This window comes from Acomys russatus, chromosome 9 (genome assembly GCF_903995435.1).
Source record: "Acomys russatus chromosome 9, mAcoRus1.1, whole genome shotgun sequence".
NCBI classification, from domain to species: Eukaryota; Metazoa; Chordata; class Mammalia; order Rodentia; family Muridae; genus Acomys; species Acomys russatus.
Genome location: NC_067145.1, coordinates 27604857 through 27749035, shown reverse-complemented (window position 1 = coordinate 27749035; position 144179 = coordinate 27604857). Strand labels below are relative to the sequence as shown.

At 41.5% G+C, this 144179-nt stretch overlaps 4 protein-coding genes and 1 non-coding gene across 5 annotated transcripts; 3 read left to right on the top strand and 2 right to left on the bottom strand.

The window, feature by feature from the left end:
• Positions 1-11893: 11893 nt before the first annotated feature.
• On the bottom strand, positions 11894-16047 carry LOC127193604 (zinc finger protein 420-like). The gene is made up of 4 exons (XM_051150850.1): positions 16027-16047; positions 15298-15424; positions 14237-14332; positions 11894-13155 (listed from the first exon to the last, which is right to left on the bottom strand). Exons 1-4 carry the CDS (start codon positions 16045-16047, stop codon positions 11894-11896), a joined length of 1506 nt encoding a protein of 501 aa, XP_051006807.1.
• A 26892-nt stretch (positions 16048-42939) lies between these two features.
• LOC127193804 (zinc finger protein 501-like) lies at positions 42940-58235 on the bottom strand. The gene is made up of 4 exons (XM_051151041.1): positions 58087-58235; positions 47049-47175; positions 45435-45530; positions 42940-44197 (listed from the first exon to the last, which is right to left on the bottom strand). The coding sequence occupies exons 1-4, from the start codon at positions 58162-58164 to the stop codon at positions 42975-42977; spliced, it is 1524 nt and encodes a 507-aa protein (XP_051006998.1). The 5' UTR covers positions 58165-58235; the 3' UTR covers positions 42940-42974.
• LOC127194069 (U6 spliceosomal RNA) lies at positions 50877-50983 on the top strand. The gene has a single exon (XR_007831210.1). It is a non-coding gene; the product is annotated as a U6 spliceosomal RNA (small nuclear RNA).
• A 3157-nt stretch (positions 58236-61392) lies between the features above and the next one.
• LOC127193807 (zinc finger protein 91-like) lies at positions 61393-97732 on the top strand. The gene is given in 6 exon segments (XM_051151044.1): positions 61393-61490; positions 64577-64703; positions 65195-65290; positions 69435-71530; positions 96127-97299; positions 97301-97732. Coding segments are annotated over 6 exon segments (3735 nt in total). The 5' UTR covers positions 61393-61484; the 3' UTR covers positions 97538-97732.
• A 643-nt stretch (positions 97733-98375) lies between these two features.
• On the top strand, positions 98376-124266 carry LOC127193602 (zinc finger protein 58-like). The gene is made up of 6 exons (XM_051150849.1): positions 98376-98399; positions 113442-113603; positions 114634-114760; positions 115259-115354; positions 122333-122672; positions 122802-124266. The coding sequence occupies exons 1-6, from the start codon at positions 98376-98378 to the stop codon at positions 124264-124266; spliced, it is 2214 nt and encodes a 737-aa protein (XP_051006806.1).
• The last annotated feature ends 19913 nt before the right edge of the window (positions 124267-144179 follow it).

Sequence of the window (144179 nt, the reverse complement as noted above, 5' to 3'; positions counted from 1 at the left end):
CCAGAGACTCGTGCCTCTCATATGACAAAGGCTGTTACATCCTTGGAACCCCCTGGCTAGGAGGAAGATAATGTGTCTGCCCCACCTCCTATAGCTTCCAGATTGTGTACAGACACCAGAGCCACCAGAAATGAAATAAAACAGAGACAAGATGACAGCAAAACAAGTGCACCCAAACTCACCAACTGCCAGAGAACAGAATATGCTCTCCTGAAAATGCTCTACTCTCTACTCTGCTGGACGAGCCCCCAAATGTAAGGATCCAAAAACCCCTGAAAGAAGACCCCAGATTCAAATAGTATGTAAAACCCAAGAGCGTTTGTTCTGCAGAAATGGCCTGCGTGCAGGGATCAACCATCCATACAATATGGTGGCAACCTCAAGGAGGAGCTCACAGGTTCTTCTAAAGGCTTCTAGGGGAATCCTATCTGTGGCTGCATGACTTCAGCTAGGATTGGCTGGTGCCTGTGGAGGTGGGCACTGCCCATGAAGTCTATGTGACTCTCACCACTGGCCTTTTAGCAATGTCTGGTCCTTTCATCTGGAGACGCATACACACACACACACACACACACACACACACACACACACACACACACACACACACACACACACACCTGGGATTTAAAACAAAAAACCAAAACACTCGATATATAAATGGCACTGCCTTCTTTCAATTTCTTCTTTTAGTCTCCTCACAATTAAAGAAAATACTTATTTTGTGTGCACCAATCTGGCAGAAATTATACCTACATACAAAGCAGCCAGTTCCACTGATGATAGTTATCTTTGACAAGGGTAGAGACTCTCATGAACATTGAGGCTACTGATTCCCATGCCTAGTTTGATTTTATTGAGGTTGAATTAGAATTATTGGAGGAGTGCATGTCTGATGTCCAACTAATATATCCGAGAGGGGTATTTAGTGTTTGTCTCATGGACCCAATTACTGCAAAGGAAGAAGGTCCTTGGTATTTACATCTGCTACCAGCCAAGCATTACCAGTGCAATAAAAGTGAAATACTTTTTCCTACTCACTGGGCAGCTAGTCACCATAGCAACAGATCATTATACAAAATCCATCAATTCAGCTGGTCATTATCCCAAAGCAGCAGATAGCTAATGCATTCAGAAAGTTCTTTCCTCTTAACTTATAATTGAGCAAATGAATCAAACTGGACTTGGCATTGGAATGTCAGAGCTAAATTTATGTAGCAAATGGGAATTCAAAGGGGAAAACAAATTAGATCTTCCTTGTTACTATATACCTTCAAGGGAAATTTTAATTAACTCAATTATCAGGTTCAGATAATAGCTTTCTTTTGGGACAACACTGTTAATCAGTGTAAGCATTCCTGGTCATAAATTAAGCGCAATGTTCTTTTATCACAAAAGTACTGTTTTTAACTGTTTCTTTTCTCGCATCATTGACATAGAGTGAGTGCTAGAGATAGGTGCAAGAGTCACCCTGTCTTAATTATTGTCATTTTATTTGGCTATCAAAACTCACAGTAGGACATTTAGACCCTGGGGACCAGAGATTAGACTCACCAACACTTGGAAGAATGTGTAATCGACAGCAACCTACTAGCACCTCTGTATCCTTTATCCTGATGCCCAGTTAACAGGCCACTAAATGAATTTAATTGTGCCGAAGTTATATAAGACATGCTCAATATTATTTGTTGTGCTGCTGCTTTGGGTCTGCAGATCAAAAGTCCTATTCAAGTTTTGTTTTAAGATGTGCTAGCTCTTTGTCTCTGTTAGTGACCATTGCATACAAACAGGAAAGTAGAAATGGCATCTCCTTTATAGAAGCCTCTATGGTTTTGTTGAGATGCTTTTGAAAATACCTCTGTAGTACTCAACTTTGTAAGTTGTGATAGCTTCAAATAAATTTGCTACATCTCCTGTTAATGGGAAGCCAGGTTATGAAGAAAGTAAAGGTGGAATCAATTCAGCCCACAGGGTATCTTTTCTAAACCACCCTCTAGCCCTGCCTTACAGGTGACTCCACCCACATTTTAAAAATTACTCTATTAAGGAGACAAGGCATATTTCTGATGGAAAATTCCTTGCTTAAGGTTTTCATGCCTAAATTAGAGACAAACCACCCAATGGTATCACTGGCAGACTTTCTCTGCCATTGACCAGAAAGGAACAAAATGGATGACTCTCACCCTAGCAGTAAGATTTATAATGTCCTAGTGTGGGTTGGGGTGGCTGAGGTAATCCTGCAAGTATTTATACATTATTAATCCAAAGGAATAATAGAGGGGTATACATTTAATGGAATGAGAGAGTTTCCCTTTTCTAAATAATTGTAAGTGTTTTAATGGTAAGGGGCTTCTCAAGCTCCCTTCAGACACTATCCATGTCTAAGGTGTCAATGGTGATTTTAAGCTTGTACATTAGCCCAAACTTGTCAGCCTAGCTCCACAGAAACATTTCTAGCATAGCAACTGCAGCCTCACAATTGCAAAAGGGCTCAGTGTCCACTCTGGAATAAAACACAGCCAGGCCCAGAAACCCTGAATTTATTCCTTAGGATAAAATGTTCAATCTGACCAAACCTGTCAGCCCAACTCCAAAGAAACATTTCTAACACAAAATCAGATCTACCATAATAACTGCCTCCCAGTGACAATGGCAGCTGAATTGGTGCCTGGACCTTCTGGGATGCTCCCCACTCATACTTTGCACCAGGTAGCACCTTTTCATAAACAGGATCCAGTGCCGATAAACTCTCTAGGATATTGCTGACTCCCCATAATTTTTGTGCTCGTGTAATGTGATTCTTTCATCCATTAAGGTAGTTCCTTGGCATCAACCATAGAATAAACATTTATCTCTTCTAGTATGATGACAGCTCTCTGCTGAAATATAGCTAATCATAATTTGTTGAATGAATCCATGAGGCTTGCACAATTTTTAACGTATGCTTCAAAGTCAGACTGGAAGTTCAGGGTTGAAAACACCTTTTAATTTTCTTGTATATCATTAAGAAATAACACACTTGTTCCAATTACTTTTCAAGTGCAGTGAGAATATACTATGTATGACCATGGCAACTTATAGAAAAAGTTTCATTTTATCTTACAATTTCAGAGAGTTAGAGTCCATGATGGCATAGACAAGAAACAGCCGAGAGCTAAGACACACCCACCCACAAGGAATGCTGAAAGTGTTTTGAAACTTCAAAGCCTGGCCTCAGTGGCACACCTCCTCCAACAAAGCCACACCTCCTAATCCTTCTCAAACACTTCTGCCCATGGTGGGGGCTTTCAGGGGGAGGAGGCAGGGAACACAAGTATTCAAACATATGAGTCTACCACATTCCACTGTTTAGCCCCCATATGGCCATCATAAGGCAAAATGCATTCAGTTCAACTTCAAAAGTCTCCATAGGCCATCATAGTCTCAGCAGTTTAAAAGTCCAAAAATCTCTTTTGAGACTAAGACAATCTCTGAACTGTAACCGCCCCACTCCCCACCCCTAGCTGTGAAATCGAAGAACAAATCGTATACTTCCAATATACAAAGGTAAATAATGTACCAATGTACTGATTACCAATGGAAACTGGAGGAATGGGGCATAGTGAAGAAATACTGGACCAAAGCAAGACTAAAACATAGTAGGGAAAACTCCAATCCTCTAGCTCTGTGTCTCTTGCCGAAGGGCTCATATGGCTCTTCCATTCCAGCTTTGCTGACTATAGCACACTTCTCTCTTTGGGGCTGGTTCCACTCCCTTGTCTGCATCCGTTCTTGGCAGATACATCATGGCTCAGGAAACTCTAGTATCTTCGGGTCCCCAATGTAATCTGGGCTCTCACTTTCACGGCTTCCTGTAATGGCCTCCCAGGCCTCAATTCAGGGACTCTCGTGTCACAACCATGGTGTCAGATGCTTTCCTTAACGATGAGCACTCCACAACCCTTTCACCTGTGTATCCTTCATGACTCTATAAAGCCAGAACCACATTTTCTGTTCAACTGGGATGGAGCTTGGCCCACTGAATCACCTTTGCAGAAATTTAGTTTGTTGTTGCTCTTTAGGAGCAGAACATGTCCCAGGCTGTTCTTTTTACTAGTAGGATGCTTAACTGACCAGGCTAGGAAATAGCTCCTTCATCAGAGCAGTTTCCTCTTGCAGCAGATGAGAACAAATACAGAGAGACCCACATGTAATGGAAGTTTTAGGTTCTATGTAAACTCAGTTGTGTTATGTAAACATGGTTTTGTTCTAATCTCAAGTGTGGGATTTTAGTTTGAGCTTTAGCTTGTCCACACCTGTTAATTGTCTCATGTGGGGCATGGCTGTCGCCAGCTGGTAACGGCCTTCCTCCTGCAGCATGGATAGGGGCATGGTCTAGGGCTCTGAGGATATAAATAAGAGAACAGAAAGAGAGGTGGTGTGGGATGCAGTGTTGGCATGTGGCGTGTAGCATGTGGCATGTAGCAGTTTGAAGAGACGAAATACTGATGGACAGTGTTGGGGTTTGGAGCAGAGAGATGAAGAGAAATGCTTTGGGGCTCAGTGGCTTGGAGAAGACTGCTGGTTACAGCTGCTGTTGATAGAGACAGGTATAGCCCAAAAGAACCCAACTGAAACAATTGACCCTAGACAGCCAGAAGTAGAGCAGCCCTTCTCCCCAACAACCTTCTTGGTCTTATGTAGGGTTGGGATGTTGGAAAAGAAGTTGAGGCCTAAATACCCTAAATAAAAAAGAGTTTCCAAGAAAGAGCACTGCACCCACAGCAGACATGAGAGAGAGAGAGAGAGAGAGAGAGAGAGAGAGAGAGAGAGAGAGAGAGAGAGAGAGAGAGAGAGAGCAACCTTGGAACACACAACTCTAGATGAAAGTCTTTTCCACCAAATCTTTCCATTGGCACTCAGAGAATCCTAAGGAAGAAGCAGTAGAAAGAATATTGGAGCCAGGAGGGATGAATCGAGGACATTAGGAGGAAACGGCCCTTTACATCAACTGAGCCAAGTCCTTATGAAAAAAGTTTGCAGCAGGCACAAGGCCTACAGTGGTCTGCACCAGGACTTTGTGCCTGTGTTATAGCTTTCAGTTTAGTACCTTTCTGGAACTCCTGAATCTGTAAATGCACGAGTCTCTGGTTCTTATGCTCTCCTGGGCGGTCTGCCTTGTCCAGCTTCAATGTGATGGCTTTGTTTGGTCTTACTGTTAGATTTCGTTCTTATCTCTTAGAAGCCTATCTTTTCTGATGAGACACCAAAAAGGAGACACCAGATGGCAGAGGAGGGGGGAAAGAACTTGGAAGAGTAGAGGGAGGGGAAACTGTATGAGAAACAGTCTTTTTAAAGTTTTTTTTTAAAGATTTTATTTTAAGTTTTATGTGCAATGGTGTTTTGCCTGTATGTATGTCTACATGAGTGTCAGATCTTGGAGTTACAGTCAGTTGTGAACTGCCATGTGGGTGCTGGGATTTGAATCCGGGTCCTCTGGAAGAGCAGTCAGTCTGAATAATCAGGGAAATTCAAATTAAAGGTGTTTTTGAAATTCCATTTCAGTCTTCTCATTTCAAATGAGAGCATGGGGGACTGGCAGCGCTGCGCAGTTGGTAGTTCTTTGCCCATGATGCCAAAGCTCTGGTATTGATCTGCAGCATAGCATAAAAGCAAGTGTGTTTTTACATGCCAGCGGTCCCTGCATGCGTGTACTGGAGACAGGAAGATGAGGAGCAGAAGCTTAAAACAAAAGCAAAAGTAAATCAGAAAATGAGAAAACAATACTGGTTATAGAGGACAATGGCTGCTTTGCACATTTATCTGAGGATTAAAATGAGCAGCCAAACAGTAATGAGATAAATAGAAAACGGATTATTCTTTCCATAAACTCACTGTCCCGTCTGCAGCCACAGCACAGCTGTCTTCACATAGGGCTCACACAATTCCTTCATCCCACACTTTGCTTAAAAAAAAAAAAAAAAAAAAAAAAAGCGAGAATCTCATTCTAATAGTTTTTAGAACTATTTTGTTCAATTTTGTTGTTTTGGTTTGGTTTTGAGACAGGGTTTCACAGCCTGACTGTCCTGGACTAACTCTGAAGACCAGGCTGGCCTTGAGGCTCACAGAGATCCATTTGCCTCTACCTCCTGAGTGCCAGAATTAAAGGCATGCACCATCACGGCCTAGCTTAGTTTTAAGAAAATTTCAATGGAATATTTGTTTTGTTTCTGTGGTATTCCTACCAATTTCTGAAGCCTTTTTAATTTTTAATTGAACAGTCTCTGTAAACCCATTATCTATTGAGATGTACCTTACAAAATTATGAGGAGAAAATATAAAATATATATATATATAAAGGAAAGGCAGTTATTCTGTTAAGAAGGGAATGATAACAGGTCACATGGAATGAATACATACATACCTCAGCATGTCCACGTTGACATATTTTAAGAACATTCAATAAGTAAGCCCTACTTCCTGGACTGAGATACAGCAAGAAATATATCAAATGGCGCATTACAATAATATGAGGCAGAATTAGCATTGATAGATTGAAGAAAACAATCACCAGTTACTGGAAAAATAATCTCAGTAAATGGATGTTTGTGTGAGCATATGAGTGTATATGCACATGCGTGTGGATATGTGGCTGTGTGTGCACGTAGGCCCAGAGAGATGCTGTTTTTAAAAATTACGGCCAAATTTGACATAAAGTAATTCAAGATTCAAAAAGTTAGGGTACAACTTACTTCTATAAAACTTATGACCTCAAAGTGAACACAAGATGAATAAATATATGAAAAATAAAATAATGAGTTACAAATTACTTGGAGCATATTAACATTAGGGACAGACTGACTTCATTTTACTAATCCTCAGAAATGTATAGTTAAAATCTGCTACCTACAGATGGGTGCAGTGGCGCATGCCTGTAATCCCAGCACTAGGGAAGGCAGAGGCAGGTGGATCTCTGTATGTTCAAGGCCACCCTGGTCAACAAATCGAGCCCAGAACAGCCAAGGATACACAGAGAAACCCTGTCTTGAAACAAAACAAAACACAAAAATCTGTTACCTACAACACTTATGTTCTACTCTGTTTCTTTGTTGCTTTGATAAACACCATAACCAAAAGCAATTTGGGGAGAAAAAGGTTTATTTTGTCTCACACATTACAGTTCATCATTCAAGGAAGCCACAGGAGCCTGGATGAGAGCGCATTGAAGAATGCTGCTGATTCCCTTATTTTCAAGCTCCATTAAGGAACCCTCTTTCCCAGCAGTGTTGACTACCAAGAAGAGTTGCCAAATCTTACTAATGTACAATAATTTAAAGACTGTGAATGTTATTCCAAACACAATACTGACCATGCATTAATAGTTACTTTCTTTTATTTACAAAAAATCACTAAATTTCATACAAATTATATTCCAATTACATACTGAATGGTCTTTGGGGGTGGGCAGGAAAAGCTTCTAAAATCTTGAGATTCAGTCTTGTTCTGGTAAAAAAAAAATCATTTATTGAGCCAATGAAGTAATTTGGTTTTATAACAAATCGATATACTCAAGACTTGAGCTACCTGCATGATTCTGATGTTTGTAGTAAGTTTTTCAGTCAAGCTAAACAACAATGTCTTATAAATCACAAGCAGTATTTTCTTTTTTTTTATTAATTTATTCTTGTTACATCTCAATGTTTATCCCATCCCTTGTATCCTCTCATTCCTCCCCCCCCCCCATTTTCCCATTATTTCCCTCCCCTATGACTGTTCCTGAGGGGGATTACCTCCCCCTGTATATTCTCATGGGACTCTAAATGAGAGATGCATGGGAGAATAGCAAAATAAAAGGATACAGAGGGTCCTAGAAACCCACAAGTAGAACAATATGATAGGCAGATTTGGGCCCAGGGGTCCCGCTCAAACTAAGGCACCAGCCAGGACAATACAGGAGGTAAACTTTAAACCCCTTCCCAGATCTAGCCAATGGTCAGAATATTCTCCACAGTTGAGTGGAGAGTGTGATATGACTTTCTCACGTACTCTGGTGCCTCACATTTGACCATGTCCCCTGGAGGGGGAGACCTGGTGGCCCTCAGAGGAAGGACAGCAGGTAGCCAAGAAGAGACTTGATACCCTATGAGAATATACAAACAGTATTTTCATACCTTGCTAATATCCCACTTTACATTTAGTTGCTGTGTTAATACATGAAACAAGGACAACTTCAGGAAGAGTTTATTTCAGCTAAGAGGTTACAGTTCATCATCAAATCAAGGGGGAAACTCAAGGCAGCAACATGAGGGGTTGTGAAATGAAGCAGAGGCCACAGAGAAATGCTGTTTACTGGCCTTTACATTGGTTTGCTCAGGTTACTTTCTTATACAACCTTAGACCACCTGGCTAGGGTTGATCCATTCACACTGGGCGTGGCTTTCTCAAATCAAACATTTATCACAAAAATGTTCCAAAGACATGCTCATCCAGCACTTCGATGGAAACAATTTCTTAACTGAGGTCCTCTCTTTACAGGTGGCTCTAGTTTGTGTCAAGATGACAAAAACTAATCACCACAATTGGTTCTTTGTCAACTTGACACACAAATACATTGCCATTAGACTATAGCCTTTCCTTTTTGGCTTATCCCCAAGATCTCATGTTAATATCACAATATGAAGCAAAGTATAATTTTAAAAGCCTTATAGCCTTTAAACAAACTCAAACACTTTAAAAGTCCAAAGTCATTTTAAAAATCTGAAGCCTTATAACTGTGGCTTCCTATAAAAATTCAGAATAAATTATTTTCTTCTTCCAAGAGAGAGAAGAACCAGAACACAAGTACAACTGAACCAAAGCAAACCCAAACCCCACAGTATAACCGGTTCAGTGTCCAATGTCTGGGATTTGTTCTAGGTTTGAAAGTATATAGGTAGCCCCATCTGTGGAAGAAATGTGACCTTGCCTTAGACTGGGCCCAAGGTGAAAGCAGTCTTAGGTGGCTTGACCCCATGGATACCCCACTGAGATAAACATCTGTGATAAGACTATGAGTGGAAGGAATGTGACCTTGCCTTAGACTGGGCCCAAGTGAAAGCAGTCTTGAGTGGCTTGACCCCACTGAAATAAACATCAGTGAGAAGACTGAGAAGAGTCATTTTGGGCCAGTGATTAATGACGTGGGGGGTGGTGGTGATGATGATGACAGGGGCAGGGGGATGGGATGGGACACACAACTCTGGCTGGGCTATTGTATTGCAAAACAGTGACCATCAAGGGGAGGAGGCAACAGGAGGAGAGACCGTGGCCCTCGGACCATGAGCAGTGCTGGCTTCTTCTGTCAGGCAGAAGATCTGGGAGATTCCTAGAGAATCACGCCAAGGAATTTGCCCTGCGGAACTGATACCCAGAAGGTTTCATTCTTATTCTCCTTTAACTCTTTTTCCTCCTGTTTAAGATAGTCGAGTTGTAAGGAAGATATCTTTGTTTAATAAATTCATAATAAAGTTTTATTGTTAAGGAACCAGAGCCAACAACCCATCTGTCCTGCTATGCTATCTGGAAACACAGTTTGTCCTGTAGGCTCAGTTCTAGTCCAATTTATATATGCTTGTGTCCTTTATGGTCATGCCCACAGTGCTGACATCTCCAATTCTGGATTCTCCAATGTAACTAAGTCAGCACCTTCAGCAATGGCCTTTCCTGGCCTCTTCAGGGACTACAACCATGCCACATGCTGCCAAACCTTGATTTCTCTCCATGACACCTTTAATGGCGAATTTTCCACTTCAATCACAATAGATGCTACTCCTTCACTCATAGCCTCTCCCGGCCTCACACAGTGCCAAGATTCAGATGCTCTCCATGACTCCTTCAATCCTGCAGCTTTCTTGCCACCAGAACTAGTACCATATGGGAGACTTTTACACATTACCAAGCTTGGATGCCAGTCTGAGCTGCAGCACTGGCCACATCTGGACTACAGCTCCTGGTGGCTGACACTGAGGAAGTAACTGCAGAAGATTTTAACGTGATGCCAGTCTCTTACCAACCACAGCTGGGTTTTCAGGCCCAGCTGAGAATCAGTTGTCTTAATAAGCAACGATTTTACTTTAGTGGTGCTGTCCTCTTCTTATTCAAGGCTGATTGTTCAGCCCTAGCTGAACAGAAATCACAGGTTCGTAAATAAAATATATCACAGATAAACAGTGGAAAAATATAGAATTCACCATGTTTAATCTGAAGACCTCGATGGAATCCATTTCTCTGTTTGCTTTCCTCTGGAATCTTCCAAGCTGCATTTCCACCGTCTGCATCTCCCTCAACACCCCTGTCTTCCAAGCTCCTCTACCATCTCAGTCAGCTCTGAGCACTCAACGGTCTTTCCAGTTCAAAGCTCAAAATGTTTCCATAATCCTGCCCCCCGCAAATACGGCCGGGTAGAACACAGGAGTACCTGCACGATCCTGGTACCATTTTCTGACCTAGTTTGCTTTTTGTTGCTTTAATAAAACACTGACCAAAAGCCAACGTGGGTTTATTTCAGCTTACAGGCTACACCATCAAGGGCTGCCGAAGCAAGAGCTCAGTAGGAAGGCTGGAGAAAGGACCAGAAGGGTGGGCCATGGCAGAAAGCTGCTTACTGACTTCCATGGCTCAGTCTAAGCTCTCTCCCTCCCTACTCCTCGCTTCTTCCCTTTCTCTTTCTTTGATTTTTCCTCCCTTTGTCTCTAAGTTATTTCTTCATATTTATTTATTTTATGCCTATGAGCACTTTGCCTGCATGTACTGTGTGTACCATGTGCACTCCTGGTGCCTGGGCTGATGGGAAGAGGATGTTGGCTGAACTGGAGCTGTGAAGAGTTGGGAGCCATCATGTTTGTGCTGGGAAAAAGACCTTGGGTCCACTGCAAGAACAACAAGTGATGTTAACCACTGACTTATCGCTCTATCCCCTTATCTTCCTTTCTTGTACAATCCAGGAACCACATTTTCAGAAGTGGTACCAGCAACAGTGTGACAGGCTCTTCCATATCATCATCAATCAGGAAAATATTCCCCAAAGACATGCCAATAGGCCAAGAGACAAGCCTTCAGCTGAGGTTCCTTATTCCCAGGTGTCTCTAGCGTGGATCAAGTTAGCACTACTTAACCAGCACAGCCAAAACAATTCACAGGGTTCGTCTCCAGCACTCTTATATTTCTTGCAGTGATTCTCCATCTGCAGGGTGCAACCCCTTTCAGGGTCAAGTGACCTTTTCAGTGGCATTGCCTAAGACCATCAGAAAAAACAAAGATTTACATTAAATTCCTAACACTAGCAAAATTATAGTTATGATGTAGCAACAAAAATCATTTTATGGTTAGGGATCACGACACCAAGAGAAATTGTATTAAAGTTTTGCAGCATTAGGGGTGTTGAGAACCACTGCTTTAGATCCAAGCAATTGGTTAAGGGTTACTATACCATTTACACAGTGATTTCTACGGTAACATTTTTGCTCTTTTCAGGTTAATATATTTGAACATGTTCTTCCTGTGTCATTCCACATGTACACTTTCTGTATGAACTCACTCATAGTTAACAAATATCCAGCTTTACTTAAGGGCCTTGCAGCATTGTATTAGAAGGGTTTCTCAGCAATACTTCTGTTGTTAATGTTCTGAAGAATAAAGGATTTTCTGTATTTGATTTGTAGAATAAATTTTTGATGATTTGTATAACATAATTATTCAATACCTGAGACCCACTCTTTGTCTTGACAAGATCTCTCCAGTATGGAGGAAAAGTTGAATGATTATTAAATTCCTTGTGATTCTATGGGTCTCTCCTTTGGTGTATTGAATTACAGTATTGAACTATAGATGAGCATTACTGAAGGCTTTGTGATGATGTTTTTACTAATTTTGATTTTTCTCAATTGTGAATTCTGTTGTGTCTAGTAAAGCCTGAACAGTTTTTAAAGACTTTGCCACACTGTTCACATTTGTATGACCTCTTTCCAATATGGAGTCTGTAATGCTGTTTAAGGCTTGAGGAAGAATTAAAGGCCTTGCCACATTTGTCACACTTGTAGGGTTTCTCTCCAGTGTGAATTCTTTCATGCTGATTGAGGCCTGTAGTACAACTGAAGGCTTTGCCACAGTGTTTGCATTTGTAGGGTTTCTCTCCAGTATGAGTTCTTTGGTGTCGAGTTAGACTATGACAATTATTAAAGGCTTTCTCACATTCATTGCACTTATAGGGTTTTTCTCCAGTATGAATTCTCTGGTGCTTCATATAGGATGAATAAATGCTAAAGGCTTTCCCACACTCATCACACTTATATGGTTTCTCTCCAGTGTGAACTCTCTGGTGGTAAATAAGATTGGAAGAACAGTAAAAGGCCTTGTCACATTCCTTGCACTTGTAGGGTTTCTCACCCATATGAGTTTTCAGATGTTTATTCAGGTATGAAGCCAAAGAAAAGGCCTGCCCACATTTGTCACATTTGTAGACTTTCTCTTCATTGTGTAGTCGCTGGTGTTGGTCAAGGCTGGAAGAACGGTTAAAAGCTTTACCACATTTTTCACATTTGTAGGGTTTCTCTCCAGTATGGATCCTCTGGTGCTTAGAAAGAATGCAGCGAACATTAAAGGCCATGCCACACTCTTCACATTTGTAAGGTTTCTCCCCAGTATGAATTCTTTGGTGTTTAGAGAGTGTTGAGTGAACATTAAAAGTCTTTCCACATTCATCACATTTGTAAGGTTTCTCTCCAGTATGGATTCTCTGATGTGTGGACAGTGCTATTCGAATTGTAAAGGCCTTGCCACACTCCTCACATTTGTAGGGTTTCTCTCCAGTGTGAACTCTGCGATGAACAATAAGGCCTGAACAACTGCTAAAACCTTTGCCACATTCTGCACATTTGTAGGGTTTCTCTCCAGTATGGATTCTTTGATGCTTACTCAGATATGATGAACAGCTAAATGTTTTGCCACATACTTCACATTTGCAGGGTTTCTCATCGCTATGAATGCCTTGGTGTCGCTTTAGCCTGGAAGAACAGTTAAAAGCTTTGCCACATTCTTTACATATGTAGGGTTTCTCTCCTGTGTGAATTCTCTGGTGTTGAACAAGCTGTGACTTCCAATCAAAGCCCTTCCCACATTCTTTACAGTTATGGGGTTTTGATCCTGTTGAGTAAAGGATGAGGTACTGTTAAAAGAATTCAATTATACTTTATATTACAATGAGTTTTAACATGCATATGTTCTCTCATGGTTACATATTTAAATGTAACTAAGAATCACATAAATGGCAGCTGCAGACATGGCTCAGCAGTTAAGAGCACTGGTTGTTCTTCTGGAGGACCTGGGTTCAATTCCCATCATCCCATGGCAGCTCAGAACTATCTGTAACTCCAATTTCAGGGATCAGGCACTCTCACACAGGCACATATTCAGGCAAAACTAATGCACATGGAATACTATTATACTTAAATAGCTAAGCCAGATGGAACATCTTCAATGAGGGCATTACGCTGAAAGAAATAGCACATAATATGAAGTTAGTTGACTGCATTATTGGTCTTACATAGAAACTCAACATAGCAAAACTCGTGAGATTGGAGATCAAGTAGTGAATCCATCACGTTGGGTGGCTGAACACACTGGCAGAAATAATAGATTTCCTATGTGTACAGGACTTCAGTTCTCAAAGCCATAACATTTTTATGCAGATATGTTACAGAGGATGTCCCTAATACTATGAAACAAAAGTCTTAAAATACGTAAGACAGTGTTATGCTTTAAACACAATAAAAACAAATACCTAAAAGAAATACCAAATCAGGAAAACTCTCCTAATTTACCTTTAAAGGATAGAAGATATCAGTCTATCAAGAAATGGGTAATAAAGGTAGCACATAGTACTTTCAGGAATACTCAGCAGAATATAGCAACCACTAAGCAAAAAAGAAGGAGGTAAGAGGTGGGTGTGGTGGCACATGCCTTTATTCCCAGCACTTGGGAGGCAGTCAGCTCTCTGAATTTGAGGCCAGCCTGGTCTACTATAAACACATGCATTGTTGAGTCAAGTGGTAGGGAGGGGCTGGACATGATAAGCATCCAGCATGAGATGTCCTCAAATTGTAAAAGTAAGAACTTAAAAATATTTCCCCCTAAAATATAACTTCTCCATACACACTGGAAAGCTGTGTATTCTCTTATATTTTTGGACTCAGTTACATGCCATCATTCATTCATTCCTACATACCTGGCTTTGTGCCTACACTTGCCTGTGTCTTCACACTTCGAGGCTCTTGTCTTTGCTCCAGAAATGTGACCAGGTATGGCTTAGAGAAAGCAAGACCTGTTTGGAAAAGGAAATAAGATGCTTGGCTGTTTTCTCCTGGAAATTAACATGTGAACTCATTTTTGTACATATAAGGGAAGAGGTGGTAATTGGTTGTAAAACATTCTATCTTTACCTATTTCCTGAAGGATGGCATGCTTAGGACTCATTTACAATCTTCAGATCATGAGTCTCATTACAAGGAAACATATTAAAGCTGAAGGGTGAGACATGTGTGTGCCTCATGCCACATGCTACTGAGCTTCTAACATTGCTATTATGGTAAAGGATGCATACCTCCAAAACCAGGTTAGACATACTATAAAACGTTTCTTAGCTCCATCACATTCCATGTTTTCCTTAAGGCAGGCATATGAACTATAATGGTGGAGAGCATAAGCTCCCACTGATATTGTAGAAAGAGAGGAAGCTACATTGTTGGCCTGATGTGTTTTAATGCTAATTAATAGAAGTCCTTCACATGTGGGCAGGACAAGTGAGATAGGCATGGCTAAGGTCCCTGGGCTTGGGGAGGAGGAGGGAATCTTGGGGAGAAGAGAGACTGGAAGAGAAGGGAGGAGAAGAAGGCCACCATGGGTTAGATGGAAGAGAAGCACATGGCCGGCTTGGATGGAGATTTGGCCCAGACGAAGAACATTAGCGAGTATATGGGATTATGGATGGGAGGTAGCTTGATAGAAATTACTAGAATCAGATGGCATTGATTGGGACAGATATCCCATACTTACCCCACTCTGAGAAGCAGTTTAGAGGATTAATATCTTCCCTGCCCCAAGGTAACTAAGGCTATTTTAAAGTATAACAGGTGTGTGCTTCTTTATTGATTACTAGTGGGTTAGAAAACACTGTTGTAATAATAATGATAGGCCTGATGATAAACACTCTTAGGCCATACTGGGAATTTAACAGCAACACTACATGTTGATGAGGACACACAAATTCACCACAGATGCAGTTCTCACCCAGGAACGCAAGGTGGCTGTAATTCTCCAACATCACGTCCCTGTACAGACTCCACTGAGCAGGCTGGAGGCATTCACGCTCTTCTGGAGAGAAATCAACGGCCACATCTCTGAATGAGAGCAGTTTCTGAAATTAAATAAAATCAACAGCCCAATTATTAACATAAATAATGAATAGTCAACATGCTTCCAGTCACAATTTTAAAGTTTGCCATAGATAAAATTAGCACTAGAAATGCTCCTGACACAGCATAGGGGTGTAATATTAGATACTTTTAAATGAAATGACAGCTCATGAACTTCTCCTCTTTTGAGAAACAGAATGACAAATGATCCAATACTTACATAAATATGATTTTATGGAGATAAAATGTTAAATTTAGGAATCCACAAAAATACGTATTTGGGGTGGAATACTTGTATTAATCATCACACATTACATATGTTCTCACAGGAGAAAGCCGTGGTGAGAAGGAACTTCTCCCACAGTGTACCACAGTACAGCAGTGGCCTAGGGTCTACACTCTACCAGTGACATCAGGCATGTTCACAGGTCCAGAGATAGGGCTAGTTAGTTCCAACCACGCAACCTCATTTAATGATGCTCTGTCCTGCAAACATAGTCATTTCAACTTCTTTATAACTATTTTCTCTACAGTTTCCCCACAAACAGAACTTTCCCTCTAAAAGCAGACTTTCCGAGAACCCGAGAAAGAGACTAGCACATACCAGGTTCACGATGCTGTACATTGTGCAAGTCACCCCTTGTTTTCCAGTTGTGCAGCTGACTGGAAAGTCAACATGCCTTGCATGACTGTTTGGACACAGGTTCATGTCCAGACCATGCAGGACCTTAGTGACAGGAAGGGAAACTAAGATTTTAGGAATGTAGGGATATATGGTGGGTTAATAAGTTAAAACTCCATAGGGTCTTCCCTTCTTCAAGTTTCTCTTAGCCTCTTCATAAGGAAGTCATGCCACTGATGTAGAGATAAACTCCTGTCACCATCACACAAGTGCCTAACTAGGAACAAATGACTATGCTTTTTCAGTTTGGTCAGGATTCCACTGCCACTTAACACATGTCCCTTGGCACGAGTGCCTCTAACACTGATATTGACAGAGGTGCTACTTGTTGTTAAGTCCTGTTTGCTTTCTAAAATCTTCATATAATTGACTTTCTACCTACAGTTAACATTATTTTGAATATATAAATAAAATTATACATTCATTCTATAAAGTTGTCAAGCATCGGTAAGCATTTGATCAGGAAGCGTTGTTATCCATATTAACAGTATCTCACCTATAAGTATAATAAATGAACACAGTCTAAAATACCTAGATGCTAGTTAATTTTTTTAATTTAAATAAGTTTGTTTGTTGACCCTGTATGCCTTTTTTATTGATTGTTAATTTTGAGTCAGCCAGCTGTATTTATTTGTCAAGTCTCTATATAAGGTTATATTTTGTTCTTAAGAACTGCCTCTTTGGGAGTTAGCAATTAAATATCCATTTATATACATATACATATACGCATCCACATAGATACATGTAAAGACAGATCAATAGGCAGTTAAACCAGACTTCCGGTTTGCAGCAGCATCCCTCACAAGGCTTGACATCTACCTATATCTCTTATGTTTGAAGTTAATTCTGGTCTTTTTTTCCTTACAGACACTATTAATATAATCATATATACTGATTGTTGTCTTTTGTTTGTTTTGTTTTTGTTTTTTGAGACAAGGTTTCTCTGCATAGCTTTGGTTGCCCTGGATTACCTCTGTAGATCAGGCTGGCCTTGAACTCACAGAGATCTACTAGGCTCTGCCTCCCAGGGTGCTGGGACTATAGGCATGCACCACCACCTCCCAGCAACCTGTTGTCTGTTTAACTTATCCTACAACTATAACTTTTCTTGGAACTGTTCTTCTCTGTTTCATATACCCTCAGTTTGAAATCTTCACTATGCTGTTTTCATGACCAAGGTGTCTCAATTCAAAAATTAAAATGATGAGGACAGTCATTCCATGACTGGCTAAATATATGCCTACACATGGGCAGGGCAGAAGTGAGGTACGCAGAGCTAAGGCTCATGAGCTTGGAAGACAGAGGATCATGGGAATGAAGAGGAGGAGGAGGAAGAGGAGGAAGAAGAGGAAGAGGCCAGAGACATGAGAAGAAAGGAACAAGCAGCCATGGGTTAGCTTAAGAAAGAACCACGTGGCCGGAGGAATTTACTCTGAGGACTAGTGATGGAGGAAAGTAGTCCAGATGGCAAACATGTGCAAGTGTTTATGGGATATTGGATGGGAGTGGCCCAGCTAGGAATTATTAGAGCAATTAACACGGGACTGGGAGATAAATAAGGATAGTTTAGGAGGTCAGTTTCTGCCCAGTTCCAGTGTATAGGCTTATTAAAAATCTATCAGGTGTCTGTGTCTTTTATAGTTATGGTAGCAGGTTAAGTAATAAGCACTGAAATAATTCTATGATTAATAGTAAACACTGATAGCTGTTTTATTTTCTACAACAGCCCTGACTTCTTTATAATGTGCATATAGTAAGGGTTCCAGGACTCTTGTAAGATTCACATTTTTAGTTTAGTGATAAAGTTTCCCCCATTACATTTCTTCCTTTCAACCCCTCCTATGTCCTACCCTCTTGTTCCCATCTCAAGCCCATGGTCTCTTTTTCTTTAATGTAACATATATTGCCGGTTATCATGCCAAGACACGTCAGTAATCAACTGCTGTGCTGTACACATAGAAAGTGGGGTAAAATATTTCCTTCACAAGTCTTTAAACAATGCCATTTCAGAAGCCACCAAAACCACATATAGTTATTATTAAGTCACTTAAGACAACGTTGTGAGATGTGTACACCCACAGTTGGGTCTACACTGTTTTTTTTTCTAAGCACACGCTATCAACATCCATGGAAAAGCTTTGTGAAAATTTCTTTTTCACAATCTCTAGCTTTGTTCTATGAAAAAAAAAAATGAAATAGAAAAAATAAAAGATCAATTGTTCTCACAGCACTTGAAAACACTGAAGGGATGTGTATTCTGAGATGACAAAATTCTCTTGATATGAAAATTCACTGGCATCTTGATGATACCTCATCAGGTAGTATTATTTCCTAACATGTTTTAGAAAGAACAGCCATCCTGCACCATACAGTCAATCTCTGTGGTAGCTACTGCACTTTTTTCACATTTCCGACACCATAGGACTTGTGAGAATAGAATTCTCTAAGCCCACTTCAGTATTTCCACTAGTAATTTTAATATTCCATTTAGCAAGAGGATGAGTGACAAATATAAAATAGATAATTTATAGATAGACAAAGTTTTTTGTTTGGGGGAAAATGGCAAAATTGTTAAAAGATGCTGTGACAGAAAAAAACTATTCTTTTGCTGTGACAGTCTGCCAACTTACAAACACAGTTTCTGTATTTGATACAATAATGAACAATTATTTTTATTCCTTGAGGATATCAAGGATGCAATAAACAATCCTAAAGGAATCTCTGATAAGTATTAATCTAATATTGCTGAGTTCTATAGCATATAAACATTATAAGCATAGCCTAAAAAATACAAATTAAAATTGAAACAAGAATAGTTATAACCTAAACCCAAAACAGAAATGGCTGAGGAGGATCTGGAGAAAAGGGGACTCACTCGGTGCTGCTGGGATGTAAGTTAATAAGCCATTATGAAGGACAGCCAAATAATCTGGGAGTTGATGAGCGTCACCCCAAGAGGCTCATATGCTTGATCCATAGGAATACAACATGGTGGGGGGCTGTTAGCTCAACAACTTGAAAACCATGCACTCACATATGTGAGCCTATAGGGTCATGCTCATACAAACCACTAAATATGTAAGTACTGTCACCATACTTCTTAATATGTTTGTTGCTTGTGACATAGACCTGGCTGTCCTGAAACTCACTATATAGGCAAGGTTGGCCTTGAACTCACAGAGATCTACCTCCCTCTGCCTACCAAGTGCTGAGATTAGAGAAATACACCACCATGCCCAGCTAGCAAGTCTTTATAGTAAATCTTAGACAATATATTAACAAGACACAAAATTAATAGGGAGTCCTTTAGTATGGAAAAGTGCTGTAAAGTCACATAGTTTTTATGCTTTGAGTATACAGTCCTTGCCCACAGTTATGCTGGTGGCAATAAGGGAAACCCATTCATGCCGCATATTAGTGCACACGCCTTATTGTTTTAATTATTTTTCTATTGTTATGATGAGACCTTACTTTTTTATACATTTATTTTATTACACATGTATAAAACAAACTACATACAGCAGGGAGAACCATGTGGCAATCCTGAGAATACTGAGTTCTATACACGTTACATTCATAGTGACTTGGCCATCTGCATTCATTCTGTGTGAAGTAAGTGTCTTCCCTGTCTTGTTGGGTCTAAATTTCCAAATGAGATTTAATATCTATCCTATCTCAACTCTAATAGCTTAACTTCTTTATCTTGATCTAAAACGATCTTGTTCCCTAACCACCTAAGCGTGCTTGTAAAATTATACTATCTTGTCTTCAATACCCCTCAGAGACTTGAGAAGGAGTAAAACTTAAATTCCTGAGTGAACCAGCAGTGTGGGTTAGCCACTTCCAAAACGTACAAATTGACTTAAGACAGTTTACTGCCTGACCAGTCACTTTATAACGTTGGAGCCTCATCTTCAGCTTTCTGGCCTAATAGCTCTGCCAGACTTGTTCACAGGGCAGGGACTATTGAGGACTTGCTTACCCTGACTTGGCAGAGTGCGGTCGTCGACTCCGCTTGCATCTAAGTTGCCTATTTTTAGGCAGATTCTGTTTGTGGCAGGAACAAGGACATTTTGCCCAGTGACAACTTTCTCAGGGCTCGGGGGAGTGAGACAGGGTTTCTCTGTGTAGTCAGGATGTCCTGGAACTCTTTCTGTAGATCAGGCTGCCTGGAACTCAGATCTACCTGCCTCTGCACCCAGAGTGCTGAGATTAAAAGTGTGCACCACCACTGTGTGGCAACCAAAGCAATTTATAGAAGAGTGTTATTGGACTTATGGTTTCAGAAGATTAGAGTCCAGAGTAAGAGCCTATGGGGACTATTCTCCTTCAAGCCATCACACCTACACTCTGGGATTGGGGGAGGGTCTGTTCTGTATACTGGAGTCTGCTTAACAGTACAGTTGTCTTCTACTGACAACATGCAATTGAAGGAGACTAGAAAGACAAGGAAGATTACAGAGATCTGGGAGAGAGCGAGACTCTCGAGGGATGGTGTGTGATTGAAGCTTTTCATGAACTGAAAGCCAAGAATCTGGACAGCTCATTCTCCATGGTTGTGGGGAGAGAAGGGACTACCTCTGACATGAACTCTAGTGCCCTTGATTTGATCACTTCCCCTTGGTGGAGAAGCCAGGTGGCACACAGAGCAAGGGAAGCAGGTGATCGAGATGAGACCTGATAGGCTGTGGTCATATGGGAGGGGGGCAGTTCCCCTTCTCTCAGAGGTCTGGCGCAGGAGAATAGGGCAGAAGAGGGAGGGACGCTGGGAATGGGAAGACACAAGTGAGAGGTAACATTTGGGATGGAATCTGAATAAATTATAATAAATTTTAAAAAAACTATTCACATCTAACCTCATCTATCTACGGTGAGTTCAATTTTAGCCTGGACTATATGAGATCCTTTCTTTTTTAAAACCAAACAAGCAAACAAAAACATAAAACAAAAAGAAAACAGAATCCAAGAGAATAGAAGAAAGTATTTTAAATGATGTCTTTAAAACATAGAGTATATTAAATAATGATGGAAAATAGAGCTTCAATAAGCTCTAGATTACCCCAAGGAAACTTCCATGAGACTTAGTGAGCTGATTAAAGGATAATTTTGTTTGGAGCATGAGAACAATGGCTCCTCACCCAGAAGGAGCTTCTGAAAATCCTCAGTCTGATGTGTCAGCAGACACAGCAGGCGGGAAAGGTGAGTGATGAGACATGCCAAGTGCTGGATGAAGGGGAACAAGCGGAGATACAGCAGCTGAGCCTGGAAACAGTGAGCTTTGCAGGCCCTTGCTCCCTGACAGAGCAGAAGGGATAAGAGGCCAGGGAACAGACAGTTTGTCCCTGGGTGCATGGGGTAAAATTTTGGTCAAAACAATTTTGAAACACACACACAAACACATACACACACACACACACACACACACACAGTGTACTTTCCACATAAATGATGCACAGAAAACTATCTTCAATTAAAGGAGAAGCGTGAAACACCCAGAAGAAATAGGAAGTGAGTCCACAAGCATTAAGGAAGTGAAGAAAGTTGGTTCATTGATAACTCAGTAATTTCTTAAGAAAAGAAAAAGGAATTAGTCTTTAGTGAATGTTCCTTCATACATGGGAGAACACATTCCCAGCTCTACAGGTAAAAATGGAGACACCTCCCACTCTTCTTCCAAATGAAACACGCAGAAAAAATAGGAAGTGAGTCTACAAGCATTAAGGAAGTGAAGAAGGTTGGTTCATTGATAACTCAGTAATTTCTTAAGGAAAGAAAAAGGAATTAGTCTCTAATGAATGTTCCTTCATACATGGGAGAACACGTTCCTAGGTCTACAGGTAAAAATGGACAAACCTCCCACTCTTCTTCCAAATGGTCTTTGATGATCTGAGAGTGCAGCACACATCAATCTGGAAATTTTGGGTTGGGGCACTACGTTTGCAATCCTGTGATCTGGTGCATAAAGCCAAGGGAGAACACAGGTACTGTCTTGATTGTAAACATGAACTGGACAGTTAGGCTCAAAAGAAACACTGCAAGTTCACCATTAAACGTCAAAATATTATTGAATTTCAAACCTTTAGTGTCTTGCCAGTGCTTCTTTGCTTGTGACTAATAAATCTCATCCATCACTCTCCAGTTCCATCTTTGAGTTTCTCTGACACACTATCAATAATTGGTGGGTGTTTCTAGAGCTGTTTAGGGAGCATCAGGGAACCTGGATGCCACATTCAGTGACAGAGATGCCCCATTAAGGGAGATTAAACACTGCAGATGACATGCAAGGACACAAAGGCTTGTGATCAGAGAGAGCAGAGTGTAGACAAGCCTCGGGGTGCAGGCTAGTTCCTCCCAAAGAGACATCCAAGGCCCTCCAGCATTTCCCCAACTACTTAGTACCAAACTCTGTTCTCACAGCAACTCATTTCTCCATTTTAAAAAGGAATCAAGAGCCTGGCCATAGGGTGTACGCCTGTAATCCCAGCAGCTCTCGAGGAGGCAGAAGCAGAGGCAGGCAGATATCTGTGAGTTCGAGGCCCACCTGGTCTACAAAGTGAGTCCAGGACAGCCAAGGCTACACAGAGAAACCCAGTCTCGAAAACAAACAAACGACAACAACAACAGAGGGAGGAAGACCAAAACATCAATCTCTGAAGAAACTCCATGAGGTATTATTATTATTTTCTAGTACTTTTCACTCTGGACTGCAGAGTGAATAATTAATGATGCAAAACTCAATCTTTCCCTTTATGGAATTATTCTGGCACCACATGGTTCTGGTCATCTCGGGATTCAGGTCACAGGGTGAACATGAAGGATTCCTATTCAAAAGAAGACGGGACTATCGTATCACCCACCAACCACCCTCACAGAACTCTGTACCTGCAAGCAACTAGGTTATGAACTTCTGTCAACTCAAACCAAGAGTCCTGAGCCTACTATAAAGTACAGAAGGGAACAGACGGCCAGTTGGCTATAAGATGTCCTGAAAAAGTGAGTAGGCTACCCAGAGCATGCTTCCTCCGCCAAGCTTGAAATAGGACTCCCAGCACAGCCTCATCAGCACCCATCCCATCAGGGCAATCCTGGATTTCCTGCAGTTCTCATTCCTAGGTCTTGAGCCAGGTCTTCAGTCCTACAAGCCCAGTAGCCTGGTGCAAACAAAGCCTTCACTCTCAAAACCAACCCCCACTCCACCCCCACCCCCTCAGCAGTCCTGTCCTGCATCCTGTGGGGATTGGCTCAGTCTAGGTCAGCCCAACACCAAGTCCTCTTCTTCCTGCCTCCCATGCGATCCTGACCCGTCCCACTGCGCGGTCCCTCAGGCATGCAGGGCTGTGCCGCGCCCTACACCAACCTCCATGTTAGAGATGCAAACGGAGTACTGAGCACGATTCGTTTCTTGTGCAACTTTGGGAAAGATGCTCCTCTGCAGATCAAAAGAGGAAACGCATTTCCAGAGTAGCGCTTTGTGACATCTTAAAGGGAGACACTACATTTCCCACAACTCTATGCGAAGGAGTTGCAGGTTCCCACGGACTGTGATTGGTACAATTCCTGGCTTCCTTGTTGTAGATGAGGATGGGAGGAAGCAGTCAGCCTCTGCTCTGGGACAGCCACCAGGAGTAGGCTGCTTTTAAAATGCTTAACTCAGAACAGGAGATGTTTGAATGTGGGTTGAGCCTTTGACAGTAATGTTAATAATAAGGGCTGCAGCTTATTTTTGGTCAATATATTGCAGTTTAAAACTCAGAATCTCCATATTATGGAATTTTACTTTCACGTGTAAAGTTCACATTGATTCAATTTTACTTTAAAATAACTCAGAAAAAAAAAAAAAAAAAAGGAAACGATCATCTCTTTAAGATGATTTTTGAAACCAGCTGCTCAGGAGCTTAAGACAGGAGAACTGCAAATCAAAGGCTAACCTGGGCAAAAGAAAGACCTCCTCTCAAATTACAAAGTACAGGAAAAGTTAGGGAGCACCTAGGGGGTAAAGCTCTTGACTCTAGTGGAGGCTTTGGCTTGCTTCCCAGTGTTACATATACACAAATACTCCTACTCCTGTGCACACTGTGTGAGCTAAACACAGATAAGACTCCACAGCTGGACAAAGGGTCCATGTGAACACTGGGGTCCATACCGTGAAGGGCACAGGGCAGGGACACAGGTTTTAAGTCACAGGACAAAGTTAAAAGTCCAGCTCTCTGATGTTTACTTGCAAAGAAATCCACAGAATCCATCTCAAGATTGTTTGGTCTACAAGTCCCGAGGACACAGTGTAAGACTGAGACCTCTAGAGAGATCTCTAGTCTATCCCCGGAGTCCCCACTAAGAGACGGAGTCTGTTGTCGATGCAAATGCATAGGAATAGGAATTTATTGAGCCATCGCGATGGGGTCTGTCCAGATCTTTCAAGCTGCAGACCCTGAGAAACAGAGGCACAGGCCTTTTATAGGTTTTAGACAAAGAAATGAGTTTTACAGTGTGTGATTGGTTGGCATTTGGGCAGAAAAGCTGCAAGCAGGGAGTTACAATTCTTGGCGTTTGGTGGTTGGATAATGGATGGAGGGGCAAGTTAACCTATGGAAAAGATTGGTTGAAGCAGTCACAGGGGGCGTTTAGGAACTTTTTTAGTCGGGGAGGGGTAGTGGAAAATTTAAACACAGCTGGTTGTCCTTGAGTCCAGCTGGACCCTGAGCACAGACTGAGACCTTGAGTCAAGTTGAACTCTTCAAAGTCTTTCCTGTCCCTGCCACACGCACACACAGTGATCTGATATCTATCTGTCCTTGTTTCAAGCTGGACCCTCTAGAAATTTACATGCTTTGGCCTTAATGGGGGTCTTTAAGGGAGGACTGAGTAGGCAGACTTTTACATTTTCCCAGACTTTGGCCTTAATGGGGGTCCTTAAGGGGGCTGGTTCTTTCAACAGCATTCATTTGTGTAAGCCATTTGATACCGTGAGAGCTGTACAAGAACTTCATCCACTTCGCCCTGGCTTTTCATTAACTCGGGCAAGTATTTGCCACCAGGTGTTCTCCAAGCTCCTGCCTACCTCGCCTGCTCTTCTCCCTCACGGATGGACACAGGTACTGGGATCCCACCAGTCTGTGTGATGACCCCTGTCCCATCTGTCATCCATTGTCAGGATTCCCTGACAGGGGCTGTGGATCTTTCTTCTTCAGGTGCCTTTCATTGCTGGCCGTGAAACTGTTCCTACGTGCTAATAATTAGAAAGTCAAGAGCATCTTCCTTGAACTTCCCTCAGTTTCTCCAAATCAGGGCCCAGAAATGATTCTCCCTTGGATGCAAAGTCATCAGAAATAGCTTCACGGGGGTGTCAAATGAGCTCACGGGATGAGCCAGATTGGGCACTGTGGAGTATTGCGGCCTCCTGTCTCTTGGCAGGAATGGCTATTCCTGTGCAGATCAGGTGAGAAGCCAAAGTACAAACCTCTATCAGCAGGCAGAGTCTATGCTTATATGATGGGCACTGAGGCACGAGAAGCTGCTTTTGATAGACAATCACAAAGCTACTTCTAATCACCATATAGAAATCATGTAGTCTATCTGTCTCCTCCTTATATGAATGAGCACATGTTTAAATAATCAGTGACGCACATGCCATTGCTGTGTACTAGTAATCACAGGAGAATGAACCAGTCTCTATGGTAAATGTGAAGAGCTGCGTGTGGGATAACTGTAACACGTACCCCACATGCTGGAGCACACCTTAAATCCCAGAACTCCAGGAGGAAGAGGCAGGCAAATATCTATAATTTTTAGGGTAACCTGGTCTACCAGAAATCCACCCACTTCTGCTTCCCTGCGTGCTGGTATTGCAGGTGCATGCCACTGCTCCCGGCTGACCTTGTACTCCTGATCTGCCATCTATGTACTGTGATTATGGGTCAGCAAGACCCGTGCCTTGATGTCACAATTATCGTATTTGTTAAGTATTTTTCGTGGTGAGATATCAGACAAGCCATTTTGTACAGGGGGGAAAAAAGTCCTTGTGTACACAGATAAGCAGCGAAGAAGCCAGACGAGAGAAGCTCACGGGAATCCTTCAGAGAAAAGAGGTGATTAACAAGTTCCTCCTGGAATGTGGGAGAGTAGATGTGGCTTACCCCCTGTTGACCCTCTGCTCTCTGAGGTGCTAGGCTCTCTCCATATTTGCAAGAATTTGGTTTACTTATCCCAGGACCTTATCCCCTAAAACATGGAGTATTACTTCTAGGCCATCAAACTCATCTTTTTGAAAGATGTCACTTGTACTCTACAACAGCCTAAGTGACTTCTTTGTTATCTCAGGGCCAGGCCAAATCCTGACTCCCACAGGAATTATGCTTACCTCAGCCATTCTCTCTAGACCCCTATATAAGCATTGCTTTTAAGTCAACAAGAACTATCTATTGTTTTAAAATTATCTGTACTACCTGTAGGCCCGGCTAGTGATCAATTAAGACACAGACACTTATTATATTTAGAATAGACTTAATTAACCTGGGGCACGGCAGATATCAATCCTCTAAACTTTTTATAGGAGGGCCTCAGGCATGGGATCCCTGTCTCAATCCCATGCCATCTGCTTCTAATAACTTCTATTAAGCTATAATCTCATATACTTGTTCAGGTTTTTTATTTGGGCCAGATTTTCCATCCATACCGGCCATGTGTTTCTCCTCCTTCTAACCAATGACAGCCTCTTTCTTTACTTTTGGTCTCTCTCTTTTTTCCTTTTGGCCATCCTTTTTTTTTTTTTTTTTTTTCTCCCCTTAGGAGTTCTCTCTCCTACGCCCCACCTATCTCCTTTGCTCAGCGGGGACGGCTTTTTATTAAGCAAATGGTGGGTCAGACAGCATCTAACAGATAAAGACATTTGTACTTTTTAAAGAGCTTCAATGTAAACACATCTTAGTGTTATTGTACTCATAAGCCCAACTTAACTATTATCTGAATTTCCCCCCAAATTGTGCTAACTTTAAATATGGCAAAAGCATACAAGCTGCTTTCAGTCTTCAAGAAGCCTTGGTTGTGTAAATCATACTGAACCTGATCTCCGTCCACCCTCCCCCAGATCATCTTAACTGCCAGCTGCAAAGCCTGCAGGGATCTCACACACACACTGCCTTGATGGTACCATCCATCAGCGCACAAAAGGCCTAAAAGGAAGAATGTGATCTGACAGTTCTCCCCAAATAGAGAAGCGGAGGGGTGGAATGCCAGTCTTCACTCCTATTCCATGTCCTCAGTCTAGGGCCCCAGTCCATGTGCTCCTAATATGCCCATTTTCAGTGTCTCATCATTTCTCATCCCAGTCTAGAAACTCGTTCAGTCATGCCTTAGGCTGGTTTCCACAGTGTTCCTAATCTTTACGCAATTGAGTACTAAGATGAATAATCAGTCTCCCCCTATGTGGACTTAACAATGAAATACATCACTTTACATATAAAGATTTGCCACAGGCCCTACAGATTCTATCTTAGGGTTCCCATTGCTGTGAACTACACCATGACCATGGCGGGTCCCACAGGAAAGCATCTAACTGGGCTTGGCAGGACTGGAGTCTCTGAAGAGAGCCTGGGACTAGATGTTGGTGAAAGTGAAGCCCAGCTGCAGCAGCATTTTGGAGATGACAGTACCACAGGATGGCCATCAAGAATAGAAACAGGTGTAGAGTGGAGCCAGCCTTAGTCTAGAAGACAATCTGTGTGTGCTACAGAAAGTGGAGCAAGAGAAGTAACCCTCATCCTTTGGAGGAGCGCAGAAGTCCATGAGTGAACACCAGATAGTTGGACATTGAGTTATTCACACTTTTTGAAGTTTGGTTCTGCTTTGGTCACATTGTAACTGTGTCCTGGTTCTTCCTTCTTAAAGTAAGAAAGGATTTAGCTTATTTTTGATTGTATAGGCACCCATAGTTGAGAGCCTTTACTTTTTAAAAAAATTATTTAGGTTACATCTCAATTGTTATCCCACCCCTTGTATCCTCCTGTTTCTCCCTCCCGCTTTCACTCTATTCCCCTGCCCTATGTCTGTGACCAATGGGGACCTCCTCCCCCACTAAATGGTCATAGGCTACCAAGTCTCTTTTTGGTAGCCTGTTTATTCTTTCTCTGAGTGCCACCAGGCCTCCCCACCATGAGAAAGTAGGAATCTTTACATTATTAAGAGAGACGTTTTTCTTTTTCAGACATGAACTTTTTGTTGTTGTTGTTGTTGGTTTGTCTTTTAATATTTTATTAATTTATTCATAGTACATTTGTTATCTCATCCCTTGTATCCTCCCATTCCTCCCTCTCTCCCTCCCTCCCTCCCATTTTCCCCTTTCTCCCCTCCCCTATGACTGTGACTGAGGGGGACTTCCTCCCCCTGTATATGCTCATAGGATATCAAGTCTCTTCTTGGTAGCCTGCTATCCTTCCTCTGAGTGCCTCCCCATTCAGGGACATGGTCAAACAGACATGAACTTTTAAAGTGCTTGAATTGGTAAAGACTATCGGACTTTTAAATTTATAATATGTTTTCCATTTGTGATAATTAAGTCGTGGAGATGAATCAAAAGAAAAGATTATGTCTTAAAACATTTTGTATGTCAGATGGGCAATGGTGGCACATTCCTTTAATCATAGCACTTGCGAGGCAGAGGCAGATGGATCTCTGTGAGTTCAAGGTCAGCCTGGTCTACAAAGCCCAGGACAGCTAGTGCTATACAGAGAAACCCTTCTCAAAAAAAGAAAAACAAAACCACCACCACCAACAACAACAAAATCTTTTGTGTGTCAAGTTGACAATGGTTCAATTGTGATGGATAATTTCATGTCAGCCTGACATAGGCTAGTGTCATCTGAGAAGATGGAATTACAATTGAGAAAAGTCTCCGTAAGGTTTAACCATAGGCAAGCCTGAAGGGCATTTTCTTAATGATTTATATGGGATGGCCTAACCTATTGTGGGTGGTGCCATCCCTGGGCTGGTGGTCCTAGGTTCTATAAGAAAGCAGGCTGAGCAAGCCATGAAGAGCTTGCCAATCAAAGTCACTCCTCCATTATAGCCTCTGCGCCAGCTCCTGCCTCTAGGCACCTGCCCTGACTTTCTTCAGTGATGAAAAGTGATTAGGAAAATTAAGCCTAATAAACCCTTTCCTCCTCAGGTTTCTCTGGTCATGGTGTTCCATCACAACAATAGTAACCAAAACTAAGACACTGTCAGATTTTGGAGAGCAACCAATAGCCTTGACAGTCATATTAAAACAAAACAAACAAAACCCAGGAACATGACAGAAATCCAGGGGCCTGGACCTGGCACCTCCGATTCTCATGGGTCTGATTCTTCCAGAGAAAGAGATGTATACTGTCTTGGAACTGAAAGATACATTCGTCAGCCTCTCATTGGCAGAGGTGTGAAGTGGAAGGTTCTGGTTTCTTTAAAGACTCAGTTGTGTTGTGTGAATATGGTTTTGTTGTTGTTGTTGTTGTTGTTGTTGTTGTTGTTGTTGTTTTGGTCCCAGGTGTGGGTTGTGGGAATGTTTTTCCACTGATGAAAACAGACTCGTGAGAGGGTGCATGATGTTTTGCTGGAGGTTCTCTACTGTGGAGGTGGGGGTTTTGCCAGCTGAAAAACATCCTGTGTAAACTCTGAGAAGGGATAAATAGAAGCCCACAGACAGTGAGACAACACTTTTGCATCGGTACACTTTGCAAAGGTTCACGTCGATTCACTAGTCTTCACTTTTGTACATTTTACTTTGCAGAGAGAAACGCTTCAGAGAATATCTCTGTGGCACTCTGGCTGAGTCTTGCCGTTCATGCTGACCTGTGCTGCTTTAGGGAGTCTTGCAGTTTGTACTAAGTTGGGTCACTGCTGTTGTTTGCTCTTTGCTGGTCTGCTGGTATCCTGAGGACAAAGACTGGATTCACCCCAAGGAACTACATCTAAAAAGGTCCACAACCCCCTTGCCCACTAACCTTATTTCTCTCCTACCTTGGGTTGTGCGGGTTGGGAGGCAGGTATGTGCATTTAAGAACTGTAAATAAAATTGATTTGGGGAAAATCTAATCCTACAGAGGTGAGTCAACCCATCTGTGTTTTTAAGTGCACAGACCCAGAGTGCTGTTACAGCAGGCAGCATCCTCAACTAGGCTACCTCTAGGATTTAAAAACTCTCCAACCTTGTTTGATGAGACAGTAAATGCTCACTTCCTGCCCTTCTAGTAGAGAATTTCCAGGTCTATATACAAGGAGATTTTTTTTGAGGGAAGGGAAGAGGAGAGGAGTTAGGGCCTGAGTGAGCCATGAAGGCAGGAGAGAGAGAGAGAGAGAGAGAGAGAGAGAGAGAGAGAGAGAGAGAGAGAGAGAGAGAGAGAGAGAGAGAGGAGAGAGAGAGAGAGAGAGAGGAGAGAGAGAGAGAGAGAGAGAGAGAGAGAGACAGAGAGAGAGAGAGACAGAGAGAGAGAGAGACAGAGAGAGATACAGAGAGAGAGAGAGACAGGGACAGAGAGAGACAGGGACAGAGAGAGACAGGGACAGAGAGACAGAGACTGGCACAGAGTGGGAGAGAGTCAGAAAAAGACAAAGAGTAAAAAAAAAAAAAAAAAAGAGCAGTAAGAGAAAAAGAAGTGGTAGCAGCAGATCTTTGGGGATCCTAAGAGAATGGGGGTGGGCTAAGCTGGCAAAGCCCTGGTAGAGCAAGCTATTTTGCTGCTGTTCAGGATCTGTGAGAACATCTTGAAATTATAGGCCCAACTTATGCAGTCTACAAGTTGGGTAGCTGCTTTGGTGCTGTCCTGGATGTAGTAGACTCCTGGACCTGAAAGGATGCTGGAACATATATAAGGGCATGAGACAAAGTGAAGTACGTGAGGGAAAACATTCTCTTTCAAGTGTGCATTAGAAACATTTGGAAGCATGGTTTGGTAGCTGTAGGAAGAGAGTCCCAAAACCAGAGATTGGGGAGGAATCCAACCCTCTGAAATAGGCAATAAATGGGGGAAACTTAGGCTACAGATGAGGTGGAGAATCAAGTGGATTCCCTGTAGCTTACAAGAATCCCTTTTAACATTATAAAGAAGATAAGTTTTAAACATGCTAGCATCGCCATTGTTTGTACTCTGAGTGGAATGCACGTTGTAGAAAAAGGCAGTAGGCATGCACCTTTGTATCATAGCATAGCAGAGGCTGGGGACATGATTTTGGGTTGACAGCATGAACACCCTTTAAGGTGAGCTCAGGGAAGGCAGAAGCCCTGCAGGAAGTAGAAGGGGCAAAAACCTCACTTGATCTCGATTTTCGGTCCAACTCCACATCATGGAAGAGGGGCTCCTTCCCTCTCTCCGGAGGGCTGGATGTACAGAAGCCTAGCACAATGAGAAACATTTTCCAGTATGTAATTCAAAGATAAACCTGAGGAAATTTAAAATCTTGAGCTTGGAACTATGATAGAGTGGACCATATAGTGGAATTTTATCAGCGTTAGATTAGTAAGTCAGAGCTCCACTGACTAATGTTAAAACTCTGAACAGGATCAGCAGCATAGCAGCATAGCAACAGAAAGAAGTTGAAGCCCCACCCACTAGGCTTTCAGTTATATTTATTAACCTTAAAACAGCTTCTTGGGCCGTAAATTACTTTCTAAGGTCCTTAAAATTGAAGCTTTTGTATCCTTAGGCCTTCCCCACCCCGCCCCCCACCCCCGACCTTCCTGCCCCCCTCCACCCACCATCTACCAGGAACCAGAGTGAGACTGCTGGGAGCAGTCATTGTCTTTTAGCTAAGGGATGGTAAAAGGTTACATCTGAGACCTGCTTTTTGACTCTAGGACAAGGTAGATTGTGTTTAGACCTAGCGATAGACTCTCTAAGATAACGAGGCTGATGGCCTGGTTTTTAAACATGAAGAGACCGAGAAGGCATCTGAAACACATCTTTAACATGAGGTCTGTGAGCAAGGCAAACCTCTTTACCTTTTCAATAAGAGGTCCAGTTGTTAGTAGTTTTAACTAGCTATTAAACTGACTAATAAGGCTAACATGGTGGATTACCTTAGGATAGGAGCTAATTGCCTGTTCTCTAGCGGTTAGGCTACCATTGGCTTAGCTGTCAATGTGGTCAGAGACCTGAGAAGGATACATTTTAACCTAAATGAGTCTATGTATCAATTAGAACACAGAGGACCAGTCAGCCTAAAGTCCATTACCAAAACAGTTGTGCCAGGTTCTTGGGGGTCTACATGTCAACATCAAAGAACATGGGAGAAACTGACCTCACCTCGTTTTCAGCAGTGCAGTGCAGTGACAATAACTCTCCAGATGTCAGTTTGTCCACAGTTCATGCTGGGCCCTAACAGTGGGCGAGGCACTGGGGGGGGGGGGGGAGTATTGCCCAGTGGCTAGCGTGCCACAATGGAGGGTTGGAGTCATCTGTTGCTGTGCTTATACTATCTCAGAGTCCTTGGGGAGTTACTGTTAGCATATGGTAGTGTCTGTACTTCAAACTAAGTTTAAACATATTTAATTCTCTATTCAGCAGCTCTCTAACTAGCTTGAAGACTAGCATATCTGAGTTAATCTTTGTCTGTATTTAGTTATCTGCTCTAAACTACATATATGTAATTATGCCATATTCTGCAAATAAGTGTTTCAGGACCAGGTCTCTCTCTCTCTCTCAAGTAGATCTAAATAAACAAACTTTTGTTTGCCACTAGTTACTTCTTGTTTACCTTTGAAAACATGTACAGATTAATCACATTGGTCTTAGCATGACTACAACTATATTTCTGAACACGTTAAAGAATTTGGTCATCTTAAGATGGCTGACTATTTAACGTGCATGTTTTAATCATTAAGGACTGGGACTTTAGGCTTCATCCCTCATAGTTTGGAGCCATAAATATCATAAGCATAGTCCATAAAGGGGACTTTTTGACCTTTTATGGTGTACTAATATAGAGCATAACAGCTTTCCAAATAATTTAGTTTATAAAAAGTCTGTAGCGTATTGCAGATGAGTAGCATCAGCAAAGCAACATGGTTTTGAGGTAGTTATTTTCAACCTTCTGAAAATGAAGGCAGAGCATAAAAACAAGTTCTAACATTGTAAACAAATGAAAGTCTCTGGAATCAATCCCATTTCCAGAGCTGGCAATACAGTAGAACAGTATAATACAACTTTAAAAATGCATTTTAACTTATTATTCCAAATCCATTGGCCAGAAAGCCTGGAGGTGAACCCCCGAGCACAGGCAGCTGGTGGCAGGAGAAACAGTCCTTTATGCATGCAAGAACTAGTGAAGACATTAAGTAGTGAGACGCATATTTTAAATTAGCCTGTTCATCAGAACAGACCATTATAACCTTAAATTTTCACCATCATATAAAGAATATTTTGAACCAGGATTGAATGTAATTGAAAGTACAGAATGTTGTAAAAGTATCTTTGAATTTTTATAAAAACTCATACCAATTTAAAATGAGTTTTTGCTGTCTTAGTTTGAAGGAAAGTAGGATAATAAACAGAGTTCATTAGGACTAAGAAATTTTATCACTTCTTGTTTTCATACCATGTGGGCATCTCAAGATTTTGGAATCACACGGCATGTTGAAAACCATGTGTTTGATGTGGCTGCTAGCCAAAACATCTGTGTTTCTGTAGATGTAAGAAATACATATGCGTGCACATATATGCTCTAAATGAGAGTTTGAACTTAAATTTTAAACATCATATCCAATGAGTAAATTATACAAATCCCTAGATAAAGAGTTTACAGCATATTCTTATGACTTTTTGAGAACAGAGTGTAAAGAAATCAAGAGAAAAGTTTTTTTTTGTTTGTTTGTTTTTTTTTACGAGGTGGAAAGTAGAGCCTCAGAGATGAGTGGCTTTGAGAGGGTAGGGCAGAGTTTAGATATTTGGAAATAAGCTGTGGTTGTTTTGGTCTTTTCATGAGGCCAGGTTTTTGTAAAAGAGAGTTAATTGAAGGGGGGGGAGGGGAAGAGAGTCCGTGCTGTTGGGGCTCCTGCAGGCCTTTTTCAGGGATGGGGGTGGGGGGCTGGTAGCAACAAGTGCAGAGAGAGCCACTTGGAGGAATTTCTAAGTAGAATTAAGGATCAAAATCACAGACAGAGGGTTCAGACATACCTCAAGAGTGCCCAAATTCGCAGCTTAGCTTGGAGTAGCTGGTGGTGGGAGCAGGTGTGTGCAGTGGCCACTGTCCCCATTTGACTCTCACCAATTGTACATATAGCATGGAAGAGTGAGCAGAGGGAAAGTCACGGGACTTTGAGAAAACAGAAATAGGTAAATGCTTTCCATTTCATTGATTGCTCTTAGTGTTTCTGAATAATATTAAAAATTTGAGCAGAAAGGCAAATGTGTTTAAAGCCCTTCATGTTGGGTATCAGAGGCTGGAGGTTTCCCAAAGGGAAATAAGAAAATATCAAGACACCGTTGCTGAGGATGAGTGAGAAGAATGGATGTCCCTGCAGCCTGCAGTTATGGGCATCCCAGGACTTGGCAGACATAGAACATGGACCAAGCTGGGTAGCAGTTCCTCAAACAGCTAACATGGAGGTCAGGGCTTTAGCCCTGCTAAGCCTGAAAAGACTTAGCACCTGATACCAGGTCTTTAGCAGCAGTGAAGGTGGAGGACTCTTAGAGGAATCTCATCCTCAGGGAAGGACAGAGGCAGATAGCTTCAGAGTGGAGCTGATAGAGGAACAGGGAAGGTGGCAGCAGCGCAGCAGGGATACAAGAGACTGCAGGTTTGCAGCGCAAGGGCAGGTGGTTGGCGTAGTATGTGGTTGAGGAGCCAGAAAGCAGATTTGTTTCAGGTAGTGGTGGGTTAAAAATAGGGTCCGGAGAACCAAGAGAAGCACCAGGGGAGCCTATCCTGTCACACCACCAATGTAATAGTAAAGAAAGATAGGCCACCACACAACATATATGGTACAAGGAGATTTATTTGAGGGCACCCCAGAGAGACAGAACAAGACAGAATATAAGAAAAAGAGCAGTAAGAGAGAAAAGTAGATAACCAGTACCTTTAACCTGCTCACACCTGGTGGTGGCTGGTGATGATGTCAGAAGTTGCCAGGCAACCTACAAGCAGGCTATTAGGATAATAAAACAGACTTTTTCTTAGCTAACTGCACACAGCACCCTTAACCTGCAAGGTATACTGTTCCTGTTTTGGTCTCATATCATGAGATAAAAGATGAAACCAAGTATATGGGAGCTGCCAAGTACCTCAACCCAGAGAACAGGACTAGTCAATCTGATCCCGGGTCTCAGATGGAGAAAAGGAAACTAGACCACCACATACACAGCCAGTTCTTAGACTTTCACTACTTTGCATGGTCCCACAGAATGATCTATAGAGAAAGAAGGCTTCTCACCACTGGGGGAAAAGCCGTGTTCAATATATATAATAAAAACCTTTCCCTCAACCATACCTTGGAGTGGTCGCATCCTCAGTGTATACACTTGGGTAACTGACCTTCACCAGGCTGCTCATCTGAGGTCTGCAAAACCCTCTGAGTTGCTCACACCAAGGTGTTTTATACCCAGAATGTACAGCCTAGTATGGGACACCTCAGCCGGATGCCAGGTTTGTATTCAACTGAATGCGAAACTAAGTGCCATTTCCCAGGAAGGGGTCCAAATGAGACGCCAATACCCTAGTGAATTCTGGGAAAAGAGCTTCCCAGAGATCTGGTCGGCCAATGAAGGGTACAAGTACTAGCATATTTTTCTAGACACTTTTCTGTGTGGGTAGAAGCATTCTCCACCTGACAGAAACTGCACAAATAAATTTAAAAGCTCCTTCAGACACCCTGGTTTACCTCCCCCTCTCACCACACCTCACAACCGGGGTCCGACAATGAATCTGTTTTCATAGCCACCCCCTCTCAATTAATAGTGAAAGCTTTAGGGATAATTAGGAACTTTAGAGTACATAAAGATCTCAGAGTTCTGGGCAGGTAAAAAGTATGAACAGAAAGTTAAAAGAAACAAACAAAACTCCCATTAGAGTCCAGTGAAGGCTGGATGGGCCGGCCTCTTTGCTTTGCTTTGCATTGGGCCTGCTGCTTATTGTTGATGACCGTACTTATAGTTCTGAGAAAAGGGAGTTACCTCATAGTCAAAAGAGTACAACTAATCACAAACACAGATGAATTCTAAAATATAACAGGTTACATGTTTTAAAGCTAAGCAGTTCTTATCTATGTATCCATTACTTAAGTTCATAGTGAGTTCAGAATGACGAAGGTAGACAGGGTCTAAGGTTAATAGGGTCTGAAACCTACAAAAGTATACGATTATCAATTAGGACAGACCTAACTATACATTACCCAGCTATCTCTTAGTTCATTATGAGCTTAGGACAATAATTGTATCTGTCTTTCATTCTAAGAAACGAGTACATTCAGACATATCTAGGGAGCTTCATTCCACTCAGGTCATGAGAAGTGTAAACAAACTTGCCTACATTTATGGTGAATGCCAGTGTTTGTGGAGCCATCTGCTGTAGAGGCTTATCTGAAGCCATAAATCTGCTACAAGGCTATCCCTTAGCGAGGCATTTGCAGGTCCACAAAGGTATTTATTGCAGTTATAATCAGGGATTAATTCATCTGAATAACAAACAGTACATCTTCAACAAGATCCTGTAGGAAGTTTGCTCAATCAGAGCTGGTCAGTACCCAGAAAGTAACAGTTCATAGCAATGGTAGCTGTTTTTACTTTTTGGTTTTTCCAGACAGGGTTTCTCTGTGTAATCTTGGCTGTCTTGGACTCGCTTTGTAGACCAAGCTGGCCTTAGACTCACAGTGATCCACATGCCTCTGCCTCCCTGGGCGCTGGGATTAAAGGCATGTGCCACCAGCCACCATGACCGGCTCCCATGTCAGATTTTAGAGAGATGCAGCAGTGCACAATTGACAGGGTTGTCAGAAGTTGGAAGCAATTCTGGGGTGCATCACGATACAGACCTTGCAAATACTGGATCATCTCCAGAGATCTCTCATGACTACTGGACTTCCCCAAATCAATGGCTCCTGACAGTATGTCAGAGGCTGGAAGTAGTTCAGGGGTGCATCGTGGTTCAAGACCTTGCAAATACCAGATCACCTCCAAGACAGCCCACATGCCTAGTGAGCTCCCTGAACAGGGCGGCTCTTGGCATCTCTCCCTTTCGAATTAATTAAAAGAAGAGTGTGAATTTCTCTCTGGGCAGAATGGACCATAGTTCCTAGTTGTCTGAAGATGACTGAGAGAATAAACAGAAGTAAGACGATCAATCCCATGATTATTCTCTAAGTTTATAGCTAGTTGGATCCTCAGCGGAACATCCCTGTAAATATGAGTGACTGTTAGCACTAATATGAGACTGTAGAGTTTCCAAATTAATTGCAAGCTGTGAACCATTCCAAATGCCTCAAAGGTATGCCTGTATCTGGTCCCAGGACATGTCTGACCTAACAGACAACAGAGGAGTAACAGAAATCTATAATCAGCATGACATGAAGTAGTTAGACATGCCCTAATATATAGAATCTGAGTTAGATGATGACTTCATCTAAGGCATTACTTTTATCTGTAAAACCTTGGTCAATATATCTTGAGGAATCAGAGATAAGGAAACATTTGAGTCAAAAAATATACATGGTTAACGGGCTGAAGCTGACTGGCATACAGATCCTATTATCCAGAATAAGGGTAGTAATAGATTTACTTGGCTGTAAAAGCTCATTAGTAATCCAACACAATGCATATGTAGTAAAGTTTTCATATCAAGGCTGCTTAATGCTCAGGCCCTCAGCCCCAGGCTGAATAGGGTTTCACCAGACCATAAGCCATTGACTGAGGACTCATGGTTGTTGCTGTATTTTTATTTTGGGTTTCTTAAATTTTTTTCTCCCTTCTATACTCCAGTCCTTTTCAACACCTCAACATCAGGTAAAAGAGAAAGAACCTTAGTGGGGAAAGGGGGCGTAGATTTTCTTAACTACTTCCTTCTGTTTAGGGTCGTTAGGTTCCTTGGGGCAAGTCCAATCCTCCTGTCAGGATACCTCACACTCCATTACCAGCAACCCAGAGCAGCAGGGAAGGAGTGACAGCAGTGTTCTTTCTCGGTGCTCTCTTTGGGTCTGACTTCTATCCCCACTGATAAGTCACTGTTCTTTATTCTGATGCTGCTGTCCTTCCCTGTGGGTTACTCACCTTGGCATATTACCAAGCCCCTGAGACTAGTTAGTGGGATACACGAATGGCTTAACTAAAAGTGTTTTATTCTGATGCTTTATTTAATGGAAAAGAAAAAAAAAAACTTTAATATGGCCCACAGACTACAAAGAACAAAAGAGCTATGTCTGTCCGCATCCCACTACTGGATGAAACCAGCACAGCTGGCTCAACAGCTATAGAAGCATCAGCTTTCATTATGAGAGATAAAAACTTTTAAAAAGCTAAGTAGAGAGGTTGATCAGGACCTGATGGGATTCAAGGTTTCTGCTGTTGAATTAGAACAACAGTTAGATTCCCTTACAGAAATGGTCCTACAAACTTAGAACGACTTAGGCTCCTCATGTGATTTGGGACTCTGTGTGGCTTTGGGAGAAACCTGTTGCCCCTATGCTAATCAATTGGGAGTAATGAAAAAATATATATCTTGCTGTGGTTGGGGGAAGACCACTCAAACATACAAAAAGAGAGAGACAAAGATGAATCAGATGATTGGTAATAGTCTCTTTCTTTTGGTCCCTCTGGGTAACTATTCCGCCGTCAGGCCTGGATAGACCTTTAATTCTCATTTTGATTAAGTTAACATCAGGGTCCTACACCTTAAGCTGTATGTATGGCTAATCATGTATCAGTAGGTTCAGTAAAATGATTGGTCCTTGGTACAAACTACACCTCTTTGAAGCAGGATGAATCTATAATTTGATTCATTTATAAAGACCAGTGTCAAAAGTAAGAGGCCCCCATGTTGTGGTTAAGTTACTGGTAAGGCCTAATAATGTTTATTATTAGGCCTATAATTATTATTAAGACAGTATTTTCTAACCCGCTAGCCATCAACCAAGATACAGATACCAGTTATATTTTAAAATACCCTTAGTTAACCTGGGGCAGGGCAGATATTAATCCTCTAAACTACTTCCCATAGTGAGGCAGGTATGGGATCCCTGCCCCAATCCCATGCCATCAGGTTCTAATTATTTCTATCAAGCTACCTCCCATCTATAATCCCACATACCTGCTAATGTTCCTTATGTGAGCCAAATCTCCATCCATGCCAGCCACGTGCTTCTCCTCCACCTAACCCATGGTGGTGCAACCTTCTACTCCTCTCCTCAGGTCTCCCTTCTTCCCAAGATTCTCTCTGTCTCCCTCAGCCTGGAAACTTAGCCATGCCTATCCCATTTGCCCTACCCCTGTGTGACGGCCTTTTATTGGTCAAACAGATTAGGCTCTTGGGCAAGGAGAGTCACAGAGACAGCAAGCAGTAACTAGCACCAAAATATATCAGACCAGCCTCTAATACCCCCCAAATCATAGCAAGCCCGTGGCCCCCAGACCTTAGCACAACTGACTCCATGATGGAAGTACAATTCAGGCCATAGAACTCAGCACACAGACGGCACCAACTGCCAAAACAGAAACTAAGGCCTAATCCATCAAAATCCATAGTTCTTGGAAAGTCTTTAAACGTGCATATCTTGCTTTTTTTGGCATTTGTAGTTCTGCTTCTGGCTAACTGTTCTTGTTAACTGAATTATGTCAACGCAGGATATGATTACTATGCTTAACAACTCACCCTGTGAAAGGCTCCAGGCTAATCCTGGAATTCTCAACACCAGTGTAGTTACTGGCCAGATAATAAAGACTTTCTGTTGGCTTTTAAATCCATGTCCAAGTAGTAATTTTTGAGTGAACACCCTGCAACAGTGGCATTAAAACATCACAATGTACACATGCCAGAACCTTAGGCACCTGGCATGGAAGGAGAGGAGGACACAGGGTTGATGGGTGTTTCAGGCCACAGCACTGGAGGTTTGAGTAGGATACATTACATTGGACTCCAGGTCATTCTATCAGGGACCCCAGACACAGGTGGTGCTGTAGGATCTGGCTTTTCCCACTGCATCTCTGTTGTACGTGCTCTTATCTTTCCCTGCTAAATAGCTATTTTTCCCTTTTGCAATAGGCTGGCTCCACGGCTCCGCGGCATGTTGAAGTAGTGATGCTGTAAGCACCGTCGGGTAAGCAATTGCTTGAACTGCAAAGTTAAGAGAATTTGTCGGTGTCCGGACTGTTAAAGTCTATGGGAACTGTGAGGCATGGACTTTCCTAGTAAGAGATGAAAGTGAAAGTCTGAGAGGAAGGTTGCCAGGGTAGAAGGGTTTGGTTTAAAGTGAGGTATTTTAACCCCTAAACAGCTAAGGTTAATTGTAAGACTAAACTATCTGGTCTTCAAAACCATCAAAGACTTGAGAAGGAATGAAATTTAATTACTTGAGTGAACTGGGACTGCAGGTAAGCAGCTTCCAAAACAGAAGGGGGGAAAAAATGACAGAGACAATTTGCTGCCTGAACAGTCACCCAAAACTGTAAGGTTGAAGCATCATCTTCAGCCTTCTGGCCCAATATAGCTGACAGACATATTTGTGAGACAGGATTAATAGTTCTTGCTGTAACTTTTCTAATATAAATGTATATACCCAAAATAAAACAAAATAAAATACAATCTTAAAAAAACCAAAGTGAGGTATTTTGTTGTCAAACACCAATGAGCTCTTTGATGTTCTGATCCATGTATGACTCACATTAGAGTCAGCACAGCAGAACAGAGTTTCTTCATTTAGTGTAGTACTGGGTATTAACCCAAAGCTGACTTCATTCTATGCTAGTGTGTCGCCCCAAGGTAACTTCCTTCTGTTTTCTTATGTTTGATCTAGAGACAAGGTCTTTACTTTGTCCTTTTTGGCTTGAGACTCAGGGTCCTTCTGCCATAACATTCAGAGATGCTGGGAGCACATGCAATGACACCAAGGCTGGCTCAAAAACCACATTAAAAAAAAAAAAAAAAAGATAATTTTCATTCCCTTGCTATCATTTTGTTCAAGTGAAACTTAACTTCTTCCTTCTCCTTTTCTTTCTTTCTTTCTTTCTTTCTTTCTTCCTTTCTTTCATCTCTCTCCCTCCCTCACCTCCCTCTCTCTGTCATGGGGTAGATCTCTTATTCTGGATCAGAAATGACCTGTAAACCGAATAAACATTACTGTGAAACACCTCCTGTTGTGGAATTTCAAAGCAGCCTGACTCCCAGCACCTCTCCAGGTGCTGTACTCTGCAACCAGTTCTGCAGACCTTAGGAGCAGAAACCATGAACAGTGGAAGCCTCTCCCTGAGGGTTCCTGGAACACGCAAGGCCTCTGGGAAATGTAGTCCCTGTGACTCTGATGGAACAGAAGCTACACTGGAAACCACCATTCAGCTTTCGGTAAACACACCCATCCTCCCCGAGATCTGGTCCTGCTCTGCTCTCCCAGTGCACCTCTGACATGGAGGTTGGTCCAGGGTGCAGGGCAGCCTTGCAGGGCTGAAGAAGTATGAGGAGTGGGCGTGGCGTAGTCAGGCTTGAAGGAAGTGAAGGAGGGGTGGGATCTAAGCTTCCTGGAGGAGCTCTGCATAACTGGCTTGGGCCCCATCAGCATGCACATCAGGGCTGGCAAGAAAAACGATGGGGTTGATGCTGGGACCTTGTAAGAAGGCATCTTGCTGCCTTAATCCTCCTGTGCTTTTGAGCCAGGAGATGAGGCTTGGTACTTCAGGAATGGAGACGCATGGAAGATATAGGATTGCTTGGGTGGGTTTCTGACAGTCGTTGGCTGGAGGTGGTGTTGGGAGCTCACATCACAGCTTGGCTGTTGAAGCCTGTCTTCAGATGCTGAGCCTTTGTCACATGGCTGTTATTCCTAAATACGTCTTGGCAACGGGAGTTCCGGTCCCTTCTGTACTGACTGGGTGGCCAGGATGCTGGTTTTAGGTGACTGAAGTTCACCAAGTGGCTAGGTTCCTGGGATGAGATTGGTGTGTGTGTAGTTTACAGCACCTTCTTTGGAATGAACTGTGGACTTACGGATGGTTCCAATACAAATCACAAGGTTCGTTCGTCTCCAGCACCATTGGACGTCCTGCAGCGATTCTCAATCTGTGGGTTGCAACCCCTTTCAGGGTCAAGTGATCCTTTCACCAGGATCACCTAAGATATCAGAAAAAAGCAGATATTTACACTACAATTCCTAACACTAGCAAAATTACAGTTATGATGTAACAATGAAAATCATTTTACGGTTAAGGATCACGACAACAAGAGAAACTGTATTAAAGTTTTGCAGCATGAGGGGTGTCCAGAACCACCGCTTTACTTCTAAGCAATTGGTTAAGAGTTACAACACCACTTACACAGTGATTTCTACGGTAACAAATTTTCTTTTTTCAGATCTACACATTTGAAAATGCGCTTCCTGTGTCATTCCACGTGTACAGTTTCTGTATGAACTCACTCATAGTTAACAAATATCCAGCTTTACTTAAGGGCCTTGCAGCATTGTATTTGAAGGGTTTCTCAGCAATACTTCTGTTGCTAAAGTTCTTTAGAATAAAGGATTTTCTGTGTTGTTTGAATTTGTAGAATAAATTTTTGATGATTTGTATAAAATAATTACTCAATATCTGAGACCCTCTGTCTTGACAAGATCTCTCTAGTGTGGAAGAAAGGTTGAATGTTTGTTAAATCCCTTGGGATTCTAAGGGGTCTCCTCCTTGGTGTATTGAGTTATAGTATTGAACTATAGATGAACATTATTGAAGGCTTTGAGATGATGCTTTTACTAATTTTAATTTTTCTCTACTATGAATTCTGTTGTGTATAGTAAAGCCTGAGCAGTTTTTAAAGACTTTGTCACACTGTTCACATTTGTACAACTTCTTTGCAATATGGAGTCTGCAATGCTGTTTAAGGCTTGAGGAAGAATTAAAGGCCTTGCCACATTCGTCACACTTGTAGGGTTTCTCTCCAGTGTGAATTCTTTCATGCTGACTGAGGCCTGGAGAAGAAGTGAAGGCTTTGCCACAGTGTTTGCATTTGTAGGGTTTCTCTCCAGTATGAGTTCTTTGGTGTTGAGTTAGACTATGACAGTTATTAAAGGCTTTCTCACATTCATTGCACTTATAGGGTTTTTCTCCAGTATGAATCCTCTGGTGCTTCATATAGGATGAATAAATGCTAAAGGCTTTCCCACACTCATCACACTTATATGGTTTCTCTCCAGTATGAACTCTCTGGTGGTAAGTAAGGTTTACAGAACAGTAAAAGGCCTTGCCGCATTCCTTGCACTTGTAGGGTTTTATGCCAGTATGGATTTGCTGATGCTTATGCAGATAAGAGGAACAGGTAAAAGCCTGCCCACAGTCACCACATTTATAGAGCTTCTCTCCCCTATGGATTTGATGGTGTTGGTGAAGGTTGGAAGAACTGCTAAAAGCTTTACCACACTCTTTACATTTGTAGGGTTTCTCTCCAGTGTGGATCCTCTGGTGCTTAGAAAGAATGCAGCGAACATTAAAGGCCATGCCACACTCTTCACATTTGTAAGGCTTCTCCCCAGTATGAATTCTCTGGTGTTTAGAGAGTGCTTGGGGAGCACTAAAGGTCTTTCCACATTCTCCACATTTATAAGGTTTCTCTCCAGTATGGATTCTTTGATGTGTAGAGAGCGCTACTCGAATCTTAAAGGCCTTGCCACATTCTTCACATTTGTAGGGTTTCTCTCCAGTATGCACTCTGCGATGAACAGTAAGGTCTGACGACGTAGTATAAGCTTTGTCACATTCTTCACATTTGTAGGGCTTCTCTCCTGTATGGAATCTTTGATGCTTACGCAGATATGATGAAGTCTTAAAAGCTTTGCCACATTCTTTACATATGTAGGGTTTCTCTTCTGAGTGAATTCTCTGGTGTTGAACAAGCTGTGACTTCCAGTCAAAGCCCTTCCCACATTCTTTACATTTATGGGGTTTTGATCCTGTTGAGTAAAGGATGAGGTACTGTTAAAAGAGTTCAATTATACTTTAAATTATAATTAGTTTTAATATGCACATTTTCTCCACGGTTACATATTTAAATATAATTAAGAATCACATAAGTGGTGCCTGGAGACATGGCTCAGTGGTTAAGAGCACTGGCTGTTCTTCCAGATGACCTGGGTTCAATTCACAGCATCCCCAAAGCAGCTCAATACTGTCTGTAACTCCAGTTTCAGAGGATCAGGCACTCTCACACAGGCACACACTCAGGCAAAATCAATGCAGATGGAATAAAAATAAATAATTTTAAAAGGATCACATAAACTGGAAACTAGACATTTACACACCTATGGGCCTTCAGCATCCTTCAGAAAATGTGGTAAGTTAAAACCACCTAAGTCACCACCAAGTTGTAAAAACAATACGGAGCAGATAATAGAATACTATTATACCTAAATAGCTAAGCGAGATGGAACATCTTCAATGAGGGCATTACGCTGAAAGAAATAGCACATAATATGAAGCCAGTTGACTGTATTATTGGTCTTACATAGAAACTCAACATAGCAAAACTCGTGAGATTGGAGATCAAGTAGTGAATCCATCACGTTGGGTGACTGAACACACTGGCAGAAATAATAGATTTCCTATGTGTACAGGACATCAGTTCTCAAGGCCATAACATTTTTATGCAGATATGTTACAGAGGATGTCCCTAATACTATGAAACAAAAGTCTTAAAATACGTAAGACAGTGTTATGTTTTAAACACAATAAAAACAAATACCTAAAAGAAATACCAAATCAGGAGAATTCTCCTAATTTACCTTTAAAGGATAGAAGATATCAGTCTATCAAGAAATGGGTAATAAAGGTAGCACATAGTATTTTTAGGAATACTCAGCAGAATATAGCAACCACTAAAAGCAAAAAAGAAGAAGGAGGTGAGAGGTGGGTGTGGTGGCACATGCCTTTATTCCCAGCACTTGGGAGGCAGTCAGCTCTCTGAATTTGAGGCCAGCCTGGTCTACTATAAACACATGCATTGCTGAGTCAAGTGGTAGGGAGGGGCTGGACATGATAAGCATCCAGCATGAGATGTCCTCAAGTTGTAAAAGTAAGAACTTAAAAATATTTCCCCCTAAAATATAACTTCTCCATACACACTGGAAAGCTGTGTATTCTCTTATATTTTTGGACTCAGTTGCATGCCATCATTCATTCATTCCTACATACCTGGCTTTGTGCCTACACTTGCCTGTGTCTTCACACTTCGAGGCTCTTGTCTTTGCTCCAGAAATGTGACCAGGTATGGCTTAGAGAAAGCAAGACCTGTTTGGAAAAGGAAATAAGATGTTTGGCTGTTTTCTCCTGGAAATTAACATGTGAGCTCATTTTTGTACATATAAGGGAAGAGGTGGTAATTGGTTGTAAAAAATTCTATCTTTAAACATTTCCTGAAGGATGGCATGCTTAGGAGTCATTTACAATCTTCAGATCATGAGTCTCATTACAAGGAAAAATACTAAAGCTGAAGGGTGAGACATGTGTGTGCCTCATGCCACATGCTACTGAGCTTCTAACATTGCTACTATGGTAAAGGATGCATACCTCCAAAACCAGGTTAGACATACTATAAAACACTTCTTAGCTCCATCATATTCCATGTTTTCCTTAAGGCATGTTGGGGACGGGCTATATGGCCAATGTTCTTCCATCTTGTCAGAGCCTAGGTTCCTATTTCTCCAGCAGTCTGTCATTTATCAGAAACCAGCTGACCCTGTCGTGGTTCGGCAGTTAGACACCTGTTGTGGTTTATTGTTGGGGATGGTTATACTAAGATCCTCGAGCTCAGAGTAAGATCTACTCCCTTCTGGCTATAAACTAGTTTTTCCAGTAAGACTACTGGTAAAATCAGATTAAAGGCCAGCTGCCTGTGAGCAGCAGTTCCGGGAACTTTTTCCTGACTAACCAGATCTTTTACAACTTCCCTTTCTCTCTGGAATTCCTCCCGCTTTTGTGATTATGTCAGCTGTAAAGGTAGACACCTGCTGGAGCACTCCAGAGTTAGGTATCCATAGCAACCCTCGCTTACACAAATACCCATGCCTCTGTGCCTATAAAAACTCTGTGAAATTTTTCAATAAACGGGGCTTGATCAGAATCCAGACTTGCCCTCATTTCTTTGTGTCTCCTGTCCCCTCACTTGTCTGCCTCCTGCACAGGTACCCATTGAAGACCTCGCGGGCCGGGACAAAGGCAGGCATATGAACTATAACAGAGAGTATAAGCTCCCACAGATACTGTACAAAAAGAGGAAGCTACATTGTTGGCCTGATGTGTTTTAATGCTAATTAATAAAAGTCTTTCACATGTGGGCAGGACAAGTGAGATAGGCATGGCTAAGGTTCCTGGGCTTGGGGAGACAGAGGGAATCTTGGGGAGAAGAAAGACCGGAAGAGAAGGGAGGAGAAGAAGGCCGCCATGGGTTAGATGGAAGAGAAGCACAAGGCCGGCATGGATGGAGATTTGGCCCAGACGAAGAACATTAGCAAGTATATGGGATTATGGATGGGAGGTAGCTTGATAGAAAATACTAGAACCAGATGACATGGGATTGGAACGGGTATCCCATACTGCCCCACTCTGAGAAGCAGTTTAGAGGATTAGTATCTTCCCTGCCCCAGGTTCACTAAGGCTATTTTAAAAATATAACAGGTGTGTGCTTCTTTATTGATTACTAGTGGGTTAGAAAACACTGTTGTAATAATTATAGGTCATACTGGGAATTTAACAGCAGCACTACATGTTGATGAGGACACACAAATTCACCACAGACGCAGTTCTCACCCAGGAACGCAAGGTGGCTGTAATTCTCCAACATCACGTCCCTGTACAGACTCCACTGAGCAGGCTGGAGGCATTCACGCTCTTCTGGAGAGAAATCAACGGCCACATCTCTGAATGAGAGCAGTTTCTGAAATTAAATAAAATCAACAGCCCAATTATTGACATAAATAATGAATAGTCAACATGCTTCCAGTCACAATTCTAAAGTTTGCCAAAGATGAAATTAGCGCTAGAAATGCTTCTGAGACAGCATAGGGGTGTAGTATTAGATACTTTTAAATGAAATGACAGCTCATGAACTTCTCCTCTTTAGAGAAACAGAATGACAAAAGATCCAAAACGTACATAAATATAATTTTTATGGCGATAAAATATTAAATTTAGGAATCCACAAAAACACATATTTGGGGTGGAATGCTTGTATTAATCATCACACATTACATATGTTCTCACAGGAGAAAGCCGTGGTGAGAAGGAACTTCTCCCACAGTGTAACACAGTACAGCAGTGGCCTAGGGTCTACACTCTACCAGTGACATCAGGCATGTTCACAGGTCCCGAGATAGGGCTAGTTAGTTCCAACCACGCAACCTCATTTGATGATGCTCTGTCCTGCAAACATAGTCATTTCAACTTCTTTATAACTATTTTCTGTCTACAGTTTCCCCACAAACAGAACTTTCAGAGAACCCGAGACAGAGACTAGCACATACCAGACTCACGATGCCATACATTGTGCAAGTCACCCCTTGTTTTCCAGTTGTGCAGCTGACTGGAAAGTCAACATGCCTTGCATGACTGTTTGGACACAGGTTCCTGTCCAGACCACCCAGGACCTTAGTGACAGGAAGGGAAACTAAGATTTTAGGAATGTAGGGATATATGGTGGGTTAATAAGTTAAAACTCCATAGGGTCTTTCCATATTCATAATTTACTATAAAACCATCATCTTTTATTACATAAGTTTATATATACACTCTTGCATAGAAAGCATAGCTCATTGCTTCCATGTCATTGGCTACACCTTGACCTAATGTTTTTATGTTTATATTTGTATCTCTATAGTTTAGACTGTGTAAGCGAATGCCGACACTGTTTATGTGTAGAATAAACCAACAAGAGACCGGTGAGGTAACTGATTACAAAACAGACTCTTCCATCAAGATACAAAATGGTGCCGTGGTCTCAGTTCCAAACAAAGCTGTTTATATAGGAAGTAGTTCTGTTGGACAATCACGTCTGTTATGGATAAGTCTAGTGGGGCCTCTAATCTCAGTCTGAACTTCAGATATTGCAACTTCATATCACTTAGGATCATTTTTGCGGTTTACATATTTTTTCTAATACTTTTCACACCTTGGTTCGTTTTTATCTTCTTTAGCTCTACACTTGGACATGTTATACTCTGAGTCCTAGTAATCTGGATTAATTTTATGGCCACAGAGGCTTCCTTAATTTATGAGCCCAGAATAGTGTAAGTTAAAATTTCCTTTCTAGCTTCTCCTGTACCACAGCTATACCCCAGGGTGTAGCTCAGTAAAACAATAGTGAGTGATAGACATGGACTGGCTGAACACTCATCTCAACTTTTTCTCATGCAGAAAATAATGGCATTCTCCCTGGAAAGAGACTTGTGTGTGTAAATTTACTAAAATTGAATTAAAAAGCTAAGAGAATACTTCAAATATTCCCGAAGAAAACATCCATGTGGGTATTTTCACTGTTGTGCTTTATGAGTTAATTTACATTAATCAATATTAAGCCCATAATTGTTGCACAAAAGGGGCAGGGACTTCCTCTTTAAGAGCCCAGGTATGGTGTTGTGAATGAAATGACCCCCATAGGCTCATGGAGTGGCATTATTTGAAAGGATTAGGACATGTGGCCTTTTTGGAGTAAGTGTGTCACTATGGGTTGGCTTTGGGGCTTCAAATGCTCCAGCTTGGCCCTGTGGCTCACTCTTTCTGCTTCCGGACAATCTAGAGGTAGAACTCTCAGCTTGTGCTCCAGCACCATGTCTGCCTGTGTGCTGCCACACTTCCTGCCATGATGACGATGGGCTAAATCTCTGAGCTGTAAGCCAGCCCCCATTACATGTTTTCCTTTATAAGAACTACCGTGGCCAGAGTGTCTCTTCACAGCAATAGGAACCCTAAGACACTGTTGCTAAGTGTAAGCATTATGTACACATTAGAAGCATATTCTGTCACTTTACAACAAAATAGAGACACCTATAGTTTCCTAAGCTTCACTTTAAAAAAGAAAATGGGAACCTTTCCAATTATTTTAATTTAAAAGTTGGTTAGAAATGATGTGATTTTTATGTTTGATTAGATAGAATAGTAATATCTTACTTAGATAAATGACAAAGACAGTGTGTTTCTTTGGGTGATTGACAACAGAGCAATGTTATATATGTATCTAATCATTGAATTAATTTAAAAATCTAATAAATGTAGAAATTATTGGTGCAGGAAATTTGTTTATTTAAAGTATATAGTGTGTAAATGCATGTTCGTGCAAGTGAACATATAAATTTTATACTCAGGAAATGTAATTGGTGTCCGATTATCGGTATATGAGGAAAGCACTTTAGCATAAAGGTCCTCCTACATAATAACACTTGCTGTACTGGTGCCTATGCTGTGCAGAACCAACAAACTCAACACCATCAGACACACAGGACACCAACACTGCACTTGTAAATCTACCCTGAGTTGTGTTATTTATGTTTGAATTTAATTCTGGTCTTTTTTTTTTATTACAGACACTATTGATATAATCATATATACTGATTGTTGTCTTTGTTTGTTTTTGTTTTTTGAGACAAGGTTTCTCTGCATAGCTTTGGTTGCCCTGGATTGCCTCTATAAATCAGGCTGGCCTGAACTCACAGAGATCTACCTGCCTCTGCCTTCCAGGGTGCTGGGACTATAGGCATGCACCACCACCTCCCAGCTACCTGTTGTCTGTTTAATTTATCCTACAACTATAACCGTTCTTGGAACTGCTCTTCTGTGTTTCATATACCCTCAATTTGAAATCTTCACTATGCTGTTTTCATGGCGAAGGGGCCTCAATTCAAAAATTAAAATGACGAGGACAGTCATTCCATAAAATCTGATGGACCATCGTATGCTGAAAACCTGGGCAAGGTGTTCTTGAATCCCATACAAGTCGCGTACCTAACTAAATCCACATTGGATTCTGGTTCTTCTAGTTTAGATGCTTTGTATTCAAATGGTAATTGATGCCTCTGGAGATTCTTACTGTTCTATGAGCAAACTCTCTTGTATGCCAAAATGACATCTGGGTAACCTTGGCTCCAAATTATCCATGGCTGGCTAAATATATGCCTACATGTGGGCAGGGCAGAAGTGAGGTAGGCAGAGCTAAGGCTCATGAGCTTGGAAGACAGAGGATCATGGGAGCAAAGAAGAGGAGGAGGAGGGATGGGAGGAGAAGGTGGTGGTGGAGGAGGAGGAGATGAAGGAGGAAGAAGACAGAGACAGGATAAGAAAGGAATAAGTAGCCATGTGTTAGCTTAAGAAAGAACCATGTGGCCAGAGGAATTTACTCTGAGGACTGGTGATGGAGGAAAGTAGTCCAGATGACAAACATGTGCAAGTGTTTATGGGATACTGGATGGGAGTGGCCCAGCTAGGAATTATTAGAGCAATTGACATAGATTAGGAGGTCAGTTTCTGCCCAGTTCCAGTGTATAGGCTTATTAAAAATCTATCAGGTGTCTGTATCTTTTATTGTTATGGTAGTAGCAGGCTATGTAATAAGCACTGAAATAATTCTATGATTAATAGTAAACATTGGTGCTTGCTTCGGCAGCACATATACTAAAATTGGAACAATACAGAGAAGATTAGCATGGCCCCTGTGCAAAGATGACATGCAAATTCGTGAAGCGTTCTATATTTTCAGGAATCATTCTGCCCAGCATGATGGACACTGACATCCTGCATCCTCCGAGTTCCAGCCCTGGATGATTCTGTTGCTTTTACTCATCAGAGTTGGACAGCTTCCTGGACAACATTGTAGAAAACTTCTGATCCAATTTGGACCACCATTTCAATCTCCTATTAAACCTGGAATCTCTCAACATTTAGAAACTGAACCACAAATGCAGTCACTACATTGCTTAACCATTCTCTCCAATTTTGGGGGGCCACTCCAAGGTATTATGTGCCCCAATTGAATCTGAAGAAACCTTAAGAGAATGATGCCCCATTCCCTCAAAGGGGGTGTGTGTGTAGGTTGCTTTTTGCTCTCTTAATCTACAAGTGCTTATTCTCATCGGGAGGTGGTCATAAGTCATTAATGGTCTTATACAGAGAAAAAATTAGGGGAAACACAGAAACATCTCTCTTTGCCTTTATCTTGCATATGTAGGCAAGGAGATAGGATCTGAAGAGAAAGAAAGGGAGATTTAGGAACATAGAGGGAGGATAGAACAAACGCTAGATGATTGAACCTACTCCTTAACTCAAGACCTTAATTGTTACTTATAATGAAGATTATGTCTACGTCATTGCTATAGAATTTAGTATATTGATAAAAACATAGGCATGTCAAATACTTGGCAGATTTTAATACAAGAATATATATCCTAAGTCTAACAGATGGATTTGACTCTGTCGATATATGAGGTAAAATAGTTGAATAAGGTCTTCAGAAGCCTCAGAGACACACAGAATATGGCATTTAAAGTTGTTCTTACAATCCTAAATTTCTTTGACAATAAGACAAGTTAACACCTGACAACACCCAGCCACCCTCAAAGAAGATGATGAGCATCAAAGAGCCTCCTTATGAACATGGCTTCAAAGGTGGCAAAATAGCCACAGGGCAAAATGTCCTCATTCTTGCCACAAACAGAATCTGCCTAAAAATGGGCAACTTAGATGCAGGCAGAGTCGATGGCTGCACTCTGCCAAATCAGGGTAAGCAAGTCCTCAATAGTTCCTGCCCTGCGAACAAGACTGGCAGAGATATTAGGCCAGAAAGCTGAAGATGAGGCTCCAACATTATAAAGTGTATTGGGTGACTGGTCAGGAGGTTAACTGTCTTCAGTCAATTTGTACATTTTGGAAGCTGCTAACCCACACTACTGGTTCACTCAGGAATTTAAGTTTTATTCCTTCTCAAGTCTCTCAGAGCCATTGAAGACAAGATAGTATAGTTTTACAACCAAGCTTAGGTGGTTAAGAGACAAGATCGTTTTAGATCAAGATAAAGAAGTTAAGCTATTAGAGTTGAGATAGGATAGATATTGAATCTCGTTCGGAAACTTAGACCCAACAAGACAGGAAAGACATTTACTTCAAACAAGACGAATGCAGATGGTCAAGTCACTATGAATGTGACATGATTCACACTCATTATTCTCATGATTGTCACATGGTTCTCCCTGCTGTATGTAGTTTGTCTTACACATGTGTAATAAAATAAAAGTATTTAAAAAAAGAAAAAAAAATAGTAAACACTGACAGCCATTTTATTTTCTACAACAGCCCTGACTTCTTTATAATGTGCATATAATACGAGTTCCAGGACTCTTATAAGAATCCCATTTTTAGTTTAGTGATAAAGTTTCCCCATTTATCTTTCTTCCTTTCAACCCCTCCTATTTCCTACCCTCTTGCTCCCATCTCAAGCTCATGGTCTCTTTTTCTTTAATGTAACATATATTGCCATCTTATTGCTTGTTATCATGCCAAGACACGTCAGTAATCAACTGCTGTGCTATATACATAGAAAGTGGGGTAAAATATTTCCTTCACAACTCTTTAAACAACGCCATTTCAGAAGCCACCACAACCACATATGGTTATTATTAAGAAAGTCACTTAAGACAACGTTGTGAGATGTGTACACCCACAGTTGGGTCTACACTGTCCTTTTTCTGAGCACACGCTGTCAACATCCACGTAAAGCTTTGTGAAAAATTCTTTTTCATAATCTCTAGCTTTGTTCAATGAAAAAATGAAATAGAAAAAAAAATATCAATTGTTCTCACAGCACTTGAAGGGATGTTTATTCTGAGATGACAAAATTCTCTTGATATGAAAATTCACTGGCATCTTGATGATACCTCATCAGGTAGTATTATTTCCTAACATGTTTTAGAAAGAACAGCCATCCTGAACCATACAGTCAATCTCTGTGGTAGCTACTGCACTTTTTTCACATTTCCGACACCATAGGACTTGTGAGAATAGAATTCTCTAAGCCCACTTCAGTATTTCCACTAGTAATTTTAATATTCCATTTAGCAAGAGGATGAGTGACAAATATAAAATAGATAATTTATAGATAGACAAAGTTTTTTGTTTGGGAAAAAATGGCAAAATTGTTAAAAGATGCTGTGACAGAAAAAAACTGTTCTTTTGCTGTGACAGTCTGCCAACTTGCAAACACAGTTTCTGTATTTGATACAATAATGAACAATTATTTTTATTCCTTGAGGATATCAAGGATGCAATAAACAATCCTAAAGGAATCTCTGATAAGTATTAATCCAATATTGCTCAGAGTTCTATAGCATATAAACATTATAAGCATAACCTAAAAAATACAAATTAAAATTGAAACAAGAATAGTTATAACCTAAACCCAAAACAGAAATGGCTGAGGAGGATCTGGTGAAAAGGGGACTCACTCGGTGCTGCTGGGATGTAAGTTAATAAGCCATTATGAAGGACAGCCAAATACTGTGGGGGTTGATGAGCGTCATCCCAAGAGCGTCATCCCAAGATGATCCATAGAAATACAACATGGGGGGGGGGCTGTTAGTCAACAACTTGGGAACCATGCATTCACATATATGAGCCTACAGGGTCATGCTCATGCAAACCACTACGCTGTGTAAGTAAAATTGCCATACGACTTAATATGTTTGTTGCTTGAGACATAGACCTGGCTGTCCTGAAACTCACTATATAGGCAAGGTTGGGCTTGAACTCACAGATATCTACCTCCCTCTACCTACCAGGTGCTGAGATTAGAAAATGCACCACCATGCCCAGCTAGCAAGTCTTTATAGTAAATCTTAGACAATATATTAACAAGACACAACATTAATAGAGAGTCCTTTAGTATGGAAAAGTGCTGTAAAGTCACATAGTTTTTATGCTTTGAGTATGCATTCCTTGCCCACAGTTATGCTGGTGGCAATAAGGAAAACCCATTCATGCTGCATATTAGTGCACACACCTTATTGTTTTAATTATTTTTCTATTATTTTTTTATACATTTATTTTACTACACATGTATAAAACAAACTACATACAGCAGGGAGAACCATGTGACAATCCTGAGAATAATGAGTTCTATACATGTTACATTCATAGTGACTTGGCCATCTGCATTCATTCTGTGTGAAGTAAGTGTCTTCCCTGTCTTGTTGGGTCTAAATTTCCAAATGAGATTTAATATCTATCCTATCTCAACTCTAATAGCTTAACTTCTTTATCTTGATCTAAAACGATCTTGTTCCCTAACCACCTAAGCGTGCTTGTAAAATTATACTATCTTGTCTTCAATACCCCTCAGAGACTTGAGAAGGAGTAAAACTTAAATTCCTGAGTGAACCAGCAGTGTGGGTTAGCTGCTTCCAAAATGTACAAATTGACTTAAGACAGTTTACTGCCTGACCAGTCACTTTATAACGTTGGAGCCTCATCTTCAGCTTTCTGGCCTAATAGCTCTGCCAGACTTGTTCACAGGGCAGGAACTATTGAGGACTTGCTTACCCTGACTTGGCAGAGTGTGGCCGTCGACTCCGCTTGCATCTAAGTTGCCTATTTTTAGGCAGATTCTGTTTGTGGCAGGAACAAGGACATTTTGCCCAGTGACAACTTTCTCAGGGCTCGGGGGAGTGAGACAGGGTTTCTCTGTGTAGTCAGGATGTCCTGGAACTCTTTCTGTAGATCAGGCTGCCTGGAACTCAGATCTACCTGCCTTTGCATCCAGAGTGCTGAGATTAAAAGTGTGTGCCACCCCTGCACAGCAACCAAAGCAACTTATAAAAGAGTCTTATTGGGCTTATGCTTTCAGAAGATTAGAGTCCAGAGTAACGCAATGTCAGCAGGAATCGCTGAGAGCTCACATCTTGATCCACAAGCAAGAGGCAGAGCTCTGAAAGAGGTACATTTGGAGTCTTTATGAAATCTGAAAGCCTGCCTGAAGTGACACATCCTCTCCAACAAGGCCACACCTCCTAATCCTTCCAAAACAGTTCTACCAAATGGAGTCCAAGTGTTCAAATAGCCTGTGGGGACCATTCTCCTTCAAGCCATCACACCTACACCCTGGGATTGGGGGAGGATCTGTTCTGTATACTGGAGTCTGCTTAACAGTACAGTTGTCTTCTACTGACTACATGCAATTGAAGGAGACTAGAAAGACGGGGAAGATTACAGAGATCTGGGAAGAGAGCGAGACTCTCGAGAGACCGTGTATGATTGCAGCTTTTCATAAACTGAAAGCCAAGAATCTGGACAGTTCATTCTACATGGCTGTGGGGAGAGCAGGAACTACCTCTCACATGAACTCTAGTGCCCCTGATTTGATCACTTCTCCTTGGTGGAAAAGCTTGGTGGCACACAGAGCAAGGGGAAGCAGGTGATCGAGATGAGACTTGATAGGCTGTGGTCATATGGGGGGGGGCAGTTCCCCTTCTCTCAGAGGTCTGGGGCAGGAGAATAGAGGGAGGGACACTGGGAATGGGAAGACACAAGTGAGAGGTAACATTTGGGATGGAATCTGAATAAATTATAATAATTTTTTATGAAGGGGTTCCACTCTAAACTCATCTATGGTGAGTTCAATTTTAGCCTGGGCTATATGACCAAACCAACCAAACAAACAAACAAAAACATAAAACAAAAAGAAAGCAGAATCCAACAGAAAAGAAGAAAATACTTTTAAATGATGTCTTTAAAATGTACAGTATATTAAATAATGACAAAAAATAGAGTCTCAATAAGCTCTAGATTACCCTAAGGAAACTTCCATGAGCCTTATCGAGCTGATTAAAACATAATTCTGTTTGGAGCATGAGAACAATGGCTCCTCACCCAGAAGGAGCTTCTGAAAATCCTCAGTCTGATGTGTCTGCAGACACAGCAGGCGGGAAAGGTGAGTGATGAGACATGCCAAGTGCTGGATGAAGGGGAACAAGCGGAGATACAGCAGCCGAGCCTGGAAACAGTGAGCTTCGCAGGCCAGAGCGGACAGGAGGCCAGGGAACAGACAGTTTGTCCCTAGGTGCATGGGCTAGAGGTTTGGTCAAAACAATTTTGAAACACACACACACACACACACTGTACTTTCAACATAAATGATGCACAGAAAATTGTCTTCAATTAAAGAAGGGTGAAACAGCCAGAAGGAAGAAGCAGTAGGTCCCCAAGCATTAACCAAATGAAGAAAGTTGGTTCACTGATAATCCAGTAATTTCTTAAGGAAAAATAAAAGGAATTAGTTTCTAATGATTGTTCCTTCCTACATGGGAGAACACATTCCCAGCTCTACAGGTAAAAATGGACAAACCTCCCACTCTTCTTCCAAATGGTCTTTGATGATCTGAGAGTGCAGCACACATCAATCTGGAAATTTTGGGTTGGGGCATTACGTTTGCAATCCTGTGATCTGGTGCATAAAGCTGCACTATGGAAAAGTCAGGGGAGAACACGGGTACTGTCTTGATTGCAAACATGAACTGGACAGTTAGGCTCAAAAGAAACACTGCAAGTTCACCATTAAACGTCAAAATATCATTGAATTTCAAACCTTTAGTGTCTTGCCAGTGCTTCTTTGCTTGTGACTAATAAATCTCATCTACCACTCTCCAGTTCCTTCTTTGGGTTTCTCTGACACACTATCAATAATTGGTGGGTGTTTCTAGAACTGTTTAGGGAGCATCAGGGAACCTGGATGCCACATTCAGTGACAGAGATGCCCCATTAAGGAAGATTAAATACTGCAGATGACATGCAAGGACACAAAGGCTTGTGATCAGAGAGAGCAGAGTGTAGACAAGCCTCAGGGTGCAGGCTAACTCTTCCCAAAGAGACATCCAAGGCCCTCCAGCATTTCCCCAACTACTTTGTACCAAACTCTGTTCTCACAGCAATTCATTTCTCCATTTTAAAAAGGAATCAAGAGCCTGGCCATAGGGTATACGCCTGTAATCCCAGCAGCTCTCGAGGAGGCAGAAGCAGAGGCAGGCAGATATCTGTGATTCGAGGCCCACCTGGTCTACAAAGTGAGTCCAGGACAGCCAAGCCTTCACAGAGAAACCCAGTCTCGAAAACAAACAAACGACAACAACAACAGAGGGGGGAAGACCAAAACATCAATCTCTGAAGAAACTCCATGAGGTATTATTATTATTTTCTAGTACTTTTCACTCTGGACTGCAGAGTGAATAATTAATGATGCAAAACTCAATCTTTCCCTTTATGGAATTATTCTGGCACCACATGGTTCTGGTCATCTCGGGATTCAGGTCACAGGGTGAACATGAAGGATTCCTATTCAAAAGAAGACGGGACTATCGTATCACCCACCAACCACCCTCACAGAACTCTGTACCTGCAAGCAACTAGGTTATGAACTTCTGTCAACTCAAACCAAGAGTCCTGAGGCTACAATAAAGTACAGAAGGGACCAAAAACCCCGCTGGCTCTAGATGTCCTGAAAAAGTGAGTAGGCTACCCAGAGCATGCTTCCCCAGCTAACCTTGAAAGAGGGCTCCCAGCACAGCCTCATCAGCACCCATCCCATCAGGGCAATCCTGGATTTCCTGCAGTTCTCACTCCTGGGTCTTGAGCCAGCTCTTCAGTCCTACAAGCCCAGCACCCTGGTGCAAACAAAGCCTTCACTCTCAAAACCAACACCCCCCCCCCCTTCGCATTCCTACAGCACCAAGTCGGCTTCTTCCTGCCTCCCTTGCGATCCAGACCCGTCCCACTGAGCAGTCCCTCAGGCATGCAGGGCTGCGCTGCACCCTACACCAACCTCCATGTCAGAGATGCAAACCGAGTATTGCGCACGATTCGTTTCTTGCCCAACTTTGGGGAAGATGCACGTGTGCATATCAAAAGCGGAAACGCGGTTTTCAGAGTGGTGCCCTGTGACATCATAGAGGGCGACACTACATTTCCCACAACTCTATGCGAAGGAGTTCCAGGTTCCCACGGACTGTGATTGGTACAATTCTTGGCTTCCTTGTTGTAGCTGAGGGTTGGAGGAAGCAGTCAGCCTCTGCTCTGGGACAGCCACCAGGAGCAGGCTGCTTTTAAAATGCTTAACTCAGAGCAGGAGATGTTTGAATGTGGGTTGAGCCTTTGACAGTAATGTTAATAATAAGGGCTGCAGCTTATTTTTGGTCAATATGTTGCAGTTAAAGTCTCCTTATTATGGAATTTTACTTTCATGTGTAAAATTCACATTGATTCGATTTTATTTTAAAAATAACTCAGAAAAAATAAAAAGGAAATACTCACCATATTTTCAAGATGATTTTTGAAACCAGCTGCTCAGGAGCTTAAGACAGGAGAACTGCAAATCAAAGGCTAACCTGGGCAAAAGAAAGACCTCATCTCAAAATACAAAGTACAGGAAAGGTTAGGGAACCCCTAGTGGGTAAGCCTCCTGACTGTAGTGGAGGCTTTGGCTTGCTTCCCAGTGTTACATATACACAAATACCCCTTCTCCTGTGCACACTGTGTGAGCTAAACACAGATAAGACTCCACAGCTGGACAAATTGGTCCACGTGAACACTGGGGTCCATACCGTGAAGGGCACAGGTCAGGGACACAGGTTTTAAATCACAGGACAAAGTTAAAAGTCCAGCTCTCTGATGTTTACTTGCAAAGAAATCCACAGAATCCATTTCAGGATCTTTTGGTCTGTAAGTCCCGAGGACACAGCATTCATTTGTGTAAGCCATTTGATGCCGTGAGAGCTGTACAAGAACTTCATCCACTTCGCCCTGGCTTTTCATTAACTCGGGCAAGTATTTGCCACCAGGTGTTCTCCAAGCTCCTGCCTACCTCGCCTGCTCTTCTCCCTCACAGATGGACACAGGTACTGGGATCCCACCAGTCTGTGTGATGACCCCTGTCCCATCTGTCATCCATTGTCGGGATTCCCTGATAATAATTAGAAAGTCAAGAGCATCTTCCTTGAACTTCCCTCAGTTTCTCCAAATCAGGGCCCAGAAATGATTCTCCCTTGGATGCAAAGTCATCAGAAATAGCTTCACGGGGGTGTCAAATGAGCTCACGGGATGAGCCAGATTGGGCACTGTGGAGTATTGCGGCCTCCTGTCTCTTGGCAGGAATGGCTATTCCTGTGCAGATCAGGTGAGAAGCCAAAGTACAAACCTCTATCAGAAAGCAGAGTCTATGCGTATATGATGGGCACTGAGGCACGAGGAGCTGCTTTTGATAGGCAATCACAAAGCTACTTCTAATCACCATATAGAAATCATGTAGTCTATCTGTCTCCTCCTTATATGAATGAGCACATGTTTAAATAATCAGTGACGCACATGCCATTGCTGTGTACTAGTGATCACAGGAGAATGATCCAGTCTCTATGGTAAATGTGAAGAGCTGCGTGTGGGATAACTGTAACACATACCCCACATGCTGGAGCACACCTTAAATCCCAGAACTCCAGGAGAAAGAGGCAGGCAGTTCTACCAAATTTAGGGCAACCTGGTCTAACCTCAAAGAAATCCCCGTGTTTCTGCCTTCCTATGCACTGGTATTACAGGTGCCTGACACTACTCCCGGATGAGCAAATAATAAACATTTTCTGTTGGCTTTTAAACCCATGTCCAAGCAGTAATTTTTGAGTGAACACCCTGCAACAGTGGCATTAAAACATCACAATGTACACATGCCAGAACCTTAGGCACCAGGCATGGAAGGAGAGGAGGACACAGGGTTGATGGGTGTTTCAGGCCACAGCACTGGAGGTTTGAGTAGGATACATTACATTGGACTCCAGATCATTCTATCAGGGACCCCAGACACAGGTGGTGCTGTAGGATCTGGCTTTTCCCACTGCATCTCTGTTGTACGTGCTCTTATCTTTCCCTGCTAAATAGCTATTTTTCCCTTTTGCAATAGGCTGGCTCCATGGCTCCGCGGCATGTTGAAGTAGTGATGCTGTAAGCACCATTGGGTAAGCAATTGCTTGAACTGCAAAATCGAGAGAATTTGACAGTGTCGGGACTGTTAAAGTTTATGGGAACTGTGAGGCATGGACTTTCCTAGTAAGAGATGAAAGTGAAACTCTGAGAGGAAGGCTGCCAGGGTAGAAGGGTTTGGTTTAAAGTGAGGTATTTTAACCCCTAAACAGCTAAGATTAATTGCAAGACTATACTAGCTGGTCTTCAAAACCATCAGAGACTTGAGAAGGAATGAAATTTAATTACTTGAGTAAACCAGAAGTGCAGGTTAGCAGCTTTCAAAATGAGAAGGGGGAAAAAAAATGACAGAGACAATTTGCTGCCTGAACAGTCACCCAAAACTCCCTATAAAGTTGGGACACCATCTTCAGCCTTCTGGCCCAATATAGCTGACAGACATATTTGTAAGACAGGATCCGTGGTTCTTCCTAATATAAATGTATAGTACTGGGCATTTAGTGTAGTACTGGGTATTAAGCAAAAGCTAACTTCATTCTATGCTAGTGTGTTGCCCCCAAGGTAACTTCCTTCTGTTTTCTTATGTTTTATCTAGATACAAGGTCTTTATCTTGCCCTTTTTGGCTTTGGACTCAGGGTCCTTCTGCCATAAAATTCAGAGCAGATGGGAGCACATGCAATGACACCAAGGCTGGCTCAAAAATTAAGTTAAAAAAACAGATAATTTTCATTCCCACATTCAATTCTTGCTATCATTATGTTCAAGTGAAACTAAATTTCTTCTCTCTTTATTTCTTTCCTCCTCCTCCTCCTCCTTCTTCCTCTTCTTTCCCCCTCCCCCTCCCCGCTCAACCCCCCCACCCCCTCCCCCCGCCCTTCACTGTCAGTTTGTAGCTCTGTTATTCTGGATCATAAATGACGTGTAAACTGAATAAACATTACTGTGAAAGACCCAGCTCACATGCAAACACTTCCTGTTTTGGAATTTACAAAGCAGCCTGACTCCCAGAGCTCTCCAGATGCTACTCTGCTTTTACTCTGCAGCCAGTTCTGCAGACCTTAGGAGCAGAAACCATGAACAGTGGAAGCCTCTCTCCCAGGGTTCCTGGAACACGCAAGGCCTCTGGGAAATGTAGTCCCTGTGATTCTGACGGAACAGAAGCTACACTGGAAATCACCATTCAGCTTTTGGTAAACACACCCGCGACCTCCCCGAGATCTGGTCCTGCTCTGCTCTCCCAGTGCACCTCTGACATGGAGGTTGGTCCAGGGTGCAGGGCCGCCTTGCAGGGCTGAAGGAGAGTGAGGAGTGGGCGTGGCGTAGTCGGGCTTGAAGGAAGTGGAGGAGGGGTGGGATCTAAGCTTCCTGGAGGTGCTGGGCAGAACTGGCTTGGGCCCCATCAGCATGCACATCAGGGCTGGCAAGAAAAATAATGGGGTTGATGCTGGAAATAGCCAGCTTGTAAGAAGGCATCTTGCTGCCTTAATCCTCCTGTGCTTTTGAGCCAGGAGATGAGGCTTGGTACTTCAGGAATGGAGACGCATGGAAGATACAGGATTGCTTGGGTGGGTTTCTGACAGTCGTTGGCTGGAGGTGGTGTTGGGAGCTCACATCACAGCTTGGCTGTTGAAGCCTGTCTTCAGATGCTGAGCCTTTGTCACATGGCTGTTATTCCTAAGTACGTCTTGGCAACGGGAGTTCCGGTCCCTTCTGTACTGACTGGGTGGCCAGGATGCTGGTTTTAGGTGACTGAAGTTCACCAAGTGGCTAAGTTCCTGGGATGAGATTGGTGTGTGTGGTGTTTACACCACCTTCTTTGGAATGAACTGTGGATTTAAGGATGGTTTGCTTGCTTTAGGCATTGACCATGCCTATTCCTGTGGGCAGAATCCTTATACCAACACTCCGATAGGGAGTCAGAACAATTACATAACGGGATAATCTGAGTTCTGCTTCGTTCCAGTGATGTTAGTCCTACGGTGCCAGCCTGGAAAATAACAGAAACTAACACCTCGCCCTGTGGTGTTAGAAGTGTGGACCCTTTTCAGGACAGAGACATGATGCCGATAAAAACATGGGGCATATGCGCTTGCATGTCCTCTTCAGGGTCAGCTCCATGCACTGAGTCAGTATAGCCAAAGGCAAAAATGACAGGACATTCTCCACAGTTGAGTGGAGATTGGGGTCTGACTTTCACACGTACTCTGGTGCCTCACATTTGACCACGTCCCCTGGATGGGGAGGCCTAGTGGCACTCAGAGGAAGGATAGCAGGCTACCAAGAAGAGACTTGATACCCTATGAGCATATATAGGGGGAGGAAGTCCCCCTCAGTCACAGTCATAAGGGAGGGGAGTAAGGGGAAAATGGGAGGGAGAGTGGAATGGGAGGATACAAGGGAGGGGATAACCATTGAGATGTAATATGAATAAATTAATAAAATAAAAAAATTTTTAAATGAATGGTTGTTGTCAAGAGCTGGGACAGAGACCTGTGAGTTGCTACTTCATGAAGTGTGTAGTGTTTTTAAAGTGCTATGCTCTGTGGTTGATAGACAGTCCAGGTCTGGATGGAGGGCCACTAGTGTTTGGAGCCTGCGCAGTAATACAGCCCTGTCTTTGCATGTGGCTTTGACTTCTCCACAATCTCCAGTAGTCACGTTTGTCTGGATCATGTGAAAAAAATTTTCAGGGGAACACTGAAAGAGCATTAAGAGTTCTCATGAGGTCTGCCCTGTCTGTTCTGTTGTTGAAGGCTTAACTCTAGGAGCAGCCTTCACGCAAAGAGAGGACAGGTAGGCTCCAGATGAGAATAGTAGTAGCTAGTCTGGGTTTGCAGCGAATTTTGGTTAGTCACAGTTTGTCCCTCTCAGGCCGTTAGTTTGTTGCATTTTTTTTTTCTTCATGGAAATGAACATTGCCAGTCTCCACTTCCCCTGAATTGTTTGCTTTTAGTTATATCAGCTAAAATCCAACTCAATGAGACCATGTGGCAGGCCTTCTGCCCTCCCCTCACAGGAAGCCCACAGTGAGGAGAGTGGCCTGAGCACAGCAGACACTTCCCAGATGGAACAGTGGGGACCCGTGCTGGTCAGCACTAGTGAGTGGTCCTGGCAGTCGGTTCACCACCGGGGATCTGTTTCAGTTCTCCCAGGATCAGTGTTTCCATCTTCATTCTGTCCAGAGAGTTGCTACAGTTCTCCACACTGAGCATTTTCTCTGTCCGTGAGCTCCTCGGTAAAGAAGAGTAGGGTCTGGTTTTCACTTACCTGTAAATGTGGGAAAGTGTTCCACTTTCAACAGAGCCTAATCGCTCCTTTTCTTAAAATGTACTGAATGTTCTATTCACTAACTTTCTTCAGTCTACTATGACATGGATCTACTGTCCTCCTTGCTGCTTCACTCTTCCCTTTGATATAAGACATTTTCCCAGTATAGTTGTTTTTTTTTTTTAAATAAAAGGTACATGTTTGCTGTCACAAAATCTTTTCTATTCCCTCCTTCCAATGCTGAAAAGATTTTGTGCTTCAGACACAAGGCTCAGGGGATAACAGCTGCAGCTGACCTGAAGGTCTCCTGCCTAAGGACAAGTTTTCATAGTGATGGAAACTGCTTTGCAATCTTTCAAGAGAGAGAGAGAGAGACGTAATGACTAGTCCTGAATAGCATAGATGCAATCATTTTACACTGCAGCTCTCCTAAAAGAAGAGTTTGCACATGAGCTTACAGGATCTTCTGTCTTTGCTTTCCATGAAGATGGCGCCAGTGTGAGATCATGTGACCATTCCAGAAAGGTCAGAAGACTTTGACTCCCCTCTGTTTGAAGCACTTCTAGCTCTCCTTCTCCGTCGCATAAAATCTAGATTTGTGTCCACAAGCACATACCGCCTGTGCTAAGGTTTCTCTTGCTGTGATAACCACAGTGATGAAGAGCAAGGGTGAGAAGAAAGGATGTATTTCAGCTTGCAGCTTCAGGTAAAAGTCTACCACGGGAGGATATCACGCAGGAAACTAGAGGCAGGAACTGGAGCAGAGGCCACAGAGGAAAATTGATTACTGGTTTGTTCTTCATGGTTTGCTCAGCCCACTTTCTTACAACTTCTAGGACTACCTGCCTAGGGTAGCACCATCCACAATAGGCCGGATTGTTTCATATCAATCACCAATTAAGAAAATAATACCATATAGAGGTATTTTGCCAGTTATGTTTTGTTCTGCTCAAATGACCCTAGTTTGTACCAATTTATCACGAGAACTATTTACCAAAGTGCCTATTCATATTTACATTACTTTTTAATGCTTTTTATTAATTTAAACTGTGATATCATGCGTTGGTCTTTGTTTCAGGAAATGCTGTCCTTCTGGGATGTGGTCGTTGATTTCTCTCCAGAAGAGTGGGAATGCCTGGAGCCTGCTCAGTGGAGTCTGTACAGGGATGTGATGCTGGAGACCTACAGCCACCTTGTGTTCCTGGGTGAGGAGTGCATCTGTAATTAATTTGTATCTCACAATCAACATGTAGCTTCCTCACTTTGTACAATATGTCATGGGAGACTGTTTTTTAACAGTGAGTTTCATAATCTTTTAAAGAACTAAGGCAGCGTGCTGTATAGCTAAGAACCATTTCGTTGTTTTTCTCTTTGTGTGTTTAACCTGTCTGTGTTGGAAGTGTGCATCCTTTCACTGCTAGGAATTCAAGGGAGTGAGGCATGGAGCACACTTGTTAAATGAAGTGTTTCACAATTCAGTTTTAATTTGTCTTTCCCTTTAAATGAAACTCAGAATCTGGACATGGTACATTCCTTTATGTATTGTAGAACACCTGTCATAAACCATTTAAGGAACTAATTGTCTGCAATCATTTCTTGCGTCATCTCTTCCCTTATAAACACTGTCCTGGAAGGGTCGTGCCAATTGCCAGTAGAAGAACACTCAAACAGTCTTGTTCCTCTTTCCCACAAACAGGTCTTGCTGTGTCTAAGCCCCATCTGGTGACATTTCTGGAGCAGAGACAAGGGCCTTGGGATGTGAGGACACAAGCAGCTGCCACTGTGCCTCCAGGTGTGTAGAATGAGGGGAACAGAGGACACGTGAGAGAGCCCAAGATAGAACAGGAAGCCAGACTTTACCATGTATATTGAGACATTCATTGTGGTAAAATTCATTTTTAAGGTATTTCCTTTAATGTCTTCTGCTATCATGAAACGTCATCTCTCAGGCATGTATGACGTTTACATGTCTAAGCTTTGTTCTTCCTCTCTGATGAGCTCTTCTTATCTTTAATGATCATGCAGAGTTCCTTTTGTTATGTGTAAGTTGTAATGCAAGAAACAGGGGACTGCCGCTCCATGCTGGCCAGACTAAGTCATTTATTTGGTGGCTGTGTAGAGCGGGCTCACCCAGAAAGAACTCTATATCCTACAGTGAAGCATGATTGGGCTTACAAAGTTTCATAAACACACAATTCCACCACACTGGAGTCTGACAGGGGTCAGGAGTTTCCAAGCTTTCATATCTGTTGATGACAACAACTTGCTTTATGTTATAAACGTGGATACCCCAAAGCTGCATTTGAGGCTGTCTGGGAACATTTGCACAGCAGGATATTGTTGCCAGGGCTGGGAGTGGGCGGAAATCCAGGGGTCGTTCATATGGCTTTCTTAGAAGCTAATAGATTTTAAGTCTTTTAAAGAGTTGTAAGGCTCTATTTATTTTTAGGAAAATACTTAAATTTTCTTAAATATTCATTTTAAGACATCTGAAAATTGTATTTATGGACATGATATTTCAGATACATCAGAGCTATTAAAATGTTTTGTTGGCCTTAAATTTGTTTGAGATATCTGCTTTAGGTTTAACTTTGATTGCATGGAGACAAGACTGTATAATGGCAGGTAGATCTTAGTCTTTTCCTCCAACATTGTCTATGTAAATGAGTACACGTATATTTAGTGGGGCTACAAACACAGGGTTGGATACATTAAAGGCATTCAATCACATAGAGGTGGCTTATCATTAACTGCTCTGTATTAATTATCTTTCTTGTAACAGCTTACAACGAACTAGTAACTCATAAGATTGGAGTTTTATAAATAAAAGTAACTTTACCTTAGTTAAAAATTTGAGCCTGAAAAAAAATCTTTTATGCCGTACCAACTTTAAACCATAAATAGGGTCCATGGAGAGACTGGGCACTTTATTTTCCTGATTCTTTTATTGTGTACCTTTACAGAAGCTAAATCAATCCTACAGATGCTCTCCATTAGTATCTTGTTTGATCATAAAAGATACATTTGCCGGAGGCAGTGGTGGTGCATGCCTTTGATCCCAGTACTCAGGCAGCAGAGGCAGGCAGATCTCTGAATTTGAGGCCAGCCTGCTCTACCACGTGAGTTCTAGGACACACAGGGATACACAGAGAACCCCTGTCTCAAAGCAAAACAAACTAAGAAAAATGCAAAAACAAACAAACAAACAAAGCAAAAAGAGTACATTCAGAGGAGAGAATCATAGAAAGGTGTGCAATTCATTATCACCACAGTTCTACTCATGACTCAGTTTTCCAAATGATTAAAGGCTAAAGAAGTTAGCAAAGACCTACGTGACTAGATAGACATCTGTAAGTTAGTTTCTATTAGCGTTAATAGGCTGTAGAATGTTAACTTTTGACCATTAAGTATATGATCTTTAAGACTTACCTACTATGAGTGGTGTGTAATGTATTTAGACCTACTGTGACCTCTTAAAGATTTTATGGTTTTGGCCTCTTCTTTATCTATCTAATTTTTCTTTTTTAGTATATTTTAATTAATTACTTTTATATATACATTTATATTATTACACATAAATAAAATAAACTACCTGCAGCAACAAGGACCATGACACAATCAGGAGTTACATAAATGTTACCCTCATTGTGATTTGGCTATTTGTATTTGGCAACCTTGAAGAAAACATCTTTCCTATCTTAGTGAGTCTAAAATTCTGAATGTAAATCAATATCTATCATATCTCATCTCTATCAACTTAAAACATGTATCTAGACCTAAAAACATCTTAACCCCTAAACAACTAAGCTTAGTTGTAAAAACTTAACTATCTGGTATTCAACCCCATCAGAGACTTGAGAAGAAATAAAATTAATTACCTTATTTAAAATGATTTAACCCCCATTTTAGAGATAGAGCTTCAAGTTTATGTCATTTGTAACCTTTTAAAATGGTTTCACTGGTCTAAGAGAGAAAATTTACATCCCACAAAAGCTTTAGACTTATGAATAACCTTGGAAGGGAGAACATTTTTTTTGTAAACAAGAATCTAGAGGCAGGAAGTATAGGACGGGAGTTCTAGCAACTGACTGTAATGAATCCATTGAGATCACTCACTACCTTTGGACCAGCCTTGTGACCTTTACATCTATCCCCCTCCCCCCTTGGTTAAGCAATTTCAAGTCAGACACAATAACATGAACAACTAAATTTACCATTTGTTCTAAGAAAATTTCCCCAAGGGGAGGGTGTTAGACAGTATCTGTCCTCCTGGGGGCCATTACTGGGTACATATAAAAGCTTCCCCATGATTGCAGAGGTGGACTCCAACCAGTTTTAGGTTTTCTTGTCTGTATAGCCTAGTGTCTCCACAAAACCTTGAAACCTTGTGCAGTTGAGGCCCAATTCCATGCACTTGTCCTCGAGGATTGAGTGGATGCTCAGGTGAGAGGTCAGTGACCTTGCCTATGTCCTTTTTTGAAGATTTTTGTTTGGTTGATTTGTTTTGTTTTTCAAGGCAGGGTTTCTCTGTATGGCCATGACTGTCCTGGACCTCACAGTGATCCGCCTGCCTCTCCCTATGCCTCCTGACTGCTGGGATTAAAGGTTTGGCACCAAGCCTGGCTAGAATGTTAACATTTAACAAGCTCAGCTGTAAGTATTTGTAGCAGGCACAGCTAGATTTACGAAAATGACAGACTACACATCAAGGGCTATGTGATTAATCACTGTAACCCATGCACATATTGCTAAACTGTCTTACCTTGAATGTTTCCAGGAGAACTTTATAAGAAACTCAACACAGTCTTTATGACTTAAATAGCATTCAGACTTACCATGATCATCATTAAATGCATTCAACATTAAACATCTATCAGAACTTAGCTGACTATGCTTTTGCAGTTATTATTGAGCGATTTTACACAGAGCGTCCTTTTTATCCTTTCAAGGATGAACATTCTGTAAGTCATTTATTCTACACAGCTTCCTACCATGAGGCAAATAATAGACACCTCTACTGGAAGTAGTTCACCTCTTAGCTGTTTTCAAGTTCATGCTGTCTTTTCCTGGTTGTCCTGTTCTCCTTTCTGAGTATGGGGCTGGGAGCTGACTAGTTTTGGGCTCCTGATAAGACCATAAGGGAGGGTTTGGTGCTGGGGATGAGTGGGTTAAAGAAGAGCAAACATGGAGTTTCCCAGACTCACTAATACAGCCTCAGAAAGAAAGTTGGTACCACTCATGGGGCACAGGCAGGAAGGAAGAAGAACCCCATGGCTTCCAGTTCCTTAAATCCAAAGTGAGCTCAGGCAGTGGCCTGGCTCTCTGTTCTATGAGGAGAGTCAGGGATTGGGTCAAAAAAGAAGGCAAGATAAAGCTGAGACCGCATATATGAAGCGGACTGTACACTCACTCAGCATCCCCATACGTGACATAAAACACGGATCTAACGGAAGTATTTTATCCATTACTTCTTCAATCAACATCTTTACTCTTAGAAGGAGACCCAGGGAATGAGTTCTTGTCAAGGTTTATTTTAACTACCAGAATCTGGGCCAGAAAGAAAAAAAACCCTACACCTACCCCCCAATGAAGAGCCAGAAGGACTAGGTTGGTTTCGGTATCGGGAAATATGTGGTCATTCCGAGACTTCTTGGCTCCGGTGACAATAGGTGTTGAAATATATTGTAGTTTCTGACTTATGGTTGAATATATATGAATAAATCTCCCCATTTTTAAACATAGTCATTATAAGTATAAAGAATATTGCTAGGGGAGGAGAGTAAGGGGAAAATGGGAGGAAGGGAGGAACGGGAAGATACAAGGGATGGGACAACAATTTAGATGTAATATGAATGAATTAATAAAATATATTAAAAAGTATAAATAAAAAAGGATATTGCTTAGCTTTTGATTATACCTCAACCTTTTCTCAACAGGAACAATGCCTAATGTCTGTAACAATTACAGCAAGGCCTTTGATTATAACTCACTCCTTATTAAACACCAGAGAACTCATACAGGGGAGAAACCCTACAAGTGTGAAGAATGTGGTAAGGCCCTTAGCTCTCGCTCAACCCTTTCAATACACCAGAGACTTCATACTGGGGAAAAGCCCTACAAGTGTAAAGTGTGTCATAAGGCCTTCAGTACTCGCTCATCACTCTTTATACACCACAAAAATCATACTGACGAAAAAACCTACAAGTGTGAAGAATGTGGCAGATCATTTTACTACCCTTCAATGCTGAAGCAACACCAAAGAATTCATTCTGGAGAGAAACCCTACAAGTGTGAAAAATGTGACAAAGCCTTTTATGACCCTTCCTTCCTTAAGCAACATCAAAAAGTTCATTGCAGAGAGAAACCCTACAAGTGTGACGAGTGTGGCAAAGCATTTTCCTCTGCCTTAGTCCTTAGCCAGCATAAAGAAACCCATTCTGAAGAGAAAAGATACGAGTGTAATGAATGTGGCAAATCCTTTTGCTATCCTTCATTTCTTAAGCAACGTCACAGAAATCATTCCGGAAAGAATCTCTGCAATTGTGGAGACTGCGAAAAAAGATTTTCCTGCTCTTCACACCGACAGGTACATCAAAAAACTCATACTCTAGAGAAACCATATACCTGTGAAGATTGTCACAAAGACTTCCGTAATCACTCATCCCTTAGAAGACACAGGGCAGCTCATACTGGAGAGAAACTCTACAAGTGTGACCTGTGTGGAAAAGGATTTACTAAGCCCTCTGTGCTTACAGAGCACAAGATAGCTCACACTGGAGAGAAACCCTTCAAGTGTGAGGTGTGTGGCAGATGTTTTTCTTCTTCTTCAGCTCATAGGAGACACCAATTAATTCACTCTGAAGACAATCCCTACAAGTGTGGGGAATGTGGCAGAGCCTTTTCTACGTTTTATTCTCTTACTCAGCACAAGCTTGTTCATTCTGGAGAGAAACCATACAAGTGTGCAGAATGTGGGAAAGCCTTTTCTTACAATTTTTCCTTAGTTCAGCACAAGCTGAGTCATACTGGAGTGAAATCCTATCAGTGCGAAGAATGTGGGAAGATGTTTTATTCTACTTCAAAGTTGAAGAAACATAGAAGACTTCATTGTCAAGAGAAACTGTACAAGTGTGAAGTCTGTGGAAAAGCCTTTTCTACTAATTCTTCCCTGATTCAGCACAAAATAGTTCATAGTGGAGAGAAATGCCACAAGTGTGAAGAGTGTGGAAAAATGTTTGCCTCTACCTCAAAACTGAAGAGACACAAAAGAATTCATTGTGAAGAGAAACCCTTCAAATGTGAAGAATGTGGCAAGGATTTTCGTACTCACCCAGAACTTTCTGTACACAAGAGAACTCACACCAATGAGAAACCACACAGATGTGAGGAATGTGGAAAAACCTTTTCTACTCTCTCATACTTTACTTTGCACAAATTACACCATACTGGCGAGAAATCTTATAAATGTGACGAATGTAGCAAAATGTTTTACTCTACTTTAGATCTTAAAAAACATAAAAAAATTCATACTGGAGAGAAACCATACAAGTGTGAAGACTGTCACAAAACCTTTACTACACGTACAACCCTTAAGAGGCACAGGACAGTCCACAGTGGAGAGAGACCCTACAAGTGTGACCTGTGTGGGAAGGGTTTTATTAAGCCCTCTGTCCTCACTGAACACAAGATAGCTCACACTGGAGAGAAACCCTACAAGTGTGAAGAGTGTGGCAAATGTTTTTCCTATTCTTCAGACTTTAAAACACATCAAAGAATTCATTCTAAAGACAATCCCTTCAAGTGTGGGGAATGTGGCAAAGCTTTTACTAAGCTGTATACACTCACCCAGCACAAGCTTGTTCACACTGGAGAGAAACCATACAAGTGTGAGGAGTGTGGCAAAGGATTTTCTTGTTCTTCATATGTTAAGGTCCACAAAACAATTCATTCTGAAGAGAAGGCCTTCAAGTGTGGGGAATGTGGCAAAGCCTTTGTTAATCGTTATACCCTTTCTCGACACAGGACAGTTCATGTTAAAGAGAAATCCTACAAATGTCGTAAAAAAGTTTATACTTCTTCATCACTTAAAAGACACCAAATAGTTCATTCTGAATAGAAACTCCACAGTGTGTGGAATGCGGTAAAGCCTATGATGGTCACTGAGACCTCACAGAGCACGAACAAATGCACTGAGTAGAGAAGCCACGCATCTGAGGAAGGGCAAGTGTGTCACCAGCCAGTCAAACGTGAAGGTAGTGACCAGCTTTTAGTGTTTCTTTGTATCTTAAATAACAACAATCTTTACCCTGACCATCAAGGTTGTAATGTGAAAGATGTGGTGAAGGTTTCAGTTATCAGTCAGTCCTGGTTCAACCTCAGTACTATGCACTTGAGAGAAACCGTATCCATACAGAAAAGGACCAGGGTTGAGCTATTCCCCATGCCTGTATAAGCATCAGATAATAACTCTTATGAGGAAGCCTACAGAAGCAATCAATGTGGCATCTTCTCTACCTGTGCTTCACACCTTAACTGTCCCCAGAGACTTGACACTGCAGAGACACTCTCTGCATACGCCACTGTCCCTAAGCCTTGAATAGTACTTCAAGTCTTCATCAACACCAAAGAACTGGTGTAGGTGACAAACCCTGCAGGTGCAGATGACCTTGTTAGCTGTAGATATCCCGGTCATGCAGCCCAGCACTACCCAAGGGACTCTCATAGGTGTCTGATTCAATCAGGTTAGCCTACATCCCTATTTGGGGGACATTTCTTGATTTCTAAGTGATGTACATTAGTCCATCCAAGGGTAAAGCATGCCATCCAGGAAAGTGTTCCTGGGTTCTGTGAGAATTCTGCATGGTGGAGCATATTCAGAAATGATGGAGCAAGCAAAGAAGTAAGTAGCTTTCTCTATGGCAGTGGGTCTCAACCTTCCTAATGCTGCGACCCCTTAATACAGTTCCTCCTGTTGTGGTGACCCCCAACCACAAACTTATTTTCACTGCTATTTTATCACTGTAAATTTTGATGGTTATGGATTGTAATATAAATGCAGATGGTCTTAGGTGACTCTTGTGAAAAAGTTGTTCAACTCCCCATGGGGGTTGTAACCCACAGGTTGAGAAATAGCAGCTCTGTAGCTCCTGCTTTGGCTTTCCTGGATGATGAACCTTTAAGCTTAAAGCTGAAAACAAACCTTTCTCCCCCCTAAAGTGTTTGAGGTCTTGGCATTTGCTATGAGAAGAGAAATCAAAGTAAGATGGCACTAAATGTATGAAGGATTTTCCGTCTTCCTTATACTTAGTTGTCAGCAGACACTATATGGGAGGTAAGGACACACAGCCTTGAGATTTGTTCAGCCTTCCTTGGATACCAGAGCATTTACATTGGAGAAAAGGCCTACCTCTGCAAAGAATAGGATGAAGATTTTTTTTAAGTTGTACTTAATTGAACACTGCGTAACTCATACAAGAGAGGAACTTTGTGAGAGCAAAGACATTAGATAACTATTGAACAGTTATTCTAATCTGCAGCACTTGAAATTTACACATAAGAGACCCAACCAGGCACGCTGGCACACACCTGTAGTCACAGCACTTGGGGAGGCAAAGGAAGGAGGATCTCTGTGAGTTCGAGGCCAGCCTCTCTATAAAGCGAGTCCAGGACAGCCACAGATACACAGAGAAACTGTCTCAAAAAACAAAAACAAACAAAACAAAACAAACAACACTGCAAATCAAGTGTTCAGACAAATTACTTATTCTTCCTACATCAGAGAATTTGTTTTGTTGAGAAACCCTATAGATATGACACACCTCCTCCCTTAAGGCCACACCTCCTAACCCTTCCTAACTACTCCAGCAACTGAGAACCAGACATTCAAATAAATGAGCCGATAGGACCCATATTTGTTAAAACCACCACGACAGTAGAGAGTAACCGTCATCCCTGAGCCAGATTAAACTCTTTCCAATTTCAAGTTGCTCTTGTATTTTATCTCAGCAACTGGAACAGTTTCAAATAAAAACAATGAAAGTTTCAATTTAACATTTACTACGTGTGCATCATAGTGTTTCTTCCTACTTTCCCTTTATTTCCTTCCTGCCTCTTTATTACCCTATTCTCTTTCTAAACTCTTTCCTTTCAACACACACCACACACTCACTCACATACACACACACACCACACCACACACAGACACACACACACACCACACAGACACACACTTGCACGCGTGTGCACACACACACAGAGTTACAGATGGTAGTATCAATATAACTCAATATAACTTCTTTGTAAAACTGCAACAAAAAAGAAAAATGTGCTGTGTGTGGTTTGAATGTGTGCATGCTGCACCACGAGTTACTATACATTTTGCATTTCAGTGTTAGATTAATATCTTTTATCCAGTTTGAATTTATTTTTGTCTAGGATAGTTCTAATTTTATAATTTTATTCTTCTTTTTGGATGAATTTGAATATACAATTTTGCCAGCAGTATTTGTTGAAAAGGCTTTCTATTCTGGAATGGAACATATTTTTGGAAATTTTGTCAAATACTATGTGCCTTTACTTCAGTGTTTTTTCTCTGGGAGATATTTTACAATCGTTATTTACATGTTTGTTTTCAATGAGTAGCGTGTCATCTTTATCACTATGGCTATGGAGTATAGTTTGAGACAAAGTAATACACATTTGACTGTTCTTTCTGCATAAATTGCTTTGCTTATATATGGCCATTTTTATTCCCATGTGTTGTGTGTTTTTCTAGTTCTTTGTCATTGGAAATTTGCTGTGGATTGCATTGAATGTATAGATTGTTTTTATTATTCTAGGTGTCTTTAGAATATGGCCTCTGCAAATCCCAGAATGTCTTTCTGTCTTATAAGGTCTTCCTGTAAGTGATGCTGTTTTATATTATCAAAGTTTGCTTATAGAAGCCTTTCACTTCTTTCTTTAGGGTCATTCTTGGATATGTCTCCTTTAAAAAATTTTTTTTGAGACTATGATGACTAGGTGCTATTTTTCCTAATTACTTTCCCTGCAAGTATCTTGTTGGTGTGTACAAAGGGTAATGATATTTCATGTTGATTTTGAGAACAGCTATTTTTATTGATATTTATTATAAATGTTTTTATTTCCTCAGATGAGGGGATGAGATGAGAGTATTCCCATGCCTTTCTAGTGCTTTCTGAACTCTTACTGGCTATTTCAACTCAGCTTCTCAGGCCTTAACGCCTCGCCAAGCTGACTGATTCAAACTGGCTTCTCTTGCCTTCTGACGGAATTGCTCTGCCTAGCCTTAAACTAATTCTAGTAACATGTTTTAATCTTGTGGCTCCTTCTCATTCTCTGGCTCATACTGTCTTCACCTGTGTCTAGCTTATTCTCTCTTCAACCTCTCTCTGTAAAACTTTCCTAGGAAAAACAAAAACTCTCTGGTTAAAAAACAAAAAACAAAACAAAACAAACAAAAAAAAACCTCTCTTCTGTTTCCCAGTGCTACTCTTAAATAGCCTCTCTTTTCTGTTCTGTTCTTGTGAGAGTTGGGCATAACCTATCTGTGATTCATTCTATCAAATCTTCCTCTGATTGGTCACTTTACCTCTCAATTAGACTTTACTTTCAAACACGGCCATTTCCTTCTGTCAACTAACCTTGCCTTCATTGTTTGGGATTAAAGCTGTGTACGAAGAGTGTGTCTGAATCCCATCGGATCACATAGGCCTGGAAGGTCTTTGGATGTGATCCTGTTGCCAGAGCAGCCATGTTGCTGGATTAAAATTCCTCTGCAGGCTACCATTGTCTTAGCGATTCTATTGCAGCAGAGCACACTGTCACTAAAAGCAGATTGGGGAGGAAAGGGCTCATTTTATTATACACTTCCAGGTGACTGTGCATCACTGAGTGTAGTCAGGGCAGGAACCTGGAGGCAGGAACCCTAGAGAGGCCTTGGAGGGGATGTTGCTTCCTGCCTTCTCTCTGTGGGTTGTTCAGCATCTATCCTTCCTTCCTCCCTTTCTTTCTTACTCCTTTAATAAATATTCTTTTTTATATTAAAAAATGATGTGCATTGGAGTTTCGCCAGTACATATGTGTGTGTGTGTGTGTGTGTGTGTGTGTGTGTGTGAGGATGTCAGAATCCCTGGAAATAGAGTTATAGACACTTGAGAATGTCCAGTGAGTCCTGGGAATTGAACACTGGTCCTCTGGAAGAGCAGCCAGTGGTCTTAACCACAAAGCCATCTCTCCAGCATGTTTTTTATGGCACCACGACCTCCAGACCAGTTGTGGCATGGTCCACAGTAAGTTGGTCCCTCCAGCATCAGTCATCAGTCAAGAAAATGCCTCACAGGCTAGTCTGGTAGCGTTTTCTCATTTAAGGTTCTCTCTCCAAAATGACTTTCGCTTGTGTCAAGACAACATAAAAGTAGCCAGCACAATCATACTTAGAAGCTTTTGGTATAGTATACAAGGTGTTTTATATACATTTATGTAATCTATTAACTGGCATAGTTGAATTTCTTCCTTTCTAATTTTTCCCTTTCCCTAGCTTTATATTTTCTTCTTTCTTTAGTTAAGAATTTTTGTACAGTATTGAAAAAGTAGAGATATTAGGAACCGTAGTCTTCATGCTGGATTTTTCATTTTTTCCGCTTACTGAAGGTGGCCTATAGTTTTGTCATCCATAGCTTTCATCATGCCGAGAGATGCTCCATTTACTCCTACTCGCCTCAAGACTTATGAACACATTTTGAAGTTTTTCAAATAACTTTTCTACATGGGATGATTGTGTGATTTCTGCTTTGTCTATTTTGTGGTGTATTATATATTTGTTTGCACATATTCGGCCAACCTTCCATCACGGGCATGAAGCCAGCTTCATCATGACGTAAGACTATAGTTAATTTTCTTTTTAAAAATCTATATTAATTAGGGCTATTTGTCTGGTGTGGGTATGTGTGCATTTGTGCCTGAGTGTGTGTGTGTGCACATGTGCGTGTGTCTACTTTTGATAAATTAGGGTTACAGTGACACCTTAGAATGAGTTTGGTAGTGTGCCCCTTTTTTTTTATTTTGTGGAATGGCTTGAAAAGTGTTGATACTTGAGGGTTTCGTTTGTTTGGGGTTTTTTGTTTTAAAAATAAATATAAAAATTTTAAAAATAAAAATACTAGTTTTCCTTGAAAGGTTAGTAGAATTTTTTAGAAAGTCTATCTGGCTCTTGGCTTTTACTTTTTTAAAAAATTTATTATTATTATTATTATTATTATTATTATTATTATTATTATTATTATTATTATTATTTTGGCTCTTGGCTTTTAATGATTGCTCCAGTCTCCTTGTTTTGGGTCTGTTTTGGCTCTTTAAACTTTCTGCCTTCATTTTCACTGGGCCATAAAGTATTTGTAAGATTATCTGTATATTTTAGACATTTCTGATGTTTTTGGAATATAGCTTTCAATGTATCCGATGATGGTCATTTCTTCGTCTCTGATTTGTTTGGCTAGTGGATGGATACAGCCATGTGAGTTTTAGTAAAGGGCCATGTTTGATTAATTCTGCATGTTTTCCTTCAGTCTCTAGCTCATGAATTCTGTATTGATTTTTATTATTTTCATTGCTCATTATTTCTTGTTATAATATGTATTTTTTTCTTTGTTTGTTTCTGTTTGGCTTCTTACTTTTCTCTGCCTTGGCTTAGTCCCCCCCGCCCACCCCTTTCTTTTCAATTTGATACCTTTCTGCTATTTCTTTTTCTTTTTAAATAATTTGTTCACATTTCATCCTGATTATTATCCTCTAGGTTCTAGCTTCCAGGTCCCACCCTCCTTCCCTCCTCTGCCCTATTTCCCTCCCCCAGACCTCTTTATGGGGGGCTCCTCTCCCCACCATCTGATCACAGTCTATCAGGTCTCATCAGGGTAGCCTGCATCCCCTCTTTGAAGTCATTATCAGTCTTCCACTTAGGACTGACTTTTTCTCTTATCCTTCAGTGAGACACTGTTCATTCTAAGGCATATCATTTAGTCAACAATTATTTGCATATTGTCTTAGGTTAGTCTTTTTATTTGTTTCTAGTTTCGGTACATTGGGTTCTGATAGGATGCACATGATTATTTCTTTTTTTCTTTTTTAATATTTATAATGCCTTGGTTTGTGACCTGTAACGTGCTCCATGTTAGAAAAGATATCTTAGCCGCGTGGTGTTAATCCCAGCACTTGGGAGGCAGAGAAAGGTGGATCTCTATGAGTTCAAGGCCAGCCTGGTCTACAAAGAGTCCAGGACAGGCAGGGCTCTGTGTAACAGAGAAACCCTGTCTCAAAAACAAAATGTATCTTATGCCACTGAGGAGAATATATATTCCTTATTTTCTGTGTGTAATGCTCTGTAGCTATTTTTTAAATCTAGTTGATAGTTTGGATACTTGAAGAATCCTTTGCACATTTTTGGTTTGGAGGACCTACTTAGATGCGAGAATGGGAGTGTCCTGTTTTAGTTTCTCTGAACTGCTTGATCTTCCATGTCTTTTCATGTTATCTGGATAGAATTGAAAAACATGTTGATTTTGTGCAGAAACATCCCCATTAGTTGTGTCTGGCTTTACATACGTATGGTGTGACATCTTCTCCATCAGTTAGGAATTCTCATCCAAGGTTTTGAGGCTTCATTTGCTTTATGTCTTGATGACCTGGTCCAGCAGGTCACGCTTCAGTGATGGGGTCTTGAGAGAGAGGACCAGAAGATCAGGTGATAAAGAGGAATGAAGATAGCGAAGATTGTGATGGCTGAAGAAACTCCCATTTTATGCTAGGCATCAACCTTGGTACCCACTAGGCATTTGTCTCTGACTCTAGTCCCTGGAAGGTAAATTCCCAGTAACCCTAAGTCAGTAATTCCCCACACAACAAATTCCGTGACCGTCTGTCTGCTGGCTATGATACCACTGACTGCTTTTCAGCTTCTGTAACCTGCTTATGCAGCTTCAAGGACTGTCCGGCTACCTTGGCAGAGCAGAACAGCTCTTGGATAGCTTGTGCAGATATGCAAGGTCTTCTTGTGCTTCTGCCTTTAAAAGTCCTTCACCTCCTTCAGCTTGCAATCTCAAGTTTGTCTCCAAGAGTGTTGTTCTGATAGCAGTTTTAATAAATATAATTATATAATCCAGATCAAGCCCATGGTCTTTTTGCAGGGGTCACAAACTCCATAACCAAGATAAAGTTTGAGGTTAGGAGGCCTTGCACAACCTATACCTTATGCCAAGCAAGCTTATTGAGAAGTACAGCATTTGCATATTCTTTCAGGGCTAGATAGGGCAAAGTCAGCAGAAACTATCGTACAATGGGACAAAGTCAGTGAGAAGCAAATCAAACAATGTTGGAACACAAAGTATCACAAGAACACCATAGACCAAGCACACAGCAGCCTTGGGACTGATAGCCATATCTCTGTGGGAAGTAGTGGGTTCTCAGGATCTGAAGCCACAGCTCCCCCAAGGCCATGGCTCCAAGATTTTCCAAGCATATTTCTGTTTTTAGAGAAGTAGCTGAGTTCCTTCTTTATACACCACATCCTCAGAGAAAAGCTCCAACGGCCCCAGTTCTAGCCCTACTGGCTCTGCCAAGCATGCTTCTAGTTTTGAGAAGGCCAGGGCCTTTCCCATATTTCCGGGCCTCAGGGAAAGCCTCCGTTGATCAGTGTAGCACTCAACAGTTGGATATCTCAACATTTGACTCTGTGGGGGATCTCTTTCCCAGATGCTTTTCTTTGATGACAAAGACAGCTCTTTTGGATTCAGTGCACTGGTTTGTTACTTAATTGGTCTGTTAAGTTCACCTGCATTCAGAGTTGTAGCTGAGAAGGGTTGGCTGTTGTGTATGATTCGTTTTTCATCCAGGTGGCTTCTTGGAAGTTCCTTTCTTCCCATGTTGGTAGTGTTGGATTTTGCTGGAGGAAAGTAGAGATGCCTGGAGATTATAGAGAAGTTAATAAAAAATTGTTCCAGTGCTGACACATATCCTGTTTATTTGATAGTTTTGCTTTGGTTAGTAGGAAATTTGCTCACTAAATACTGTACTGGCTTGTTATATGACACAAACTAGAGTCATCAGAGGAAGAGGCCCCAATTGAGAAAATGTCTCCATAAGATAGAGCTGTAGGCAAGCCTGTAGTGATTGATGTGGGAGGCCCCACATTCTTGCGGATGGTGCCATCTCTGGACTGGTGGTCCAGGGTTCTATAAGAAAGCAGCCTGAGCAAGCCATTTGGGGAAAGCCAGTGAGCTGCACCCCACCATGGTCTCTGCATCAGCTCCTGCCTTGAGGAACTGTGGCAGGTAGATTAGCAACCCCCAGCTCTGACCTACCCGGATTTCATCAGAAAACCCTGAGTCCAAAGCAGAGACTTCCCTTTGCTGTGCCCTATCCACCTGATCTTTCAATTACTGTGTTTTCAAGAAGCATTGATTGAGCTGGCCAGAGCAGGCAGCATTGTCCACACTAATATATTTCTTACATTGATGATACAGCAGTGAGAAAGTTACACAGCTTTGCACCACTCTTAGAGACCGTTGATCTGTCCAGGCCATATGTGACATGTTCAGAGTTTTGAGAGCTAAGTCCTCACTGCATGAAGAAGTGAAGGTGAAAGCTAAGTTGCATTAGACCTGAGGCTGAATGAAGAGCAAGAGGGCAGTATGGGCAGGCGCCTGCATACCTGTTTCTCCGCTTGCTTATTTCATTTGGTGGCAGTGTCGCTTCATCCCCATCCTTCCATGCATCTCCTGTCATGGTGGACTGGACCCTCAAACTGTGTTTTGAAAAGTGGTGGTTGTAGGTTCTACTCCAAGATGCATGGTTTCACTAGGTGATTGGCTAGGTTTGCAGCATCAGAAATGATTTTCCTCTGCTGAAGTCTTAAATAGAGAGTTGTTGATTATCACCAAGTTGTGAGTGGCACGACTGCATACTTAGAGGGTTTTTTTGTTTGTTTTTGTTTTTTGTTTTTGTTTGTTTATTTGTTTTGCTATGCTCTTCATTGTTTGGTTCATAGGCATCATGTCTGCATATGACTATTGGTTGCTTCTCCTCTTTGAAATATTGCATAGTGCCTTCTGTTAACTATGAATGCTAGTCCGAAGAGAGGAGAGATTTGGGTTAGGTCTTTGTCAGAGGCGTCTTGCCCTTGTGTATTTACATGCATGGTCTCCTCTGCAATAGGGATTTACCTTACCAAGAACTATCACAATATCCTGTAGTGTTTGGGGAGTCTCCTAAGACAACTCTGACCAATAAGTCATAAGAGGACTTCCCATCCCTGGTGTGGGGGATTTTGTTAGATGGTCCTTGGTTTTTGGAGGAAGCATTAGCCCAGATGGGAAAATTTCCTTTACAACTATAAATTTAGTTTATGCACCAACTTTCATGTATTATGGATAGTGTGAAGCTTTATGGCTTTTTCAAACAGTTTTGCCTGCCTCCCTCCTTTCGTATTTATCTACAACCCTCCCTAATTACATCCCATTTCCCCACATCCCCACTCAACATCACTTATATCCTTCTGTTCTCTCTATTGCCTCCTGCCACCCCTTGAGCCTGGGAATGGATCCTTCTCCCTTTCTTGATGTCTGCAATTAGTCCAGGGTATGTACTCACATCTGAACATCTATATGGGACTAGGAGCTGCAGAGAGAACATATGATGTTTGTCTTTCTGGGTCTGAGATATCTTTCTCAATAACATAATTTCTAGTTCTGTTTCCCTACAAATTTCATTCTTCATTTTTTCTTTTCAGCTGAATAGCATTCCATCATGTATATATAGCACATTTTTTTTATCCATCTATCAATTGAAGGACATTTAGGTTTTTTATATTAACTATTTTAAATAGAGCAGCAATGAACCTGGCTGAGCAAGTATCAGACGTAGGATTAAGAGTCCTTTGGGCATTTGCTAAGGGTTGGTGTAGCTGAGTCAAATGGTTGATGTGATGAAACACCATGACTGTAAAGCAAGTTGTAGAGGAAAGGGGCTATTTGACTTACACTTCCACACTGTAGTCCATCATTGGAGGAAGCCAGGACAGGAATTCAAACTGGGTAGGAACCTGGAGTCAGGAGCTGAAGAAGAGGCCATGGAAGGGTGCTGCTTATTAGCCTATTCCTCGTAGCTTGCTTGGTCTGCTTTCTAATAGAACAGAAGAGCACCATCCCAGGGATAGCACCACCAACATTGGGCTGAGCCCTTCTCCATTAACCACTAATTGAGAAAATGCCCTACAGTTGAATCTTATGGAGGCATTTCCTAAGCTGAGGTTTCCTCCATTCAGATGACTCTAGCTTGTGTGAAGTTGACATAGCCAGGACAACTTGTCAATGTATCACTTTTAAGTCATAACTATTCTTTCTTGTTCATTACCAAGATCAAACATTAACATCAACATTACAATATAAAACATAGTAAACAGAAAAAGTCTCAAAGTCAGGGATTGGAGAGACGGATCAGTGGTTAAGAGCAATGGTTGCTCTTCCAGAGGACCTGGGTTCAATTCCCACCACCTATATCACAGCTCAGAACTGTCTGTGACTCTAGTTCCAGGGGACCCGACACTCTCTCACACACATACAAAACACCAATGAACATAATATAAAAATAATACATAATTTTTAAAAGTCTCACACTCTTTACAAATTCAAATACTTTAAAGTTCTATTTTTTTTTAAAGAATCTAAAGTCTCTTTTAAACCCTAAAATTTTTTTTAATTTATTCACTCACCTGTGGACCCCTATAAAATAGATGAGTTAAATATTTTCTTCCTTTAAAAGGGAAGAGCCAGGGCACAGCCACAATTTTAACAAAGCAAAAGCAAAGTACAAAAGTGTAAATAACTCAATATCCACTTATCCCGGATTCACTCATGATCATCTGGGTTCCTATAAAGGCCTGAGTCATATCTCACGTTCCACACTCTGCAACACACATAGCTTGTTTCCTAGGCTCAGACCGCTCCTCCCACACCTACCGTAGTCCTTGGTGGTCATCGCTCAGCCAGTACTGCTGCACTGCTGTCTCCAACCTTCTGGGGTTGTCTCCCACAAGCGGGCTGCACTTTCACCACTACAATTTCCTAGGCTGTCTTCAGGGTTTCAAGCCTCAACTTCTCTCTATGAGTCATTCAATCTGGGGCTTCAACAGCTACTGAAGCCACATTCTCACAGTGCCACGCCTCAGCTGCTCTCCATGGTCCCTTCATCCCTTCTAGAGCGGTACCACCTGGGTGACACCGCTTACTCTACCGAATTGGCTGCCAGCGTGAGGTACAGATCATGGCCACAGTTTCTGAGTGCTGACTCTCAGGAAACACGAGAACATTTCGTCTCAGCGAGGCTGGTCTCTTCTTAATCACTGATAATCTCTCAGCTCCAGCAGGCCAGCATCCATTGTCTCAGTAAAACTTTACTTTAGTGGTTCTGGACTCTTGTTAATAACAGCAGATTCTTCAGCTCCAGCTGGCCTGACACCTCAGGGTCTTCACACATGTGGCCTGGTGGAGTCTTTGTATCCCTCAGCAACTTCACAAGCCACGCCTCCATCCTCTACAAGCCACGCCTCCATCCTCCACAAGCCACACCTCCATCCTCTGCTGTACTTTCAACCTTCTTATCTTTAAATCCCAGAACAACCCACTGAGCTCTGAACACTCAATGGACTTTTTTTTTCCCCTTAATTTTTATTTTATTTTATTTTATTTATTTATTTATTTATTTATTTATTTATTTATTTTTATTCTCCTCCCTTTCTTAATGGCTGTTCTAGGCCAAGTTCTAAAGTCCTTTCCTAGTCCTCCCCTAACCAGCATGGTCATGTCTGTCACAGCAATGTCCTACAATCCTGGTACCAACTTCTGTTTCAGAGTTACTATTGCTGGGATTAAATACCATGACTCTAAAGCAAGTTCTAGAAGAAAGGGTTTATTTCAATTACACTTCCATATCACTGTTCATTATTGAAGGAAGTCAGGGCAGGATCCTTCTGGAGGCAGAAGCTGATGCACAAACCATGGAGGGGTGCTGCTTAGTGGCGTGCTTCTCATGGCTTGTCAAGCTTGTTTCTTTATAGAACACAGGGTTAGCAGCCTAGGGATGGCACCACCTACGGTGGGCTGGGCCCTCCTCATTAATCACTAATGAGGAAAATGCCCCACAGCTGGATTGTATGGAGGCATTTTCTCAACTAAGGTTCCCTCTTTTCTCATGACTCTACCTTGTATCAAGTTGGCACCAGAGTAGCCAGTGCAGTAGATACCAGACTGTTTGGACTGCTGGGTCTTCCTCCTCCTCAACCCCCCTCCTTGTCTGAAATGCTGTGACTTGGTTTAGTTACCAAGTCAGTGAGTCAGAGGCCAAATAAAAACCTAAGATGCCTAGCCTCTCTGTTCTGGCCACTGTGGAGAAGGAGATTCCCCCTGCCTTACAGTCCTCACATTGAACCAATTCTGGATCTGACTGTCTGAAAGAATCGAGAATCTGCTGTCCCAAGAATCTCTCCTGACCTACCTCACCTCACAGGAGTTGGCTGGATTATGCTACACCTCAGCTGAACCCCACAGAAGCCTACTGAGCCCCCATTAGTGCAAGGAGCTAATGAGCAGAGGCCCAGGGGTTCTTTTCCAGTTAACATTCCAGCGATCTGGAACACTCGGGATGCGTCCTTCTCTGAGAAGCCTCAGGCCCTCCCCACCCTGTTGGAAACTATTTTCTGACCCAGGATGACCATAAGCAGCTTCCAGGTAACCTTTTTACAGCTGAAGAGAGGGATCGAACCATGACTGAAGCCAGGAAGGCTGCGGTGGGTCTCAGGATAATCCAGGTGGACACAGAAGGATGGGTTGCGTGAATAGTGCCCTCAACTTTACCAATCTAGACCCCAACACGGGTCAAGATAAGGTGGCACTAGACACCTATGGCCAGGCCCTACTGACTGGCAGACACTGGGAACTGGACTTTACTCAAGTTACTCTGACAAGTTTGGCTACTGATATTTGCTAGCTTTTTTCGCAGCTAGCTTTTCAGGATGGGTAGCGGCTATTTCCACCAGACCAGAAATGGCTACTAAGTTCCTGATGGATCGCACTCCCTATCTAGCCTTTCCTACTCTTTGGGAGTATCTCAGCAAGTGGCCTCAACTCTAAGAATACACTGGAAATTGCACTGTATGTATAGGGCCAAAGCTCAGGACAGATAGAAAGCACTAATAAGACGGTTAAAGAAATATTAACTAAATTCAGTGCAGCAACTGTGCAGGGTGGACTGAGGTCCTCCCTGCATTCTTTTTAGGACCAGATGCTCCCCCCTACAGAGACAAGCCAACACCACTCTAATTGGCACCAGTCTCTTCTTTTCTTGGTCACCATGGCTTACTACCCTTCTAGCTGCCGTATCTGAACCTATTCTTGTATTTCCCCTCGGTGTTCCAATCGCCCTTGCATTTTAAAGTGGTTACTAACATAGGTTTAAAAAGAAACACTTCTGCTACAATATTGTCACTACAGGCTCTGTACCACGCTGTCCTTCAACATGAATCTATGATTTCATTCATGTGGTCTAGAGCCATTGGGAGATGTGATGAGTAAAGAAACCCATTTTGTGCTAGGTATCATCTGGGTACTGAGTAGCTGTTTGTCTCTGCTTCAAGTTTCTGGAAGATAACTTCTAAGCAACCCTGACTCCGTGACTCGCCACTCAGAAATGTGCAGCTGTGACTGCTTGTTACGACAAGACTAACTGCTGGTTTGCTTTCCGTAACTTGTTTATGCGGTCAGTCGCAGTTTATTTTGAGGTCACCTTGACCACCTAGACTTGGCAGAACAGAACAGATCTTGTGTTTTGTTTGTTTGTTTGTTTGTTTACTTTAAAAGGCCTTGTTTCACCTGCCTCTGAGCGCATTTGGGTTAGAGACTATGGTCTTGATAGCAGCTTTAATAAATTTGCTTAATTATCTCCTGAGTTGAGTCTGGGAGTCTTTCTGGTGGCCATGAACTCCACAGCACTCATCAGCATCAATTATCCCTGTAAAACAAAGGTCTCACTTCAGAGCTTCTGCTCTCTTGATAATCACAGCAGATCCTTCAGCCCCAGGTGAGGACCACAGATTCTTAACTCAATATGCGACAGCCCCACAGAGGCTGTACGCGGCTCTCAAGCTCCCCTGAGAGCCTTCATCCTCTGCATTTCTTTTGAGAGTCTTGTCTTCCAGGCTCCCACAAAATGGCTCACCAAATTTGGAACATTCAACAGCTTTCCTGGCCCAAAGTTCCAAAGTCCTTTCCACAACCTTCCCCAAAACAACATGGTCAGGCCTGCTGTCTGATGAGTAGCCCACAATCCTGGTACCAAGTTCTGTCCTAGTTTGGATGAGTATTTCTAGGGTGAAGTATTTTAACCAAAGGAAGTTTGGGGGTGCATCAAGGTTCTCTAGAACAGCAGGGTATAGGATGGATCTATATATAGAAAAGGGATTTATTAGAATGACTTACAGACTGCAGCCCAGCTAATCTAATGATGGCTGGCAGTGAGTCCAGGAATCCAATAGTGCTCAGTCCACATGGCTGGATGTCTCAGCTGGTCTTCAGTATTTGCTGGAATCCCAAAGAATTAGCTCTAATGCCAGTGAAGGAATGGGCTTGCCAGCAAGGTGAGAGAGAACAGGCAAAACCCCAAAGCATCCCATGTTCTTATATAGAAGTGGTTCTCAACCCTCCTAAGGCTGCAACCCTTTAATACAGTTCCTCACTTTGTGGTAACCCCAAACATAAAATCATTTTTGTTGCTACTTCATAACTAATTTTGCTGGTATGAATCATAGTGTAAGTATGTGATATGCAGATGGTCTTAAGCAACCCCTGTAAAAGGGTTGTTTGTCACTCAATGGGTTGCAACCTAGAGGTTGAAAACTACTGTTATCTAGGCTTCCAGTAGAAGGTGTGGTCCAGGTTAAATATGTATCTTCCCACCTCAAGATTGGGATCAAAGGCATATGTCTTTCTGCTTCAAAAGGCTGGAGTAGAAGTGGATCCATCCTCTTCATTAAAAAAGAAAATCCCCCCATAGATGTACCTTCTATTTCTGCATTCCAGTTAATTCCAGATAGAATAACATACCAAGAATAACAATCAACAGGGAAAAAGAGGTTTATTTGGTTTACATATCCAGGAGTATTGGCCATTGGAGGAAGCTGAGGCTGTTCAGTGATCTTTGTGTGCACTGTACAAAGGAGATATATATATATTCATTTGTTAATTCTGTACCACCACATAGCTGAGCACTGTCCAGCTATCTGCATCATATTTTGTAAACACTCCCTCTCCCACCTCTTGATTGGCTTAATAAAGAGCTGAATGGCCAATATATGAGGGAAGAGAGGAAAGGCAGGACTTCCTCCAGAGAAAAGAACTCTGGGAAAGGATCTGAGGCACAAGAAATTCACCAGCCAGATGTGGAGGAAGAAACAGATGCCTGTAGTAAGAGATTGAGGAGAGGTTACAAGCCACGTGGCAGAACGTAGATTATTATAAATGGATGAAGAGCTAGTTGCCAAGCTCTCACAATTAATAAAAGTCTCCATGGCATTATTAGTGATCTGGCCCTCCAAAGAAAGTCCCTTTAAAGAAGGCAGGAACTCAAACAGGGCAGGAACCTGGAGGCAGGAGCTGATGCAGAGGCCATGGAGGGGTGCAGCTTACTCACGCTGCTTTTTTAAGGAACCCAGCACCACCAGCCTAGGGTTGGCATCACCCACAATGGCCTGGGCCATTCCACATCAGCGAGTTATTGAGAAAATGTCCTAGGCCTGCCTACATCCCGATCTTAGAGAGGCATTTTCTCACTTGAGGCTAACTTCTCTCTTTTGACTTTAGCTCGCGTCAAGTTGACATAAACTCCAAGACAGTGAGTTTCTTCTGGTGATAAAAATAATCTGATCTTTACACTGTCTCAGCTGAGAAATAATTTCACTGTCAATCAATGTCCACGGCATGAAAATGAACTCTTTCCTTTCGTGGGGTTTATAGTTCGGTCTCAGATATTACCAGTCCAGAAATAAGCACACTTGAGATGGGCGTGTCCCATTACTCCATGGTATCAATCTAGCCTCTTTATTGCAATGAGTTCATTTTATAGTATCAGGAAAATATCTGATACCTTTGTCTTAAAGGAAGAATCACATCTGTGTTCTGAGATGGGGAGTGAAGTTCAAGTAAAAAACATGCCCTTTGAATACTGCCACACAGAAGGAATGGCAGTAGAAAAAAAAGACAGAGGAAAATGAATAGGGCAGATCCAACCCAATACGGAGGCAAATCGTAGGCTGGATGAAGGGTCAGCAGTCAGTGTACTCACCATACTGTATTGATTCCAAGACCAGTTTTCCTTGCATTGGTAGAGGAGCAGGGAGCTTAGAGAAGACTTGGTGGTGAATATTTGCCTGAGTCTGTGAGCCTGGAGAGAAGTGGATGAAACCCTGTAACAGCTCTCACAAAATTAAGGTGTTTATGCAGAGTAGTGGATGAAAGTGTGGACAAAGGACTGTGGACAGATGAAGAGTCTCAAAGAAATTCTGGGCCTTATCTATAGGTAACAAGAGACATCTGTGTCCCCTGGCCCATTCCCCAAACTGTGGAGCTTTTTTCTCATTGATTTATTTATAGTAATGGATGTTAAGCCAAAGCCTACTTCACTCTATGCAGATGCTTTACAGTAAGAAGCCCCCAAATATTTTGGTAATTAGTAGTTCGGGGCATAGACGTGTGATTATTCTGTCTTAAACCCCGGAGTAGCTGATTATAGAACATTTCCAGGAAATTTGGTTTCAAAAACAATCCTAAAGAGTTTATGATGTGTCCCCAATGTAGCCTCTTGCTCCATTATAAAATAGAGTCATTGTGAATTTGCCCTCCTGCCATTAAGATTCTAGGTACACCTGAGCCTTTTAAGTCAGAACATATTGGTCAGAGTAAGAAAACTAATACACGCTGCTGCCAAAGGCTGGATTTGTGGGAAATGTAGTCTGTCTCATCATGACGTCACTAGACAGGAGTCTGCTATCTGCTTCCGGGTTCATTTTGCATTTGTGTTTCTCCAAACTCTGTGGCTTTCTGGAAGTTGAGACAGTGTGGCTTTTGCTCTGCGCTGGACATGGAGGTGGGTCAGGGTGCAGCCTAGCCCTGCAGGTCTCGGGGACTGTGCCGGGTGGGCGGGTCTGTCCTGGAGGGAGCGGAGAAGGTGAGAGCGAGAGAGGCGGGGAGAAGCCAACCTGGCTGTGCCCTGCTAAAGTAGGCTTGGCCAAAGTGCTAGGACTCCGGGTAGGGCAGAGTAGATTGCGGGAGCATGGCGGGGAGTAGCTGCTCTGTTAGGACTTGGCGGGCTGCCTGCGTCAATATGATGCTTCAGAGATCGGAAAGCTGGTCTGCTAGTGCAAGAATGGCAAGCGTGGAAGGTGTAGAATTGCTAGAGCAGGGTGGCTTGGCTGACTGCAGGAGGCAATGATGGGATGGGCGCTCACACTCCATCCACCTTGGCTGGGTGAGCTTGCTGTCAGTAGCTCTCACATTGCTGTTGTGGGATTTCTCAGGACATCTTTGAGCAAGTGGGTTTTTTTCTGGTCCCTCCCGTACGCTATGGCCGGCACAGGGCTCTGATTTTGAGTTCACGTAGAGCTTAGTTTCCAGGACAGAGAGTTCTGCGGGGGAGTTTGGTGCATGTGATGTTGGTCCCGTTTTCTTTGGAATAAATTGTTAGTTTTGGGGGCGGCTCACTTTGGATAAGAATCCCTCAAGGATACGCGCTGTGACCGGAATCCTCACACCCACACACCCATAAGAAGCAGAAAAATCTCATAAAGTGGACACACTAAGCTTTGCACCATCCATCCGATCCTACAGTGCAGAGTAAAAAATACTAGAAAATATTATCACATTCCAATTCCACCAGAAGCTGCTATGTCAGAAACACGACTCCTTTTCTGAAAGGAGAGATTATTGGTGTGAGGATTGTTAATGGAAGGGCTTGAATGTCTCTGAGGAGAAGAAAGTCTTGCAGACCTGACAGGCTGTCTACATTGCTCTCTGAGCACAAACTATTCCATCCTTGCTGTAACTCCCTGAAACCAACAATGCTGAGTTCCCAGATGTACCCTGTACAGTTATTCTGGGGAAGAAGGCTGGGCGCCCAAGTGTGTGTGTTCTCTCTCTCTCTCTCTCTCTCTCTCTCTCTCTCTCTCTCTCTCTCTCTCTCTCTCTCTCTCTCTCTCTCTCTCTCTCTCTCTCTCTCGGGTTGTATGCAGTGGGCTGCTCACTCAGCCCTTTGTGCTGTTTCATATTTTTGTTACACTTAAGTCAAATTGATTTGTGTGCTGGAAACTGACTGACAACATTGAACTATACTCTGAAGAAGCATGAGCTTTAAACATTATCATAAATACCAATATTTTCTGTGTTATCTAACTATAATTAAAATAACATAGACACTTTCTAGTTAATGTCACTAGTATGCAGGAAGCTAATATACCATTTTACACTGTTTAAGGTGGGAAAACTCCATTTTCTTGTACCTCGAATCTTGTTTCTTACAATGTAGATGTGATACAGGAATATGCTTACTTACAGGTCACACATATACATTTAATGTATATACGCACACATGTTTAATATATCTATCAAGCAGATCTATGACTGAAGAGAAAGCACCAGTATATTCTGTGCAGAACCCTATTATCTGTGCATTTCCCAGGTAGGGGCAGAAAATCAGTTGCTCAGTGTCACTTCTTGCTTCATAGCAAATTCAAGGCCAGGTATGTTACATGAGACTGTAAAGCAAACAAAAACTTACCAAAAAAAAAAAAAATAGGAGCTCTTGTTTCTCTAGTAGTGGAACACTGCTCAGTCCCCAGGACACACATGGTGGCTCACAATTGTAACTGTAGTTCCAGGGGATCCAACGCTATCTTCTGGCTTCAATAAGCACCATGTTGCCCACCAGTGTACAAGCTGGCAAACCCTTACACACACACACACACACATTGAATAACTTAAAAAAAACATTGTGACACCTGGAGAGTTAGCTCAGGGCTTGTGCTTATGTGTCTACCTAAGCATATAATGTATAGTGTATAATTTTGGTAAGTATAAAATAAGATTTCATGAGATTTTACCAAATACCCTTGGTGTTATTTGTCCTTATCCCCTGCCTTGTCCATCTGTATTGACCCCCCTCCCTGCCTGTCCCCAGGTGAAGCCCCCTCCAGGTTTTCCCTTTCCCATGTCCTGCTATTCCTCTCTCATGCCCCTCCTCACAGGGTCCCTTTACGTTTTCCCGGTTTCTATGGTTACTTCATGTTGTGTACTCACATCTGAGGATTTGGAGATAGGAACCGCCGGTGAAAGAGAACACATGATATTTGTTATTCTGGGTCAACATAGTCTATTCTAGATCCACCAGTTTACCTGCAAAGTTCGTGATCCATTTTTATTTACAGCTGGATAGTATTCCATGGTGCCTATGTACGACACCTTCATTATTCATTTGTCAGTTAAAGGAAAGGTGGATTGTATTTCCTAGCCATGGTAAATAAAGAAGCAACAAGCATGTTTCAGCTAGTATTTGTGGAGTAATATGTATAGTCCTTTGTGCTTATGCTGAGTCAGGTAGATTTACTTTTAGCTCTTTGTGGAGTCTCCATACTAATTTCTAGAGTTGCTGTACTAATTTGCGATCTTACCATCAGTGAATGAAGGTTCCTTTACCTCCACTCCTTGCCAGTCTGTTTTGTCAGCTGTTTTGTTTATCTTAGCCTTTTTGTCTGTGGTGAGGTGAAATCTCAAAGTTGCTTTAACTTGATTTCCCTAATAGCTAAGGATGATGCGGTAGTTCTTAGCCATTTTGTCTCTTCTATTGAGAACTTTCTTTCAATCCCTTGCTCATTTTTTAATGGTGTCATTTGTTTCTTTGAATGTTTGTTTTTGAGTTCTTCGTACGCGTTGGTACTAATCCACTCTCAGAAGTGCAGATGGTACTTCCTTTGGGTTTCTTCATGCAGTTGTTCTCTTAGCCGTACCTAGGTTGTTGCTTTATGAAGTCCTACCTGTCAATTGTTGGCCTGAATTTCTGGGCAAATGCAGTCCCGTTTAAAAACTCCTTTCCTGCATGTGTGTCTTGTAGGTGCTGCTTATATTTTCTCCCAGCAGTTTGGTTTTTCAGGTTTCAGATTGGGGGTTCCGACCCACTTGGATCTAACTTCGTACCGGGTAACAGACACAGATCTAGTTTCATTGTTCTGCCTCTGGTCATCCAGTTTCCTAAGTGCTGTTTAGTGAACATATTATCTTTTACCAGTGTGTGTTTTTTACCTCTTTGCCAAATATCAGGTTGAAACAACTCTAAATTTCCAGAATAAAAGCAACCTGAGGATAGCGTATGATCTATTGGCATTCGCTTGGACTTGGGTTTCCATGACTCTGTCACTCATGGGGCCTGCACTGCAGCTGAGTTAGGCTTGCTGTTTTAAAGTGTGTAAATGGTAATATTCTTGCACTTCCATTTTATCTCCTAATTCTTCCTTTGATCTCCCCTTGGCTGCTCAAGCCCTTGGCCTCTGACACACCTGTTCAGCCTTCACCAGGGAACTGAGTGCGCACTGCAGCCCTCAGCCCAGAGCTGCTGCGTCTGGGTCTGCATGCTCACTGCATTTCACTTTCAGGATAGTGTGCACTCAGTGTAGACAGCTACCTCATTACCATGTCTTTCCCCTGTGAGTATGTGTGTAATGTCTGGCACATATTGTAGGCATACCACAATAAATGCATATATTTGTGGAAGCCTAAATTTTACACTTATTTCATAAATTATATTCATTTATTTTATTATTTATTTTATATTTATTTTATTATTTTTGGCCCTTATGTAATTTTCTTTTCTTTTAAGTAGAGGTAGTAAAACTACATTTTGAAGAATATAATTAATACTACATACCAGTTTTAGAAGCATTTCTAGCTCTCTCTTCACCTTTGACAAAATTTAGAATTTTGACTGCAAGCTTGCTGAGTTTGATATTTATGTTATCCTATTTAATTCATTTATATTATTCTTTTACAATAATTTATATTAATTTTAATTATATTATCAATTTATATTAACTTATAATTAATTTCTACTATCTTAATTAATTAATTTAATTGATTTATTATTTCAGGAACTTCTGTCATTCACAGATGTGGCCATTGATTTCTCTGCAGATGAGTGTGAGTGCTTGAACTCTGCTCAGTGGAATTTGTATAAGGATGTGATGCTGGAGAATTACAGCCACCTCATGTTCCTGGGTGAGGATCACTTCCGTACTGAGCTCTTACGTCACTGCCTCTGAAGAGTATCTCACAGGAACTTGTGTTTTTAGTTGTTTTTTTTTTTTTTCTTTATTCTTACTTTCTATTCATTTATTTTTTGGTTTTTCATGACAGGGTTTCTCTGTGTAGCTCTGCCTGTTCTGAAACTCTCTCTCTGCACAGCAGGCTGGCCTTGACCTCAGAGATTCTCCTCCTGTTGGCCTTCTGAGTGCTGGGATTAAAGGTGTGCCCCACCACTGCCCAGCTGATTGATTGTTTTCATATGCCCATATAAAAAAAAAATTAGGGTGTCATTGATACAGGCAAGAAACTCTTTTTTCCTTTTGTGATTTTACTGTATTTGTTTTTGGAGTTATTTGCATTGCAGTGACAGTGTCAGCAGCTCAGAGGCATGAGTCACAGGGCACACGTGTTAAAGAAAATGTCCCACTCATCAGCTTTGATGCTTTTCCTGTAATGAGGCTCAGGTCCTGCAGGGTGTAAATGACTTCTAAGCACCTGTTGTTCAGGAAATGCTTAAAGACAGAATTCCCCACAACCTTGTATGGTCTCTTCTCTTTCCTTCTAAGCACGGAAGTGGGCTCAAATGTTAATGTCCATCAGAAAACAGCCAAGCATCTTGTGCCCTTCTCCAAACAGGTCTTGCTTCCTCTAAGCCCTCCCTGGTCACCTTTCTGGAGCAAAGCGCAGAGCCTTGGAGTGTGAGGAGAGAGGCAGCGGCTGCCATCCCTTCAGGCGTGTGGGATGAAGGAGCAGAGGCCCCAATGACAGGTGCGTCTATAACATGCGTTAGGAGTTACGGCTTGGTGGCTTCCCCTGCAAGATGTTTACATGACAACCCTCCTCCTACCCTCCAAGAAGCTTTGTATGTGTTTACAGTTGCTGCCAAAGTCCTTCGTTTAACTTGTTTTCTTGTATCTCTGTGTGCAGTGTTCTCGTCTGTATTCATATGTGCATGTGTGTGTTCGCCTGTGCATGTGCGCATACAGGTTCACATGTGCACATGTGCCTGAGGAGGACCCACGTTGATGTGGAGATTCTTCATGATGGCTCTCCTCCATTATTCATTGAGGCAGGGTCGCTCGGTCACACTCAGAGCCAGTCTCCGGAACCAGTTTGTTCCAGGGATTTCTCTGTCTTCCAGGCCTGAAATGGTAAGCTGGGTACCATGCCCATCCTGCGTTTACAAAGGTTCTGGATCTCCAAAGTCTAGCCCTCATAGTTGTGTGGCTGGCAGGCATGTTAACTGCTGAGCCATCTCCCTGGACCCAGTTCTTTTACTATTCCTGGGAGGGTCTAGATTAAAACAGACTTTCCTTTCCTTTCCATGAATCAGAAAGTGTGTGTGTGCACATTTCTACCAGCCTTAATAACACAGGACCCCCACAAATAAGCATTTCTATTCTTATTTACATGCTCATTAGCCAAACTAGTTTCATCAGAGCTCTCATGTGTATGCAAGTACATGTGTGTATGTGTGTGCCATGACACTGCTGGTTTTGTGGTCAGATTTTAAGAGTTGATTTTTCTCCTTCCACCATGTGGCTTGTGGGGATGGAGAGGAGATGTTTAGGCTTGGGGGGTCAGTGCTCCTTACCTTCTGAGCCATCTTGCTGGCCCTATAATGTATTTTTATGAGGGTTGGGCTTATTTTTATTTTCTTGCCACACACAAGTAATTTAAAATTCTGTGCTTTTATGAGTGTACAGTCATAGCTGAAAAACTACACATCTACATGGCGGGACTTTCTTGGACCTGCCAGTGGTTTAAATAATGACACAGAGACTTTTATATAGCTTGAAGTGTAGCTTGAAGCTGGGGTGATTCCCAGCTACCATCTAGACTTTACCAGGCTATTCTATCTGTGACCCACCACTTGGCTAGTTCTTTTACCTCTCTCTCTCCTGTGTCCCTTTCTGGTTTCTGCTTTCAAATCTCCCAGCATCCTCTCTCTCCCCAAAGTTCCACCTTCCATTTTTGCCTTCCACTTCCTGCTCCAGCTACTGGCCATCAGCTCTTTCTTATAACTGATCTTTATTGTAACTGAGACACTGCCTGACATTCAAGTATCTGAGCTCATGTGGAAGGACAAATATTTAGAAATGTAAAGCCAGTGATGGGCCATAGAAATGACAATACCAACATCTGCCCGCACTTAGCTCTCTGCTGGTATAGAATTAACAAGGGAAAATACAGAGACATGCCTTCACACAATGCGAAAGTTACTCCAACACATATAGATAACATATTTTTTAAGTGGGTCTTTGATAGTCTTTCAAATTGTTATTTGTCCCAAATTCAATCTTTTGCTCATTTTGCAACCTCTTTTCTGTGTTTGATTTTTTTTTTTAAGTCTAGACACTTTTATATTTAATGATAACATGCTTAGCTGTACCCATGTATTTTCAGATGATAGTATGAATGCTGTTTTCTCTAACGATAACATAAAATATTAAGATACCTATGCCATAAGTCTATTGGAAGTGGTATTATTTACTTATAAAAATATTATTCCTAATTTCAAGCCATGTGTATTTTTTCTCTTCATTGGTTATTCAATAGTTGTTGTAACCTTCCAAATGAGTGTTCCTAGAAATTGCGTGACTTTTTTCTTTACTGTCAGATATGTTCCCTTTAGCAGAACTTGTGCCACTTCTAGGTAAACTAGAAAGTTTAATAATTTTATTTTTAAGGTGTTTATATTATTATTGGCAAAACATAACACTATCTTAATGATTTCATGTATACTGATTAAAAGTGTTAGCTTTGAAACCTTAAACTGTATACTCAAAAAATGTTTTGTCGCCTTCCAATCAACATATCACAATCACCATTGGCTACCTATTTGACATGTTTACCAATTCTGAGTTTTCCTGTAAGACCAGAAGTACAATCTTCAAATAATGCTCTTGCTTCCTTTATTATAATGCCCTTTAATAATATCCTATTTAGGTGTTATATATCAAGTTAATTTTAATAGCTCTCCCTTCTTTGGTCCACGTTGTCTTCATAGTCTCAGTTTAGTGGTGGGTTATGTCGTTTGCAGCTGTAGTCTCTGAAGGAGGCTGCTGGGAATGCAGGTGTGCCAATGTCCATGAATACCTTCACGCGTACAGGATGTTTGATTTTGTGTCAAAATGTAGTCACAATGTTTAAGCATCCACACGAAGAAAGAGCAGTTTGAATCCAAAGTACTGTGGTTTGCTTTTGCTGACCCTTCCACACTTTTTCAACAGGATCAAAACCCCACAAGTGTAAAGACTGTGGGAAGGCCTTCGACAGGAACTCAGTGCTCATTCAGCATCGAAGGATCCACACTGGAGAGAGACCCTATGCATGCGAAGAATGTGGCAAATCCTTTAACTACTCTTCCAGCCTTAAACAGCACCAAAGGATTCACACCGGAGAGAAACCCTACAAGTGTGAAGTGTGTGGCAAAGCTTTTAACTGTTCTTCCTACCTGAGTAAGCATCAGAGGATCCACACTGGGGAGAAGCGCTACAGGTGTGAAGAGTGTGGCAAACCTTTCACTAATTGCTCGGGCCTTATTGTTCACCGCCGAGTTCACACTGGAGAGAAGCCCTACAAGTGTGAAGTGTGTGGCAAGGCCTTTACTGTCCGCACAACGCTCTCTAAACATCAGCGAATCCATACCGGGGAGAAGCCTTACAAATGTGATGAGTGTGGAAAGACTTTTAATGTTCACTCAACACTCTCTAAACACCAGAGAATTCACACTGGGGAGAAGCCTTACAAATGTGAAGAGTGCGGCATGGCCTTTAATGTTCGCTGCATTCTTTCTAAGCACCAGAGGATCCACACTGGAGAGAAACCCTACAAATGTAAAGAGTGTGGTAAAGCTTTTAACAGTTCTTCCAGCCTTCACCAACACCAACAAATCCATAGGGGAGAGAAGCTCTATAAATGTGATGACTGTGGGCAGGCCTTTAGCTGTTCTTCTTATCTGTATAAGCATCGGCGAATCCATACTGGCATGAAACCCTACAAGTGCAAGGAATGCGGCAAGGCCTTTTACTGTTCTGTAAACCTTATTTACCACCAGAGAGTTCATACTGGAGAGAAACCATATAAGTGTGATGAGTGTGGGAAAGCCTTTAGCATTTATTCATCCTATATGAAGCACCAGAGGATTCATACTGGAGAAAAACCCTATAAGTGCAATGAATGTGAGAAAGCCTTTAATAATTGTTATAATCTAATCCAACACCAAAGGATTCATACCGGAGAGAAACCCTACAAGTGCAAAGACTGTGGCAAAGCCTTCAATTATACTTCAAGTCTTGCTCAACATGAAAGAATTCACACTGGAGAGAAACCCTACAAATGTGAAGAGTGCGGCAAGGCCTTTAATTCTTCTTCGAATCTTAAACATCACTGGAGACTCCATACTGGAGAGAAGCCATACAAATGTGAACGGTGTGGCAAAGCCTTTAAAAATTGTTCAGGCTTTACTAGACACTACAGAATCCATACTAGAGAAAATCCAGATTAGTAAAAACAAGTTGCATAATAACTCAACACTAAAGAGTTCAGATGCGAGAGGAACCTTAGAAACGAAGGGAAAGGGAAGAGCTTTCATAATAGTTCAACCCTTATTCAGCATCCACCATTGTATACTGTAGAGACCTTGTAATGGTGAAGAAGATGGCTGTTTTGAACACTCTATTGTTATCCAACATCAAAAACTGGAGATATTCTACGAATGCAAGAAATGTGTGAAATCCTCATTAATCATGAGTGAATTCTAATCGAACTTTATACTTGCATAATGGCTTGGGAAGGAACACCTTTAAATAAATAAAACTGGGAAAAGCAAACTGTTAACAGTGAAAAGCACTGTGTAAATGGTGTTAGAAGCCTTTGCCCATCATGTACGTCTTAAGAAATATGAGGGAATTATCATAAGAGACAAATTCCATGAAGTGTATAATATTTACCAAAGCATCAAATGCTGCTTATAGTTAATAGGGAAATGCTTGGTGTGACAGAAAAACTCAGGATAGACATTGGAATCATGCAGATAAGTCTGTGAAGAAATCACTATAAATCCAAATTATAAGTTAAGCTCAACTTTGAAAAGTGAAAAGATCACCACTACTAGTGATTTTATCAGAACAACAAGACTAAGTCCTGAGACATCAGAGCTTGTTTTTTCCCCAGAGACAATGCATTTTTGGAATATGAAGTTTAGTGACTCTTGTAAATAACAATATTCAGATTTTAATTCATTGTCAGGGTTGTACATAGAATTGGGTTCTGTCACAGACATTAAAATATCTACCTTAGTGAAGTGTGAAGGCTAATTCATCTTGGCTGTCCACCTGACACATCTAGGAAGCAGGAACCTCAACTCAACAATCGTCTCTCTGAGATCAGCCTGTGAGTGCGACGATTACATTGTCTTTAGTGCAATTCATGCAGAAGGGCCCAGTCCACTGTGGACCATGCTGTCCGTAGGCGATGGACCCGGACTGTATAAGACAGGTAACTAAAATGACAGTTCCTCCATGATCTTTGCTCAGGTTTCTGCCTTCAGTTCCTGCCTTGGATCCCTTCAATGATGGACTGTAATGTGTAAGATGAAATAAACCCTTTTTCCCCCCATGTTGCTTTTTGGGTTCGAGGTGTATCAAAGCAACAGAGAAGCAAACCAGAAGTAAAGGGTCTAACTAACCTTTGAATTATACACTATTGGGCATTCGTGGGATAGTCAGTCTGCTCCTAATGTTAGTGTGCTTCAGGTAATTTGTAGCATATTATCTTTTACGTTATATCACTTTCACCCTCTTTATCATCATTAATTTTTTTTTATATCTTCTTCTTTGTAGAAATAAAGTTATGTCCTTTTTGGCTCTTGTATTTTAGGTCAAATTCTAACAAAAGTTTTCTGAAGAACCTCTTCAGCCTTCCAGTGCACACACTTTGGCATCATTCACATTGTCTGAAATATGCAATCAAAGCATGATGAACTTTAGTGCTGAAAGAATGCGTGAAATGTTTTTAAAAAAAAACCTTGAGAATAAAAGAGAAGTGATGAAAATGAAGGTAATTTTGAAATAGTTAACTTCTCATTATCAAATGGTCAAGATAACATCTTAACACACACACACACACACACACACACACACACACACACAAACACCTACCTGATATTCATGAAGCTCATTTCTCTGATAAACGATTGCCTTTCAATCTTTTGGTGCTAATTCTAATATTATTGTTAGTCATGTATCACCAATACATTGTTTATAAAACTAGATAAAGTAAGGTTAATTTTACCAGTTATGTGCTTTTTATAGTGTTTAATATTACATAATGGTTTTCAGGAATTATTTCTAAATTATTGGTACCAGAGTGAACATACTAAGATACACATTCATTTATTATTACATCTCTGTGGAAAGAATGTAACCTTGGGCTGGGCTAAAGGTGAAGACAGCCTTAAGTGGCTTGACCCCACTGAGACTTTATCTCTACAAACTGATAGAGAGCTTAGATAGACTCAGAGAGAGAGGAAGTTTCAGCCCAAGACAAAAGACGGGCACCAGCAACTCTACCCGGGTTATTGTATTGCAAAAAGGACCATAGATTATGAAGAGAAGGACGTTGGGGAATCAGAGTGAGAGAGATCTGAAGTTCCTGCCAACAGTGTGGAGTTGGAAGAGTCACCTGTGAGTGGAGAGCTCGATGGAGTCTTCGAGGTTCGGTCCAAGTACAATTTCTATGGGATAGAGGATCTTCTGGCCTCCTGAGAATTACACCAGAGGATTTGCCCCATAGAACTGATACCCAGAAGGTTTCATTCTTGTTCTCCTTAATCTCCTTTCCCTCCTATTTAGAGAAGTCAGGTTGTAAGGCAGTTACATCCTTAATAAATTGCTAATAGAATCGTTAAGGAATCAGAGCCAATACATCTCATTAAAACAATTCCTTCTTTTCATTTGGTAAGATACATCTTAATTTTAGGTGTTTATTGAGATACTATGTTGAGGTGAACATTGGGAAATCTTCATAAAAATATGTGTGTGTATATATATATATATGTGTGTATATATATATACATATACACACACACACACACACACACACACACACACACATGAGACAAAGAGACAGAGAAAGAGAGAGAGAGAGAGAAAGAGAGAGAGAGAGAGAGAGAGAGAGAGAGAGAGAGAGAGAGAGAGAGAGAGAGAGAGAGAAGGTATTAGGACCCTAAGCTTCTCTAACTTGAAAGCCACACAGGTAAGGTGTTCCCTAACAGGAATAACATGCCCCCTCCCACCCTCTGACTACAGTGAGGTTGGGCCCTGGCCTCTGTGGCTGGTTAAATTTCCTGATTCTTGGGTCTCAGAAAGACAGAGAAGTACAGAATGGAAACCCCAGTCCTGCCAACACTGCAGTCACACAGGCAGTACTGTCCTGCCTCCATTACCTCAGTATGTGAGCACACAAAAGCAGCACACTTCCAGCCTGCTCACCTAGCACTGGGTTCCTGTAAGGTAACTGGACACTTAGTGAGCATCCAGCAAATCCCTGTAACCCCCTGAGTGCAAGTGACATAAACAATGACATACATACTGTTTCTCAGCAATGAGAGCTGTTGACCTGATAGCATCATGGATAATAGGTTTCAAAAGGGTGTGCTACAACTGAAAGGCCACTAGGTGTTGTGCTGGAGAAGAGTTGTGGCTACCATAGTAAGAGAGGAGGCAGGGCATTCTGAGTGAGCATGACAGCTGAAAGAGGCATCAAGGGCCACCAGGAATCCCCTGGGAGTTAAAAGAAATTAGTGAACACATCGAAAATCACCCACACCTACTAAATTTCATTCCCAATTGAAGAGAGATGATTGTCATTGGCCCATTTGTCCCTCTATATTTTTGACATATTGGTCTCTGTGTATGACTCAGGAAATGATTGTTTTGTCTCTCAATTAATCATACACTGACATGATGTTATACAGCTGTAGTTCAAGATACAGTATATGTGTGTGTGTGTGTGTGTGTGTGTGTGTGTGTGTTCAAACTGAGAGGATTTTCACAAGAAGTTACTGCTGTTACAGAAAGTGAAAAACAATAGTGAGGTCACTCACTAGACAATGTATTTATGAATAAGTGGATAAACAATGTATAAAGTGCAGAGAGAAGTTAAGACTGCAAACAAGATGGCCAGGAACAGGCAACATGCTGATATGGAAAACTGCTTGTCCCACAACACTTAAGACATGGTTTATGAACAGTACAATCTACTCAAAAGTGGAAGAAGAGTATGTCTCACGTGGATTGTTAGTACAGAAAAACAAGGATTATTTATTCTTTTGTAGGAGAGCCCATTGAAGAGGCCCCACGCTGGAAACTACGCTTCTAGGAAAGTGTCTCCAGGGTCAGCACCCAAACACAAAGGACACTGTACTATGGGGCACTATCCCCAAATGGAAGCCGAACTTGACAGCCTTTTCCACATTGTACTACTAGTTTTGCAGATATTTAAGATACATCATGTAGGTCAAGATGGAGCTTTGCAGAATTGTTAAAGAGAGATGCTTGTGGGGTGGGCACTTGCTCTCCAAGAGTACCTGTGAGGTCACTACATGAAACAGTTCAAGTGACTGCAAAGCTGCATTGGGAATCCACCATATTCTCACGTTAGAACATAGCAACCCAAGATGGGCTATCTGTGATCTAGTACACAGACATAGATGCTTGAGACATAGTTCTATGAGGCCCTGGTGATCACATCAGGAGTCTCAGACGCCATGCATGCAATCCTGTAATAGTTGGATTTTCACACATTTATGGCTTACGGTGTTCCTGTCTTTGCTTCCTATATGTCTATTCCTGCCTTCTACAATAGGCAGGTTTCCACTTTTCCAAAGTCTGTTGAAGCAGTTATCTTGTAAGCACTGTGGGATAAACACTTGAATTATAAAGTCAATAGATTTTGGACTTTGTGTTAAAACTACTAAAGTCTATGGGGATTTTGAGAAATTACTAATTGCCTTTCCTTTTTAAAAAAGATTTGTTTATTTTATGTATATGAGTGTTCTGTCTTCGTGTACACCGGCATGCCAGAAGAGGGCATCAGATCCCAGTATAAATGGCTGTGAGCCACCATGTGGTTGCTGGGAATTGAACTCAGGACCTCTGGAAGAGCAGACAGTGCTCTTAACTGCTGAGCCATCACTCTAGCCCCATAATTGCCTTTCCTAATAAGAGACAAAAGGGAAACTCTGTGAGGCTGCCAGGACAGAAGGCCATGGCTTATAGTGAAATATCTTGTTGTCAAACCCCATTGAACTCATTTGTTATTTCTCATATCTTTGTATTTGAGGAAGAATTATTTCTGTGTCCCAAGTTGGGAAAACTGAGGGAAATTCAAGGCAGATTCAATTCCAAGATGTTTCATATAGGAATGAATTCAGTCTCAGAGGAGACAAAGTAGATTGAACAAGTCAGAACAAATACCTGCATAGGGGATTCCAATGATGGATAATGGGGTTGGTGGTCGTCGTTGCTGCTGCTGCATGCATTGTGTGAATTGTGTGGCCTGCCTTCCCGTACTTGGGTGGAAGTGCGTCCAAAACTCCCAGAGCCGGAAAGGTGTCCCAGCCTGGAGGTGGGACAGTGGTCCAAGGGTATCCTGAGGCAAAGGAGCCTGGGAACCTTACAGCTGAGAGGAAGCCTCCTAAATAGAGGTGCTGCAGCTCCCAGGGAAGGGTTGCCCCTATACCTTGAGGAACTGAGGAGCCTTGGACCCTGAGTCTTGCTCCTTCTTAGCTTCTTCTTCTTCTTCTTCTTCTTCTTCTTCTTCTTCTTCTTCTTCTTCTTCTTCTTCTTCTTCTTCTTCTTCTTCCCCTCTTCCTCCTTCTCTCCTCCTCTTCCTCTTCCTTCTTTGGTTGAGTCACAGCTGACAGTACACCTCTTAAAAGAGATTTATTGGAGGGACTAATCCAGAAGAGGAAGGACTAATCCAGGAGTGGCTGGCCCTGCTCCCAGAAGGAGACAGCAGAGAACTGGGCAAACACAGCCTTCATATAGGGTTTTGTTGTTGTTGTTGTTGTTGTTGTTTTGTTTTTGTTTTTCGAGACAAGGTTTCTCTGTGTAGCCTTGGTTGTCCAAGACTCACTTTGTAGACCAGGCTGGCCTTGAACTCACAATAATCTGCCTGCCTCTGCCTCCCAAGAGCTGGGATTAAAGGCGTGCACCACCATGCCCGGTCCTCAGATTTGAATTCTAAGCTAAACAAAACAACTTTCCATAACTAAACTATGAATTTATATTAAGGGGTCAGAATTAATTAAGGGGTCAGAACTAGTTCTGGTGCCTGGGGTCAGACCATGTAAAGCTCCTTGTCTGGGAAGAATGGCTGGTTTATGATGTTGCCACAAAGGCAGCACCACAAGAGCTCACAGTCTAGCTCCAGTTAAACACACCTCTTTCCCTCTGAGTTCCCTGTCAGCAGCAGCCGTGACCAAGGCCTCAGGTGCTGCTGCTTTTTCCGTGCCTTCAGGCTTCTCAATTTCTCCAGGTCTGAGCTCAGGTCCCAGGGCTGTGGAGATTTAACCTCAGCCACTCTGGAGTCCTGCAGTGTTGCTGTCCAGAGCTGTAAGTGGCCAGCAGCACAGCCTGAAGATCCCAGCACCCCTTTCAGGGACCACAGGGTGTGGTACCCAGGAAAGCTGAAGAATTGAAAAGGGACATTGGGGAGAAGATTTAGGGGGAGCCCAGAGGCATAACTTGAAGCTGCCCAGCCTGGCTGCTGGATCTCCTAAGCAGGGGTTCTAGGCACTTTCCTGCAAAGCATAGAAAGTTTACAAAGTATGCAAAGTGGACAATGGGAGTTTGACAGGGAAGACTTTCCCTGCCACAAACGGCCAACACTATGTACCTGTGTTTGTGAAGGACAGTGGTCTAGGGGGCTCTCACAAAAACGGAATTTCTTACATAGATTAACCAGTTAAATGTTTCCCAAGGGACAGGTGGAAAAATGCTGAGAGAGATTATTGGAGTTCTTTGCCTGAGAGTTGGACTTTTAAGTTTGTTCAATGATTTATATGCTGTTTGTGTCCCTGACCAACTCTCTTGTTCACACCAAAACTATGGAGAGTGATCCATATATGAATTACACAGGGTCAGTGCAAAGGAACAGGGTAATTGATTTACAGGACTGTGCACTAAGACAAGGCCTACGTTATAGTCTAGTGCTTTACCATAGGCTGGTTGAGTATCAATTTTTCCTTTGGATTGTTTTTCTTCTGAAGTGTGTGTGTCTAATTTAAGAAAGAAACTCTCTATACATTGTCCACTCCAGCCTTGGTTCTTCCAGAAGTCTCTGAGTGGTGAAGAGCACAGTCGAGCATACTAAATTTGCTTCTAAAAATGGTATTTTTCATTTTCACATAGGTGTTTTCTTGTTTTGTTTTGTTTCAAGACAGGGTTTATCTATGTAGCCTTGGCAGTCCTTGACTCACTTTGTAGACCAGGCTGGCCTCGATCTCACAACGAATTGCTTCGTTATTTTAAACTATAACTGAGTCAGCATGGTAATTTGGGAGGGTAGTAAGATTAAAATCAGAACATATGGACCAGAAAGGACTTGAAATCCTAATATTTCTGTCACAGGCTCGACTCACATTCATAAGTCACCTGTTGTGGATCTGGAAGTGAAAACCAGCCTGGCTCCCTATGGCTGCATTGTGTACTAGGCTTCTCCCTCCCATACTCTACTGAGGATTGTCAGGGACAAATCCAAACAGTAGACCTTGCTCTACCTGGGTTCCGGGAATTTCTTCGCAACGACTTCTGGGAAATGTAGTCTGGCTATTATGACATCACAGGGAGCCATCCAGGAAATCCCTATCCGGGTTTTGGTCTACACACTTGAGTCTTTCTAAGAGTTGGCGTCTTGCGGTGCTGTAACGTCTCTGACTGAAGGTCGGTCCAGGGAGCAGCGGAGCCTGAGGCTCTGTGTGGGGTGCGGGGTGCAGGGATCCCTCTTGGAGAGAGCAGACCTGCGTTGGATGGGAGGGCAGAAGAAATTGCTCGGAGGTGCTGTGCTGCAGTGGCTGGGGGCAGGGTGGTTGGGATTGTGCCCTGCGCGACTGTTTCCTTAGGGGCTGCAGGCGACCAGAGTCCGCCTTGGGGCTTCTGGGAACCAGCACTGCGTGGTAGTGAGGAGCAGATAACCATGCAAGGTCCAGGATTGCCAGCGAATGGTGGTCAGCTGACTACCTGATCCTGAGGAGGAGCAGGGAGCTCACTGAACTACTTTGCTGGGAAGCATGCTTCACTAGCTGCCCCATTCTCACATGGATGCTGTCAGATTCCTAGAGCGCATGGGCTTTCTGGCCCTCCAGTGTTCTGTAGCCGGCTTTTTATAACGGCCTTGTTCTGTTGACTGTGTTCATTTTCTCTGCAAGATAAAGAATTAAGAGAGGAAAATCTGAGGCACAGCAAGTCGCATGTGGAAAATTCTAGAATACAGGGGACTAAGGAGATAGAACGAGCTCTTCTAGAAAAGCTTTGACCAGGGACACAGGGACAGCAGACCCAAGGAGAGAGGAAGCAAAGCTGGGGGCCAGGGAAGCTGAATCTAGCTATCTCTGAGAGACACTGACATGAGACACAAGATGCCTTATAACTTCTACCCTGTCTATTCTGTTACTCTGGGCTTGCTTCTGGGAACAGCCTCCATTCAAGTGAAGTACAGATATCCACCTCCCAATTATAGTCAGAATAGGTAGCAAGTGTTAATGAGTGGCACTTTGCCTGCCTTATACTGACCTTATTTGCATTTCTCCTCCATAGAAAAGGAATTTTGCCAGTATCAACTTCTCTTAGAATGTTGGCCATTAATTGTATTGGCTAATGTCCTTACCAGATACTATTCTGTTCACCGATGTACCACCCACCACCCACAGCATCCCCAGGAGATTGGGGACCTGCTCTAGTTCTCTCAGAGGGTAATGTTTCCATCTCCGCTCTGCTCTGGACTCCTGTCATTTCCCACCTTTTCCCTGCTGTTGTCAATCTCATAGGCAAAAGAGAGTGAATCAGATTTTTTGTTGTTGTTTTTCTATTTCCTGGTAAAACTGGAATATTCTCTACAGGGTACAAGGAAGCTTTCAGACCACTACAGTTGCTTTTCTCTTTAGAAATTACTGGTGTTCTCTTCGCCACTTTTCTTCACTCTGCCTGTGACTGGGAGATCTGTTGGCTTCCTCATTGCTGCTTAACTCTGTCCTTTCTTTATCAGTCATTCTTCTTTTGTTTGTTTGTTGTTGTTATTTCTCCTTTTTAAATTATATTTCTTTTTTTAACATATACATTTATATTATTACACATATATAAAATAACCTACATACAGCAAGAAGAACCAAGAAACAATCAGGAATTATATAACTTTACATTCATAGGAATTTGGCTGTTTGTCTTTGGCAAACTTGAAGTAAATATCTTTCCTATCTTGTTGGCTCTTAAACTCTGAGTGAAAATCTATATCGTATCTTGTCTCTATTAACTAAAAATGTCTACCTAGATCTAAAAACATCTTAACCCCCAACTAACTAAGTTCAATTGTAAGACTAAACTATCTGGTTTCAACCCCATCAGAGACTTGAGAATGAATAAAACTTAATTACCTGAGTGAACCAGACATGGAGGTTAGCAGCTTCCTGAATGAAAAACTGACAGAGACAGTTTACTGCCTGCGTAGTTACCCAGAACTCTATAACTATGATGCTGGAGCATCGTCTTCAGCCTTCTGGCCCAGCATAGCTGACAGACATATTTTAGAGGCAGGAACTATTGAGGACTTGCTTATCTTTGCAGAGTTTGGCTGTCTACTCTGCCTGTATCCAAGATTGCCCATTTTTAGGCAGAGTTCTGTCTGTGGCAGAAACAAGGACATTTTGCCCAGTGGCTTGTTTGCCATATTTGAAGCCATCTTCATAAGAGGGTTCTTTGATGCTCACCATCCTCTTTGAGGTAGGCTGAGTGTTGCCATGAATTAACATGACTTGTCAAAGAATCTTTAGAATAGTAAAAACGTCTTCAAATGCCACATTCAGTAGGTCTCTGAGGATTTTGAATACCTTGTATAACTACTTTACCTTATATATTTATAGAATCATATCAATCTGTTAGACCTAAGATATATATTCTTGTGATAAAAATAAACTAGTAATTGACATGACCATGATTTACTCGACTAACAATTAGCTTGTATTACTTAATTATTCTAAACATCCTGCAATACTACTTTCAAGGTATTAGAAGTAAACCTTGTATTATAATTGAGTTGGAGAGGTACAATACCTCCTATATATATATTATGTGTGTGTCTGAAGAATAATCCTATATTGAATTCTATACCAACGTATCAAAATTAACCTTATTTTGCATCAATATACATAATTCTACACCAATGAATTAAAAATAACCTTGTTTGTAAGTAACAATTATAGCCTTAAGCTGAGGGGTAGATTCAATCATCTACTTTTTGTCCTATCATCCCTATATATTTCTATATTGCCCCTCTTTTTCTTTTCAGCTCCTATCGCCTTACATATGAAAGAAAGATAAAGGAAAAGAGAGACATCCCTAATTCCAACCTAGTTTTCTTTCTGTATAAGACCAATAACTTATAACCAACTCCTGATGAAAATAAGTATCTGCAGCCCAAGAGAGCAAACAGATACCCCTCTTAGGTGAAATGGGGCATCATTCTCTTAAGGTTTCTTCAGGCTGATTGAAGGGGCCAAGTAAAATCAGGGAAAATAGTTAAACAAACTAGGGATAGCATTTGTGGTCCAGTTTCTAAATGTTGAGAAGTTCCAGGCTTAATAGTCTTCTATAGGACAGTCTGAAATGTTGGACCAATTGGTATCAGAAGTTATCCACAAGCTGTCCTGGAAGCTGTGCTCTTCTGATGGGTAACAGCAATGGAAGTACCTGGGCCTGGAACAGGAAGGATGCAGGATGTCAGCATCCAGCATGATGAGAAGAATGAATCTTGTCAGGTCTGATCCAGCGTCAGTGTCTGGTTCTTTTATTCTGAAAACATGTAATTTCCCAGAAGCATTATACAGTTCTAAAATTATAATTGTATGAGGTGTGTGGGATACACAGAACAATTAAGGTTGGTTCTCTGATCTTTGTAGGAACAGAGGTAAGACACCTGCAAATCTTCAGTTATGCTATATGAAGAATGGAATCTAATAATAAGTCACAGGGATTCTGTGACCAACACGAAGCCTTGTCTGTGCATAGACATTCATATCTCAGCCAGTCTTAGACTTATACCCATGTAGTGGGATTAGCAATGTAAGTTACCTGCTTGTTCTGCAGTTTGAATTCTTTACATCCCTATTGTAACCCCCTTCCTCGTTCCCTTTCTCTCCCTCTCCTAGACCTCAGAAAGGGGGCCTTCCTTCCTAACGTCTGACCTTGGCCTATCCAGTGTCATCTGTACTACCTGTGACCTTTTCCTCTGTGGCCTGGCAAGGCTACCCTGGCAGGGAGGAGTGATCAACATTAGGAGGCCTGAGTCCATGTGAAAAGTTGTACCTACTCCCCATATTGTGGGACCCACAAGGAGACTGACTGTGCTGTCTATTTACTACATCTGAGCAGAGGGTCTAAGTCCACATCCTACCTGGACCTTAGTTGGTACATCAGTCTCCGTATTATAATGTGGTTATCCTGAATTAAGTCACTAACATCGCTTATGAGTGAATATATGGCATGGGTGTCTTTCTGGGTCTGGGTTACCACACTCAGGATGATTGTCTCTAGTTCCATCCATTTGCCTGCAAATTTCAAGATTTCCTTGAATGGTATTCCATTGTGTAAAAGAACCATAGTTTCTTTATCCATTCTTCAGTGGAGGGACATCTAGGTTGTTTCCAGATTCTGGCTATTACGAGTAAGGCTGCTATGAACATGTTGAGCACATGTCCTTGTTGTATGGTGGACCATCTTTAGGGTATATGCTCAGGGGTGGTATGGCTGGGTCTTAAAGTAGACTTATTCCCAATTTCCTGAGATAGCACCAGATTGGTTTCCAAAGCGGTTGTACAAGTTTACACTCCCACCAGCAATGGAAGAGTATTCCCTTTTCTCCATATCCTCGCCAGCATGTGCTGTCATTTGAATTTTTTATCTTAGCCATTCAGATAAGTATAAGATGGCATCTCAGAGCCGTTTTGATTTGCATTTCCGTGATGACTAGGGATGTTGAGCATTTCTTTAAGTGTTTCTCAGCCATTTGATATTCCTCTGTTGAGAATTTTCTGTTTAGCTCTGTGCCCCATTTTTCAAATTGGGATATTTAGCTTGGTGGTATTTAATTTCTTGCTCTTCATATATTTTGGATATTAGCCCTTTGTCAGATGTAGGGTTGGTGAAGATCTTACCCCAGTCTGTAGGCTGTCCTTTTTTCTATTATTGTTTCCTTTGCCTTACAGAAGCTTTTCGGTTTCATGAGGTCCCATTTATTACTTGTTGATTTTAGAGCCTGAGCTATTGTTGCTCTGTTCAGGAAGTTGTCTCCTGTGCCCATGAGTTCAAGGCTCTTCCCCACTTTTTCTTCTAACAGATTTAGGGTGTCTGATTTTAAGTTGAGATATTTAATGCTCTTTGACTTTAGTTTCTTGCTGGTTGATAAATATGGGCTTTTGCATTTTTGTTCATGTAGCCATCCCATTAAACTAACACCATTTGTTGAAGAAGCTATCTTTTTTCCATTGAATGAATTTGGATTCTTTGTCAAAAAATCAAATGTCTAGAGGTGTGTGGCTTTAGTTCTGGGTTTTTCTATTCGATTCCACTGGTCAACCAGCCTATTTCCATGCCAGTACCATGCTGTTTCTATTACTGTTGCTTTATAGTACAGTTGTGATCCAAGATGGATATTCCTCAAGAAAATCTTTTATTGTACAGGATTGTTTTAGCTATTCTGGGTTTTTTGTTTTTCTATATGAAGTTAAGAATTGATCTTTCAAGGTCTGTAAAGAATTGTCTTGGAATTTTGATGGGAATTGCATTGAATCTATAAGTTGCCTTTGGTAAGATGGGCATTTTTACTATGTTGATTCTCCTGATCCACAAACATGGGAGGTCTTTCCATCTTCTTCTATTTCTTTCTTTAAAGACTGGAAGTTTTTTTCATATGTCTTTCACTTGCTTGGTAGAGTTACACCAAAATTCTGTATATTATTTGTGGCTATTGTCAAGGGTATAGGGCTACTGATCGTTTTCAGTTGATTTTGTATCCAGCCACTTTGCTGAAGTTGTTTATAAGCTGCAGAAGTTCCTAGGTGGAATTTTCGGGTCACTTATGTATAATGTCATATCATCTGCAAATAGAGATAATTTGACTTCTTCCTTTCCTATTTGTATCCCCTTGATCTCCTTTAGTTGTCTTATTGCTCTAGCTTGGACTTCAAGTACTACATTGAAGAGATATGGAGAGAGTGGACAGCTTTGTCTTGTCCCTGCTTTCAGGAAATTATTTAAGTTTCTCTCCATTTAGATTGGTGTTGGCTATAGGCTTGCCCTATATTGCTTTTATTATGTTAAGGTATGTGCCTTGTATCCCTGCACTCTCCAAGACTTTAAACATGAACAGGTGTTGTATTTTGCCAAATGCTTTTTAAGCATTTAAGGAGATGATCATGTGTTTTTTTTTTTCTTTCAGTTTACTTATATGATGGATTACATTGATGGATTTCCATATATTGAACCACCCCTGCATGCCTGGTAGGACATGGCTCCCTAAAGCCTACTTGGTCATGGTGAATGATATTTTTGAGGTGTTCTTGGATTCATTTTGCAAGTATTTTGTTGACTATTTTTGCATCAGTGTTTATAAGAGAAATTGGTCTGAAATTCTCTTTCTTGGTAAGGTCTTTCTGTAGTTTAGGTGTCAAGGTGACTGTGGCCTCATAGAATGAGTCTGGTAATGGTCCTTCTGTTTCTGTTTTGTGGAAGAGTTTAAAGACAATTGGTATTAGCTCATCTTGGAAGGTCTTGTAGAATTCTGCGCTGAATCCATCAGGCCCTGAGCTTTTTGTTGTTGTTGTTGTTGTTGGGAGACTTTTGATGACTTGCTTCAATTTCCTTAGGAGATATAGGACTATTTAATTTGTTACCTGATCTTGATTCAAATTTAGTAGCTGGTATCTACCACGAATATTGTCCATCATTTCGGTTTTCAAATTTTGTGGCATATAGGCTTTTGAAGTACAACCTAATGATTTCTTGGATTTCCTCACTGTCTGTTATGTATGCCTTTTCATTTCTATTTTTGTTGATTTGATTACTCTCCCTTGGCCTTTTAGTTAGTTTGGCTACGGGTTTGTCTATCTTGTTGATTTTCTCAGAAAAATAGCTCTTGGTTCTTTAATTTCTTTTTTTTTTTTTAATTTCATTACTTACCCAGATATCATTGAGTAAGAAGTTGTTCAGTTTCCATGAGTTTGTAGGCTTTCTGTTGTTTTTGTTGAGATCCAGCTTTAATCCATGGTGGTCTGATAAGATGCAAGAAATTACTTTGATCTTTTTGTATCTGTTGAGATTTGCTTTGTGATCAAGCATATGGTTGATTTTTGGAGAAGGTTCCGTGAGGTGCTGAGAACGTGAATTCTTTGTGTTTGGGTAAAAAGTTCTGTATATATCAATTAGGTCCATTTGGTTCATGATGTCTATTAGTTTAGTTGTTTCTCCATTTAGTTTCCGCTGAGATGATCTATCTGTTGGTGAGAGTGAGGTGATGAAGTCTCTCACTATTAAGTGTGGAGTTCAGTGTGCAAGTTAAGCTTTAGTAATGTTTCTTTAATGAATACAGGTGCTTTTGTATTTGGGTCATAGATGTTCAGAATTGAGACATCATCTTGGTGTATTTTTCCTTTTATGAGTATGAAATGTCTTTCACCATCTCTTTTGATTAGTTTTGGCTAAGTCTATTTTATTAGATACTCGAATGGGTTGTTTCTTTGTTCCGTTTACTTGGAATACCTTTATCCAGCCCTTTACTCTAAGGTAATGTTTATCTTTATAGCTGAGGTGTGTTTCTTGTATGTAGCAGATTAACAGGTCCTGTTTTCATATCCGTTCTGTTAGCTTGTGTCTCTTCATTGGGGGGTTGAGGCCATTGATGTTGAGTGATATTAATGACCAGTGGTTAATGGTTCCTATTATTGTGTTGGTAGTGGGAGAGAGAGAGAGAGAGAGAGAGAGAGAGAGAGAGAGAGAGAGAGAGAGAGAGAGAGAGAGTGTGTGTGTGTGTGTGTGTGTGTGTGTGAACTTCTTTTCTTTTGTTTTTGTGGATGTGGGGGTTATTCATTTCCTTTGTTTTCCTATAAAAAATTGCCCTCCTTGGATTGGAGTTTTCCTTCTAGTATTGTCTGTAGAGATGGATTTGTGGTTAGGTACTGTTTGAACTTGGTTTTGTCATGGAATATCTTGTTTTCTCCACCGATAGTGATTGAAAGTTTTACTGGGTATAGTAGTCTAGGATGGCATCTGTGGTCTCTTAGTGTCTGCATGACTTCTGTCCAGGCCCTTCTGGCTTTCATAGTCTCTGTTGAGAAGTCAGGTGTAATTCTAATAGGTTTGCCTTTATATATGACTTGACCCTTTTCTCTTGCAGCTTTTAATATTCTTTCTTTGTTCTATACATTTAGTGTTTTGATTATTATGTGGTGGGAGGATTTTCTTTTCTGGTGCAATCTATTTGGAGTTTTTTTAGGCTTCTTGTATATGTATGGACATTTCTTTCTTTATGTTAGGGTAAATTTCTACAATGATTTTGTTGAAAACATTTTCTGGGCCTTGCAGTTGGGAATCTTCTTTTTCTTCTATCCCTATGATTCTTAGGTTTGGTCTTTTCATAGTGTCCCAGATTTCTTGGACATTTTTCAGATTTCAGGAGCTTTTTAGACTTAATACTTTCTTTGATTGCTGTATCCGTTTCTTCAGTCATATCTTCTGTCCCTGATATTCTTTGTTCCATCTTTTGAATTCTGTTGGTCATGCTTGTGTCTGTAGATCCTGTCCCTTTCTCTTGGGTTTCCATTTCCTGGATTACCTCTGATTGTGCTTTCTTCATAGTTTGTATCCCCATTTTTAGGTCTTGAAACCTTTTATTAATTTCCTTCTCCTGTTTGATTGCAGTTTCTTCAAGTGATTTTCTCAATTCTTTCGTCCAATTCTAGTTTGAGGGATTTCTTTTCCCCCTTTAAGGCCTCTACCATGTTCATGACCTCAGATTTGAAATCCTTCTTTTGTGTGTTGGCTAAGATAGTATCTCCAGGGCTTGTGGTGGTAATGGGACTCCTGATTTCTGCTGATATCAGATGGTCCTGGGGATTGTTGCTGTCTTTTTACACTGACCTCTTCACATTGTTATGTCTCTGGTTGGAGTGTATGTATGCCCAGTGCCTGCTTGGACCTCAGAATTATCTGTGACTATGCTGGGTGACCTGATCCACTTGTGATACTGACTGTGGGGTCTGCTTGGTGCTAGAACCCACAGACGCTGGTGATTTTGCAGTCCCCAGCTAGTTCTGCGCCCCAAGGAGATCAAGAGCTTGTGTTGCTAGCCTTAGAAGGCTGTGTGCCTGTTTCTGTGGGGATCGAGGAACGCGTGGGAAATGGAAATGATAAAAAGATCAGAATAATGTCTGTTGTATTTTTAATCAAACAGTGCTCTTAGATCTTTGCTTGCTGATTTTTAAATTGGTCTAGATACTTAAATGATATTTTCTCTATGGGTTCTTCCATACTTGTTCTAGCCCGTGCCTGCTCCATCTCCTGTCCCTTGTCAACTCTGTAAAAATCCAGAAACCCAGACAACAGCCAGAAGCACTGTATCAGAATCTGTATTTTAGTTTCACTTCACACTTATGATTGTGCATATTAAGTGCTGGCAGGTACCTTCTCTCTCACCATAAGTTTCTCCTGTGAAAATGTATATGTGTGGCATATAACACAAGCATGTGACACTAGATGCATGTTCTTCTGTAGATGTGTTTGCTTACATTTCATCTGTCTTAAATGAATAGTATCCACACGGCCGTGTAGGATCTTTTTACCTTGTCTTTCCTTGAACATGAGTCCAGTGTGGATCATGTGAGTTCCTTTGTTGTGTCTGAGGAATTTTCCTCACCAATTTAAAAACACTTTTCGCTCTCTCTTATGCTGGGCAAAATCTAGATTTGTGTCCTCAAGCACATGATGCCCGTGTTAGGGTTTCTATTGCTGTGATACAGACCATGAGGAAAGGCAACTTGGAGACGAAAGGGTTCGTTTCAGCTGACAGCTTCAGGTTACAGTTCATTTCCTAGTGAAGTCAAGGCAGGAACCTGGAGGCAGGAAGTGGAGCACAGCCCAGAGAGGAGTAGTGCTTCCTGGCTTGCTTCCCATGGCTTGTTCAGTATGCTTCCCTGTACATAGACCCACCTGCCTAGGGCCAGCATTACCCATAGTGTGCTGCGCTATATCGTATCAGTCACTGATTATGAAAATGTCCCGCAGACGTCCCTATAGGGCAGTTTAGGGAAGCATTTTCTCAATGATGCTTCTCTCTTCCCTAGTGACCCTAGATAGTGTCAACTTGACAGGTGAACTAGACAGCCCAATGCATCTTGGTATTGATACTGCTATTAACTGTTTTAATAATTCAAAAGTGTGGTACCATTTATTGGTCTTTGTTTCAGGAAATGCTGTCCTTCTGGGATGTGGCCGTTGATTTTTCTCCAGAAGAGAGAGAATACCTGGAGCCTGCTCAGTGGAGTCTGTACAGGGACGTGATGCTGGAGACCTACAGCAACCTTGTGTTCCTGGGTGAGGAGTGCATCTACAGTGAATTCTTATTTCACCCTCAAAGTGTAGTTTCCTCACTTCCTACGTTATCTCATGGGAGGCTATGATTTTCACCAGTGAGCTTCACATTCTTTATTTTAAGAAAAATGAGGCAGGTTGCTGTATAGCTTAGAACCATTTCATTGTTTTTCTGTTTGTGTGTTTAACCTGTCTGTTGAAAGCATGCATCTTTCACACTAGTGGGACTGTTAGCTGTTCAATGGCGCGAGGCATGGAGCCCTCATGTTAATGAAAAACTTTCACAATTCTGTTTTAATGTTTTTCCTTCAAATGAAACTCAAAGCCTGAGCATTGTAAATTCCCTCACATATTGTAATGATCCTGTCAGAAACCATGTAAGGAACTAACTGTCTGTGATCATTGCATCATCTCCTCCCTTATAAACACTGTCCTGGAAGGGTCGTGTCAATTCCTAGCAGGAGAACACTCAAACAGTCTTGTTCTCTTTCCCACAAACAGGTCTTGCTGTGTCTAAGCCACAGCTTGTGACATTTCTGGAGCAGAGACAAGGGCCTTGCGATGTGAGGACACGAGCAGCAGCCACTGTACCTCCAGGTGTGTAGAATGAGGGGGACAGAGGACAGAGTTGCAGTCCAAACAGAAAAGCAGGCTTTGCCACGTGCATTGAAACACGATGTTCATGTGGAAAGCTTTGTTTTGGTCTCTCCTTCTTGGCCTTGTTGTCAAAGAGGCACATCTTTCAGACTTTTATGATCAGTTAAATCTCTCTCTTTATTTTTAAATTCATTTATTTTCTTTTTCATTTTCTTAATGATATGGAGACATTTATTATATGAGCATGGGGGGAGAAAGAAGGGGGAGTACCCCAGAAAGAGAGAGACAGACAGACAGACAGACAGACAGACAGACAGAGACAGCAATAGAAGAGAACAAGAGCTTATTTAAGTCTCCTATGTCTACAGTGGATTCCAAGGCTTTATGGTTTATTTTCCTTTTGTTGGGTCTTTATAGTAATGTAAGACTCAGGGGAATGCAAGTCAGAGCTGGTCAGACTGAGTGTCATTTATTTGCTGGAGTTAAGAGCAGACTCATACCAGAAAGATCTCTATACTTACGTGAGCATGACTGGGTTTATACAACCAAACCCACAATTCCATTGCACAGAGGTGGCAGGTACAGAAGGCTCAATAGGTTTGTTCTGTTGATTAGAACTATTAGGTGTTGAGAGAGCAGTTGGATAAAAGACAGACAAACTAGAGTCACTTTGGGCCCTGGCTGTCCTAGACTCCCATTGTAGACCAGACTGGCCTCAAACTCACAGAGAACTACCTGCCTTTGCCTCTGGAGTGCTGGGATGTAAGGCTTGCACCATCGTTGCCTAGCTCTGGTAGTTTTTTTGATGATGGTTTACAAGCAGTTAATTATCAGTGCCAGGCACTGAGGGACAAGAGGTCTTTCAAGGCCTGTGGGTGTTCATCCATGGGTCCTCACACACCTATCGTGGCACCAGGGATTGTGTGCCCCCTTCATGACAGTTAGTAGATATAGGTCTTCGACTGAGTTGTAAGGCTCCGTTTTGGTTAATTTATTTATCATATACACAGACCAGCTTCCTTTGGATATATACCCAGTTATCCTTGTGGAAGAATCAGAAATTTGTATTTATAAACATAATGTTCCCAGATACATGAGAGCTGGTAGCAATTTTTTGGTCAGAGTCTAGCCATGGGTAGCCAGTGCTGCTAGCCCTACAGGAAACATTATAACTTTATTTACTACATGAGTCCAGCGGGAGGGAAAGAACTCTAAAGGTCTTCTGTAGAACTCTGCAAACTTCCTCCATGTATGTATTGGCTCATTGGCTTTCAGGTTTGTAATGGGAACCGGGCTAAAGGGATGGTCTCAGTTGTCTCTGGAAGGTGACACAGAGGGACTGTACTCAGTGACCTTTCACAGTCCACATCTCCTCCTCCTCAGACTGTATTGCTTTCCTTACCTGGCTATGGTGGCTCCACAGGCCACTTAGTTGAAATGAATGCCCATAGTTCAGCTTACTGTGCTTACTGGCACTGTGGCAGAGCCTCTGTTGTATAGTGTCTCACGCTTTGCTGAGACTGCTTACAGAATCAGGCACTGACCTCTCAGCTCAGGGATTAGCTTTGTTAAGAGGAGAAGTCAAAAGCAGGAACAGGGTACAGCCATTCTAGCTAGCTTGTATTTCCCATAGCTGTTGAGTCCCAGGCTCAGGTACAAGTTCCCCTGTGCCCAGTCTCCTCAGCTATCAGTTCAGGAGACACTGAGTGCAGGGTGACTGCAATGAGTGGCTCCATTGCTTGGGACATTTGGGCTGTGGGTGCGGAGGCTAAGGTCATCTGAGTTGACAGAATCCATCCCCCTGTCTTGGGAGACATGAGGAGTAAGTCATCTTTCCTACAGATAAGGACTAGGAGTTCTGGTCTGGCTTACTGGCTACAGGGAGACAGGAGCAGCAGATGCTGGCAAGTCCTATTCCCCCTGCATCCTTATCCTGTGATAAGCTAGCCTGCCAGTTACTCTGGTAGGTCTGTGTCCCATCAGAGGGCATGTAGGCCAGTCTACCCTGGGTGTGTCTTGCCATGAAAGTGTAGCATAGATTTAACCCTTTTTACTCCTTCAGTTTCAATAACCAGGCATATATATATATATTCTGAATATATATATATACACACATACATACTCTGAGGAATACCTGAGAAAGAATGAGAGACAGAGAAAAAGGAAGAGAGAGGAAGAATAAGCCAAGCTTTTTTTTTAAGTACATCCGATTTTGAATGTTATTACATATTAAGGAAGCCTTGAGTTGACCTGAAATTTGAGTTTTCTGCTTTATGCCTAAATTTGATAACATGAACAGAGAACTATATTATTGAAAGTATAAGTGTTTCTCTCCAACATTGTCTCTGTCAATGAATTACATTTGTATTTAGCATGATTACAAACACAATTTTGGGCACCTTAGGCATATTTCATCATTAAAATTTTGACTCATTAACTATTATATCTTAATTACCTTTGGTCAACAGCTGACAATAAATTAGTAACTCATAAGTGTATGACTTAATAAATGAAAACAATTCATGAGTGTTAAAAGTTTCAGTCTTTGGACTGAAGCTCTTTCATCCCAACATAAACTTTAGATATAAACACAGTTCATGCATGGGCTGGAGCCTCACTCTCCTCCTCCCTCCACAGTGTGTTAACAGAATCTTGGTCAGTCCTACAGGGCTGCTACAGTAAGTAGCTCGTTTCATCACAAAGAATACAACCAGAGAAGAAAATAGTAAGGCTGTCCTTTAAAGAGACACCCATAAGAACAAAAATGTGTACAGTTCATTACCACAGATCTTGTCGTGACTCAGTTTCTCCAAATGCCCAAAGTGTAACAAAGTTCACAAAGACATAAGTGACTAGATAGACATATTTAGGCCAGTTTTTTTTTTAAACATGAGTAGACCTTCAGAGCCTCAGGAACTTTAACAGCTTTGACTGTTAAGTACATGACCTTTAAGTCTCATCCTCCATAAGGCCTGTATACAACAGTGAGAATTCCTATCACTTGTCTTTAAGATTTTAAGGTTTTGCCTGCCTCTTTAGGTATAGAATTTATCTATCTGAAATAATCAAATCCTCTTATTAGAGATATTGTCAAATATATCTTTTTAAAATGGATTCACTGATCCATACGGAGAAAATGTACATGTCAGCAAGAAGCTTAGAAATGTCAGTAAAGTTGGATGAGAGAACAATTTTTTGTGAAGCACCAAGAGTGGGAAGTATTGAACAGGAGTTCAGTCTGTAACTGACCAAGAAATCAATTGAGTTACCTCATTTCCTGTGAGCCAGGCAGCAGAGCCTTCACCTATATCTCTCTTCATAAAGCAATTTCAAGTGAGAATGACAACATTAGGAAAAAAATTTACCATTCATTGTAAGAATATTTCCTAAATGGGAGGTGCTTTAGCCATACCGATTTCAGTGAGGTCTCTACCCACTACATAAAATACACTCTATAGGCCGGACTGTCCTCAAACTCAGAGATCCTACTGCCTCTGCCTCCCAAAGCACTGAGATATGGTTCAGTGGTTAAGACCATGGGCTGTTCTTCCTAAGGCGCCAGGTTTAATTCCCAGCACCCTCATGGTAACTCATAACTATCTGTAACTCCAATTTCAGAGGATCTGACATTCGCACACATACAAACATGGAGGCAAAACATCACTGCATACAATAGCTTCCCATAAGGTCAGAGGGAGATTTTAGTTTTTCTGCCTTCTATATCCTCATGTTTGTAGAAAAATCTCAAAACTTTGTGCTATTAATGCCCCATAGGGAGGAGTGACTGGGTGCTCAGGTGAGGGCTCAGCCATCTTGCTTATTTCCTCCTTTCTTGAACCAATGCTAACCTTTAATAAGCACAGCTAGAGTTTTGAAGGTGGTAGTTGTTCAGCTTAGAAGATTCTATGCAATATCAGCTAAGTAAAAGAAGGTTGAATGCAAACTGCACAGGGAGGGTAATGTGATGGAGGAACATAACTGCTGCACATTCTGTTCAACCACTGTGCTCTGAATGTGTCCAGGTAAACTTTATAGAAAACACAAGACAGTCTTTATGATGTAGACAGCTTTGTCGCCAGCATAATCACCATTAATTGATGTTAACACTATCTAACACTATTTTAATTGACTATGGTTTTGGAGTTAGTATTGAGGGATTTTGTTTATTTGGTTGGTTTTGTTTTTTTGTTTTTTGTTTGTTTGTTTGTTTGTTTTATACTTTTTTATTAATTCATTTATTTTACGTCTCAATAGTTATCCCATCCCTTGTATTCTCCCATTCCTCCCTACCTCCTGCTTTCTCCCTATTCCCCTCCCCTATGACTGTGACTGAGGGGGACCTCCTCCCCCTGTATATGCTCATAGGGTATCAAGTCTCTTCTTGGTAGCCTACTATCCTTCCTCTGAGTGCCAGCAGGCATCCCCATCCAGGGGACGTGGTCAAATATGGGGCACCAGAGTTCGTGTGAAAGTCAGACCCCACTCACCACTCAACTGTGAAGAATGTCCTGCCCAATGGCTAGATCTGGGTAGGGGTTTGAAGTTTACTGCATGTATTGTCCTTGGCTGGTGCCATAGTTTGAGCAGGACTCCTGGGCCCAGATCCGCCCGTCATAATGTTCTCCTTGTAGATCATATAGTGTTTAGTACTCTGTGTTGTGGTTTTGGTTTTTAAGACAGGCTTCTTCTGTATAGCCCTGCTTGTCCTGGGACTTGCTCTGTAGACCAAGCTGGCCTCAAACACACAGACTTAGTATGCCTCCCAAATGCTAGGATTAAAGGCATGCATCACCACTGCCTTGCAGAATTGAGAACTCAGAAAATGCTGGAAATGAAAGCAAGAAATTCCAGGCTTGTTGGAGCAGAATCAAAGATGTACCACAAGCTTTGTGCCAAAGAGTCCCAAGAACAAACAGAATGTCCTGTCTCAGAAGGAGCAGGCTTGGGGACACAATAGAAAGGGCCCAATATAACTCCTGTCTACAGTCTTCTACATAAGTAGCACAGCTAAGGGACTCTCCTACATGGAAACACAAGCTGCAATTCCTTGGCCGCTTTTAGCTAGAGTCACGGACCCAGACACTGGCTAGACTCTTGGATGCCTGGCAGTCTTGCTCCAGCCCACATCACAGGGCCTAGTTCTGTGGTTCTCCTAGCCAACTTGGCTTTTGCACTAGAGGATTTTTTTTCTATTGGGTCCTTATTATCCATGTTGAGTCAGTGAGTAATTGCCCCATCTCCACTGGTCTCAAGAGCACCTTGAAGGAGTGTGGCAGGGAGTTGACTAGGTTTGGGCACTTGGTCAGCTCAGTGCCATGGTTGAGAGAGTTGAAGAAGAATAGATAGAGTTTCCCAGACCCACTAACACAACTCAGAAAGAAGGCTGGCACTGCTGATGGACCGTAGGCAGGAAGACAAAGGAACCCATAACTTCCAGTCACCTTGAAGCCAAAATGAGCTAAGAGAGTGGCCTACATCTTTTTCCACGATAAGAGCCAGGCCAAGGTACAAAAAGTGAGGTACAGACCAATTTATTCACTCAGCATCCACAGAAATGACATAAGACAGGGATTTAACTGAACGGTGTTATCCACTACTTCTTCAGTCAGCCCGTTTTCTCTTAGAAGGAGACCTAGGGAAGGTGTCACTTTCAGGCATGCTTCCACTTAACAGAACCAGAGAAAAATATCTTCATCTACTTCTTTGGATGACCAGAAGGACTCAAGAAATACATTGGCCTTTTACGGACTTTCTGACCCTGATTTGATTGGGTTTATAAAACCAAACCCACAATTACATCATATCAGAGGCACCTAAAATTTCAAAAGTTTCAGTTCCATCAGTTTAATTTGATTTATGCTGTAAACTGTGGCTCCTCCCATGCTGTAGGTGAGGCTGCAGGAGAGCATTTTTGCTGTGAAGGGATATTAGACTCTACAGGGCTTTGCTGCCCCACCGAGTTCCCAAATAATTGAGAGAGAGAGAGAGACTTTTTAGTTTTATAAAAGATGTAAGGCACAATACCTAGACAGATTTCAACCCTCTGAGCTATTTTTCCATTTACCAGCTGCACACCCCAATAATTACTGGATAATTGAAATAATTGCCATAATTACTCCTGTCTGGGCTATTTCTGTTCCATCAGGCCAGCCTTCATGGCCACGTGCTCATGGTCTATATGCCCCTTGCTGACTTCATTTTCTCCAGGTTCCTCTTCTGCTTTTCTCTCCTGCCTTGCTTCCTGGTCCCCACCTAATCTCAAGCCCTGTAACCTAAGCGCTGCCTCTTTCGCTTCTACCCAGTTACAGGGGAAATGTTACAGGATATTTGATCTCACTGTGAAACCTGAGATTGTGAACTGTAAAAACCTGTTTCTTGTTTGCCATGGTTGAGCCCTGACGTAACATCTTTACTCTAAGAATGTTCTACACACAGGATTTACTAAAGTTAACCCTAGGTCAAGAGGTAGAGCATGAAACCAGGGACTAAAAAGTAGGAGGGACTTTGGTTGAAGGATATCTAAAACAGTGTGCAGAAGTAAAGGAGGCTTTGGGGCTTTTGACCTTTGAGCTAGCAAGCCTTTTGGCCTTGGGTTGGTTGGCTTTTTCCTGTTGGCCTGTCAGCTGAGCTAGTGAGCTTTGAGGACTTTTTCCATCAATATGTGAGCTGAATAGAACGTTTAGCTGGGTCCTTTCTCTGCCTCTCTGAGCTAGCAGGTTTTCACCCCAGCAACTGGTTCCTGAGTCTTTATTGGTTAAATTGAACAGTTGGGATTTTCATTCTTCAAAACAACATTACAGATTGTGTTCACCTACTCTATTTTGTTAATTATGTGTACTGTATATAGGTGCTAAAATACACTGTACTTTCTGATTCATGGTAAAATATGCATGAATAAATGACTCCATTTAAAAAATAAGCATTAGAAATATGAGTATATTGCTTACTTTTTTATCATATCTCAACTTTTTTGAACAGGAACAAGACATAATAATTGTAATAAATATAGCAAGAATATTCATCATAACTCACTCCAGAGGATTCATAAAGGGGAGAAACCCTACAAGTGTGGAGAATGTGGTAAGGCCCTTAGTTCTCATAAAACACTTTCTATACACCAGAAAAATCATACTGATGAAAAACCCTACAAGTGTGAAGAATGTGGCAGATCATTTTATTACCCTTCAATGCTAAAGGGACATAAAAGAATTCATTCTGGAGAGAGACCCTACAGGTGTGAAGAATGTGGCAGATCATTTTACTACCCTTCAATGCTGAAGCGACATGAAAGAATTCATTCTGGAGAGAAACCATACAAGTGTGACCTGTGTGGAAAAGGATTTACTAAGCCCTCTGTTCTTACTGAGCACAACAGAGCTCATAGTGGAGAGAAACCCTTCAAGTGTGAGGTGTGTGGCAGATGTTTTTCCTCTTCTTTAACCTGTAGGAGACACCAATTAATTCACTCTGAAGACAATCCCTACAAGTGTGGGGAATGTGGCAAAGCCTTTTCTACACTTTTTTCTGTTACTCATCACAAGTTTGTTCATTCTGGAGAGAAACCATACAAGTGTGCAGAATGTGGGAAAGCCTTTTCTTACAATTATTCCTTAGTTCAGCACAAGTTGAGTCATACTGGAGTGAAATCTTGTCAGTGTGAAGAATGTGGGAAGATGTTTTATTCTTTTTCAAAATTGAAGCAACATAGAAAAATTCATTGTCAAGAGAATCTATACAAGTGTGAAGTCTGTGGAAAAGCCTTTTACACTAATTCTTCCCTGATTCAGCACAAAATAGTTCATTGTGGAGAGAAATCCCAGAAATGTGAAGAGTGTGGCAAAATGTTTCCCTGTACCTCAAAACTGAAGAGACATAAAAGAATTCATTTTGCAAAGAAACCCTTCAAATGTGAAGTATGTGGCAAGAGTTTTCGTACTCGCCCAGAATTCTGTGTACACAAGAGAACTCACACCAATGAGAAACCACACCGATGTGAAGAATGTGGCAAAATGTTTTACTCTACTTTACACCTTAAAAGCCACCAAAAAATTCATACTGGTGAGAAACCATACAAGTGTGAAGACTGTCACAAATCCTTTAGTAGGCTTACAACCCTTAAGACACACAGGACAGTTCACACTGGAAAGAAACCCTACAATTGTGACCTGTGTAGTAAGGGTTTTATTACACCTTCTCTCCTCACTAAACACAAGATAGCTCACACTGGAGAGAAACCATACAAGTGTGAGGAGTGTGGCAAAAAATTTTCCTATTCTTCAGACTTTAAAGCACATCAAATACTTCATTCTAAAGATAATCCCTTCAAGTGTGGGGAGTGTGGAAAAGCCTTTACTAAACTTTGTGTATTCACTCAGCACAAATTTGTTCACACTGAGGTGAGACCATACAAGTGTGAAGAGTGTGGCAAAAGTTTTTCTTATTCTTCAGACTTTAAAGCACATCAAAGAATTCATTCTAAAGATAATCCCTTCAAGTGTGGGGACTGTGGCAAAGCCTTTGTTAATCAATATGCTCTTTCTCGACACAAACCAGTTCATACTGGACAGAAAGCACACAAACGTGACCTGTGTGGAAAAGGATTCAGTAAGCTCTCTGTTCTTACTGAGCACAAGATAGCTCATACTGGAGAGAAACCGTACAAGTGTGACACGTGTGCCAAAGGATTTTCCTCCTCTTCAGTCCTTAGAAGACATCAAAGAATTCATTCTGAAGACAACCCCTACAAGTGTGGGGAATGTGGCAAAGCTTTTACTAAGCTGTATACACTTAGACGGCACAAGTTTGTTCACACTGGAGAGAAACCATACAAGTGTGAGGAGTGTGGCAAAGGATTTTCATGCTCTTCATACCTTAAGGCACATAAAACAATTCATTCTAAAGAGAAGGCCTAACAGTGTGGGAAACGTGGCAACGCCTTTGTTAATCACTCGTTCTCATCACAAGACAGTTCATTTTGTAGAGAAATCTTGTAAAGGTCATTGAAAAAGTTTATACTTCTTCATCACTTAAAAGACACAAATAGTTCATTCTGGATAGCAACTCCACAGTGCGTGGAATGTGGTAAAACCTATGCTGGTCATTGAGACCTCACAGAGCACAAATGAATGAAGAGTAGGGAAGCCATGTATGTGGGAGGAACGGCGAGTGCATCACCAGCCAGTCAAACAGGAAGGGACTGACAGGCATATAGTGTTCGTATCTTAAATAACAACGATTTTCATCCTGACCATCAACGTTGTAATATGAAAGATGTGGTGAAGGTTTCAGTTATCAGTCAGTCCTGGTTCAACCTCAGTACTATGCACTTGAGAGAAACCGTATCCATACAGAAAAGGACCAGGGTTGAGCTATTCCCCATGCCTGTATAAGCATCAGATAATACACTCTTATGAGGAAGCCTACAGAAGCAATCAATGTGGCATCTTCTCTACCTGTGCTTCACACCTTAACTGTCCCCAGAGACTTGACACTGCAGAGACACTCTCTGCATACGACACTGTCCCTAAGCCTTGAATAGTACTTCAAGTCTTCATCAACACCAAAGCACTGGTGCAGGTGACAAACCCTGCAGGTGCAGATGACCTTGTTAGCTGTCTACATCCCCGTCATGGAGCCCAGCATTATCTGACTCAATTTGTTATTTGCTTATAAACTTGTGTTGGGGCATTTTTTTTTTATTTCTGCATGCAGTAGGAGAAGCCAGCCAGGATAACCAGCACCGCCCTGCACTGGTGCTCTTGATTGCAGTGTTCCCTGCATGGTTTCCAAATCACTTCCTGTCCTGGCTCCCCTGGATGAGGAACAGTAACTCATAATTTGAAATTAACTGATTATTTCCCCCACATTGTTTTTAGCCTGCCATTTACCAGTCCAACAGAAATCAATCTAGCACAGCAATGAATATGGGAGGCTTATCAGTCTTCTTCATACCTCAGCTGTCACCATCAGGTGGCCTATAAATGTCAGTGTCACAAGGCCTTTTTTTTGTGTCCAGCTCCACTCCTGAACACTGCAGACAAGCCCTGCAGACACAAAGAATATGACAAATAATTTTTATAATTTTTCCCTAATTTAACCAGATTTTTCATACTGGAGAGGAACCTGTGAAATTAGAGAGTAGCTATGTGTTGAGCGATTGTTCCAAACGCAACAGGAGAAACGTAGGCATGAATGACAGCAGCAAACGCAGGTGACAGGAGAAACTGGTTATTCTTCACACCTTGGTGTCAGACGTTTGTTTGACTTAGAAGCCTTACGGATCAATAGCGTGAAAAAGCCTTAAGATCAACCCTATGAGTGATTCATATTGTAGAATTTCCTTCTGCATATAACGACACTGGAAGGATCTTTTCTTATGTTTGAACCATAGTAGCAAATTAGCTATCATTTAGTTTAAAGTGCTTTGTACATGGAAATTGTTTTGCAGAGTATTTCCATATAACTTAGATAGTAGTGGATCTATTGCAGTATAGTAGACACACACTATTAATACAGAATATGCATAAACATGGGGCATTGCTTATGGTTAACATGGTATGTTTGTATGTAGTTGAAAGAAGTCATTGTAGACACCAGAATCCTGCCAATCACTCAGGTGTAGCCAGGAGAAGAGGATGTTTGTCCAGCAAGCACAGCAGGATGTGTGGGTCTCCCTAAGTTCTTTGGAGTCAACTACATTTCATCAGAGGCCCTCAGGTTCAACTGGAGCTGTAGGATTAGGTGTTTACCATTCTGTCTTCTCAATAGTATTTGTTGAAAGGGCTGTCAATTCTAGTTCCTGGTTTTGACACTTTTGACCAAAATTACATGTCCATTGCTTTAGTGTTTATCTCTTGTTCTTAGATTGCATTATGTTGGACTATATGTTTGTTTTTATGCATGTCCCATTATGTTTCACTATGGGTCTGTGGTGCAATTTGATATAAGAACTATACATCATTGATTATTTCTGGATTGGTGTCCCTATGTATTTTCCCCATGTTCTATGATGGTTTCGTTAGAATTTTTATGTGGATTGCCTTGACTATACTGTTTTAGTACTGTAACCTTTCCTACAATATGAGATCTGTAATCTAAGAACATGTTTGTCTCTGTAATCTATTGTCTTCCTTAGGTAATGTTTTTGATATTTTTAAATTTTGTCAAAATAAATATTTTACATACCAGCATAGGTGTATTTCTAGATATTTCTACTTCTTTTTTTTTTTTTTTTTTTTTTTGTTGTTCTTATTTCTTAGACTATTCTGAATGTGCTCTTTCTCCTGATTACTTTCTCAGAAGTATATGATAGTGCAATTAAGGTTAATGGTTTTTATAAGTTGATTTTACAATCTATGGCAAGTATCAGATTCAGAAGTGTTGGTCAGAGCTTATGGGCTCTTTTAAGTACAGAATTTTGATATTTGCAATTAAGAATGTTTGTCTTCTTCCTTTCCAACTTCTATCCCTTTCATATCCTTTTATTTTCTTCTTTCTCTACTTAGGAATTTAGGACAGCCAGGTGTGCTAATGCATACTCTTAATTGCAGTGTTCTTGAAGTAGAGGCAGGCAGATCTCTGTGATTTTGTGTTTATCCTGGTCTACATAGTGAGTTCCAGGACAGCCAGGGCTATGTAGAGATACCCTGTCGTAAACAAGCACTAGACAAACAAAGAATTCGAGTACAGTTTTGAAAATTATTACAGATAACAACCTTATCTCATGACAAGTGTTTGCATGAAATATTTTCTTTCCATCTCCATTTATTGACGGTTGTTCTTGGCATTTGTTTTTTATCCACCACCTTTATTATATTATGTATATTCCATCTATTTCTAGTTTCATTCAGACTTACAACAAATGTGTTTTTAATTTTCCCAAATGTGGACTTTCTGTTTTAATGTCTAGAATATACATACATACATACATACATACATACATACATACAATATGTGTTATTTTGCATATGGCAATTCAGCCTTGCATCCCAAGGAAGGCAACACCTTGGACTTGATGTATGTGGTGGTTTGAATAGGTATGGGCCCCTTAATCACATTCATTTGGATGCTTCACCTATAGGGAGGGCCACTATTAAGAGGGGTGGCCTCGTAGGAGAATGTGTGTCACTGTGGGCGTGGACTTTGAGGTCCTCTAAGTTTAAGCTATGCACAGTGTGTCGCAGAGTCTCCTTCTGCTGCCTTTACATCAAGATGTAGAATTCTTGGCTCCTTTAGGACTTTGTCTGCCTGCATGCTGCCATGCTTCCCGCCATGATGATATGGGACTAAAGCCCTGAAACTGTAAACCAGCCCTAATGAAATGTTTCCTTTATAAGACTTGATGTGGTCATGGTGTCTCTTCACAGTAGTAAAACCTTAACTAAGACAATGTATAATTGTGAATTTAGATGTGTCTAGTCTTTAAATCGCCATTTATTTGGAATATTGGATTGGGGCATGTGGATGTGGATGCATTTCTCTAGTTTTAATATGAGGGTTATACAGGCTATATAGATGGAGTTTGGTGCCGCTGCTTTTCTGAGTTTGAGAAGTATTGGTGTTAGATCTTTCTTGAATGTTTTCTAGAATTTAGCAGTGATTCCATCTGGGCCCAGACTTTACTTTTTCTTTTAATTACTCATCCAATCTCTTTATTGTTATAGGTCTGTCCAGTTTTTGTTGTTGTTCTGTTTTATCTTTTGCTTTTTTTCATTCTGTCATGTATATTTTTAGAAATATACCCGTTTTTGTGTAAAGTTTCTAATTTCTTGGAATATATAAGTTTACAAAATATTTCCTTAAGAAGTTCTGGAATCCTTGGAGTCAACTGGAACAACTTTGTGTGCTCCTCACTGTGGTTGTAGGTTCTCTCCATGGTTTGTCTTGGTACCTTGTCTCTTTCACACTCTCACTCACACTCACACTCTCTGTCTCTCTATCTTTGGGTAGTATGACTAGTTGAAGAAATATCTTTTTAAATTGTTTACTTACTTTACATCCTGTGAAGAAACCTTTTAACCATATTAAAGAACCAAATGGATAATTCTATATGTTGTACTTCAATTCTCTAATTTATGAATTCTTTCCTGATTTTTTATTATTTCCCTTTTTATTTTTACTATTTACTGTTCATTATGTTTTCTTCGTCTGTGACAATCTAGGGTGAATGGGCATTAGTGTTTGTCTCCCCAGGAAAAGCTACAGAACACACTGTCAGTCATATTTTGTTTCCAAATAGAGTCTTTAATTCCCTTCAAGTTCAGAATTTTCATATATATAAAACACATCATTGTTGTCATAGAAACAAGGGCCCACACTGCAAAGAGGATAAAAGCCACATGCACCCACTGAGCATACAGGATGGATTTGGTTATCAGATAAGTAATCGACTTGTACGAGTCAGTGTATATGCAGTTCTTACTTTACTATTTTTGCATATTTCCAAAAGGCATCCCAAACTTGTGTTTACTAACTTACTGTAAGCTGTTAAAACAAGGGCAATTAAACACTTTTAAATGATCAGTTATCTTATAAATGACTAAATGTCTCTAATGTGCTCCAAAAATATATTTATAGTTATTCTAAGTACAAATGAAAGTTATTTACAGAGACAATATTGAAAAGAGTGACCAATTTATATCTCCTTCTGCAGTCTTCTGAATATGTTATTAAAGTACATTGTAAACATGCACCTTAAAACAAGCTTGAAGTAAACTGCTTAATATGAATAATATTTCGAATCATGTATGTATTTTAAAAAACTTGTTTGGAAAATAGAGTGCTAGAGATAAATGTGTTAAATTCTCACAGGAAAAGACCACCTGCTGAACACGTGCTGCTTGTCTCAGTCAGCTTCTAGGCCTGCTCAGGAGAACTTCCTCCTTACCCCTAGGGAAGAGGAAGAACTCCGTGTTTACATGACAGTGGGATGGATTTACTTGCTCAGTGCAGGAGTCTGTGCACTCATCCTAAACCTCTCAAGCAACAGACGTGCACATACCAATTTTTCTGCTTGGAATGGCTGGCGCTGTGAAATATTAGGATGCTATGAATAGCGCATCTTTGTCTCTAACCGCCATCGACTGGGGCAGGGCCTGCAGCACAGTTGCATTGGCCATGCCCTCACCCTGAGGTTCAGTTTTCCTCCTCCTAGCCAAGCCAGGTCCAGGATGAGAGACCAATGCGTAATAGTGCGTGGAGACCCAGGAAAGATTTTAACTATCAGAGAGAGGCTCACCTGCACAAGGCCAGTCAGCACAGCAGGCTGCAGGTGCCATCCAGCGAAGTGAACACACACAGCTAAGAAAACAGCACTGCCTGAAAAATATTTAGCCAGACCTTCTCTACAGAGAAGACGGAACTTGCTTTTCAGCCCTGTTCCCATTGAAACCCTGGACACCAACATGTGCACATGGCAGAAGCTCGAGCAATTTATATGGGGACATTGGAGATATCAGTCATTCTGTCCCACTTCCTGTTGTTCTCAGGGCAGTGTTGGGGAAGACGCTTCCCACAGGGTTCATCAAAGCAGCTCCTCAGCACTGGGCTCTGAATTGAGAGTTTGCAAACTCTGCTCCGTCTGGTCCAATCGTCAGGCGCTGCTTGGCTTTTGGGGGGGAATGGGGGTGGTTTGGTGGGGAGTTTGAGATGGGATTTCTCTGTCTAACAGTCATGGCTGTCTTGGACTCACTTTGTAGACTAGGCTGGCCTCAGCCCACAGAGATTAAAGATCTCCACCCCCAGGCCTGGTAAGGTCAGGCTCTGCTTAATTAACTGGTGGTTGGATTTTGTCCATTGAGGCCAGGTGCAGTGTTGCACACCAATGATCCCAGCACTCTGGGAGGGAGTGGCAGACATCACTGTGAGTTCAAGGCCAGCCTAGTCTACAAACGGTCCAGGACAGCCACAGCTACACAGAAAAATGGAATCTGAAAAACTTTGGCATTGTCAGGTTGCCTCTGGATAAATGAGTCTAAGGGCTAGCTCTTCTTCTTTCATCAAAATCAATGACTTGAAAGTAAGTAAAAGAGGTCAGGAGTGAAGTGACTTAGACAAGGCCAGGTTATCCTGACACTTTGCCTCATACTCTCTTGAGCTTCTTCAGGCAAGTAAATTATATCTAACTTCTGAAAAAGGATCACTCCTTAAGTGGGATAGATATGAGGACATCCTTTTGGGACTCTAGGTGAGAGAGATATGGGAGAACGGGGAAATAGAAGGATCCAGAGGGCCCTAGAAACCTGCAAGTAGAACATTATGATGGGCAGATCTGGGCCCTGGGGTTCTGCCCAAACTATGGCACCAACCAAGGACAATACATGCAAGTAAACATTGAACCCTTACCTGGATCTAGCCAATGAACAGGAGATTCTCCACAGATGAGTGAAGAGTGGGGACTGACTTTCACAGGAACTCTGGTGCCCCATATTTGACCATGTCCCCTGGATGAGGAGACCTGGTGGCACTCAGAGGAAGGATAGCAGGCTACCAAGAAGAGACTTGATACCCTATGAACATATACAAGGGGAGGAGGTCCCCCTCAGTCACAGTCATAGGGGAGGGGAATAGGGTGAAAGTGGGAGGGAGGGAGGAATGGGAGGATAGAAGGGATGGGATAACAATTGAGATGTAATATGAGTGAATTAATAAATAAATAAACTAAAAGAAAAATGATTCCTCCTTGCCCGCTGGGAGAGGATTGAGACATATCCACAAGATCGCTCTTGAGAAATGTCTTGTATAACATTTCCCAGACTGAAGGAAAGGTCCTTACTTCCCCTCTATGAAAAAGTGCAGTGATAAATAAAACAAAAAATAGAGCCCAAAACACCAACGTTAAGCTGTGTAGCTTTTTGACTTTGAAATCTCCACCTTCCCTTGCCTTCTTACTAAGCGCCATAGTGAGGATGGAGCCCACGCTTGGCCAGCTACATTCTCAATTGACTTAATAATCATGGTGACTTGTGACTTTCCACGTGGTTATTTCATTTCCCAATTCTGAACCTTCCTCTCTACTGGAGGGCATTGGCAGGTGTGGCGCATACTACACATGCTACCGTGGCGTAAAGTAGTAAACAGACTGACAGTGGATCAAAGTGCAGAGAATAACAGCCTCTGGAGGACACTGATCTAACTGGGACACCGGGGTTGTAACTAGTAGCCTCGCGGATCACAGATGGAGACGGAGTAGAAAGATTGCAACATCAAGATGTAGTGGATGTCTGGTGAAATGCTGTTTGCTGGGGATGTGAGGACTGTTGCCTGCCAGAACACACTGACTGCCAGCTGTTGGAAAATACTTGCACAAGCTAAAGCCAGCCATTCCACATGCATGACTGTGTGAGGGTCTCAGTATGCCTCACCCTGGTGTCTCACAACTGATGGTTCTTGGAGAAGATAGACACTCTGAGGGGCTTTCACATCCCAGCAAATGGTTCTACAACCAAAGGAGGCAGTAAGTGCAATTGGTGCCATAGAAAGAGAAGAAAACACCCACAAAATGGGAAGGGAGAAGTGGTGGTGAGGGCGTGCAGCAACAGAGTTGAAAATGGGGAAAGGTTAGAATAGAACAGAGTACAGCTACCACACTGTATTGTGTTCCAGAAATATCAGTTAACATATGCTGCCTGCTTGTGACCTATCCAAACTTGACCTGTTTTAGCAGTGATTACAGAATATGCCCCTGGCTGTCATGAAGTTTACAGAGGGACTCCATCTTACCAAGGGGTCATCATGAGGGAGCGAGAGGAGATCCCCAGAAGGGCTCAGATGCTGAGGATAAGGAGTCCTGCATCAGTGGAACATTGAGGTAGAGAAATAAGATGCTCCCCAGAGATGAACTGCAGCCAGAACCCTGTGTATCTTCCACTTAGCTTCACTGTAAGTACAACAGAGGAAAGAAGAGCAGCGGCCTCCTCACCCTCCTTGTCCTCCCTTCTGTATACACAGTTGTCACCGCTGATTTGGTTCCTTCTTATCCATTGTTATTAAAGTGAGGCAAGGTGTACACCAGCCGTATGAGCTAGTGGGTACAAAGGTACAACGATAACACGTGACGTACCTTCTAGAGCTGATTAATTTATAAAGCAAGTACTCTATTAACATGTATACCTCATATACACATTAGAGGTAACATGGAGAAATGAATAAACCTCTAGAGTAGATTGCAAAGGAAGAGTCTGAGCTTCAGGCTTAAATCCCATCCTTATCAATAACAATGGCTAGTGTGTAGAAAGGCGTTGTCTAAATGAAGGGGCTGATCTGTGGCACCCGGAAGAAAGATCAGGTTTGCTCTATATTTGAGTCAGTGTTTTCTTCCTGCTTGGAGTCTCTGGAGATGTAGTTACACTTTTATTCCTCGTACAGAAAGGGACATTTCCTTACAATGGAAATATCTTTTATGGATAATCTTTTTCTACAAGGAACAATTTTCAGAAGTATAGCCCATTTTGGAAGTGTCTCATAAGAACAGCTGAGACTGAATAACATTCTAGAGACACGTACTCTCAGGAGCAGATGATAGAGCAGAGACACTTTCTCAAGTAGCACTTCCCCTTCCTACCTTTCTTTTCTTTTCTTTTTCTTTCTTTTTTTTTTTTGGTTTGTTTGTTTGTTTGTTTTTGTTTTCAAGATAAAGTTTCTCTGGTGGAACTCACTGTGTAGACCAGGCCGGCCTCAAACACAGAGATCTGTTGCCTCTGCCTCCCAAGTGCTGGGATTAAAGGCACATGCCATTACTTCCTGGCTCTTGATCTTTTATTTTAAACCTTATTCTTTAAATTTTCAACAACAACAACAAATCACATGTCAAAATCAACAAAAACAAGAAGTTCATGCCCAAGGTCTGTGTACATCTTTCCATCCCTGAAGGCATATTAACATTGAGCAAGCCCAGCTGTGACCAATAGAGTGGACACAGCTGGAGTTAAGAAGGTAGCAGTTGTTTTGCTATGATGATATTGTTAAAGATTATCTTAATAAAAGGTTGAATCCAAATTACACTTAAAGGTTAACTAAGAGACTAGTATTACCTGCCTGCACACTGTTAACCATCTTAACCTGTTAGCATCCTGGGAATTATAAGAAAACAAGACAGTTTTTATGATTTAAAGCGCATGTAGTGTTGTTCGTCATAATCTTTATTAAATTTATGCTTACAACATCTAACAGTTTTGCTGAGGTTTATGAGGGAGCCCTGATAAACCTGTGATGCTATAATTATTGCTGAGAGATTTAAGACAGAACTTCTCTCTGGTCCTCAATATGTATTAATAGCCTTTATTACAAACACCTTTAGTCCAAGAGATTAAAAAAAAATAGTGGTGTCTGATCTACATAGACACCTGTTAGCTGTTCTTAATCATAGTGTTTTGTCTTGTTTTTTCTTGGTTGATGGTTGATCTATCTTCCCTGTCTCAGTGTCAGGGGCACTGACCTCAGGACAGAATATGTGGGGAGCCCTAACCCTCACAGTTTGCTGAAACAGCGTATGTTCATAGATTTGTACTGTCACCCAGACCCAAAAGACAACTGTTTTCCATAATGGAAAAGTTGAAACAAACCCCAGAGTATCCAGGCTTGTTAGAGCAGAAACCAAGGCAGACCACATAAGGCTAAGGAATCTCGGGGACACAGGGAATATCCTGTCAGCTAGGGGAAGCAGCTCAGAGACCAGCAGGCATTAGGATGCAGTAAAGCTTCTCTAACTTGAGAGGCAAACAGGTAGGGTGCCCTCTAGAAAGGAAAACAGGCCCCCCGCCCAGGCCACCCTCAAGCCTCCCATGGCTGGTTAGGTTTCTTGATGCCTGGGGTCTCAGAATGGCAAAGAAGTGCAGAGTGGAAGCCCCACCCTTGCCAACACTGACTCTCCTACTCAGGAGGCTCCTGCAGCCACTTCCCTGCAATGGGTGCACAAGTCCTGCCTCTGTTACCTCTGGATGTGAGCAGAAGAAAGCAGCACACTTCTAGGCTGCTCACCTTGCACTGGGTTCCTGTAAGGTAACAACACTTAGTGAACATCCAGCAAATCCCTGTGACCCCCTCAGTGGAAATGAGTGAGATTAACAGTGACATAGGGACTGTATTTCAGCAATAGGTGACAGGCACGTTCTTGGGATAAGGATAAGTAATGAGTTAAAATAGTGTCAAGTGTGCAGAAATTGAAGGCCACTAGGTAAGGTGCTGGACAAATATTTTGTAAGTTTGTCAGAAATTTGGTACCATCTCAAGCAGCACATTCTGAGTGAGCACGAGAACCAAAAAGGCAACAAGAGCCAGTTGGAGTTAAATTAATGAACGTTAAGGTTATTTTCATTCCCACGTTAATATATTGCTTCCTTATTTTAAAATACGATGGAGTCAGCGTGATTAGTTTTTCAGGCTGACTTCAGGTAGTAAGATTAAAATTACAACATACAGACCAAAAATGACTTGTAAGCCTAATATTTCTGTCAAAGACTCGACTCACATTCATAAGTCTCCTGTTGTGGATCTGTAGGTAAAAAGGAGCCTGACTTCCCCAGGGCTGCACTGAGTGCTGACAAGGCTTCCCCCTCCCATAGTCTACTGCCGGTTGCCCGGGACAAATCCAAACAGCTCAAATTGTCCAAATGTCCTCATTCCTACCACAGACAGAATTCTGCTTTTAAAAAAGGGGCGGGGGAGCTTGGATGCAGACAGAGTTGATAGCCAAATTCTGCCAAGACAGGGTAAGCAAGTCCTCAGTAGTCCCTGCCCACAAATATGTCTGTCAGATATATTGGGCTAGAAGGCTGAAGAAGATGCTGCAATGTTATAGAGAGCTTTGGGTCACTATTCAGGTAGCAAACTGTCTGCCATCTTCTCTTTTAGGAAGCTGCTAACCTACACCCCCTGTCTACTCAGGGAATTAATTTTATTCCTCTGAAGTCTTTGATGGAGTTGAAGACCAAATAGTTTAATTTTACAATTAAGCTTAAGGGTTAAGATTTTTTTTTTTTAGGTCTAGATAGATGTTTTAAGTTAGTAGAGATGAGATATGATAGATATTGATTTACATTTAGAATTTTAGACTCACCAAGATAGGAAGTATGTTTTCTTCAAGGCTGCCAAATACAAATAGCCAAAACACTAAGAATGTAACATGTATATGTTCCTGATTGTTTCATGGTGGTTCTTGCTGTGGGTAGTTTATTGTAATGTGTGTAATAACATAAATGTATATAAAATATTTAATATAAATAAATAAATTGAAGGAAAGAAAAAAGAAAGAGAGAAAAAAGAAAGAACTTGTACATAGTCATTTTAAAGAAAAATTGTCATTTTGAATCCTAGAATGTCTTTGTAAGTAACTCATCTTATCAGCCCTGACTTAATGTCAAGACCAGGCTGGTCTACAACTCAGTTCTGCCACCTGTCTTTGTCTCCACTGTGTTGGGATTATGGGCACATACCACCACTGCCCTGCTAAACATTTCATCTCAATTCCAGTCAAAATCTTCAGAAATCTCAAGCAAGAATTAAGCAAGGAAGCAAGAAAAGTCTAAACCTTGGGTCATTTGTTCCAATTTAGGCTTCAGTTAGTGAAGCCCTGTCCATCATCCTTGGATTTACTTACTGCTAACTCATATTGGTGGACCCTTTCCAGAAAGTGCAGATAAAACACCTTGCAGCCACTGAGCTCTGAATTCCAGCCACTACCAACTCTATGGAGAAGAGTTCTGTTACTTCTTCCCTTCTTGTTGCCAGTAACACTTAGCCTCAGCTTTTCACCTTTCTCCCTGAACTTTTTTAGAGAGGGTTTGGAGAAGTGTGACTATCACTAAGCCCATTGCAAACAAATCCATAAACGCCAAAACAAAGCCAAAAAAAGATCCAGGAGCCTTCTGCCATGGCGCCTTGGAGAGGGATCGTAACAGTTTCTACTTTATTATTTTTCTCAGTGGTGAACTTCATTCCCCAGGTCAGTTCAGAACACTGTCAGCCTCCTAGTTTCCACCTCGTCAACCTGCCACTTGTCTGCTGCCATCTCTGCTCTGTGAGCATTGAGCCCACAGGGAGCTAGGAGCAGCGCCTGTGAAATGCTCTGCCCCATGGATGCTCTCTGGGAGCTCTGCTCCCCTCAAAACCCCTCTCACGCCAAACTATGACAAAATATGATTTTTAAGGGTGTGGATACTTGGATGTCAGTATGTTGTCGCTAATTTTTCAGTATGGCCTAATAATGTTTAATATTAGGCCTATAACTATTATTATGGCAGTATTTTCTAACCCACTAGCAATCAATCAAGATGGAGACACCTGTTATATTTTAAAATAGCCTTAGTTAACCTGGGGCGGGGCAGATATTTATCCCCTAAACTACTTCCCATAGTGGAGTAGATATCCCAAGCCATCTGCTTCTAATAATTTCTGTTGAGCTACCTCCCATCCATAATCTGAAATACTTGATAATTATCATCATCTGGGCCAAATCTCCATCCACGCTGGCCATGTGACTCTCATGGCACAGCCTTCTTCTGGCCGTACTGATAAGTTAACCATAACAGGAAGGCTCCCCCTTTTCCTTAAGGAAAACATTTATATAACATACAAGGACTAACTGCTATTCAGATGAATACACAGTTATAAATCATTTTTAAAACTCAGAACACAATGTTCCCAGATACGTCAGAGCTAGTAGAGTGTTTGGTTTCAGGGTCCAGTCATCGATAGCCATTGTGGTTGGCCCTATAGAAAGCATTATGGCTAATATCACCATGAGTCCAGTGGGAGGAAGAGAGCTCAAGGTCTCCTGTCGAGTCCTCAACCTTCCTCCAAGTGTGTATATATCCACTGGCTTCCTGGTTGTAATGGAAACGGCTGAGGGGCTGGTCGAGTTGTCTCTGGAAGGTGACTCAGAGAGACTGCTCTGGGTGACCTTTCACAGTCCACATCTCCTCCTGCTCGGGCTGTATTGCTTTCTTTACCTGGCTGAGGTGGGGCCACAGGTGGTACCTGTAACTTAGTTGAAACGAATGCCCATAGTTCAGCCTGCTGTGCTGACAGGTGCTATGGCAGAGCCTATGTTGGATAGTGTCTCACATATTGCTGAGACTGCTTACAGAATCAGGCATTGACCTCTCAGCTCAGAGATTAGCTTTGTTAAGAGGTCAAAGTCAGGGGACAGGGCATGGCCATTTGAACTAGCTTGTAGTTCACATACCATTTGTGTGGCAGGTGTTAGTACAAGGTTCCCCTGTTTGCATCATTGTCAACTATAATATAAGAGCCCTTGAGTACACAGTGACTGCAGTGAGTGTCTCTATTTGGGCTGTGGGTGCAGAGGCTAAGGTCCTCCTCAGCTGACAGAATCCATCCCCCTGTCTTGGGAGACATAAGGAGTAAGTCATCTTCCCTGTAGATAAGGACTAGGAGTTCTGGTCTGGCTTACAGGATACAGGGAGACAGGAGCAGCAGATGCTAGCAAGTCCTATTCCCCCTGCATCCTTATCCTGTGATGAGCTAGCCTGCCAGTTACTCTGGTAGATCCGTGTCCCATTGGAAGGTAAGTGTGCCACTCTATCCTGAGTATGTCCTGCCATGCAAAGTAGGGTAGATTTAACCCTTTCTACCCCTTTGGTTTTAATAACCAGGCTTTTTTTTTCAAGTACATCTGATTTTGAATATTATTACATATTAAACAAACTTTAAGTTGACTTTAATTTTGTTTGAGATACCTTTTTTAAGTTTATCTTATGTAACATATACAAAGATCATATTAAGAAAAGTCTAAATTTGTCTCTCCCTCCAATGATGTCTCTGCAAATAAATTACATTTCTTTTACCATGACTATAAACACAATTTGGAGCCCATTGATTATTTTTAATCCCTCATTTGGTGACTAATCTCTAGCTTATGTCTTTATTTTACTTGTTATAACTGCTTTCACTAATGTAGTAACTCTCGTCAGATTAGGTTTAACAAATGAAAATAATTTATCCCTGTTAAAAATTTCAGCCTCAGAAATTCCAATTTTTGAAGTGAAGTTCTTTTATACTAGGAGAAAATTTAAATATAAATACAGTCCCTAGAGTGTGGTGATCCCATGCAAGCTTCATAGCAGGCAGGGAAAACAATCCACAAAGACACAAGAATGAAATCGGCTCCCCCAACAGTCTGTCCCAGATTGTTTTCCTTTACCCATATTTAAGCACAGCACAATTTTGAAAAGTAAGTTTGTGATGACAGTTAACTCAGCCCTGTGAGTGCAACAAAGCTTGCAACATGTTTAAGTCGAAGCTCTTTGCAAGGCGCACATGGCCTCATTGCATGAGACGGTTTCTGTTGCCTTAGAAACAATGCTCAGGTCTAGGGAGGATGACCATGGCAAACATAATGCCTGTGGCTGTCAGGATTGGCCTGGCCCTAAGATACTGCAGAAATCACTTAGGCTGTTTTAAAGTACAAGTGACATCTCTCATAACGATAGGATTTATGGTCTAAAAGCAGTGCTCAAGCTTTATGGGGAAAGGACGTGGAATAAGTAAAAAGATAGTCCAGGAGATACAGGAGAGCCTGTCTTATCACACAGAAAAGGATCCTCAGTCTGTAAAACGGCATCATTCTCGGCATTGCAGGAAGAGCCGCCGAGCACCTCATTCCATGGAAGAGGTAAGCTGTGTATTTAACTGTCTTGGCTTCTCCAGTGCTTATCTGTGTGCATACAGCCATTTTGCCCTCCACAGACAAGGAACTGGCAGCACTTTTATTCTCCTGGTCCCTTTACAAAGTCTAAGTCTGTCCTACAGATATCCTGCATTTGATATCTTGGTTTGTCATAAAGAATATAGTCAGAGGAGACGATAGTAAGGTTGAGATTTTTAAGAGACACATGAGAATAAAAAGGTGTCTGACTAATCTGTCCTTGTCATGACTCAGTTTCTCCAATTGGCTAAAGTCCAACACAGTGAGCAAAGTGACTAGACATTCATCTTTAAGTTAGTGTTTGCTAAAATGAGTAGACCTCAGAACCTCAGGAACTTGAACAAGTTAACTGTTGAGTATATGACCGTTAAGTCTCATCCTCCACAAGGCCCAGATAACAGTCAGAACTCCCATCACTGGCCTTCGAGCTGTTAAGGGTTTATCTGTCTCTAATTATAGAATTCATCTATCTTAAATAATTTAACCCATTCATTAGGGCCATAACTTTCAATTGTTTCTTTGTAAGCTTTTAAAAATGGTTTCACTGATCCCGAGACAGAACACTTGCATGTCAGCAAAAGGTGATCAGATGTCAGTGGCACTGGATAAATAGAAGAAGGGTTATAAACAAGTAAGGGGTGAAGTATTGAACAGGAAGGAGTTCAATCTGTAACTGAATGAAGAATTAATTGAGACTCCTCATTTGCTTTGGCTCGGGCATCTGAACCTTTACATATATTTCCTGTGATTAAGCAATTTGAAATGGGACATGATAAGTAGGTTTACTATTTCTTCTAAGAAAACTTCCTGAAGGGGAACATGTTACACAATATCTGTTTTTAATGGAGTCCATTACTCAATACATATAACAGTTTTCCCATCATTCCAGAGATCAATCCCACAACTCTTTTTTAGTTTTTCTAGCCTGTATACCCTAGTGTTTCCAGGAAGCATTGAAACCTCATGTACTGAATGCCTCATTCCATGCACCCGGCTGAGAAGAGTGGCAGGATGCTCAGGTGAGGGTTCAGGGACCTTACCTCTATTTTCCTTTTTAGGAGGAATATTAACATTTAACAAGCCCAGCTGTGGTTATTTTTTTACCAAGCACAGCTAGAGTTTTGAAGGTGGTCGTTGTTGAACTTAGAAGAAACTGTAACTTCAGCTAAATAAAAGAAGGTAAGATCCAAACTACCCAGCGAGGGCAGTGAGATGAATTAATATTACGTGTGCACACACTGTTAAGCATTATGCTTGGTACGTCAGGATTTTTTCCACTTGACACCATCTGGACTAGATGAAATATCTCCACTTACCTCCTTGGACTACCAGGAGGACTCAGTTGGGTTTTGGTGTCAGGAAATAGCTCATTTCTGGAGTCTCTGCCCATGGTCTGATTGGGGAACTCATTCTCTCGCTCCCCCTCTAAGAGTAAAGATGTTGACTGGAGAAGTAGTGTATAGATTTTTTTCTGTTACATTGTCTTATGTCATTTCTGTGTCTGCTGAATAGGTGAGTGACTAATCTACTTAATGTGTGCTGTCACAGCTACTGTCCTATGCCTTACATTGTGTCTCATACCAGCGGCAGGCCAGGGGGCTAACATTTCAGAAGTTTTCCTCCATAGATTCAAACAATTGTTTTATGTTGTGAACAGGGGGTCTTCTGAAGCTGCAGGTGAGGCTGCATGACAGTGTTTTCTCAGCACTATTGGTGAGCTCGGGTGAGCACACGATAAGAGTCAGGCAAAATGGAGTCCCTTTGGGCAGTTCCATGACTGACCTTTCGCTGCTTCACCACCCCAGAGAAGCGCACACTTTTACAGAGCTCGGTGCGATGCCATTGTAAGACAACAACGTCCCACTTGAGTTTCCTTCCCGCCACTTACACTCACGGCGCGGGGAGTCATCCCGCCAGAGTCCTTTGTGAATGGTGAAGATTTCCTCTAAATGTTTTCTTATTGTGTACTCAGTAGTAGGAGGGAAACGGCTGCCCTTTGTGGACAGAGAGTCCAATTAAAACTGTCTTCAACTAGGAGAGTGTGCTTTCAGACATTTGTGGATTGAAGAATTTTTCTTTCTAATTTGTAATGTGATATTCTGTTTTGTTACTTGGAAGTATGCATTGCCAAAAATCATTTCTGATACGTACCCTGGATTAAGCACATTGATAAAACACATGAGGACAGTGACAGATAAAAGTATCTATGAGCTCTGCTTCTGTGAACTTCCACTTCATTGGTAAACACAAGCCTCCAGGTTTTATGCTTTATTTGTGGTCTCTCTCCATTCAGTGCTCAATGGTTCTTTAAACTTGTAAATGAATAAATCGTATAAATGCATTATTTATCACCTGGATATGGCATCCTACTTTTAATCTCAGTACTTAGGAGGTAGAGGACCTGTGAATATGAGGCAGCATTGTATACGTAGCAAGTTTGAGGACACTGAAGGCTAGACAGAGAAACCCTGTCTCACAAAATCAAAACAAAGAAGAACTAGGTAATTTTGTTTTCGATTCATTCACAGATATGTTGACTACACAAAATTTGTTATTCATATGTGAAACTCAAGAGTTTTTATCATGACTTTATATTTTTCAGATAAATACTTTCTTGTCATCAAAAGAAAATAATTCACTGTCTTCAATTGTTGAGATATATTATTTAATCTTGTTGTGACAGTCTAATTGTTATGTAACATCTTTTGTACTTTTAAAACTAAAATTCTGTGCTTAGTATAAATGTTGTGTATTTTTATGCTCATCCAGTCTCACAATCACAATTTACTTTCTCTTTCCAAGCTTGGCTACTTTATAATTCCACATGTCTGGCAATATAACATATATATTGCTTGATGGGCTTATTTCTGTTAGCAAGATGTCCTTGCAACTTACTTAGCTATTTAACTTTGAAGTCTATGCCACTCTGTTTGTGTTTTATTTCATTGTGTTCTTACTCCAGTAAATGAATAGATTGTTTAACCTACTCTGTGAATTATCCTCAGTACATGTAGGTATTGAAATATACTGCAAATTATTATTCATAAACATGTATTTATTTTACAAATAAGCAACATAAGCATAAACAACATTGCTTAGCTTTTGATCATAGTTCAACTTTCCTCAACAGGGACAGCAGAAAATAAGTTTAAAGATCCAAGTAAGGCAATGGTTCATAACTCACTAGGTATTCAACTCCAGAGAATTCATAAAGGGAAGAAACCCTGTACGTGTGAAGAATGTGGTAAGGCCCTTAGTTCTCATAAAACACTTTTTATACACCAGAAAAATCATATTGATGAAAAAAACCTACAAGTGTGAAGAATGTGGCAGATCATTTCACTAGCCTTCCATGCTGAAGCAACACGAAAGAATTCCTTCTAGAGAGAAACTCTACAAGTGTGAAGAGTGTGGCAAAGCATTGTCCTCTGCCTTAACCCTTAAGTGACATAAGGAAACTCATTCTGGAGAGAAACATTTAAAGTGTGAAGAGTATAGGAAATCATTTTACTATCATTCAATGCTGAAGCACCATCGAAGAATTCATTATGTAGAAAAACCCTGTAAGTGTGAATACTGTGGCAAAAGATTCTTCTGTTCCCTACGTGTTCAGGAATATCAAACAACTCATCCCGGAGAGAAACCATACAAATGGGAAGATTGTCATAAGTCCTATTGTCATTATGTAACCTTTCAGAGACACAGGATAGCTCATACTGGAGAAAACCCCTACAAGTGTGACCAGTGTGGAAAATGGTTTTGCTCAGATTCATTCTGAATGCAAACTCTGAGTGTGTGCAGTGTGGTAAATCTTTGTTAACAATTCAGACCTTGTCCAACTCCAGTGAATCTATTCTGCAGTCTATTGATTATTTTGGCATGTCAGCACAAACAAAACTTCCACCAGCACAAATGCTAAGAATGCCATCAGAGAACAGTAGAAAAGTCTCTCTGCTGTAACCTCCCCACCAGTGTCTTCAACCAAGACTTCAACAACTGTGGGATAGTTACACTTGTTATTCCTGTCGGGACATCCAAGCTCCTGTGATATTGCCTACCCTGAGTATGTAAGAAGCTCCATAGACTCACACTTCTTGCCAGGTCGGGCTTTAGTGCAATGGTCCACATTGGTTCTAACCCAGGGTGAATGGTCATTAGTATGTGTCTCCCAGGAAAGGCAAACAGAGCACATTGTCAATCACATTTGGTTCCAGAATAAAAACTCTCTTATTTCCTTTAAGTTCATAACAGTGTTTCTCATATGATTCCAACTGTCCTGTCATAGAAATTTGGCAGCATATTGAAATAAGGACCCAAGCCACATGCAATCACTCAACAGAGGGATGTGATTGCCAATCAAGAACTATTGTAGGTGCCGTTCTTACTTTTCTATTGATACGGCTTCTAAAGAGTCATCTCAAACTTGAGATTACTAATGTAATGCAGACTGTGCAAAGAAGGGCAGTTAAGCCTAAAGGGTAGCAATCATTAACTTATAAATGATGAAATGTCTCTAATGTGCCCAAAATTGTATGTTTAGTCATGTTAAGTACAAATGAAATTTCTTTTTCAGAAATGAGATGGGAAGGAAAGACCAATTGTATCTCTCATTTTATGGCCTTCTGTATATGCTGTTAAAGTACATCATAAAACACATACCTCAAAACAAGTTTAACATAAACCTTCTTTCATATGACATAAAGCTAAAACTCATCTGTAATTATATTGTTTTAAAAAGCTAGTCAAAAGAAAAGATAGTTAACGCTAGTGTTCTATTTACAGTACCCTTGCATGGGAGGACATCCCCAGGCTCAAATAGCACCATTTTCCTTGGATATATCACAGACCATACCAGAGTCAATTGCATGTTAGCCACATTATAAGATAGGGATGTAGGGGGAAATAAGACCTGCTAGACATCTCCTGCTCCTGTCTCATTCTGCTTTTTGGCCTCTGAAAATACAGTCAAAATATCTTTCCAAATGTAATACATCCCTTGACTTTCATTCTGATTTTCAAACATCTTTAATGTATTAAGTTGATCTAGCTTAGTAGGGATTTTTATGTATTTTGGGTTTGTTTTTTGTTTTGTTTCGATTTTTGTTTTTTGGGTGGTTTTTTGTTTTTGTTTTGTTTCGGTTTTTTGAGGTAGAGTTTCTCTGT

Excerpts from the sequence above, each read along its gene's own strand:
- LOC127193804 (XM_051151041.1), bottom strand. The coding sequence starts at position 58,164 with ATGCACACGTGCATCTTCCCCAAAGTTGGGCAAGAAACGAATCGTGCG. Across the intron at positions 47,176-58,086 it reads TTTGCATCTCTGACATGGAG|AAACTGCTCTCATTCAGAGA; the intron begins GTTGGTGTAGGG and ends ATTTAATTTCAG. Across the intron at positions 45,531-47,048 it reads CAGCCACCTTGCGTTCCTGG|GTCTTGCTTTCTCTAAGCCA; the intron begins GTGAGAACTGCG and ends TTTTCCAAACAG.
- LOC127193602 (XM_051150849.1), top strand. The coding sequence starts at position 98,376 with ATGGACCCGGACTGTATAAGACAG. Across the intron at positions 114,761-115,258 it reads CAGCAACCTTGTGTTCCTGG|GTCTTGCTGTGTCTAAGCCA; the intron begins GTGAGGAGTGCA and ends TCCCACAAACAG. Across the intron at positions 115,355-122,332 it reads AGCAGCCACTGTACCTCCAG|GAACAAGACATAATAATTGT; the intron begins GTGTGTAGAATG and ends TTTTTTGAACAG.
- LOC127193604 (XM_051150850.1), bottom strand. The coding sequence starts at position 16,047 with ATGTACAGCATCGTGAACCTG. Across the intron at positions 15,425-16,026 it reads TGTACAGCATCGTGAACCTG|AAACTGCTCTCATTCAGAGA; the intron begins GTATGTGCTAGT and ends ATTTAATTTCAG. Across the intron at positions 13,156-14,236 it reads AAGTGTAGGCACAAAGCCAG|GATCAAAACCCCATAACTGT; the intron begins GTATGTAGGAAT and ends TTTACTCAACAG.